Here is a 142,551-nt window from a genome sequence, read left to right as displayed (position 1 = left end):
AATCTAAAATTCAGACCAAGGACAGATTTCCAACAGTCTAATGTCCATTGCTCGTGTTTCTTGGCCCAAGCAAGTCTCTTCCTCTTATTGGTGTCCTTTAGTAGTGGTTTCTTTGCAGCAATTTGACCATGAAGGCCTGATTCACACAGTCACCTCTGAACAGTTGATGTTGAGATGTGTCTGTTACTTGAACTATGTGAAGCATTTATTTGGGCTGCAATTTCTGAGGCTGGTAACTAATGAACGTATTATCTGTAGCAAAGGTAACTCTGGGTCTTCCTTTCCTGTCTTCCTTTCCTCATGAGAATTTTCTGGATTGATTGACCATGTCATAAAGTAATGATGACTGTCATTTCTCTTTGCCATAATTTGGATTTGGTCTTTAACCAAATAGGGCTATCTTCTGTATACCACCCCTACCTTGTCACAAAACAACTGATTGGCTCAAACACATTAAGAAAGAAATTCCACAGATGCATTCCAGATGACTCCTAATGAAGCTGGTTGAGAGAATGCCAAGAGTGTGCAAAGCTGTCATCGAGGCAAAGGTTGGCTACTTTGAAGAATCTCAAATATAAAATAGGTTTTGATTTGTTGAACACTTTTTTTGGTTACTACATGATTCCAGGTGTGTTATTTAATAGTTTTGGTGTCTTCACTATTATTCTACAATTTAGAAAATAGTAAAAATATAGAAAAACCTTTGATTTAGTATGTGTCCAAACTTTTGACTGCTACCGTGTATATATATCTATATATTTGTTTTTATACAACGTCATGAAATGAATGTCAATGACCGTAACTTGATAGCCTAATCAAAATGATAGTGTACATCAAGGGACATGATCATGTAGTTGCATCAACACCCAACCTAGTCAAAACCATCAGGACGCTCAGCAGTTTGTACAGTATGTGAATGAGTAAATTATGAAAAAAACAGTATGATCGTATTTATGCTTATGGGGTTTCACTGGTCTTTATAAATGTATGCAGTGTTATCACTATTTTCTCAACAAACAAAAAAACATACAGAATGCTATAAGGCAACCAAAGCAACATGATCACCTATGTCAAGTACTCCCAAACTGGGGTACGTGTTCAAATAAAAAAAACATTTTTTAAAATGTATTTATTATTTTTTATATATTTTTTATTCACATTTTCAAACAGTCCATTTATATTTTCCAGCGGGGCTATACATTTGGGTGATTAAAAAAATAAAATCTCACCTGAGTAGCCTCATTTCCCTGCCAAAAATAAAATTAAACCATCTATTGTTCAGTGAAATAACAACACAATGCCAAATACAGGTAGCCTAGTCAAATAATTAACATCCAATCACATTAACTCTCTCGCGGGAATTACACTAACGGTCCGTATGTAGCCAAGCGTAGCTGCTGCGCATTCCATTTGCCTTGAAAATTGATAAATGGTTAAAAAATAAGGCCCGTATTCATAGAGACACATACCCGCTCTACAAGTAATACCGCTACTACAAGCAGTTCTACACCTGCACCTGTCGATGACACAAGTTGTTCTGCTTCCACGAGCACATCCAATGCTAGCATCAGTAATTCTACATTTGTTGGTAGCCCAGCTAGCATGGACACTGACAGTTGTGAATCTGATGCAGCCTGAAGAGCTACTGCCCACTTACCAGGGAAAGCACCGAACAACAGACAAGGACATTGGACCATCGAAGAGGCGCAAGTATGATGAAAACTACATTGATTTGGGGTTCACTTATATTGGGAGTAGTGCCTTTCCTCAGCCACAGTGTGTTATATGTGCAAAAGTATTATCTCACAACTCGATGAAACCTTCACTCTTGCGCAGACATTTAGAAACAAAACATGCCCATTTTAAAAATTAGCCACAGGAGTTGTTTGAGTCCAGAATTAAGACGACTTTCGAGTAGTAAGACATGTATAAAAGCAACAGATACCATTAATAAGAAGGGGCTATAAGTGTCTTATATGGTGAGCTACCGAGTGGCTAGGACAGGCAAGCCCCATACTATTGTGGAGGACCTAATTCTTCCTGCTGCCTCGGATATGATTAGGACATAGCTGGGGGAAAAGGCCAAAAAAAACTATACAGACAATGACTTCATCAAACAACACTGTTTCACAAAGCATCAGTGACATGGCAGGAGATGTTTTGAAACAATTACTGCTTCGCATACAAGCCAATGAATTCTATGCATTACAGCTGGATGAGTAAACACACATGGCGGGCCTGGCACAGCTCCTGGTATATGTCTGTTACGTTTATGGGGGGTCAATTAAGGAAGACATCCTCTCCTACAAACCACTGGAAACCAGGACAACAGCAGTGGATATTTTTTAAGTATTGGACAGCTTTGTGACATCAAATGGACTTTGGTGGTCAAGATGTGTTGGTATCTGTACTGATGGTGCAAAAGCCATGACAGGAAGACATAGTGGAGTTGTAATGCGCGTGCAAGCAGTTGCTCCCGACGCCACTTGGGTACACTCCACTTAGGTACACTGCAGCATCCACCGAGAGGCTCTTGCTGCCAAGGGAATGCTTGACAGCTTGAAATACATTTTGGACACTACAGTGAAAATGGTTAACTTTGTTAAAGCAAGGCCCCTGAACTCTTGTGTATTTTATGCACTCTGCAATGATATGGGCAGCGACAATGTAACGCTTTTACAACATACTAGAAGTGCGCTGGTTAACAAGGGGCAAAGTATTGACACTTTTTCTTTAATTGAGAGATAAGCTTAAAGTTTTCTTTACTGACGATCATTTTCACTTGTCTGTCTGCTTGCACGACGACTAGTTTCTCACACGACTGGCCTATCTAGGTGATGTTTCTTCTCACCTGAATGATCTGATTCTAGGATTACAGGGACTCTCCGAACCTATATTCAATGTGCGGTACAAAATTGAGGCTATGATTAAGAAGTTGGAGCTCTTCTCTGTCTGCATTAACAAGGACAACACACAGGTCTTTCCATCATTGTATGATTTTTTGGTGAGCAAATGAACCCAACCTTACGGACAATGTCAAATGTGATATAGCGAAGCACCTGAGTGAGTTGGGTGCGCAATTACGCAGGTACTTTCCCGAAACGGTTGTCACAAACAACTGGATTCGTTAACCCTTTCATGCCCTGCCTCCAGTTCACTTACCGATATCTGAACAAGAGAGCCTCATCGAAATTACAACAAGCGGTTCTGTGAAAATGTAATTTAATCAGAAGCCACTGCCAGATTTCTGGATTGGGCTGTGCTCAGAGTATCCTGCCTTGGCAAATCGAGCTGTTAAGACACCGATGCCCTTTGCAACCACGTACCTATGTGAGAGTCGATTCTCGGCCCTCACTAGCATGAAACTAAATACAGACACAGACTGTGTATGGAAAAAGACACTCTCTCCAATACAACCCAACATTGCAGAGTTATGTGCATCCTTTCAAGCACACCCTTCTCATGAACAATTGTTGATGAACAAATAAGGTTTTAAATGTCAGATGGCTAAGTAAAGAGCAAAATTATTGATTATTATTATATTATAATTTGTGCCCTGGTCCTATATGAGCTCTTTGTCACAACCCACGAGCCGGGTTGTGACAAACTCACACTCATTCTTATGTTTAATAAATGTATCGTAAAGTGTGTGTGTGGCAGGCTTACAATGAAGACAAAAAAAAAAACATTTCAGAGTGCGCTGACCCTGGTGCTAGAGGGGGTACGCAGCTGGAGGTTGAATGTTTGAAGGGGTATGGAACTATAAAACGTTTCGGAACCACGGACCTATGTTATTTACATTGTCTCCATTAGGATATCTGTCTCATCCAAGCAATATTCCCACATTTGGCTAATCTCTACCAGCTGTATTATACCATGCTCTCTTTTTCGTCGGACTTCCCAGGAGGTTCACAAAGTGACACTAAGCATTATCACCTCTCCCGCACCTGGTCTTCTCTATAAATCACTTTTATAGGTGGGATTCCCCATAATGGGTTAGACTGCCTTCAAATAGATTCCTCTCTCAGTTATTGTCTTTTCAAATTGTGTTTATAAGTTTCGTGCTGCAACAATCAATAAATGGCAATCTATCCAATCCATAATACTGTTAATAGCTGTCTCGTTTGGAGTATTTTATCAATCATTGACAAAGTAACAATAAAAGCAAGCCATCCTGCATCCTTCGGCCTATAAACACCTTCCTTTGCCACAAACACACACACAGAAGGGAAATTGAAAGTCTGCTATTGAACCCTGGCAATATCAGTGCCCATCCGCATCCTCAGAGACACAATAACTGGAAGTGATTAACAAGGTCTGTGACAGCCATCCCTTCACTGGAAACGCTGCAATTCCTTCTAGAACAACATGCCTCTTTCAAACCAGAGGATGTGGGAGTGACAACTAAAGACTCCTCCTGAAACTATTATGTTCCAGGAAAAAGCTGGATACAAAGCCATAAAGCTCGAAAAGGTGGAGTCTCACTTGTGCTCAACTAAGTTGTTTCTGTTTGGAAAAAAACAATAGCAGTGAAGTGTTTAGGCAGGCAGAGGCATTTGTACTCACATCAAATATGCAATTCACCCCATGGTTGGGGTGAACCATGATACTATATGGGAGAGAATTCAGATGCTGTGGGGCTCTAGGCTAGATTGGATTGTTCCCGCTTCCTAATATGTGTTACATACCAGAAGAATCCCATTCATAAACAAGCTTGAGGATAAACATTTCCATGTGAATCTAATCTTTGATAAACCTCAGGTAATTCTATAAGGGACATCTTCATGACAATACAGCTAGCACATAGCCTATAATACAGCATCTTAACAATCTTCTTTCTATATGTGTGTATAGAACACGTGGAAAGCAGCTGGGGCATCATCATTTATTTGTATTTTTTTTATTTAACCTTTATTTAACTAGGCAAGTCAGCTAAGGACAAATTCTTATTTACAATGACGGCCTACCCCAGCCAAACCCAGTGTCACGGGCGTCGTATGGATTTGACAAAAATGCAGCGGGAGTGTGTATACTCATCATTTTTTTATTAGGCAGAAAGAAGGAAAACCAAAACAAAAACACGCGTACACAAAAACAACGCCGATAAACAGTCCTGTAAGGCTTACAGCTATACAAGGAACAACTACCCACAAAATCCCATAGAAAAAACACCCCTCTTAAATAGGACCTTCAATTAGAAGCAACTAGGAGCAGCTGCTTCCAATTGAAGGTCAACCCAACAAACACCACATAGAAATAGACATACTAGAACTAACATAGAAATAGACTAACAAGAACATAACCCAACAAACCCAGAAAAACTTTAAACAAACACACCCCTGCCACGTCCTGATCAAACTACAATAACAAATAACCCCTTATACTGGTCAGGACGTGACACCCAGACAACGCTGGGTCAATTGTGTGGGACTCCCAATCACAGCCGGGTGTGATACAGCCTATATTTGAACCAGGTTACTGTATTGACGCCTTTTGCACTGAGATGCAGTGCCTTAGACCGCTGCGCCACTCGGGAGCCCAAGGAAAACCTTCTCTATCGTCTTGTAATTAATGTTCTTTGGGAATGTGTAAATATAGTTGCTCGCTCTTTTAGACAATTACGCAGAACGTAGACGGCGGATGTCAGCAAAAATGTTCGTGCTCAGGGACTCGAGAGATGACCTTCGGAGTTTTATGTCCCCTCCTTTTCCCCACAACAGAGATTAGTTTATGTTGTCATTAGTTCCTGCCTATTTCCAGGGACTTGGGAGTTGGGATACTTTGGAATCATGCGGGAACTCAAGCCTTCAATTTTCTCCTCCATAACTAGCTTTCAAGATGCACATAACGTTCTGAGAACCATTATGTTGCTTAGAGGTTGGTGAGAGTGTGGTTGTCCTATGGTTATTTTGCATACAACCTTTCCACAACGTTCTGGGAATGGTTCAGGATAGTTGCTTGACTTTGGAATTTACATTTACGGAACTTGACAAAATAACAATTTTCTTGGTATTTCATTATCAACAGAACGTATCCTAAACGTTCAAACACAGTTACATATAATTACATTTTTGATAATATTCTAGGAACGTTTTCCAACTGGTTTGACATTGGGAATGTTCTCAAATAGTTCAGAGAATGTTAAGAACCAACATTCTTCTGTGGGAATTTTAGTACTTCAGCATAACATTTTCTGCAGGTTTCCTCATGGTTCTATTTAAAGTCATGTTCTCAGAACGTTAAGAAAACTTTCCATATAAACCACAAGAAAACATTAGTAAAGTTCAAAGAACGTTCTAAGAATGTTAGAGAGTGAACGTTATTTATAATAAGGGTTACATGGAGGAAATCGGACATCTCTGAAATGAAAATGGATGGCCTTCACTTCAGTAAAATACATTTGACCTAAACCCTCCCTGAACGCTTGAAAAACAACAACTATACCCAAAATAAGAATTATCACAAAGTGGATAGCAAAGAATGTGTTTACCATTTACCCCCACAGACCAGAGCCTTAGATATGCAGTTTTAGAAACTGTTCTTCGTCCTGTAAGGATTACATAGCTCTGCAGGAATTTTGATAGCACACAGGGCTGTGGGCCAGAAGGTTGTTGGTTCGCAGACCACCGTGGACAAGAGTAGGCGTGGAAAGATCTCCTTTATAGTAAAATAATTGCATGAGTCTATCATCGTATTTGCAGGTCCAAGAAAAAAATTGCCCTTTATAAACATTTCATGCCATTCTACGTAATTTTACATATTAGCGGAATCTTTTTTTACCACACAAATTAACGAAATTACAGGCTAAGAATGGACAGAGAGATAGGCCTATGTGTTCATCTTATCATATTTCTCCAATGCCAAATTAGCAACAAAACTGTCAGTGTTCACAAATAGTTAAATCTGAGACGTAATTAGGAATCAGAGCATGATACTGTACTTTCAAAGGTTTGGCCTACTGACGCATAAAAAAGTACAGTGCATTCGGAAAGTATTCAGACCCCTTCCCTTTTTCCACATTTTGTGACGTTACAGCCTTATTCTAAAATTGACTACATTTTAAACAAAAATCAAAAATCTACACACAATACCCCATAATGACAAATGTGAAAACAGGTTTTTAGCAATTTAGGCAAATATATTACAAATAAAACAAAGTATTCAGACTCTTTGCTATGAGACTCGAAATTGAGCTCAGGTGCATCCTGTTTCCATTGATCATCCTTGAGATGCTTCTACAACTTGGTTGGAGTACACCTGTGGTAAATTCACTTGATTGGACATGATTTGGAAAAGAACACACCGGTCTATATAAGGTCCCACGGTTGACAGTGCATGTCAGAGCAAAAACCAAGCCATGAGGCCGAAGGAATTGTCCGTAGAGCTCTGAGAAAGGATACCCTTCCCCACAGATCTGGGGAAGGGTATCAAAATATTTCTCCAGCATTGAAGGTCTCCAAGAACACAATGGCCTTCATCAATCTTAAATGGAAGAAATTTAGAACCACCAAGACTCTTCGAGCTGGCTGCCCGGCCCAACTAAACAATCGGGGGAGAAGGGCTTTGGTCAGGGAGGTGACCAAGATCCCAGTGGTCACTGACAGAGCTCTGGAGTTCCTCTGTAGAGATGGAAGAAGCTTCCCAAAAGGACAACAATCTCTGCAGCACTCCATCAATCAGGCCTTTATGGTAGAGTGGCCAGACAGAAGTCACTCCTCAGTAAAACGCACATGACAGCCCGCTTGGAGTTTGCCAAAACGCGCCCAAAGACTCTCATACCATGAGAAACAAGATTCTTTGGTCTGATGAAACCAAGATTGAACTTTTTGGCCGGGATTCCAAGCGTCACGTCTGGAGAAAACCTGGCACCATTCCTATGGTGAAGCATGGTGGAGGCAGTATTATGCTGTGGGGATGTTTTTCAGTGGCAGGTACTGGTAGACTAGTCAGGATCGAGGGAGAGATGAACGGAGCAACGTACAGAGAGATCCTTGATGAAAACCTGCTCCAGAGCACTCAGGACCTCAGACTGGGGCGAAAGTTCACCTTCCAACAGGAAGCACACAGCCAAATACAGGTGAGCCAAGCTTGTAGAGGATTATACCCAAGAAGACTCGAGGCTGCCAAAGGTGCTTTAACAAAGTACTGAGTAAAGTAAAGTGTCTGAATACTTGTGTTTTATTTGTAATACATTTGCAAAAATATCTAAAACCTTGTGACACTGCCCTGGATTACTGACCTCTGCCTGCCCTGACCCCGAGCCTGCCTGCCGTTCTGTACCTTTCGGACTCTGCTCTGGATTACTGACCTCTGCCTGCCCTTGACCTGTCGTTTGCCTACCCCCCGTTTGTTCCCCCACGTTTGTTCTTTGAACTGTTTGCATCTGGGTGTTATCCTGAGGTCTGGTAGTACGAACTGGCCATGACTGACCCAGCAGACTCGGACCAGCTCCGCAACGCCATCTCCTCCCAAGGAGCCACCATTGGGAGACACAAGGAGTTACTCCATGGTCTTATTTGTCGGATCCCAGACCTTGGTAGAACACCATGACTGTGCCTTGAATATATTGCTGGAGCAAATCTGCAGATTATCTGTGAGGCCGCCAGCCACAAGAGTAGCTTCCCAGCCCCCCAGTAACACTGCTGTTAGCAGTGCATCTCTCCAGGCCACCCCGGCTTCCCGAGAACTCTGCTTACCTCCTCTGGAATGCGTCGCTGAAGGGTCAGGAACCTGTTGTGCGTGTCTCTCCCAGTGTTCCCTCATCTTCAAGCTGCAGCCCTCGTCCTTCCCCTCGGACGGCTCGAAGATAGCGTATCTCATAACGCTAATGTCCGGGAGGGCTCTCGCCAGGGCAACTGTGGTGTGGGAACAACAATCTGCTGTGTGTTTCAGCCTGGAGGAGTTTGTGGTGAAAAAGGTTTTCGATTCTCTGTTGTCCGGGAAAGAGGCTGCCCAGAAGTTACTCCAGCTTCGCCAAGACTCCCGCAGTGTGGCGGACTATGTGGTTGATTTCCGCACACTGGCTGCCGAGTGTGCCTGGAACCCGGAATCACTGTTCGACACATTCCTTCATGGATTATCGGAGGAGGTTAAGGATGAACTCACAGCCTGGGAGCTGCCTACGGATCTCGATTCGCTCATCGCCTTGACCATCTGGATCAGTAACATAGGAGGGAGAGGAGGTCTGATTCCGGTCCCAATCGCTCGCCCAAGGATTCCACCTTGCCGCCGAGGAACTCTGGAAGTCTCCGGTGTCTAAGTCCGCGAGAGGATCCGAGCTTACCCGTGTTCCCCCGAGAATCTGAGGTCTGCCGACTCGCCTTTTTTGGAGAGCTAGGCTGTCTCCAGCCAAACATTTACACAGACTTAACACCCAGAGTTGTCTGTATTGCGGAACTGCCGGTCATTACGTGTCTACCTGTCCTTTAGAGACCAGGCTCATAAGTAGGTACAAGTACTCTGGTGGGCCATACGAAGAGGTTTTCTTCCCTTACTCACACCCTTCTCCATGCCATCCTGCTCTCTCTGCTTTCTGCTCTCTCTGGGTTCTCATTGACTCTGGGGCCAATGAGAGTTTCATGGACGCCACCCTGGTGTCTGAGCTGGGCATCCCCACTCAGCCCCTCTCCAGTCCCCTGGATGTTAGAGCACTGGATGGGCGCTCTATAGGCAGGGTTACCCACAATACTACTCTATCCACCTGCGTGTGTCCGGGAACCACAGTGAGTCTATACAGTTTATGCTCATCAAGTCTCCTCAGGTTACAGTGGTATTGGAGTTTTGGCTCCAGCAACACAATCCCCTTAACAACTGACTGCTGGTGCTATCGTGGGCTGGAGCCCGTTCTTACATGCACATTGTCTGAAGTCGGCACAGCCTGCCCCGGGACTTCTTTGTGTGGGCTCAGAAGATGCCTCAGACCTTTATGCTGTTCCCGAGGAGTACCAGGATCTCCAGGAGGTTTTCAGCAAGGCCCGGGCCACTTCATTTCCTCTGCATCGACCCTATGACTGCAGGATTGACCTTCTTCCGGGCACTACACCACCCGGGGGATGTTCTCTATTCACTGTTGGGTATGGAGACCAAGGCTATGGAGACGTATATCGAGGACTCCCTGGCTGCAGGGGTAATCCGTCCTTCTGCCTCCCCCGCAGGAGTAGGGTTATTTTTTGTGGAGAAAGACAAAACTCTGCGACCGTGCATCGACTAACAGGGCCTCAATGACATCACCAATAAGAGCCGCTACCCGCTACCACCTTTCGAGCCGGTCCAGAGGGCCACTAAGTTAGACCTGCATAAGGCCTACACCTGGTACGGATACAGGAAGGTGACGAGTGGACACTATGAATACATGGTGATGCCATTCGGTTTAACCAATGCTCCTGCTGTGTTCCAGGCCCTGGTTAATGACGTTCTCCGGGATATGTTCATCTACCTCAACGACATCCTTGTCTTTTCCTGCTCGGCTCAAGAACAAGTTCTCCACGTCCGACAAGTCCTCTGGCATCTCCTGGAGAACCAGCTGTTTGTCAAAGCCAAAAAATGTGAGTTCCATCGCTCCACCATCTCATCCCTTGGAGACATCATCACTGCTGGGAATGTGCAGATGGATCCAGGAAAGGTGATAGCGGTTGTGGATTGGCCCCAACCCACGTCCAGAGTGCAGCTGCAACTATTCTTACGATTTGCCAATTTCTATTGCCATTTTATCCGGAGTTACAGCAACCCTGGCTTCCCGCCTTTCATCACTCACCTCTCCCAAGGTCCCATTCACATGGTCCCCAGTTGCTGACCGGGCGTTCGTGAACCTTATGCACCGTTTCACCACAGCTCCTAATTTGATCCATCCGGACACGTCCCATCAGTTCGTGGAGGAGGTAGAAGCTTCGTACTGTCCCAGCATTCTGCCTTGGTCCTTAAGCTGCATCCCTGTGCCGCCTTCTCCCATCGCCTTAATGCCACAGAGAGGAATTAGGATGTGGGGAATTAAGAACTACTCGCGGTGAAGACGGCCTTGGAGGAGTGGAGACATTGGTTAGAGGGGGCGGAACTTCCATTCGTAGTGTGGACGTATCACAAGAACATACAATATCTCCGCACCACCAAGCATCTCAACTCCAGGCAAGCACGATGGGCCCTGTTGTTCACCCGGTTCAACTTCACCATCTCCTACTGCCCGATGTCTAAGAATGTTAAGCCAGACCCGCTTTCACGCCACTACTGCCAGCTTCCACACCCTCGAACCCAGAGACCATTTCTCCTACCTCGTGCCTGGTGGCTACCCTCGCCCTCGCCTTGACCTGTCGTTTGCCTGCCCACTGCTTTTGTAATGAACTATTGTTTCTTCGAACTGTCTGCATCTGGGTCTTATCCTGAGGTCTGATAGTCTGAATAGTTTCCAAATGCACTGTAAGCTTTAACTGCTGGCTACTCTTCTTCCGTGGCTTAACCCAATGAGAGAAGGTCACAAGCGTTTCTCTACAATCTGGGTTTAAACAGTGAATAGCTTAATCAATTGATAGCGACAGAATGTAATTATTTTCCAAGCAAAGTCAGCCTCTGAATGTCAAAGAAACAAACAGTGATATCTCCATATGCATCGGAGTCACGTCTTTCCCGGGTATTACAGCTTGTTTCTATCATAAAGTATTGTGGACCCAAGGGCTGTTATAGGTCACTTCATATAATCAGATCCATTTTATTTATTTTTTAATCTTAAGCTAAAAAGGGATAGGCCTGTGCTTCTTTTATAAAAGGTAGGCCTATGGCATACCCTCATACCCCCTCAGTTTGAGTCTTGGTTTCAACTTAACAGCTGTTAAAGGACACAGAGGTAGGCTATTTAAAGAGTGCATGGTGTGTGGAGGAATTGACCAACAAATCTATGGATATAGCAGCCTACAGCCTAATTTCTGTCAAACAGGTAGGCCTACCTCTTATTTCTTAAATAGGAAGAAATAGGCTCCAACACAAAGCCCTCTTGTTAAAATGAAGACGGTTTAAATGAATTATGCCTACTCGAATTTGCCTACTTTCAGCTCCATGACCTGTTCATTTCCGATTGATTGTGCCGTGGCTGCTGCTTCAAGTTTTAGCCCCACAATGTTTCTCGAGTCTGGCTTATTGTAAGATCAATAACTCTGATAAATACATCATGGGCAAGAAACATATTGTTTTTATTAAAATAAATTACAGTAGTAGCAAGCTATCAAAGTTGACCTCAGGTCCTCCTCATCTTCACACTCTCCTTCTCAAACTGAACAGAACATATGCTATAGACTAGGCCTAATCAACAACAAGAACAAAGAAACCTTTGACTCTCCTATTGAACTGCCACGTAGCCCTACACAGAGACTATTGCAAATCTGTCAAGGCAGCAGCTACTCTTCCAGGGGTCCAGCGAAATTAAGTCAGTTTATACAATAACATTATTCACAGATTTCACAACACACTGTGTGCCCTCAGGCTCCTACTCCACAACTACCACATACACTACCGTTCAAAAGTTTGGGGTCACTTAGAAATGTCCTTGTTTTCCACAAAAACATAAATGAAATTAGTTGCAAAATGAATAGGAAATATATTCAAGACGTTGACAAGGTTATAAAAAAAATTATGATTTTTAATTGAAATAAAACTTTGCTTTCGTCAAAGAATCCTCCATTTGCAGCAATTACAGCCTTGCAGACCTTTGGCATTCTAGTTGTCAATTTGTTGAGGTAATCTGAAGAGATTTCACCCTATGCATCCTGAAGCACCTCCCACAAGTTGGATTGGCTTGATGGGCACTTCTTACATACCATATGGTCAAGCTGCTCCCACAACAGCTCAATAGGGTTGAGATCCGGTGACAGTGATGGCCACTCCATTATAGAAAGAATACCAGCTGACTACTGCTTCCCTAAATACAGTTGAAGTCAGAAATGTACATACACCTTAGCCAAATACATTTAAACTCAGTTTCACAATTCCTGACATTTAATCCTAGTAAAAATTCCCTGTCTTAGGTCAGAATAATAGTAGAGAGAATGATTTATTTCAGCTTTTATTTCTTTCATCACATTCCCAGTGGGTCAGAAGTTTACATGTACTCAATTAGTATTTGGTAGCTGTAACAGATTTCGTCGTCTGAAGAAGATGAATCATCGGACCAAAACGCAGCGTGGTAAGTTTTCATGCTTATTTTAATAACTGAACACTAAAACAAAAAATAAAGAGAATACTGAAACAGTTCCGTAAGGTGCAAACACTAAACAGAAATTAACTACCCACAAAAACCCTGTGGGAAAAGGCTTCCTAAGTATGGTTCCCAATCAGAGACAACGATAGACAGCTGTCCCTGATTGAGAACCATACCCGGCCAAAACAAAGAAATACACAAAACATAGAAAAGGGCACATAGAATGCCCACCCTAGTCACACCCTGGCCTAACCAAAATAGAGAACAAAAACCTCTATGGCCAGGGCGTGACAGTAGCATTGCCTTTAAATTGTTTAACTTAGGTCAAACATTTCAGGTAGCCTTCCACAAGCTTCCCACAATAAGTTTGGGGAATTTTGGCCTATTCCTCCTGACAGAGCTGGTGTAACTGAGTCAGGTTTGTAGGCCTCCTTGCTCGCACACACTTTTTCAGTTCTGCCCACAAATTTTCTATAGGATTGAGGTCAGGGCTTTGTGATGACCACTCCAATACCTTGACTTTGTTGTCCTTAAAACTTCTTCAGGATTGGTGGGTCCCCTGTCGGACGGTTGAGCTAACGTAGGCTAATGTGATTAGCGTGAGGTTATAAGTAACAAGAACATTTCCCAGGACATAGACATATCTGATATTGGCAGAAAGCTTAAATTCTTGTTACTCTAACTGCACTGTCCAATTTACAGTAGCTATTACAGTGAAATAATACCATGCAATTGTTTGAGGAGAGTGCACAGTTTTGAACATGAAAAGTTATTAATAAACAAATTAGGTACATTTGGGCAGTCTTGATACAAAATGTTGAACAGAAATGCAATGGTTCATTGAATCAGACTAAAACTGTGCACATACACTGCTGCCATCTATAGGCCAATATCTAAATTGCACCTGGGCTGGAATAATACATTATGGCCTTTCTCTTGCATTTCGAAGATGGTACAAAAGAAATTGTTCTTTTTTTCTTTGTATTATCTTTTACCAGATCTAATGTGTTATTCTCCTACATTCCTTTCACATTTACACAAACTTCAAAGTGTTTCCTTTCAAATGGTACCAAGAAAATGCATATCCTTGCTTCAGGGCCTGCGCTACAGGCAGTTAGATTTGGATATAATTTTAGGTGAAAATTGAAAAAGGGGCCGATCCTTTAAGTTAAGAGTTTGAAGGCTCTCTTGTTGCATCTTTCCGTCTAAATTAATACTGTATTATCATGACTCAATTCCTAAAAGATCAGCTTAATTTTAAATATGACCTACTATAAACGCTTTGACCACAATGTTCTGTCCAATTGACCATGTGTAAAATCTGGACCATCCCAAATGGAAAAGAATCATGAAAATCAAATAAGAATCTTGTATGGAAGAAGATTATTTGTACAAAAATCTAATAAGATTTTGGATGTTTTTCCTTATTTGTCAGTGGTGTATTTTATTTGTATATGTGTTAACTTGTGCCTTATGACATACACCATTGAATACATGATTAATGTGAATTTCCTACAAAGACATGATATGACATTTGAGACAAATATGAATTATATTAGTCATCTATGAATAGTGTATGTTCTGATAATGTAACCTTTACAAAATAACTGCTTTCCTTATACTGTCCTACCAAGCAAAAAGGCAGTAATTGCTCATAGCGTGGAACTGAGAAAAATGGCTTATTTACCTTGGTTTCACAGTAACTTTATGCAGTTACTGCTAACATGACCCCCATTTTCTTCAAAACAATAGAGGCAGGATACTTGTCCACATGATTAAGCATGTATTTAATGTAGCAAAAATGACTAACTCATTTTTCGACCAAATTAGCAGTTACTGCCTTTTTGCTTGGTAGGGCAGTATAGGTTTCACATGTTTTTTTATATGTTGACTTATAAAAAAACAGACAATTACTCAAAGATAAATACCATTTTTGTATATACATTTTCATGTATGAGTTTCCATGGTTAAGGCTGGGCAGCATCTCCTAATGGACAGTTGTTTTATCTACAGCTATTCCTTTGGTCTCCTATCCAGGGTTTTAACCAAGCCCAGCCTTGCTTAGCTTTGCTCTTTGTCAGTACCAATGTGCTATCGTGAGAATGATTGTTGAGAGATGTCCACTTATTAACTAAATAGATTCACTGCTGCTATCAAAGTCATTCCTCCTTCACCCCCCCTCCTCTCCTCTCTCCTCCTCCCCCTCGTCTTCTCTCCTCCTCTCCTTTTGCCTTCCTCTGTCCTTCTTTCCTCTCCTCCACCACCTCGTCTCCCTTCTACAGTGCCTTCGGAAAGTATTCAGACCTCGACTTTTTCCACATTTTGTTACGTTACAGCCTTATTCTAAAATGTATTAAATAAAAAATAAATCCTCATTAATCTACGCATAATACCCCATAATGACAAAGAGAAAACTGGTTCAGACATTTTTGCAAATTAATAAAAAATATAAAACAGAAATACCTTCACGTAAGTATTCATACCCTTTGCTATGAGACTCGAAATTGAGCTCAGGTGCATCCTGTTTCCATTGATCACCCTTGATGTTTCTACACCATGATTGGAGTCCACATGTAGTAAATTCACTTGATTGGACATGATTTGGAAAGGCACACAACTGTCTAAATGTTGACAGTGCATGTCAGAGCAAAACCCAAGCCATGAGATCGAAGGAATTGTCCGTAGAGCTCCGAGATAGGATTGTGTTGAGGCACAGATCTGGGGAAGGGTACCAAAAAATATCTGCAGCATTGAAGGCCTCCAAGAACACAGTGGCCTCCATCATTCTTAAATGGAAGTTTGGAACCACCAAGACTCTTCCCAGAGCTGGCCGCCCGGCCAAACTGAGCAATTGGGGGAGAAGGGCCTTGGTCAGGGAGGTGACCAAAAACCCGATGGTCACTCTGACAGAGCGCCAGAGTTCCTCTGTGGTGATGGGAGAACCTTCCAGAAGGACAACCATCTCTGCAGCACTCTACCAATCAGGCCTTTATGGTAGAGTGGCCAGACGGAAGCCCCTCCTCAGTAAAAGGCACATGACAGCCCGCTTGGAGTTTGCCAAAAGGCCCCTAAAGACTCTCAGACTGTGGAAACAAGATTCTCTGATCTCTGGTCTGAGGAAACCAAGACTGAACTCTTTGGCCTGAATGCCAAGAGTCACATATGGAGGAAACCTGGCACCATCCCTATGGTAAAGCATAGTGGTGGAAGCATCATGCTGTGGGGATGTTTTTAAGTGGCAGGGACTGGGAGACTAGTCAGGATCGAGGAAAGATGAACGGAGCAAAGTAAGAGAGATCCTTGATGAAAACCTGCTCCAGAACCTCAGACTCGGGCGAAGGTTCACCTTCCAATAGGACAACGACCCTAAGCACACAGCCAAGACAATGCAGGAGTGATTTCCGGACAAGTCTCTGAATGTCCTTGAGTGGCCCAGCCAGAGCCCGATCAAACATCTCTGGAGAGACCTGAAAATAGCTGTGCAGCAACACTCCCCATCCAACCTGACAGAGTTTGAGAGGCTCTGCAGAGAAGAATTGGAGAAACTTCCCAAATAAATTTGTGCCAAGACTGTAATCGCTGCCAACGGTGCTTCAACAAAGTACGGAATAAAGGGTAAAGGGTCTGAATACTTACGTAAATGTGATATATATAAATGGAAATATATATATAAAAGCTGTTTTTGCTTTGTCATTATGGGGTATTGTGTGTAGATTGGTGAGGGGAAAAAAACAATTTAATCCATGTTAGAATAATGCTGTAATGTAACAAAATGTGGAACAAGTCATGGGGTCTGAATACTTTCAGTATGCACTGTTTTTGATGAGACCTTAGAAGGCTTAGCTTACATGTCTCATGTATCTTTTTTATATAATATATGCAACATTTATGCTGTGTCTAAATGTTATGTCAGACATTACAACTGTATTTGCTGCTATATGTATTGCTTACAAGTTCCAGGTAGAAGGGCTCCCGAGTGGCGCAGTGGTCTAAGGCACTGCATCTCAGTGCAAGAGGTGTCACTGCAGTCCCTGGTTTGAATCCAGGCTGAATCACATCTTGTCATGATTGAGAGTCCCATAGGGTGGCACACAATTGGCCCAGTGTCGCTGGGGTAGGCTGTCATTGTAAATAAGAATTTGTTCTTAGCTGACTTGCCTAGTTAAATAAATATATAAGAAGGTTGTTCTCTACCTTTTTTGTGTATTTTAACTGTTGCTTGTATTCTATAATGTGTAAATTGTGAAATGCAGGACTCCCTTGTAATAGAGACCATGGGGACTACCTGTTGGGACTACCTGTTGAAATAAAGGTAAAATATGGGATGTTTATTTTAGTTGACATTCTAAACAAATGGCTACCAATGACTGACTCTTTCTCGCGTAGGAGCATTGGGCCAGTAACTGGTAGGTTGCTGGATCAAATCCCCGAGCCAACAAGGTAAAAATCTTTTGTTTTGCCCTTGAGCATGGCAGTTAACCCCCAACAACAATTGCTCCCCGGGCGCCGATGATGTCGATTAAAGCTGTATGTCCACCAGATGCGCATACGTTTTCCTGTATGTTGTTTTTGCCAGATGTCTAGTCCGCATTTTCCGTACTTGAAGCACAATTGCTTCGCAAGGCTGCAGAATATTTCTGCTAAAAATTATGAATGGAGACACATTGCCAAACAATTGGATTACCTGGTCAGTTGAATGTGAAATAATTAACTGGGAAGTGGAAGCTTACATAAAGTGTCCACTATATATACACAAAAGTATGTATGTATACACCCATTCAAAATAGTGGACACTGCTATTTCAGCCCCACCCATTGCTGACAGGTGTATAAAATCGAGCACACAGCCATGCAATCGCCATAGACAAACATTGGCAGTAGAATGGCCTTACTGGAGAGCTCTGTGGCTTTCAACGTGGCACCATCATAGAATGCCAGCTTTCTAACAAGTCAGTTCGTCACATTTCTGTCCTACTAGAGCTGCCCCGATCAACTGTAAGTGCTGTTATTGTGAAGTGGAAATGTCTAGGAACAACAACTGCTCAGCCCGCGGTAGGCCACACAAGTTCACAGAACAGGACTGCGGAGTGCTGTAACGCAAACGTGTAAAAATTGTCTGTCCTCGGTTGCAAAACTCACAGGCAAGTTCCAAACTGCCTCTGGAAGCAACTTCAGCACAAGATCTGTTCGTCAGGAGCTTCATGAAATGGGTTTCCATGGCCAAGTAACCGCACACAAACCAAAGATCACCATGAGCAATGCCATCCGTAGGGTGGAGTGGTGTAAAGCTTGCCCCCATTGGACTCTGGAGCAGTGGAAACACATTTTCTGGAGTTTAAAAATATATATATTTAACTAGGCAGGTCAGTTAAGAATAAATTCTTCTTCACAATGACGGCCTACACCGGCCAAACCTGGGCCAATTGTGCGCCGCCCTACTCACAATCACAGCCGGATGTGATAAAGCCTGGATTCAAACAAGGGACTGTAGTGACATTTTTTGCACTGATATGCATTGCCATAGACCGCTGTGCCACTCGGGAGTGATGAATCACGCTTCACCATCTGGCAGTCCGATGGACAAATCTGGGTTTGGCAGATGCCAACTGCAAAGTTTGGTGGAGGAGGAATAATGTTCTGGGCTATTTTTCATGGTTCGGGCTAGACCCCTTAGCTCCAGGGAAGGGAAATCTTAACGCTACTGCATACATTGACATTCTAGACAATTCTGTACTTCCAACTTTGTGGGAACAGTTTGAGGAAGGCCTTTTCCTGTTTCAGCATGACAATGCCACCGTGCACAAAATGAGGTCCATACAGAAATGATTTGTCGAGATCGGTGTGGAAGAATTTGATTGGCCTGCACAGAGCCCTGACCTCAACCCCATCGAACACCTTTGGGATGAATTGGAATACCGACTGCAAGCCAGGCCTAATCGCCCAACATCAGTGCCCGACCTCACTAATGCTCATGGCTGAATGGAAGCATGTCCCCGCAGCAATGTTCCAACATCTAGTGGAAAGCCTTCCCAGAAAAGTGGAGGCTGTTATAGCAGCAATGGGGGGGACCAACTCCATATTAATGCCCATGATTTTGGAATGAGATGTTTGACGAGCAGGTGTCCACAAACTTTTGATCATGTAGTGCATCTAGCAAAGTGGTTAGCTTTGTAGTTAGATAGCTAGTAAAGCAACACTCAAGTTGAAAATATTAAACGCATGCGGTACACAGAAAACACCGCAGCGTTGCGGACTGCTCCATTGACAATAAATGACTCCCGCCGGAACGCAGAGTTTGAGTTATCTGGTGGACACGAGGCTTAAGGCAATCCCCCGCAACCCTGACTCAGAGGGGTTGGGTTAAATGCGGAAGACACATTTCGGATTTAATGCATTCAGTTATGCAACTGACTAGGTATCCCCCCTTTCCCTTTCTCTCTCATACAGACGCTGTTGACAATTTAATAAAGCTAGACTTTGTCAACCGTATCTCTCCCACAGCTTCCTAGCCAAAATGACAAGAGTGTGGGTGAGTGGAAAAACAGGAAGTGGATGAGACGCTGGTGGGCAGACTGCGTTCCCGTTTTGCCACCTGGAGACAGACACGTACTCATCAGGACATTGCTCAACACACAACCCATGGTGCAAGCTAGATAGCCTCCCCCCAGTCAGGAAGACAGCCTGGCTGTTTCCTGTTAGTACTGGTACAGGCTGGCTGTCAGCTCACATGTGGTATTGCTGTACTGTACCTGGTGGCAGGTAGCCTAGTGGTTAGAGCATTGGGCCAGTAACTGAAAGGGTGCTGGATCGACTCCCCAAGTGGACAAGGTAAAAAGCTGTCGTCCTGCCCCTGAGCATGGCAGTTAACCATCTGTTCCCTGGGTGCCGCGGATGTCGATTATGGCAGCTCCCTGCACCTCTCTGATTCAGAGGGGTTAGGTTAAATGCAGAAGACACATTTCAATTGAATGCATTCAGTTGTATAACTGACTAGATTTACCATATGAGGCAGCTATTGACCAAGATATGAAGCTCCTTGTCAGTCGTACATATTAAACCATATCTCTTTGTTAACCAGGATGAAGAATGCAGAATTAGCAGCATGTACAGTGTATTTACACATTTACACAGTGTATTTACACAGCATATCCTCAAGTTATAATTGGATTGTGTATAATTTTGTAAATAAAATGAGTAATAGTGAACGTGTTTAACATTCTCGTAGTACACACACACACAAAGTGGGCGGCTGAACTGTCAGCAGTCGGGTGCTTCGGGAGACATTTGAATTCCCAGAAATCCTGTAGTATGTAGATGTCCGATGGAGATCTACCCTGAGCAAATAGCGTGTGATGCAAAACATCGGCTGCTCTATGTAGGTCATATAAAGCGGTGTAGCTACTAGCTAGGATGTCTAAATTACACTCCCACTATTGTAAATAGCTACAAAAACAAGAGCTGTTTTCAATGCAGGAAAACCCAAGTAATTCCCTTTGTAGTGAGTTAACATAAATTGAGTTAGTGCCCTCAGCGAGTGATATCCCAGCTCACGAGGGAGAATGTACTGGTGTATGTAAGTTGCTGAGCTGTTCAAAAGGCTGCCATGTCGTGATTCACTGACTTTCTTGTTTATGACCATAGATTTATACTGAAGTAGTGAGTAAGGCCCCCCTAACACAGATGTAACAGATCTGTTTACACTCAGTCAGAAAGAGTAGAGCGGAGCAGGAGTGGGGGTGGGGGCAGAGGAGGAGGGTTGGTGTCAGTGGGTGCTTTGGCCCCCTTGGCTCCTCCTGACATCTGTGAGTCAATTAGCTGACTGGAGAGAAAACATCCCTGCCCCCTCCACCAAACAACCCTCGGCCAGGCAACAGCCCCAGCCTGCTATCCATACTGAATTTGAATGCAGCCTGCCTGGTGAGAGGTTGGTGGGGGAGGGGTGCTAGTCAGAGCGAGGGGTGGTGGGGGTGAGGAGGTTGGATGTCAAGAATGTGGCTCATGGTCTGTCTTTTGTATTAGACTGGTGCACAACGGGCTGGTCTGCTACACTCTTAGAAAAAAAGGTGCTATCTAGAACCAAAGAGGGTTCTTCGGCTGTCCCCATAAGAGAACCCTTTGAAGAAACCCTTTTGGTTCCCAGGTAGAACTCTTTCCACAGAGGGTTCTACATGGAACCCAAAAGGGTTATTCTATGGGGACAGCCTCAGAACCCTTTTGGAAACCTTTATTCTACAGTAGCTTACCACAGCTCCCCACTGACTCCTATGTAAAAACCAAAAGGCCCTTTTGCTAGCTACCTTTCTAAAGTAACACACAATGTATAAACAGGATGAACAAATTAACCCACCCACAACATATTGATGAAGTCCACTCTTTCTGTTCCTCTATTTATTTTAGCTCTCTTTCTGGCTCACCTCTCAAAATACTGTACATTCACTTTGCTTATCTTTTCCTTCTTCCCCCCGGATGGTGCGTGCCACATTCCCTTCACCGTCCGTCTCCGATGATCTCCTCCTTATCCTTGGGCTAATGCTATGGAACTATGCTTCAGTCACATCGCTAATTATTTAAGCGCCACCACCTCATTAACAGTGTTGGGAGATAATAAATGTTTATGGGCCATTCTTCACGTAGACCGCCATTCATGTCCCTCAGCCCTCCTCCTGCCTGCCTCACGCTCTATCTCCGTTTGTCCACCCTGGTCTCTCTCCCCCTCGGTCTCCTGGTTTCGTCAGGTTTCTGGCTTTTATTAGGGATCGGCGTCCCATCAACGGGACAGTTGTAAATCATGCAGCGCCTTGTCACGATCACAGATTTTAGAGAAACAACAAATATCGGTACATATAAGTGTCTTAGATCAGCTGAAAGCTTAAATTCTTGTTAATATAACTGCACTTTCCAATTTACAGTAGCTATTACTGCGAGAAAAAAATGCCATGCTATTGTTTGAGTAGAGCTCCTAACAACAAAACACTTTTTTTCATCGCAATAGGTTTGATAAATTCACCTCTGAAGGTGAAATGTGTACTTACATTCTGAAATCTTGCTCCGATTTATCATCCAAAGGGTCCCGGAGATAACATGAAGTGTCATTTTGTTAGATAAAAATCATTTTTCATATCCTAAAAAGGTCCATATAGCATGCACGATCGATTTTGTATTTCCACTCGTTCAATTTGCAAAGAAAGAAATCTGTGAAAATCTAACCCTAAACGTTGTTTCAACCAGTCATGTATTCCTCAGAGGTCCTAGAATGTAACTTAGTATATCCTATAGGACACCAACTGTGGTCAGAGAGCAACGCCTTCATGGCACGCCGATCTTCACTTGATCAACTCTAACTTTGTCAAATAAGCACCATTTTTAAGAACAAATTCTTATTTTCAATGATGGCCTAGGAACAGTGGGTTAACTGCCTTGTTCGGGGGCAGAACAACAGATTTTTACCTTGTCAGCTCAGGGACTTGATCTTGCAACCTTTCTACCTTAGCCCAATCGGGGTCAAACAAAGTTAGCTCGATAGCCAATGAGCTGGGCTTTATGGTAGTATCCGGAAACCCTGCATCTGTCGAAAAATGTAGCTGCTAACCTTGGGCGACAGCATGACTTTTCCTTTTGGACAAAAATTATAAGAATATTCAGAGTTATGAAAACTGGTTGTTTTGCAAATTTTGAACTTATAATATGGCTACTAATACTGTCCAAAATCTAAATCAAAGTCCAAGTATACAGATTTGACAATATTCTTGCAGAATAATGTAATATGAATGCAAATGTCTCCTTCACAATTTTCACAAATGTACCTGGGTGACTTCACACTAAATGTCATGTAGTTCGCTCATACTTCAAGTTATCCATCTGAAGCTTTGCACATACACTGCTGTCATCTTGTGGACACTATCGGAATTACAACCAGAGTGAAGGCTAGAAGGGGGTAGAAAAAAAAGATGACGGTAAAAAAAAAAAAAAAGTAGTTCTTTATTTTCTTCTACCAGATCTATTGTGTTATTCTCCTACATTCAATTCACATTTCCACAAGCCTCAGTGTTTCCTTTCAAATGGTACCAAGAATATGCATATCCCTGCTTCAGGGCCTGAGCTACAGGCAGTTAGATTTGGGTATGTAATTTTAGGCTTAAATTGAAAAAAAGGGGGCTATCCCAACTGAATATGAGGACTGTGGAAATGCTGCAGCTGGATGCCGAGCAGGAAATGCAGTGAAGACCGAGAGATACTGTAGGGAACACAAAAATACAATGTTGTGTGGATTGTGGAAATGTCTTCACTACATTATCGGGAGAAAAATGTATGACTCTAGCCACCTTTATACCTGGTTCTAATATGCGTCTTTGTCCTGTGTCCTCATTCTGATTGTGCCTACATTTTTAGGCAGGTGTAGACGATTAAGAGACACACTGAACTGATTTAGATCAGATCTTACAAGTGTAAACAGGCAAGATCAGGACAAGATAAGGATGAAGGACGCATGTTAGCAACAGGTGTAAACAGGGCTAGAGCGATGGTGTCTTTTAAACTGAGCCGAGTGACAATAGGAGAGTGACCGGGAAAACTGGTCACAGATACAATGCACATTCAGAAACAGTAACTCATCACTAGACAGAATGAAACCGGCAGGCATTGATCATTAATTATTTTTTAAATGATTCAGCGTTGATATATATTCTAGGATAGACCTGTTCATTTACAACAGATATCCAATGCCTCAAATAAATCATCTAATTCAGTATCAGGCTTTCCTTACTGACCAGGGCTGTCCCATTGCATAAGGATGGGAGACAGGCGCAAGAATACGTAATGGGGTTTTTAAATTGTTGACCCAAAACAAAAGAGCGAGGTGTAAATCTGTAAAATAATAACAAGTGCACAAAAATACACGTAACACCAAAAACAAAACAGCACAGGTACTCACAAGACCAACGGACATAGGACAATGATCAACAGAGTGCACATATATAAACATACTAATCAGGGAGAATGGGAACCAGGTGTGCGTAATGAGACAAGACAGTGCAGGGTTGGTGGTGATGATCCAGTTCAGTGACAACTAGAAGGCCGGTGATGTAGACCTCCAGAGCTGGTGAACGGAATGAGCAGCAGTACCGGGGGAATCCGTGACAAGGGCACTGTTTTCATTTAGGGATGGAGGCCAGCCTGTAGTATTGATCTCTGGGATTGGCTCATACCCTTTAGCTATTGAGATTGGCTTGATCGATCACACTGCCTACAGAATTCATAAATAAACACAACCTTCATGGCTGAGGTATGGACAGTGTTGGTAAGAACACTGGACTGACATTAGATTAGATTGATATCTCTTATTCTATTCCATGGCGTTTTTTCTATTTACAACTTATATGAATTATTATGAGCTACATAAATCAAACAATGCACCTCAACCACTCAGTCAAACTTGTTTGTTTGATGGGGGTAGTAATGTTGAGAATGCTGCTCATGGGGCTTTCTAGACTATGGTAAGAGATTATAGAACTGAATGAAAACATGCCAAACGTGTGTCCCTAATCAAGGGAAGCTTAGCAGGTTTCCCCCTATCCAAATTTCCCTCACCCACCCCACCACAGTGCTCAAGGCAGGCCCTCCCATCCCCCACCCATCCCCCACCCCCCAGCCTTGATTTAGCCAAACTGCACCCTCAGAGCTGTCTCACTGTACACAACACTCACTTCTGATTGGGCGCTGGGTCCAAGAGGATACCTTGAGTGTATTTATAGACGTCTCTCATTTACCAGAACAATAACAATTCCCCAACCACACCACCACCCCCAAATGAAGAAAGCGCGAGCATAGCCTGGATGTACAGTACTTTTACTTTTGGGTTGTTGTTGAATTGCGGAAGCATGGAATTTTGGGGAAAATTAAGTTCACTTTTCTAGATTCATATTTATTTAAATGTGTTTGGGTAGATTCTAAATAAACTAATATGGCAGCTTAATGACTTTAAAATGTGCTTACCATTATGATAACATTGTGCCACCGAGTAGTAACACCAATGACGGGAACACCAATGACAAATTTGAGGTCATTTAGGATTTTCTTACACGGAGATAAGAATCTCCATATGTTCAAATCTAAGGTTAAAAATAAGTTACAATAATTCACTAAAGTCATATGACTAATCATTTTGATAAGAATGTAATTTCACTTAATTTAAAATGACTAAAACCAAGACACCTTTTATTTAGACACACCAAATTATCAATGGAACCCTCAAATTTATGACATACTAAAAATGTGTGATTAGCTAATATTTTTTTATTTAATATAGATCCCTCACCCGATAACAGTTTTCCACTGGAGGGAATGCTCAAGGTCCATGTATATATTTGTAATTTGTGATTTTCAAAGCAGTAGGGATACATATTATATTTGTATTTTAGTAGCCTTCTTAGGTTTTTTTTATCAGTACAATATATGTGTCACGCCCTGGCCATAGAGAGGGTTTTATTCTCTATTTTGGTTAGGCCAGGGTGGGCATTCTATGTCCTTTTTTCTATGTTTTGTATTTCTTTGTTTTGACCGGGTATGGTTCTCAATCAGGGACAGCTGTATATCGTTGTCTCTGATTGGGAGCCATACATAGGCAGCCTGTTTTCCTTTGGGTTTTGTGGGTGGTTACTTTCTGTTTAGTTCATGTCCCTGACAGAACTGTTTAGCTGCCGTTTGTTTTCTTGAAAGTGTTCTATTAAAAGTTAATGATGAGCACTCACCACGCTGCGCCTTGGTCTACTCCTTTCGACGGCCGTTACAATATGAAATACTTTCGAGCATTCAAAGTAATAGATATGTCTAAATCCCCAAGACATTGCACTACAACTCTACTCATCACTACAGTGGCAAGCCAATTTGCTTGTCCTTAGTACTTTTAACAATACATTTAGGTAAAGTTTTGCAGTATGAAGGAGTTTTATTATGTTTTATCATTGATAAACAGTTAAATATAATCCAAAACATCTATGATATATACCTCTGTGTAATTTTTAAGTGTTTTTCCGAGGGAGGCAAATGCCACCGCAATTCAAGAATGAACCTTTCACAACCTGTAGAAAACACAACAGGAGATTTGAACACAAGACAATAAATATAAGACTATAGCTGTAGGATAATTATTGGTCATCTGGCTAGATCTATACTCTCCCAGCTATGTTTTTAGATGAAGTTAGTGTGATAGCACATGTTGAAAGGGAACAAAAAAATAATGTGGTATCACCTGTGTTTATCCAGATACCCATTATCCAGAATTAACCCATTTACTCAATTCACTCTCAACAATTCACAATTCAAAAATTAACTGTCTAACAATTCACTCTTCTGTGCTTTGTCAATATCTTTAACAGGTGTGCAATTAAATAAAAACAGTGGTACTGGTACAGTTTGATGAATAACCCCACAGTGTATTGTGTGTACCCTGATCAGGCGTGACCCGGTTTCTGGGCATTACAGACAATCCCATTGAAAGAAGTGGCCTTTCAGGTTGAAGCATGTGCAAGCTTTTTCCTAACCACTCCACCATATTGCTTGCTATGATAGCACAAGCTCTCCCAACCAACCATAAGGTTCAATGCTACAGCTCCTGAGCAACCATACCGCTCAATGCTAGCGCTCATTACCGGGCGGAGAGAGCGAGTGTGTGAGAATTAAGGTTGAACTACCTGTTCCTAGATCAGTGTCCACTGGCCAGCTGATTAGCTCATGCTGTGGTGCGGCATAGTTTCCCATCAGGCTTCCTGTCTAATCCCCTGCTTCACTGTAAACACGAGGAAACTCACACAGACTGAGCCCATGAAACCAAGCACTGGGAGTCAGTTAGTTACTGTGGAGTAGATTCATTCAGGCAAGGCCTTGTCCGCTCTGTCAGCTGTTCAATGTCAGATTCAAACTCAAGCAATCAAGGATTCAGGGTCAAAGCTATATCGTTATTCAGATGAAACACGTCAAAATATCAGGAGAACAATTGGTATTGTATGGGGAGGCAGGTAGCCTAGTGATCAGAGCGTTGGGCCAGTAACCGAAAGATTGCTGGATTGAATCACCAAGCTGACAAGGTAAAAATCTGTCCTTCTGCCCTGAACAAGGCAGTTAACCCACTGTTCCCCGGTAGGCAGTCTTTGTAAATAAGAATATGTTCTTAACTGACTTGCCAAAAAAAAAACACTCTTAAAATCGAGAATCCACAGATGTAACATAAAAAATCAAATCAAATCTTACTGGTCACATACACATATTAAGCAGATGTTATTGCAGGTGTAGCCAAATGCTTGTGTTACTAGCTCCAACCGTGCAGTAGTATCTAACAATTCACAACAATACACACAAATCTAAAAGTAAAAGAATGGAATTAAGAAATACATAAATATTAGGACGAGCAATGATGAGTGGCATTGACTAAAATACAGTAGAATAGAATACATTATATACATATGAGATGAGTAAAGCAGTATGTAAATATTATTAAAGTGACTAGTGTTCCATTATCAAAGTGGCCAGTGATTCCATGTCAATGTATATAGAGCAGCAGCCTCTAAGGTGCAGGGTTTAGCAGCCGGGTGGTAGCCGGCTAGTGATGGCTATTTAACAGTCTGATGGCCTTGAGATAGAAGCTGTTTCTCAGTCTCTCGGTCCCAGCTTTGATGCACCTGTACTGACATCACCTTCTGGATGATAGCGGGGTGAACAGGCCGTGGCTCGGGTGGTTGATGTCCTTGATGATCTTTTTGGCCTTCCTGTGACATCGGGTGCTGTAGGTGTCCTGGAGGGCAGGCAGTGTGCCCCCGGTGATTCGTTAGGCAGACCATACCACCCTCTGGAGAGCCCTGTGGTTGAGGGCGGTGCAGTTGCTGTACCAGGCGGTGATACAGCCTGACAGGATGCCCTCAATTGTGCATATGTAAAAGTTTCTGAGGTTCTTAGGGGCCAGGCCGAATTTGCGCCTTCTTCACCACACTGTTTAGATTGTCAGTGATGTGTATGCCGAGGAACTTGAAGTTTTCCACCTTCTCCACTGCGGTCCCGTCGATGTGGATAGGGGCGTGCTCCCTCTACAGTTTCCTGAAATCCACGATCAGCTCCTTTGTTTTGTTGATGTTGAGGGAGAGGTTATTTTCCTGGCACCACTCCGCCAGGGCCATCACCTCCTCCCTGTAGGCTGTCTCGTCATTGTTGGTAATTAAATCAAATCAAATTGTATTTGTTACATGCGCTGAATACAACAGTGACATGTTTACAAAACCTTAACCAACAATGCAGTTTTAAGAAAATACCTAAAAAGATAAGAAATAAAAGTAACAAATAATTAAAGAGCAGCAGTAAAATAACAATAGCTAGACTATATACGGGGTACTGGTACAGAGTCAATGTGCGGGGGCACCGGTTAGTCAAGGTAATTGAGGTAATATGTACATGTAGGTAGAGTTATTAAAGTGACTTTGCATAAATAATAAACAGAGAGTAGCAGCAGCCTTAAAGAGGGGGATCAATGCAAATAGTCTGGGTAGCCATTTGATTAGATGTTCAGGAGTCTTATGGCTTGGGGGTAGAAGCTGTTTAGAAGCCTCTTGGACCTAGACTTGGCACTCCAATACCGCTTGCCGTGCAGTAGCAGAGAGAACAGTCTATGACTAGGGTGAATGGAGTCTTTGACAATTTTTAGGGCCTTCCTCTGACACTGCCTGGTATAGAGGTCCTGGGTGGCAGGAAGCTTGGCCCCAGTGATGTACTGGGCCGTACACACTACCCTCTGTTGTGACTTGCGGTTGGAGGCCGAGCAGTTGCCATACCAGGCAGTGATGCAACCAGTCAGGATGCTCTCTATGGTGCAGCTGTAGAACCTTTTGAGGATCTGAGGACCCATGTCAAGTCTTTTCAGTATCCTGAGGGGGAATAGGTTTTGTCGTGCTCTCTCCTGAGGGGGAATAGGTTTTGTTGTGCCCTTTTCACGACTGTCTTGGTGTGCTTGGACCATGTTAGTTTGTTGGTGATATGGACACCAAGGAACTTGACACTCAACCTGCTCCACTACAACCCTGTCAATGAGAATGGGGGCGTGCTCGGTCCTCCTTTTCCTGTAGTCCACAATCATCTTGTCTTGATCACGTTGACGGAGAGGTTGTTGTCCTTGCACCACACGGCCAGGTCTCTGACCTCCTCCCTATAGGCTGTCTTGTTGTTGTCGGTGATCAGGCCTACCACTGTTGTGTCGTCTGCAAACTTGATGAATGAGTTGGAGGCGTGTGTGGCCACGCAGTCATGGGTGAACAGGGAGTACAGGAGAGGGCTGAGCACGTACCCCTGTGGGGCCCCTGTGTTGACGATCAGCGAAGTGGAGGTGTTGTTTCCTACCTTCACCAAAAGTTTCAGTTTTAACACCTGTAACAAAGGTAGTTATAATGCCTGTAACAAGAGAGTGCTCTGCTTTGTTGTATGTAGTCATCTGATTGCAGCGCCCTCTCGGGCCAATAAGTGACATGGCTGGCTGTTAAGCAATATCCAACCACACACATTGTCACGGCTGTGAATGACTCATGATCTACATTGTGAACAACTGTCTCATCATTCTGGACTGCTGACCCTGTTCCTCAGAAAGCAGATCACTTGTGTAAGGTGGCCTTATTGCACTATGTGTCCGTCACCATGATAATATTAATTATGGCACAGTAGAAAAACATTTTGCAACGGAAATTGAAAATGAGTGTTTCTCATTGGACAAGTTCAGGTATTCTCTCCCGGATGAAGTTTTCTTCTGTTTGGTGGATAATGAATATGACCAAGGGCTTGGGAAAAGAAGTGGTGGTATAAGTACTGATGTATGACAAGGGAGAAAGTTTATTGAGCTGCTCAAAAAGTATCCACATTTGCTATTGTAGGAAAGTGTCACGGTTGTCGTCGGTGAAGGAGGACCAATACGCAGCAGGTACGTGTATGCTCATCTTGAGAATTTATTAACTTCAAAAAATGAACGTACAAAATCACAAAACAAAAAGAACGAACGAACAACTACAAACAGTCTGGCTAGCATAGGCTCAACACAGAACAATCACCCACCAATAACACATACAAACACACCCTAATATATGGGACTCTCAATCAAAGGCAGATAGACAACACCTGCCTTCAACTGAGAGTCCCAACCCCAATCAACCAAACATAGAAACACACACACTAGACTAACCATAGAATTAACTAAACATAAACCAAAACCCGGAAATACTAAATCAAACACCCTTTACACAAACACACCACCCCGAACCACATAAAACAAATACCCCCTGCCACGCCCTGACCAAACTACAAAACAATTAACCTTATATACTGGCCAGGACATGACAGTACCCCCCCCTTAAAGGTGCTACCCCAGAAGCACCTTAACAAAAAATAACCCCAAGCAACACCAACAAAAAGTCCCCTTTTCTAAAGGGAGGGAAGGGAGGGTGGCTGCCGTCAACGACGGCACTGTGCGACACCCCCCCTCCCCAACCCACCTATTTCTGGAGGTGGCTCTGGTTCCGGCCGTTCCAGGCTGTCGGGCCACTCTGGCATCGCCGAGGGGCAGTCGGGCCAGTCTGGCATCGCCGGGGGACAGTCTGGGCAGTCTGGCAGTTCGGGACAGTCTGGGCAGTCTGGCCACTCCGGCAGTTCAGGGCAGTCTGGCCACTCCGGCAGTTCAGGGCAGTCTGGCCACTCCGGCAGTTCAGCGCAGTCTGGCCACTCCGGCAGTTCAGCGCAGTCTGGCCACTCCGGCAGTTCAGCGTAGTCTGGCCACTCCGGCAGTTCAGCGCAGTCTGACCACTCCGGCGACTGTTGACTGACGGGCAGCTCCGACGACTGTTGACTGACGGGCAGCTCCGACGACTGTTGACTGACGGGCAGCTCCGACGACTGTTGACTGACGGGCAGCTCCGACGACTGTTGACTGACGGGCAGCTCCGACGACTGTTGACTGGCGGGCAGCTCCGACGACTGTTGACTGGCCGGCAGCTCCGACGACTGTTGACTGGCGGGCAGCTCCGACGACTGTTGACTGGCGGGCAGCTCTGATGATGACTGTTGACTGGCGGGCAGCTCTGATGATGACTGTTGACTGGCGGGCAGCTCTGATGATGACTGTTGACTGGCGAGGCTGGGTTTACGCACTTGCAGTTTAGTGCGGGGAGCGGGAACAGGACGAGTCGGACTGGGTGGACGCACTTCCGGGTCCGCACGAGAGACAGGAGCTGGAAACCCAGGGCTATGGAGGCGCACAGCCGGTCTAGATCTTACCTCCTGCACAACCCGCCTTGGCTGGATGGAACTAGTAGCCCTGTACGAGCGGGGTGCTCGTACAGGGCAGACTGGGCTGTGCAGGGGCCTGATGGTAGCCGTGCGTAGAGCGGGAGTTGGGTAGCCTGGTCCTCGGAGGCGTACCGGCGACCAGATGCGCTGCGCAGGCATCCTCCTACCAGGCTGGATGCCCGCCCTAGCACGGCACCTGCGAGGGGCTGGAATAACTCGCACCGGACTGTGCGTGCGTATGGGTGAGATAGTGCGCTTCTCAGCAAAACATAGCGCTCTCCACCCCATACGCTCCTCCATATAACCACGGGTAGCTGGCTTCCGGCTCTTCTTACGCCTAGCCAAACTACCCGTGTGCCCCCCCCCAAAATTTTCTTGGGGGTGCCTCTCGTGCTTCTCCATCAGCGCGTCCACTCTGGCCTCGTACCACCGCCTCTCTGCCTTGGCTGCCTCAATTTCCCACTGCGGGCGGCGATAATCCCCAGCCTGATGCCAGGGTCCGGCCCCGTCCAGAACTTCCTCCCAAGTCCACTTCTCCCGCCAGTCCAACTCGAACTCTGTCTGCTCCTTCCTCTGCTGCTTGGTCCTTTGGTGGTGGGTGAAGGAGGACCAATACGCAGCAGGTACGTGTATGCTCATCTTGAGAATTTATTAACTTCAAAAAATGAACGTACAAAATCACAAAACAAAAAGAACGAACGAACAACTACAAACAGTCTGGCTAGCATAGGCTCAACACAGAACAATCACCCACCAATAACACATACAAACACACCCTAATATATGGGACTCTCAATCAAAGGCAGATAGACAACACCTGCCTTCAACTGAGAGTCCCAACCCCAATCAACCAAACATAGAAACACACACACTAGACTAACCATAGAATTAACTAAACATAAACCAAAACCCGGAAATACTAAATCAAACACCCTTTACACAAACACACCACCCCGAACCACATAAAACAAATACCCCCTGCCACGCCCTGACCAAACTACAAAACAATTAACCTTATATACTGGCCAGGACATGACAGTACCCCCCCCTTAAAGGTGCTACCCCAGAAGCACCTTAACAAAAAATAACCCCAAGCAACACCAACAAAAAGTCCCCTTTTCTAAAGGGAGGGAAGGGAGGGTGGCTGCCGTCAACGACGGCACTGTGCGACACCCCCCCGCCCCAACCCACCTATTTCTGGAGGTGGCTCTGGTTCCTGCCGTTCCAGGCTGTCGGGCCACTCTGGCATCGCCGAGGGGCAGTCGGGCCAGTCTGGCATCGCCGGGGGACAGTCTGGGCAGTCTGGCAGTTCGGGACAGTCTGGGCAGTCTGGCAGTTCGGGACAGTCTGGGCAGTCTGGCAATTCGGGACAGTCTGGGCAGTCTGGCAATTCGGGACAGTCTGGGCAGTCTGGCAATTCGGGACAGTCTGGGCAGTCTGGCAATTCGGGACAGTCTGGCCACTCGGGCCACTCCGGCAGTTCAGGGCAGTCTGGCCACTCCGGCAGTTCAGGGCAGTCTTGCCACTCCGGCAGTTCAGGGCAGTCTGGCCACTCCGGCAGTTCAGGGCAGTCTGGCCACTCCGGCAGTTCAGGGCAGTCTGGCCACTCCGGCAGTTCAGGGCAGTCTGGCCACTCCGGCAGTTCAGCGCAGTCTGGCCACTCTGGCAGTTCAGCGCAGTCTGACCACTCCGGCGACTGTTGACTGACGGGCAGCTCCGACGACTGTTGACTGACGGGCAGCTCCGACGACTGTTGACTGACGGGCAGCTCCGACGACTGTTGACTGACGGGCAGCTCCGACGACTGTTGACTGACGGGCAGCTCCGACGACTGTTGACTGACGGGCAGCTCCGACGACTGTTGACTGGCGGGCAGCTCCGACGACTGTTGACTGGCGGGCAGCTCCGACGACTGTTGACTGGCGGGCAGCTCCGACGACTGTTGACTGGCGGGCAGCTCCGACGACTGTTGACTGGCGGGCAGCTCTGATGATGACTGTTGACTGGCGGGCAGCTCTGATGATGACTGTTGACTGGCGAGGCTGGGTTTACGCACTTGCAGTTTAGTGCGGGGAGCGGGAACAGGACGAGTCGGACTGGGTGGACGCACTTCCGGGTCCGCACGAGAGACAGGAGCTGGAAACCCAGGGCTATGGAGGCGCACAGCCGGTCTAGATCTTACCTCCTGCACAACCCGCCTTGGCTGGATGGAACTAGTAGCCCTGTACGAGCGGGGTGCTCGTACAGGGCAGACTGGGCTGTGCAGGGGCCTGATGGTAGCCGTTCGTAGAGCGGGTGTTGGGTAGCCTGGTCCTCGGAGGCGTACCGGAGACCAGATGCGCTGCGCAGGCATCCTCCTACCAGGCTGGATGCCCGCCCTAGCACGGCACCTGCGAGGGGCTGGAATAACTCGCACCGGACTGTGCGTGCGTATGGGTGAGATAGTGCGCTTCTCAGCGAAACATAGCGCTCTCCACCCCATACGCTCCTCCATATAACCACGGGTAGCTGGCTTCCGGCTCTTCTTACGCCTAGCCAAACTACCCGTGTGCCCCCCCCCCCAAAATTTTCTTGGGGGTGCCTCTCGTGCTTCTCCATCAGCGCGTCCACTCTGGCCTCGTACCACCGCCTCTCTGCCTTGGCTGCCTCAATTTCCCACTGCGGGCGGCGATAATCCCCAGCCTGATGCCAGGGTCCGGCCCCGTCCAGAACTTCCTCCCAAGTCCACTTCTCCCGCCAGTCCAACTCGAACTCCGTCTGCTCCTTCCTCTGCTGCTTGGTCCTTTGGTGGTGGGTGAAGGAGGACCAATACGCAGCAGGTACGTGTATGCTCATCTTGAGAATTTATTAACTTCAAAAAATGAACGTACAAAATCACAAAACAAAAAGAACGAACGAACAACTACAAACAGTCTGGCTAGCATAGGCTCAACACAGAACAATCACCCACCAATAACACATACAAACACACCCTAATATATGGGACTCTCAATCAAAGGCAGATAGACAACACCTGCCTTCAACTGAGAGTCCCAACCCCAATCAACCAAACATAGAAACACACACACTAGACTAACCATAGAATTAACTAAACATAAACCAAAACCCGGAAATACTAAATCAAACACCCTTTACACAAACACACCACCCCGAACCACATAAAATAAATACCCCCTGCCACGCCCTGACCAAACTACAAAACAATTAACCTTATATACTGGCCAGGACGTGACAGAAAGAGGAACTAAAGGAGAGTGGAGATCACACAGCATAACAATGTCTTCAGCAGTGTTGGGGAGTAGTAAACTACAGTCGTGGCCAAAGGTTTTGAGAATGACACAAATATTCATTTTCACAAAGTCTGCTGCCTCAGTTTGTATGATGGCAATTTGCATATACTCCAGAATGTTATGAGGAGCGATCAGATGAATTGCAATTAATTGCAAAGTCCCTCTTTGCAATGCAAATAAACTGAATCCCCTAAAAACATTTACACTGCATTTCAGCCCTGCCACAAAAGGACCAGCTGACATCATTTCAGTGATTCTCTCGTTAACACAGGTGTGAGTGTTGACGAGGACAAGGCTGGAGATCACTCTGTCATGCTGATTGAGTTCGAATAACAGACTGGAAGCTTCAAAAGGAGGGTGGTGCTTGGAATCATTGTTCTTCCTCTGTCAATCATGGTTACCTGCAAGGAAACACGTGCAGTCATCATTGCTTTGCACAAAAATGGCTTCACAGGCAAGGATATTGCTGCCAGTAAGATTGCACCTAATCAACCATCTATCGGATCATCAAGAACTTCAAGGAGAGTGGTTCAATTGTTGTTAAGAAGGCTTCAGGGTGCCCAAGAAAGTCCAGCAAGCGCCAGGACTGTCTCCTAAAGTTGATTCAGCTGCAGGATCGGGGCACCACCAGTACAGAGCTTGCTCAGGAATGGCAGCAGGCAGGTGTGAGTGCATCTGCACGCACAGTGAGGTGAAGACTTTTGGAGGATTGCTTGGTGTCAAGAAGGACAGCAAAGAAGCCACTTCTCTCCAGGAAAAACATCAGGGACAGACTGATATTCTGCAAAAGGTACAGGGATTGGACTGCTCAGGACTGGGGTAAAGTCATTTTCTCTGATGAATCCCCTTTCCGATTGTTTAGGGCATCCGGAAAGAATCTTGTCCGGAGAAGACGAGGTGAGCGCTACCATCAGTCCTGTGTCATGCCAACAGTAAAGCATCCTGAGACCATTCATGTGTGGGGTTGCTTCTCAGCCAAGGGAGTGGGCTCACTCACAATTCTGCCTAAGAACACAGCCATGAATAAAGAATGGTACCAACACATCCTCCGAGAGCAACTTCTCCCAACCATTCAGGAACAGTTTGGTGACGAACAATGCCTTTTCCAGCATGATGGAGCACCTTGCCATAAGGCAAAAGTGATAACTAAGTGGCTCGGGGAACGAAACATTGATATTTTGGGTCCATGGCCAGGAAACTCCCCAGACCTTAATCCCATTGAGAACTTGTGGTCAATCCTCAAGAGGCGGGTGGACAAACAAAACCCACAAATTCTGACAAACTCCAAGCATTGATTATGCAAAAATGGGCTGCCATCAGTCAGTATGTGGCCCTGAAGTTAATTGACAGCATGCCAGGGTAGATTGCAGAGGTCTTGAAAAATAAGGGCCAACACTGCAAATATTGACTCTTAGCATCAACTTCATGTAATTGTCAATAAAAGCCTTTGAAACTTATGAAATGCTTGTAATTATACTTAAGTATTCCATAGTAACACCACACAAAAATATCTAAAGACACTGAAGCAGCAAACTTTGTGTAAATTAATATTTGTGTCATTGTCAAAACCTTTGGCCACGACTGTACATATAGTTCAACTAGTAATTTAACTACATTTTTCTGTAGCTTGGTGGTAGTTGAACTACATTAAAATCTTGGTCGTTTTTTTCAATAGTTAATTCATTACTTTTTTTACCATGTAGCTAACTACTGGAACTCAAAAATATCAAAAATAATAATAATAACAACAAAAACACAAGAGACAAAGCTACCTACTGGGCACAGATGTCAATTCAACGTTTGTTCAATGTAATTTAATTGAGATGACGTGGAAACAATGTTGATTCAACCAATGTGTGCCCAGTGGGTAAGTACACATGGGGGTTACGCAAATTCAAAGGACACAAATGTAAGAAAGGTACCATCCTGTAGGTTTTTGCTCCAACCCTAATATAGCTCACCTGATTCTAATAATTAGCTGGTTGATAATCAAAATCGGGTTAGTTACAACTGGGGTTTTAGCAAAAACCTACAGGGGGTTTACTCCTCAGGAACAGGGTTGGAGAGCCCTGATATAAATTGACTGTGAAGGATGCCCTTCCATGAAATTATATTAGATGAAGCAAGTATGGAAAGGATTTGATTGTCCTCATACTCAAGCTTTGGATTGCTTTTCCAGTCCAGCAAGCATCAGAAAACCAGTTTTGGCATGCGAGGTAATGAACACCACTAAAGCTTACATCTTTCCCAAACAAACAATGACATGCTTAGACAGGCACGCACACACACACACACACACACACACACACACACACACACACACACACACACACACACACACACACACACACACACACACACACACACACACACACACACACACACACACACACACACACACACACACACACACAGTGGAGGCTGCTGAGGGGAGGACGATTCAGAATAATGTCTGGAACGGAGCAAATGGAATGGCATCAAACACATGGAACGCATGTGTTTACTGTATCTGATACCATTCCACCCATTCTACTCCAGGCAGTACCACAAGCCTGTCCTCCCCAATTAAGTTGCCACCAACCTCCTGTGACACATAGACACAGATAAAATAAATAAATATTTGCTACATTGCTGAGGGCATGCTCATTGGAAGCTCCTCCCCCATCCCTTAGGCCACAGTTTACAAGGGGAGGGAAGGAAAGACCAGTGGAGAAACATACAAAAATTGCCCAAATTATGTTCTGAGATACCTGTGACACAAAACTGCTGTATATGTATATCCTATAGTCTACGACATGCCTCAAATGTTGGAGACAAGCAATATAGAGGATGTATTCTAATTTATATAGACCAACCATACTCTCCTTTGCATTATAATATTTATTTAACTAGGTAAGTCAGTTAAGAACAAATTCTTATTTACAGACGGCCTACCCTGGCCAAACCCTAACCCGGACAACGCTGGGCCAATTGTGCGCCGCCCTATGGGACTCCCAATCACAGCCGGTTGTGATACAGCCTGGAATCAAACCAGGGTCTGTAGTGACGCCTCTAGCACTGAGATGTAGTGCCTTAGACCGCTGCGCCACTCTGGAGCCCTATGACTAATGTATACAAAGATAGTCAGATTGCATTCTGCACTAGATCAAAACAGAGTGGGCAGTGCAGATTTGATTGGTGTATTCATATCATAGACCTGAATAGGGCACTAACCAATTCTGATGCAAATTTGGGCAAAAGTTTAGGCCCTGCCAGAAAACAAAGACTAGGCAATGCACATGTGAATGTAAAAAAACATGTACATCTACACATGTACATTTGTTTCAGACAGCTATTGCCATGTTGAATGGGGACAGTTAGTAAACAGAAAAAGCCATGTGGATTCTCTATAAAGCCTAACAGACAGGATTTGTGAGTTTTTCAAAGTCCACACACCTGAGGCCAAAAGTCATAAGCACCTGCTTAAAGTGACAATGACAAAGGCAAGCGTTAGGCAAGGGTTCACCCACAAAAGATGTGCTCTACACTAGTGGTTCCCAAACTTTTTAATAGTCTCGTACCCCTTCAAACATTCAACGTCCAGCTGCGTACCCCTTCTAGCACCAGGGTCAGCGTACTCTCAAAAGTAGTTTTTTTTGTCATCATTGTAAGCCTGCCATACACACACCTTACGATACATTCATTAAACATAGGAATGAGTGTGAGTTTGTCACAACCCGGCTCGTGGGAAGTGACAAAGAGCTCTTATAGGACCAGGGCACAAATAATAATATAATAATAATCAATAATTTAGCTTTTTATTTAGCCATCTTCCATATAAAACTTTATTTGTTCATCAAAAATTGTGAATAACTCACAACAGGTTAATGAGAAGGGTGTGCTTGAAAGGATCCACATAACTCTGCAATGTTGGGTTGTATTGGAGAGAGTCTCAGTCTTAAATAATTTCCCACACACAGTCTGTGCCTGTATTTAGTTTTCATGCTAGTGAGGGCCGAGAATCCACTCTCACATAGGTATGTGGTTGCAAAGGGCATCGGTGTTTTAACAGTGCGATTTGCCAAGGCAGGATACTCTGAGCGCAGCCCAATCCAGAAATCTGGCAGTGGCTTCTGATTAAATTCAATTTTCACAGAACCACTTGTTGCAATTTCGATGAGGCTCACTTGTTCAGATGAGGCTCTCTTGTTCAGATATCGGTAAGTGGACTGGAGGCAGGGCATGAAAGGGATAACGAATCCAGTTGTTTGTGTCATCCGTTTCGGGAAAGTACCTGCCTAATTGCGCACCCAACTCACTCAGGTGCTTCGCTATATCACATTTGACATTGTCCGTAAGCTTGTGTTCATTTGCACACAAAAAAATCATACAACGGTGGAAAGACCTGTCTGTTGTCCTTGTTAATGCAGACAGAGAAGAGCTCCAACTTCTTAATCATAGCCTCAATTTTGTCCCGCACAATGAATATAGTTGCGGTGAGTCCCTGTAATTCTAGATTCAGAACATTCAGGCGAGAAAAAACATCACCCAGATAAGCCAGTCGTGTGAGAAACTCGTCATCGTGCAAGCGTTCAGACAAGTGAAAATGATGGTCAGTAAAGAAAACTTTAAGCTCATCTCTCCATTCAAAAAAACATGTCAATACTTTGCCACTTGATAACCAGCACACTTCTTCTGTAATGTTGTAAAAGCGTTACATGGTCACTGCCCATATCATTGCATAGTGCAGAAAATACACAAGAGTTCAGGGGTCTTGCTTTAACAAAGTTAACCATTTTCACTGTTGTGGCCAAAACGTCTTTCAAGCTGTCAGACATTATCTTTGGCAGCAAGAGCGTCTCAGTGGATGCTGCAGTGTACCCAAGTGGCGTCGGGAGCAACTGCTTGCACGCGCGTTACCACTCCACTATGTCTCCCTGTCATGGCTTTGCGCCATCAGTACAAACACATCTTGACCACCAAAGTCCATTTGATGCCACAAAGCTGTCCAGTACTTAAAAAAATCCATTCCTGTTGTCCTGGTTTCCATAAGAGGAAGTCTTCCTTAATTGACCCCCCATAAACGTATCAGACATATACCAGGAGCTGTGCCAGATCCGCCACGTCTGTTTACTCATCCAGCTGTAACACATAGAAAATCACTGGCTTGTATGCGAAGCAGTATTTGTTTCAAAACATCTCCTGCCATGTCACTGATGCTTCGTGAAACAGTGTTGTTTGATGAAGGCATTGTCTGTATAGTTTTGTTGGCCTTTTCCCACAGCATTGTCCCAACGATATCCGTGGCAGCAGGAATAATTAAATCCTCCACAATAGTATGGGGCTTGCCTGTCCTAGCCACTCGGTAGCTCACAATATAAGACGCTTCTAGCCCCTTATTAATGGTATCTGTTGCTATTATACATGTCTTACTACTCGAAAGTCATCTTAATTCTCGCTCAAAAAACTCCTGTGGTTTATTTTTCAAATGGGCATCTTTTGCACATATAACACACTTTGGCTGAGGAAAGGCACTACTCACAATATAAGTGAACCCCAAATCAATGTAGTTCATATTTGCGCCTCTTCGATGGTCCAATGTCCTTGTCTGTTGTTCGGTGCTTTCCCTGGTAAGTGGGCAGTAGCTCTTCGGCTGCATCAGATTCACAACTGTCAGTGTCCATGCTAGCTGGGCTAACAACAAATGTAGAATTACTGATGCTAGCATTGGATGTGCTCGTGGAAGCAGAACAACTTGTGTCGTCGACAGGTACAGGTGTATTACTGCCGGTAGTAGCAGTACTACCAGTAGAGTTGGTATGTGTCTCTACTTTTTTAACCATTTATACATTTTTGAGCAAACGGAATGAGCAGCATCTGTGTTTGGCTGCATACAGACCGTTAGTGGAATTCCCGCGAGAGAGTAACGGTTAATGTGATTGGATGTTAATTATTTGACTAGGCTACCTGTATTTGACATTGTGTTGTTATTTCGCTGAACACTAGATGGTTTCATTTTATTTTTGGCAGTGAAACGAGGCTACTTAGGCGAGAAAAAAAACTTACACAAATGTATAGCCCTTTGGAAAATATAAATGGACTGTTTGAAAATGTGAAGAATTGTTTTTTTTACGAAAATATATATTTTTTTACGTGAATCATTTTCATTTGGTGTACCTCCAACGGCATAACCAGGGGTACGCATACCCCAGTTTGGGAATACCTGCTTTACACAATGGGTTGCTCAAAATACTAAGTTGTTTTCATTCAATTGCAATTGCAGGCTAGGGTCCTTGTGGTGAAAGGAGATCTGAGGCACGTGCATCTGCAGTCAGAGCACACTATCACAACAGCCACTGCAGCCAGTGGCCTAGAATAGCACAGGCATTCCACTGCCCCTCCCCGTCCACACTCAGGCAATGCACAGCAGACTGGTGTGTCACATGGACTCTCAGTGATCTTCGAGATGAAACACACACACACACACAGACACACACACACACACTCATGCACTCACTCACACACTCCAGTAGGTATAGACAAATAGACACACACACCACCTACCTATATATTATAATTAAACATTTCCCACTGTAACTCTTATGAATTACATAGTATTTGTGTGTTAAACCAAAACCCAGCAACATCTTAGCAACAAGATATTTTTATTATAACACATTGTTGTCCACATTCATCAAAGAAAGGGAGAAACCATAGCGATAGGCTCCAGAGTGGTGCAGCAGTCTTAGGCACTGCATCTCAGTGCAAGAGGTGTCACTGCAATCCCTGGTTCGAATCCAGGCTGTATCACATCTGGCCGTGATTGGGAGTCCCATAGGGTGGCACACAATTGGCCCAATGTAGTACTGGTTTGGCTGGGGTAGGCTGTCATTGTAAATAAGAATTTGTTCTTAACTGACTTGCCTAGTTAAATAAAAAGTTGACTACTTTAAAATGGCAGAAGCATGGACGTCCTCAATGGCATTGCCCATACTAAAACTGGCCTCTGTCATTCTCTATGGGAGAATCCTTGATTATTAAAAAAATACAGAGGGGGTATTCAAATTGGCTAGTGTGTCACAGTACGCCACTCCTTTTTTCTATGCACATGCACAACTATATTAAGTAGAGACCAATCGGAACAAAGGAGAGGCAACAGTAGCTCCACCTCTCCCTCCCCCCATGCCTTCCCCCAGAGTTTTTTTTAGATGTATAATCCCTGAGTTGACCCAGAAAATAGGCAGTTGTTTCAAGATCTGATGCGGCAATCTGTGCATCGGCCCTGCTTGAGCATGAAGCGTAACCCTGTGGAATACATACTGTAATCTGAAGACACCTCGCTTTGCAGTGCAAAACTAAAATAAAACGTAGCAGTAGCAAAATCCCTGAACTTTAATCCGAGTAGATACGGGTACGTGTTTGTTTTAATGCATTTATTGTAGAATTCGCTGTCTGGCGTTTGTGTGAAGGTCTTGGGGTTGCTGATCCATTGTTTGCCTTTTCGTTGTTTTTAGGAGTATGGGAATAATTAATCGGCAATGCAATTGTAGGCTAGACATATTTGACTGAAATAAAATAGTGGTGTGTATTAACAAAGGGAGGCGGTCGTAGACGTTATGGATGTTATGAATTGAATTTGGGAAGCAATCCTAAATGTTAACAACCATATAATATAGGCTACAGCTGTTGGAGAATGCATAATGCCAATGTATCGCCTCTTTGTTGCAACGTGCATAAAATAACCGAGCTGGTTTCATTGTGTTTGATGTGCACTGTGGAGGGAATATAAACCAAATTATAGTTAATGCATCATCACTAACCGAGACGCATTTTATAATCTATTAAATCAATCGAATATCCAGTTGTAAAGGTAACAAGGTTGATAGTTAGCCTACCTGTGTTTCAATCGGCAAGGCACAAAGGAGTATTTGCAGTGACACTGAGGAAGACATGGAAAGGCTTTCTAGTGTTAGCGAAAAGAGCACAAACCCAGCGGTTCTTGAATAGGACGCGTCTCCTGTGGTTTCACTCTGCCAGTTTAGGACATTGTTGGCTACATTCTTCCAGGAAATAATATTGCGTAATAATGTTTGAGAAATATATCGAAATAAATTGTCTTCTGCCAAATCAACCCGTTTTTCTACATGAACTGCCATAAACTGCTTTTATGCATCCAAACAGACAGGTTCCTCTAGTGCAGCCAAGTCATATGTCCATGGCATGTCACCTATTCACTAATTGGTTTCAATCGTGCCAAATGTAGGCTACTGCATGCTCATTGAACTTCTACCTACCTACATGAGGGGTTGAAAATCAACTGCATCGCTTTAACTGTGTTTCCTCTATGCTCAAAGACAGGAGCCATGGCGGATCATCTAATGATGCCCATGAACCACAGCTCTGTGGGTGGGGGCCTCCACGGCTACAGAATGGGCATGAACGGAGGCCTGCAGGCAGGCCACCAGCAGCACGTAGTGCCTCAGCCTGGCATCCGAGCCCTGCCCAATGGCCAGATGATGCACTACGGCGGGGGACCTCAGCAGCAGGCCACTATGGAGGTGGCCATGAGGCAGCGGCAGGGCATGGTGGGGCCCGTGAACGGACAGCTCAACGGGGCTCAGATGGGCCACCACCAGATGACGTCTGGTAACATAATGTACAACAACGGGCAGGCCCAGCAGCAACACCACCCCCAGCACCATCACATGAGCCAGCAACAGCAGGTCCAGCAGCACCCGCAGCAACAACAGCAGTATATGAATGGTGGTCTCACGTCCCAGCAGCTCATGGCCAGCATGCATCTGCAAAAACTCAACACCCAGTATCACGGACATCCACTGGGGCCCATGAACAGCAACCACATGGGCAACGGGGCAGCCCAGTACCGCATTGGCCCGGCCCAGCTGGCTAACATGCAGCAGATGGCCGGGCCAGCACTGGCCTTGAATGGCATGGACGCAGACATGATTGACGAGGAGGTTTTGACGTCCCTGGTCATGGAGCTGGGCCTGGACCGCGTTCAGGAGCTGCCCGAACTCTTCCTGGGCCAGAACGAGTTTGACTTCATCTCAGACTTTGTGAGCAAACAGCTGCCCAGCACCGTCAGCTGCTGAGTGAGAGAGGACCTGAGTCAATGATGCTGTGAAAGGGCCTGGAAGGGTGGAGAGATTGGAAAGTCTTGAGTAGAGTGTTGCCCACTGGAGACAACTCCGCTTTTTGTGTTGTGCCTTTCACTGTAACTGTGCTAGTTCGCCGTGAAAGGCAGAGAAGAGTGAGCGAGAGACGCTGGTCTGGATAACCACAGTGCTATGGTGTCATTTGTGAAGTGACCAGAGGTGTGGTTCTGTGTTGGGTCGCAGCTCACCTGTATAGGGACATCGTCCTCCCGCATCTCTTCCCTCCAGAGATGAATGTAAACAAAACTGCTAAATTTGAGAAACGACTCTGAACAATGTTAAGACACTTGCCTCCTACCTTGGACTCAATGGCAGTTTAGTAGTAAGATGTATTTATTTATTACTCTCTCAGAGAAATTAATATAGAACAAACCAGAGACCGACAGATCTTCCAGAGAGAGGATCAGGTGCTTTTGGTGTTTTGGGTAAGATCAGGGGAAGTAAACCCCTCAAATTCATTTTTGATCTTCCAAGAGCTTGGATTTCTCTCCAAGAATGGAGATTGCAGTACAAGTAGAATGTAATTTTATGGATTTAAATGGAAGTCCATCATAATTGAATAGCTCACTTTTGGCAAGTATTGCTTTTAGCTGCGATGTTCCCAAACCTACTGCTTGTACTGTATAAATCTGTGTTACTACAGGAAAGTCTATGTAAGATGTAGAACTGCCTTAATTATGCCAATTTATTATTAATTTCTTTACTTTATTTGTGTTTTTTTTTCTTCCCTTTGCGGTCAAGACGGGGGGGGGGGGGGGGATAAAGGGGTTTTGAGGATCAATAAAAATGGCCTGGATATAAGTGTGGCCTGCTTTTACATTCATTGCACAACTCCCTCAGCAGAGGAGAGCATTAAAGGTAACCTGGGGGCTAAAGGGAATATGCCACTTCAGGGCTTTCCAGCCTGCAGGGTCCAGGATATTAAATAACTTAATACTGAATTCATTTATCTCAAAGGTGTCCCTGTTTCTTAGGAATATCTTTATTTCCTTCAAGGTATGCACAGTCTTATGATGACTGAGACATTTACTGCTGTAAGCAGCAAATTGCCTTCAATCCTGTAATGGAAAATTATGACTGGTGTGTTAAAATCAAACTCAAAGGTGCACTGCTATCCACCAAAAAGCTGCATTTCTAAGCTGAATTCTTGACCTTTGATATGGAGAAGGACCCACATTGTGGTTTTAGTCATTGCATTCCTGATCATCCTGACTCCATTAATAAAAATCGATTGAGGAATGAATTTCCTGGTTCCTAGAAGTTACCATAACTCATATCTGTTGCTGGGTAAAAAAGTAGGTGAGATCTAGGCATGTGTATGGCGGGGGAGGTGGAGCGAGCCAGGGTTAATCTACGCTTAACTTGATGGGGGTTTAACTGAATTCATCCCATGTAAATTACTACCCCACGGGCAAAGAGAAGTATGGCACACCTTTAGTGACAGAGAATGCACTTAATGGGTGGTTGGGGAAGCAAAATGAATATAGGTTTGTGCCAAAAACAAATGAAATATACAAGCATGGCTTCCTTAAAGAAAATCTGTATATATATCCCATGCCTTTTGCAATGTTATAGCCACCTGATATCAATTCTAATGAGTTTCTTAGTATTCTATGGGGTTGGAATTTGCTTTTTGCCTCAGAGCATGGAATGCTTGATTGATGTCATGTTATGGGAATATCACCTCCACATCTAACAGTTAAAGGTGCGTTATGCAGAAATCGCTCTGCCATTTCCTGGTTGCTAAAACTCATAGTTGGCCTAATTTCAGTTAGTGACAAAATAAGCTAGTATAGTGTAGTGTCATTGTACCATCAAAGCTGCTGTGAAATATATTTTATATAACCAAAAATATTGTTTCAGCTGTTTGAAGATGGTGTACAAAACTGAAAGTAAAAGACGCAAAAACTAAACGGGAAGAACGGGAAGCGCACAAAGAGCAGATATACTGCTTCTTAGACTTGCTTTCCAGTAGAATGATAATCTATAACTCACATGTATATGTGCATTTGGTCAGGTTGCCCAAAAAGTTACATATTGCCAGTTTAAGATATTTTTTTGCAACTTGATGAGTAACAAGTCCTCGTTTTTGTCTAACTCATTCTAAAAGAGATATCTATTTTCAGTAGTTCAATTGTGTAGAACAAGTCAGCCCTTACTGTCAAATTGAAACATGGAATCAACTGGTGGCTTGCTCTAAATGAAACTCACTTGATCTTAATGTAACTTACATTTGTGTTTGCCAAACACAACAACTCTAGATTCAGCCAAGGGCATGTGGGTTTTACTTGGGTTGTCATGAGAAAGGCTGGGGCATAAGCTACAATTGTGCTGCCCCTCATGGCACCATCCATAGTAATGGTTGCAGGGTCCCTGCCCAGTCTACAGGGTCTTCCTGGAAACTGCCAGGACAGTGCAGGTTGTGCTGAGGCAGGAGGACTAACTGGCAAAACACTGGCTCCACACACTATCTGAAAACACTGCATTGATGGTTTCTTAAGCATTGTTCATCCAGAGTTAAATGGGATTCTGTCCCAAATGCCCCTGTTTGCTCACTCAATCCCTTGTTATGTTTGTTACCTACAGAGGGGCCAGTCTAGACATAGGTTAATCGGGGTGTGACTGGAAGACGTTTACAGTTAGCCAGTCTGTTTCTGTTTTTCTCTTTCTCTCAGACAAGGCAGCCCACCCACAACAACTGCTAGCTACGCAACTTGTCTTCTTCTTGTGTCGGCTTGCTGTTTTCTCTTATGTCAAAGCTCAAAACCCACATGGAGAGAAAGACCAATAGAAACAAAATTCTGCATATAAACACCAAGGAAATTCTCCAATGTGAAAAAAAGTTACATTAAAATCTACTTCTTGAAATTAAGTGGACAGACTTTTTGGTGCATGGGGATTTCTCTGTGGGATTTACCCCTAAGAGGCCCTAGGATTCCTGACAAAGACCACCCCTAAACAATGTTCAGCACCCTCACTTGGGCAGACGGATCACACTGTTGCGTATGGAAACAAGTATAGTGCTAATATTCCTCTCATTCTCTGTTAAACATGGTCCATTCTACACAAGCCTATCCATTTGTATCTCTAACAGCTCCTAGCTTCAGCACCCCCACACTGGGGCTGAAAGATCACTATGGCTGAAATATCAGATTGTTACATCTAGAAATATATTCCAAAGTGTCAATATTCTTCTCATTCTTTGTTACACCTGGTCCATTCTACACAAGCCTATCTTGAACAGCTCCTAGCTTCAGCACCCCCACACTGGGGCTGAGAGATCAGATTGTTGCATCTGGAAATATATTGCATAATGTTAATATTCCTCTCATTCTCTGTTACACATGGTAGTCAATTCTATATACACTTTACATGTCTACCTCCTGAACAGGCCCAAGCGTTCTATTTCCAGGTACTACAGCTGGTGTCGAGGCTTCCCATGAGCTCAGTGTAATCTCAGGGCCCTGCACCAATGAGGGCACAGTGGCCATTCCTAGTCACGCATGGGCTGTGGTCCCCACCCCCAACCCCTCTCTGATAAAGCAAGCTGTCCAGGCCTGCAGGCTGATCAAACATGCTAACTGGATAGTATTTTGCTATGAATTATCTGTCTCATAAAGTGCTAGCAATTCTGTGCAAAAAGTTTTTTGTCATATTTTTGAAATCATTGCATTGGCTCTCGTCTATACGCCCTTATTTGCAGTTGCATCTCATTCTGTAGGCTATTCCCTTTGTAAATATGACATTGAGTAAGCTTCTCTCTGTCCCACTAAAATATCCTATTCAGGGATTTCAATGATGTAGTAGTGATTGGACCGTTGTACTACAATGTTCTACATTACATTCTTACATAACACTATCCAAACATAAATTAGTTGTGGGACTAGTGCCCATTGTTACTATATGACTATATAATCACTATATTATTCAGAAAAAAGTTGACCCTAAAGTTTGTAGTTTAGTTGATTATTTGATGACTAAGTAGAAGCCTCACGGGAAATAGGACAGAACAAACAGGATCAGCTGCTGAGTTATTTATTGATAGCAAGGGGCAGGTTCCTGAAAGCCTGGTTGAATGTGGGAGATTGCATTATCCCGCATGCCTGCATTCTGACTATTTGCAGAGAATGGTTGTTTTAGGGTTGTTTTAGGACCTAAATCTGACTTTACCTATCTCCATCTACAAGGTAAATAAACAAACTGCAGCTTCACTGGTGTGAGATAATTCAGAGGACATCAAATGAAATTGTATTTGTCACATGCTTCTTACGAACAGGTGTAGACTTCTAGTGAAATGCTTGTAAGTCGCTCTGGATAAGAGCGTCTGCTAAATGACGTAAATGTAAAATGTTATTTACGGACACTTCCCAACAATGCAGAGATTTTTTGTGTTACATAATAGAACAATAATAACATGAGGAATAAATACACAATGAGTAGTGATAACTTGGCTATATACACGGGGTACCAATACCGAGTCTATGAGCAGGGTTACAAGGTAATTGAGGTAGATATGTACACATAGGTAGCAATAAAGTGAATAGGCAAAAGGATACATAATAAGCAGTAACAGCAGCATACAGTGCATTCGGAAAAGTATTGAGAAACCTTCCGTTTTTCCACATTTTGTTACATTACCGGCTTATTCTAAAATGTATTAAATACATTTTTCATCAATCTACACACACTACTCCATAGTGAATCAAAAAAATCAATTTTAGAATAAGGCTAACGTAACAAAATGCGTGAAAAAGTCATGGGGTCTGAATACTTTTCCGAATGTGATGAGTCAAAAGAGTGCAAAAAGGGTCAATGCAGATAGTCCGGGTAGCTATTGGTTAACTATTTACTGTAACTAACTACATAGAAGTCTTATGGCTTGGGGGTAGAAGCTGTTCAGGGTCCTATTGGTTCTAGACTTGGTACATTGGTGCCGCTTGCCAGGCGGAAGCAGAGAGAACATTCTATGACTTGGGTGGCTGGAGTCTGACAATTTTTACGGCCTTCTTCTGACACCGCCTGGTATAGAGGTCCTGCATGGCAGGGAGCCCATTACTTGCAATGCTCATGCTTTGAAATCCACCCCATCACGCTCCACGCAGTATTCTTGTTCATGTTTCTATACTTTTACAGCAATGTTTACACTGACTGAGGAAGCCATGTGAGCGTGTTTGTATGTGTGTGTGAGAGATTTTCTTTTCCCCTTGAGAGATAATACCCTTGCTGACATGTGACCGATCAGCCACGTTCCTGCAACCATTGCTGCAACATTTCCTGACATTAGCCGGCACCATCTGCAGAGACCGGGGGGTGCTGAGACGGGGCTTTTCAGCTACGATCGTCTCACAAACAAGGTCGCAGGAGACCAAGGAGAGGGCTGCTCTCCATTCAGCATGCATACCAAGACCTGAGGCAATTAGAGAAGGACCCTACAGCACATCCATTCTGCTGACAGCGAAAGCATTCTGGGAATTCGGGAATTCGGGTACACCAGAGAGGTAAGAGGTGGCCTGAACACTTTATCCCTTTGGTCAACCTCTGGCTGTGTTCACACCTGTCTCGCTACAGCACCTGGCTAGAACCACTGCCCTCAACCTGGACTTAGGGGTAAACGTAACATAGTAAACAAAAATCCAGAACTATTAGTATGATATGTTACGTTTGGTATGGTATGTATTACTTTTTGAATGTCCACCATCCATTTCGTATGAAATGTTACGAATTACAATTTGTATGATACACTACATGACCAAAATTATGTGGACATCTGCTCGTCGAACATCTCATTCCAAAATCATGGGTATTAATATGGAGGTGGTCCCCCCTTTGCTGCTATAACAGCCTTCACTCTTCTGGGAAGGCTTTCCACTAGATGTTGGAATATTGCTGCGGGGACTTACTTCCATTCAGCCACAAGAGCAGTGAGGTCGAGCACTGATGTTGAGCGATTAGGCCTGACTCGCAGTCAGTGTTTGAATTCATCCCAAAGGTGTTTGATGGTGTTGAGGTCAGGGCTCTGTGCAAGGAATTCAAGTTATTCCACACCAATCTCGACAAAGCATTTATGTATGCACCGTGCTTTGTGTACATTTGTGTGCATTGTCATGCTGAAACAGGAAAGGGATGTCCCCAAACTGTTGCCACAAAGTTGAAAGCACAGAATTGTCTAGAATGTCATTGTATGCTGTAGCATTAAGATTTCCCTTCACTGGAACTAAGGGGCTTATTCCTCCACCAAACTTTAGAGTTGGCACTATGCATTCGGGCAGGTAGCGTTCTCCTGGCATCTCGACAAACCCAGATTCGTCCATCGGACTGCCAAGTAGTGGAGCGTGATTCATCACTCCAGAGAATACTTTTCCACTGTTCCAGAGTCCAATGGCGACGATCTTTACACCACTCCAGCCGACGCCTGGCATTGCACATGGTGATCTTAGGCATGTGTGTGGCTCCTCGGCCATGGAAACCCATTTCATTAAGCTCCAGACAAACAGTTATTGTGCTAATGTTGCTTCCAGAGGCAGTTTGTAACTCGGTAGTGAGTGTTGCAACCGAGGACAGACGATTGTTACTCGCTTCAGCACTTGGCGGTCCCGTTCTGTGAGCTTGTGTAGCCTACCACTTCGCAGCTGAGCTGTTGTTCCTCCTAGACATTTCCACTTCGCAATAACAACACTTACAGTTGACCAGGGCAGAAATTCTAAGAACTGACTTGTTGGAAAGGTGGCATCCTAAGACGGTGCCATGTTGAAAGTCACTGAGCTCTTCAGTAAGGCTATTCTACTGCCAATGTTGTCTATGGAGATTGCATGGCTGTGTGCTCGACTTTATACACCTGTCAGCAACGGGTGTGGCTGAAATAGCCAAATCCACTCATTTTAAGGGATCAAATCAAATCAAATCAAATTGTATTTGTCACATGCTCCAAATACAACAGGTGTAGACCTTACTGTGAAATAATTACAAGCCCTTAATCAAGAAATAGAGTTAAGAAAATATTTACTAAATAAACTAAAGTAAAAAAACGAAATCAATGTGCGGGGGTACATGTCAATGTGATTAATTGTTCAGTCGTCTTATGGCTTGGGGGTAGAAGATGTTAAGGAGCCTTTTGGTCCTAGACTTGGCACTCCGGTACTGCTTGCCGTGCAGAAGCAGAAACAGTTTATGACTTGGGCGACTGGAGTCTTTGACCATTTTTTGGGCCTTCCTCTGACACCGCCTAGAATATACAGTACCAGTCAAAAGTTTGGACACATCTACTCATTCAAGGGTCTTTCTTAATTGTTACTATTTTCTACATTGTGGAATAATAGTGAAGACATCAAAACTATGAAATAACACATATGGAATCATGTAGTAACCAAAAAAGTGTGAGATTCTTCAAAGTAGCCACCCTTTGCCTTGATGACAGCATTGCATACTCTTGGAATTATCTCAACCAGCTTCACCTGGAATGATTTTCCAACAGTCTTGAAGGAGTTCCCACATATGCTGAGCACTTGTTGGATGATTTTCCTTCACTCTGTGGTCCAACTCATCCCAAACCATCTCAATTGGGTTGAGGTTGGGTGATTGTAGAGGCCAGGTCATCTGATGCAGTACTCCATCACTCTCCTTCTTAGTCAAATAGCCCTTACACAGCTTGGAGGTGTGTTGGGTCATTGTCCTGTTGAAAAATAAATTATAGTCCCACTAAGCGCAAACCAGATGGGATAGCGTATCACTGCAGAATGCTGTGGTAGCCATGCTGGTTAAGTGTGCCTTGAATTCTAAATAAATCACAGAGACTGTCACCAGCAAAGCACCCCAACACCATCACACCTCTCAAATTTGGACTCATCAGACCAAAGGACAGATTTCCACCAGTCTAATGTCCATTGCTCGTGTTTCTTGGCCCAATCAGGTATCTCCTTCTTCTTTAGTAGTGGTTTCTTTGCAGCAATTTGACCATGACGGCCTGATTCTCGCAGTCTTGTCTGAACAGTTGATGTTGAGATGTGTCTGTTACTTGAACTCTGTGAAGCATTTATTTGGGCTGCAATCTGAGGTGCAGTTAACTCTAATGAATGTATTCTCTGCAGCAGAGGTAACTCTGGTTCTTCCTTTCCTGTGGCGGTCCTCATGAGAGCCAGTTTCATCATAGAGCTTGATGGTTTTTGCGACTGCACTTGAAGAAACTTTAAAAGTTCTTGAAATATTCCTGGATTGACTGACCTTCATGTCTTGAAGTAATGATGGACTGTCGTTTGTCTTTACTTATTTGAGTTGTTCTTGCTGTAATATGGACTTGTTTTTTTACCAAATAGGGCTATCTACTGTATACCACCCCTACCTTGTCACAACACAACTGATTGGCTCAAACGCATTATAAAGGAAAGAAATTCCACAAATTAACTTTTAACAAGGCACACCTGTTAATTGAAATGCATTCTAGGTGACTACCTCATGAAGCTGGTTGAGAGAATGCCAAGAGTGTGCAAAGCTGTCATCCAGATGGCTACTTTGAAGATTATATTTTGATTTGTTTAACACTTTTTTGGTTACCACATGATTCCATATGTGTTATTTCATAGTTGATGTCTTCACTATTATTCTACAATGTAGAAAATAGTAAAAATAAAGAAAAACCCTTGAATGAGTAGGCGTGTCCAAACTTTTGACTGGTACTGTAGGTCCTGGATGTCAGTAACCTTGGCCCCAGTGATGTACTGGGCCATACGCACAACGCCCTATAGCGATGCAGCAGAATACCACCCTTAGGTATCATCTGGAGGAACTCCAGAACAGCTATCACGGGACGACCGAATCAAGCAACCTAGCTCACATCCGGAGCTCAGGGAACGAGGGAATGTAGACGACAGGGGATTTCAGCATTTTCCTCTTGGCCATTCGGCCCACAGTGACATGGCACCTCCCTGCCAACACAACCACAGCTTGACTTTTCCTCTTGGCCTTTCGGCCCACAATTCCCCACGTGAGGGTGCCAATGCTCCCTGCGCACTTGGTGGTGATCGCCTTGACAAAATCGTCAAAAACTTCCACCACTTTGACCCCGTTCCAGGAAAGCCAAACAACATTCTTAGCAGACATAGAGGATGGCTAACCAAACGCTACGAATGCCAACAGGCTCTACCTGTTGAAGCGAACATCCAACAGACACGTGACAAGGTTCATCCGTCTACAAGAGCAACACGTGCAAAATGACTACGCTAAACTTGCCAAGGTTTTGAAAATAGAATTCAGTGGTTCTGCGACTCGCAAACACAACAGCTCATTAGCTAACAATATCAAACAAGCTCGAAATGAACACCCACAAGCCTACTATCATAGGCTTCGTTCAGCTTACTTTGTCATGCTCACTTAAACAGCAATAGTAGACCTATTAGGATTCAAACTGTTTCTGTCAAACATGTCTCCCAACTTCATCAACTACTTGGGCCCTACTGCCCACGTTGGTTTGTCGATCTCGACACTCCGAGAGCTTGCAAGCACTGCTTTTGAAGCATCAAAAGCAAGCCGGGCTAAAAGCCCAGACAGCTCGATTTTCCATCACTCAAATTGGAAGGTGCCGCATCAGGGACAAGTGCGGTGAAAGATGACGCACAAAGGGGGTGGCTTCCAAGTAACCACCTCACCGATAACCACCGCAGTAACAATGAAGCTATGATGAACGTCCCCAACCTAACAGGTCAACAGCCTCTGGCATGTCAGAACAATGTAGGTTAGGGCCTGAATTTTTTTTCCGGACATGTTCATGAAAAAGTGCTGAAAAATATGTTTCAAATTCATGACCCAGAAACGGTGTCTCCCGTCATGCTGTACTAGAATTATTTCACAGTTTCTGGGTCACAAATTTGAAACATATAACATTCACATTACCCCCGCCCTCACTCAAATCCCTGTCCAGGGACCGCTCGTTCTAGACACAAGCCCGCAGGGTTTGCCTACAGACTTTGATACGGATGTGGAGATGCACAAGGTAAGCAGCGTTGCAACAAATGATTCCTCTCCCATTGTGATAGAGGACACACTGGGTCACGAAGGTGGGTTATCTGTCTTGAAAATCGACACAGATAACAAACTGCTCCATTCTTCCAACCCACTCCACTTTGTTGGGGATATGACGAGAAAAACCAACTCGAACAGGCTATACATTAGCGCAGTCTTGGAGGACTGTTTGACCTGTGATGCTCTGATAGATTCGGGTTCAACAATTTCCCTCATATCTGAAACTTTGCTGGGTGAACTAAAAAGGACAGTGGACCCAGCAAAACGTTGGTTGAAAACGGAATGTTGCGATACGAATCTTCAGTTTCACTCAAGCTACCGCGCCCCTAACCAAGCGTTTCCTGCTTAAACTCAACTTCGAAAGCGTGTCACTGATCCGCCCTGTGTACGTGACTAGCATTGACACTGAAAGGATGCTGATTGGGAAGGTGTAATTGACCGTTTGGTACCCCAAATGGATTGGAAAAGTAACCAAATCTGGTCACAAATAACTATGCCAACTCCGTTGACTTCACAGCATTCTTCCAAGGCTACACGCCATACATTGAGCAACGATGTGGGTTCGACGTCAGCAACTGATGCAACCCTGGTGAACTTGGTCACGAGTCCGCCATTGGTGGCAAATGACAAGGTGACAAGTTCAACTTGCGGAAAAATCCGCAATCAGTTTGAAAATGTTCAACGCAATTTCAAAAACGGCTAACTGCCATCCCCTTTTTCCTGAAAACGTTCAGATTTCCACTGGGAACGACTCCCCAGACAACACTCACCGCTATAGGGGTGTGTGCGCTATCAATCTGCATTGGAACCAAGGAAGTATCTCACTACCAACTGGCTGTCGCCGACCTCCCACATACAGTCTATGTGGGAGCGGACATTTTGGTAAGATTGGGTGTTAAACTTGATACCATACACCAAGTTCTTTGGTCTTTGGTGCAGCCAGACCAACATGCCTTGTCTTTCGACCCGGTGCGAATGGCATCTGGGCAGCCTATTCCTGAAGCTTGCAAGGTGATAACTGAATCCACCATGGTGATTCCGGCAAGAACCACAAAGGTTTCTGTAAGACTGAAACTGACGCCCGGCTACCGGATGGAAGGCACCACTGCGTTCTTCCAACCCTCTCCGTGACTATTTGACTTGGGGCTATCAATGGCAACCCGCTATTGGAACTAAATGCTAGATCCACTTACCTCCTGGTACATAATCTGACTCATGCAGATATTTTAATTCATAGGCACACTCAGCTAGAAACATTGATTGATTACTCCTTCCATCAACGAGATGGACCACATTCTTACCCAACTCGGGACGGCAGGGGCCATCATGAAGTTTGGCCATCATGAAGGGCAATGGTGCAGGACCAAGGTAAACTACGTTGGGCTTCTGGTGGGTGCTGAGGGAATCCTGCCACAGTCTAACAGAATCCAAGCAGTCCACAACATCAAAACACCTACAAACCTTCATGAGATGCGTAGTTTCTTGGGAGTATGTAATTACTCGATTCAATTCATCAAAAACTATGTCGACTTGTCAAAGCCTTTGACCTGTCTTCTTCACAAAGACACCCCATTAGTTTGGGATGTCACTCACGACGAAGCTGTGGCTTCCTTGAAAAAACCTGCTTTGCGAGGTACCCTGCCTGGTGTACCCCAACAAAGACAAGATGTTATTTTTGGAAGTCAGTTTCTCAGAGCACTGCCTTAGTGCTGGGTTGTACGAAAAATATGACAAAGACAAATGTGTGGTTGCTTACGCGAGCGAAAACACTCAACCCTGCTGAACACAAGTACTCAGAATGTGAAAAAGCGCTGCTGTCGACAGTCTGGGCGGTCAACCACTTCACCAGTTATGTCGGCGGACAAATGGTGATCATAGAAACATCACCAGCCTGTGACTTTTCTGAAAAGCCAACAAATCCGTGAGGGTGCTGAACACAACAGCAGAATAGCAGCTTGGCTGATGACACTGCAGAGCCATGATGTAGTAGTCAACTACGCAAAACCGAAAAACCTGCCTTTGTGCAGGGCTTTGCAAGTGAAACTGACTTCGCAACACCCCCGTGTAACGTAGCTCCGCCATTGCCTTCAAACCATCACTACTTTGAAGAGAACGTGTGTCTTGGCATGCCGATGGCATTTGTGAATGGCTGTTCTTACCGCCATCTAGACCACTTGCAAGCTGGTGTGAGATTGGTATGGCACAATGACATTCCATGCAAACCACTTCAATTTCAGCTAGGAAACAAGACCAGCCAGTTCGCAGAAGTGGCGGGTGTGCTTATCACACTGTAAACGGCAGTGAAACACGACTTGTCAGAACTTGCAATCTGCACCGACTCAGACTACGCCAGACTCACCTTCTTACGCCACTTACCGTTATGGAAACAAAAGCACATGACTACTTCAAGTGGCAAAGAAGTGAAAAACAAAGAGTTCATTCTAACTTGCGAAGACCTCATCACCAAATATGGCATACAGGTGTATTGGAAGAAAGTCAAGGGACACTCCAAATCACCTGGTCGTGACAGATTTGGCAATGACCATGTCAACAGCATGGCGAAATCTGGTGCAATTCACGGCACCCCTTGGGTGTTCGATGCTCGACACGCAAAAATCACATGGTATCTGAAGTAACGCGTAGCCATGTAGCACCGCGGGAAACATCTTCGCATGAACATAATGTGTTGCTAACTCATTCATTCATGAATGGTGACCTGGTAGCAATGCAACACCAAGATGAGTCCCTTGCCACTTTGATAGCTTTCCTGTCTGATCCTGTCAATCACCCAGTGTCCGAACTGGCTTTGGCTGCTTCACACGACCTGTGTTCGCTGTACGCAACTAAACAGCACCTCACACTTGTAGATGACCTACTGGTTTATGTTTCAGAAACCGACGCCACATGATGGTGGGTGGTTCCTAAAACACAAGGGTGTGTCTTACCCCTGGAGCTCGATATAGATCGACTGGGTCGGCCCAGTTGCCAGGTCGGCCAAAGGCAACAAGTATCCCCTCACAGTGACTTGGGCAATCACAAAGTGGGTGGAGTGCCTGCCCCCAACCAATGACACAGCGGAAACCACGGCCGTTCTTTTGCTCAACCACGTTTTCAGTTGTTTCGGCCTGCCAGGAGAAACCATGGACAGCGACAGAGGAACCCACTTTGAGAGGCTCCTGGGAGGCTCCTGCCCTGGCGTGGGACTGTACGCCTTGCCTGGAAGCTCCACACCATTGACCCCCGTTGGAGGCTCCGGAACGTTGACCGTCGCAGGAGGTTCCGGAACGTTGACCGTCGCAGGAGGTTCCGGAACGTTGACCGTCGCAGGAGGTTCCGGAATGTTGACCGTCGCAGGAGGTTCCGGAACGTTGACCGTCGCAGGAGGTTCCGGACTGTGGACCGTCGCAGGAGGTTCCGGACTGTGGACCCTCGTCGGTAGCTCTGGACTGGGGACCGTCGCCGGAGGCTCGGGACTGAGGGGGACGCACTTCAGGGTGAGTGCGAGGAGCAGGCACAGGACGTACCGGACTGGGGAGGCACACTGGAGGCCTGATGCATGGAGCCGGCACAGGTTGCACCGGACTGGTGACACGCTCTTCAGGGCGAGTGCGGGGACCAGGCACAGGACGTACCGGACTGTGGAGGCATACTGGAGGTCTGGTGCATAGAGCCGGCACAAATTGTCCCGGACAGATGACAAACTACGCACGGCGAGGGCGGGGAGCTGGCACAGGACGTACTGGGCTGTGGAGGCGCACTGGAGGCCAGATGCGTGAAACCGGTGCAGATGACACCAGACTGGTGTCACGCTCTTCAGCACGCCCACGCTGCAGCTCTCTCATCGCCACCACCTCTCTCCGGAATCTTTCATCAAGTTCCTCCTCCGACTCCCTGACGGTCTGTGGCTCATTCCTCGGCTCCGCCGACCACCCCGTGTGCCCCCCCCACTCCCCCAAAAATTGGGTTTTCTTTTGGGCTGTCTTTGTGGCCGCGAACCCCGGCGTAGTCGCTGTCCTCCCTTCTCTCCTTGCGTCTGCTTCGCCGGCAGGCTTTCGTATCTTGCCAAGCTTTCCTCCCAAGTCCAGGATATTCTCTCCTCGATCTCCTCGTAAGTCAGGAGGCCATCTCCTCCTGGGCACACTGCTTGGTCCTGTTGTAGTGGGATCTTCTGTCACGGTTGTGTGGAGAGACGGACCAAGGCGCAGCGTGCTCTGAGTTCCACATCTTTATTTTTGTGAAACTTACAAAACAAAAAGGAAACAAACAACGAACCGTAACATAAGAGGTATAGCATACACTAACTCAAAATAAGATCCCACAAAGACCAGTGGGGAAATGGCTGCCTAAATATGATCCCCAATCAGAGACAACGATAAACAGCTGCCTCTGATTAGGAACCATAGCAGGCCAACATAGAAATAAACACACTAGATCACCCACCCTAGTCACACCCAGACCTAACCAAAATAGAGAATAAAAAGGCTCTCTATGGTCAGGGCGTGACACAAATGACACTTCCACTGCATCTTCTGTACCAACCGGGAGATGTCGCCGCAGCCACCGCATACACGGCTCATCAATACGTGACAGAGTTGCGAAACCACCTCCAGACTACCTTTGCGTACGCTCAAGGAAAGTTGGAGAGAAGTGCAGAAGGTGACAAGACCTATTACGACAAAAAGGTCTCACACCAGGTGTTCAAGGTCGGGGATAAGGTGTGGTACTACCTATACACCAAACCCACAGGCGTTGCGACAAAGTTCCTACCCCACTGGATGGGGCCACATAAGATTCTGGTGAAGCTGTCACCTGTAGCTCATCAAATTAGAATCAGCAAAGGTCGACAAAACACCACATTAAAGTAGGTCCACAGGAACCAAATCAAGTTGTACACCCCCATGGGAATGGAAGGGGTGCTAGCCAGCACCGAATAGACAGAAACCTAGTCAGAGGTACTATGAAAATTCTTCAGTAGCCTCAGCTTATCCCTTCTAGGAGATCAGTACATTGCACCGAACATCTTTTCTTCTCTTCCCAGCTACAAGATATACGTGTTGTCACTATTGATATTGTCCTGCGCTGTGCTATCCAAAATAGGAAAATCAGAAAAATTGTTGTCAAAACATTTTCAGAAGGCGCCAGAAAGCGGAATGACGTCTCTGCAGTCTCTGGGCGAAAAAAAGCAGGAGTTTTTGTGACACTGGAGTGCGCATGCACGAGACGACTCCATGTTTTTCTTTCAGTCTATGAATGAATATAACGTCGCCCGGTTGGAATATTATCGCTATTTTACGAGAAAAATAGCATAAAAATTGATTTTAAACAGCGTTTGACATGCTTCGAAGTACAGTAATGGAATATTTTGACATTTTTTGTCACAAAATGTGCCCATGCGTTACCCTTCGGATACTGACATGAACGCACGAACAAAACGTAGCTATTTGGATATAACTATGGATTATTTCGAACCAAAACAACATTTGTTGTTTAAGTAGAAGTCCTGGGAGTGCATTCTGACGAAGAACAGCGAAGGTAATCCAATTTTTCCTATAGTAAATCTTAGTTTGGTGAGCACCAAACTTGGTGGGTGTCAAATTAGCTAGCCTGTGATGGCCGAGCTATCTACTCAGAATATTGCAAAATGTGCTTTCGCCGAAAAGCTATTTTAGAATCTGACACCGCGATTGCATAAAGGAGTTCTGTATCTATAATTCTTAAAATAATTGTTATGTTTTTTGTAAACGTTTATCGTGAGTAATTTAGTAAATTCACCGGAAGTTTGCGGTGGGTAGCTAGTTCTGAACATCACATGCTAATGTAAAAAGCTGGTTTTTGATATAAATATGAACTTGATTGAACAAAACATGCATGTATTGTATAACATAATGTCCTAGGAGTGTCATCTGATGAAGATCATCAAAGGTTAGTGCTGCATTTAGCTGTGGTTTTGGTTTTTGTGACATATATGCTTGCTTTGAAAATGGCTGTGTGATTTATTTTTGGCAGGGTACTCTCCTGACATAATCTAATGTTTTGCTTTCGCTGTAAAGCCTTTTTGAAATCGGACAATGTGGTTAGATTAATGAGAGTCTTGTCATTAAAATGGTGTAAAATAGTCATATGTTTGAGAAATGGAAGTTATAGCACTTTTAAGGTATTTGTATTTCGTGCCACGCTCTACCATTGCGGAACGTCTGTCCCTAAGCACACAGCTAGACACTGCCCATATGTTGTCCCAACTCCAAAAGTTCACAGTCACCCAGTCAGAACTAGCAGAGCTCAGGCAAGAAAAACGATTCGTCGGGCCTCTACTCTCGATAGGTGCAACCGTAGGGTCACTATTTGCCCTGGGTACCACTGCCGTCAACGCAGTCAGTCTAGCCACAGTCAAGAAAAATGTTTGGGAGATTACTGAAGAGATGCCACTTATCCAGCAACAGATGAAAGCACAGGCACTCAGGTTGCAACATGTGGGAAAGTCTCTCCAGGACACTATTCTGGTGGTAAACACACATGCTACTCTCCTGAACAAAACCCTCCCGTCTGTAGGAAAGCTAGTAGAGGTCATGAACCATGACTATGCCCATGTCCAATTGGTTCGATTGTTATTGGAAGATTTTCTCTGTGAAGTTAGCTCTTCTGTGGACCACTTGGCCATGAATAGAATCCCCTCACATATAGTGCCCCTCTCAATGGTGCACGACATATTGACCTCAGCTACTACAACCACGATAAGGTCGATACAGTCACATTTGGCCTATAGTCTGGGGTCGGCAATCCCAATACACATTGATGTTGATCGTAATGAAGTGGGATTTTTACTGACGCTGCCGGTTGTTGAACTGGAGAATATCTATAGATTGAAAACGGTTCTAAATGTAGGATTTTGGCGCGACAGTACCCATGTGAAAATCGCCACACCCCCAGTCGTAGCTTTTCAGGAAAACAATCCAGATTTCTATCTCACCCCTAACCTGTTAATGTGTACTCTAACCAAAGACGTCCACTACCTCTGTCCTAGCAAACCGTTCATCGGGATAACACTGAGCGTCTTTGTGGTCTTAAACCTATCACCAGCGAAGAACGCTGTAGAGCCAAACTAACCGCAAGGGATGGGGCCACCACCACACAAGGTGGTAGGGAATCGAGGGTTGGTTAACACACCGTTCGCGTCTGCCACTATGACTTACGAATGCCATGACTCAACCAAACAATTGAACTTCCCCAACCAGACTGTTTTTGTTAAGGTACCAGAGGGGGCGATTATCCACATAGACGACCACGCTCTATACCAACTTCCCGGAGACATGATAGACACAGAGATTGAAATGCCTGATGCTTTTGCTAAGCGTTCCTTTGAGTTACCACAAGCCATTCAAAACCAAATCCACTATGATGGACTGTTGATCTTCGCTTTTAATTAGTTAGTTAGTTGACCCAACTGACTACAAAGCAAAAGATTGGTCTGTCACCCGCTCTTGGACGGTGCCGGACAGTATCCTGACTGTTACCATGATCCTTTGTCTTATTTCCCTTGGTGTTTGCACCTACGACGTACACAGGCGCACACGTGCAATGGAAGACCTAATGAGGTCTTATACTAGGATCACCCGTGGGACAGAAGCGATCCCGATTTTCGGAAAGTTGGCAATATATCCTGAAACCACATCAGTGGGTCCATCCCCAGCCTCCTCTCCCGAATTCGCTAGGTCAGCCCTGTAACGCCCCTAATGTAAGCTTTGTCATTCAGGGTGCCATTTTTCCAAGTGCCTTAACTACCCACCTTCAAGTAGGATCGCCCCAGACATGACATTAGAGACAATGCCATGATAGAGTCAATTAGCCAAGACCTTGGACATATAAAGAACATAGTCCAAATGAGCTGAGTGTGGTAGCTATATTTTGTATATCTTTTGTTTTTATTCATTTTTGTTTAATTTCCTTTGACACTTAGGAAGTGATAGAGCCATAGGCAAGCTCCCCATACAACCACCAGTTAGAGCCATGACGCCGCTCATTTGGGGAAGAAATGTAATGATGTATTGCCTGAGTGTTGTGCGTTATTAACGTCTGCCCAAGTTACTGCCTAGATCCACTAGCCGGGACAACCGGACGATGGGCCGGAACACAGAGCCACCACCGGACCTCCCATGTCCATTCTGGTGGTGATCTGCAGCTTTCAGACATCATACCAGGGTAAACCACCAGGGGGGAACTGCTACGATGATCCACAAACCAGGACATCCGATGGTGGTGGGTTGCAACATGCAGACTCCTTCCAAGTTTAACCCACCAGAGGGGGACTGTCATGACTGGCCTGTTCGGGTCAGGTTACCGTGGACAACACTCCTACAAGAGACATCTCTCACACCCGCCAGAGGGGGAGAGATCGAGAGGTGTTTTTTCTTTTGACACCTCATGTCACTGTAAATCTTAAGGCAGCAGACAAAATCCCTTTGTCCTCTCACTGTGGAGGAATGGAATGTATGATGGGCCTATGGAGAACCTACCTCAGAACAGTAACATGCAATAAATGGACTTTGGGACAATAGGTTTCATCAGCCAAAATGGTAGTAATGACGATAGATGGAATATGAAAATGAATGTCATTTTTGTTATACTATTAAAAGTTAAATAACGACGCTATTAACGAAAACATTGTAACTTGAAGAGTTTTCATAATATGTACCCGATGTTTGCATACTGTACGTTGTGTGGAAAATGTTCAGATCAAAGAGAATGTTTTTGTAAAGATGAAATGTTAAGTTTGTTGTCTAAATTGGATCGGAGTAAAATCTAGACCTTGCCTTGTAACTAGTTATGCCCAGAGAACTTGCCCTAAAGGCAGAAACGCCCATTTCTGACCTGAGGGTATAAAACATGTGAGTTAAGAATTAACATATCAGACTAGGTGTTGGAGGCTATTTAGTAAATGACATTGCCAAAGTCGAGGATCGGTAAGATGGTAGGTTTTACGAGGGTATGTTTGGCAGCATGAGTGAAGGATGCTTTGTTGCGAAATAGGAAGCCAATTCTAGATTTAACTTTGGATTGGAGATGTTTTATGTGAGTCTAGAAGGAGAGTTTACAGTCTAACCAGACACCTAGGTATTTGTAGTTGTCCACATATTCTAAGTCAGAACCGTCCAGAGTAGTGATGCTGGACAGGCGGGCAGGTGCAGGCAGCGATTGGTTGAAGAGCATGCATTTAGTTTTACTTGTATTTAAGAGCAGTTGGAGGCCACGGAAGGAGAGTTGTATGGCATTGAAGCTCGTCTGGAGGGTTGTTAACACAGTGTCCAAAGAAGGGCCAGAAGTATACAGAATGGTGTCGTCTGCATAGAGGTGGATTCGAGACTCACCAGCAGCAAGAGCGACATCATTGATATATACAGAGAAGAGAGTCGGCCCAAGAACTGAACCCTGTGGCACCCCCATAGAGACTGCCAGAGGCCCGGACAACAGGCCCTCAGATTTGACACACTGAACTCTGTCGGAGAAGTAGTTGGTGAACCAGTCGAGGCAATCATTTGAGAAACTATGGCTGTTGAGTCTGCCGATGAGGATGTGGTGATTGACAGAGTCGAAAGCCTTGGCCAGGTCAATGAATATGGCTGCACAGTACTGTTTCTTATCGATGGCGGTTAAGATATCGTTTAGGACCTTGAGCGTGGCTGAGGTGCACCCATGACCAGCTCTGAAACCAGATTGCATAGCGCAGAAGGTACGGTGGGTTTCGAAATGGTCGGTGATCTGTTTGTTAACTTGGCTTTCAAAGACCTTAGAAAGGCAGGGTAGGATAGATATAGGTGTGTAGCAGTTAGGGTCAAGAGTGTCCCCCCCTTTGAAGAGGGGGATGACCGCAGCTGCTTTCCAATCTTTGGGAATCTCAGACGACACAAAAGAGAGGTTGAACAGGCTAGTAATAGGAGTTGCAACAATTTCGGCAGATAGAAAGAATGGGTCCATATTGTCTAGCCCGGCTGATTTGTGGGGGTCCAGATTTTGCAGCTCTTTCAGAACATCAGCTGACTGGATTTGGTAGAAGGAGAAATGGGGAAGGCTTGGGCGAGTTGCTGTGGGGGGTGCAGTGCTGTTGACCGGGGTAGGGGTGGCCAGGTGGAAAGCATGGCCAGCCGTAGAAAAATGCTTATTGAAATTCTCAATTATAGTGGATTTATCGGTGGTGACAGAGTTTCCTATCCTCAGTGCAGTGGGCAGCTGGGAGGAGGTGCTCTTATTCTCCATGGACTTTACAATGTCCCAGAACATTGTTGAGTTTGTGTTGCAGGAAGCAAATTTCTGCTTGAAAAAGCTAGCCTTGGCTTTTCTAACTGCCAGTGTATATTGGTTTCTAACTTCCCTAAAAATTAGCATATCACGGGGGCTGTTCGATGCTAATGCAGAACGCCACAGGATGTTTTTGTGTTGGTTAAGGGCAGTCAGGTCTGGAGAGAACCAAGGGCTATATCTGTTCCTGGTTCTAAATTTCTTGAATGGGGATGCTTATTTAAGATGGTGAGGAAGGCATTTTTTTTTAAATAACCAGGCATCCTCTACTGACGGGATGAGGTCGATATCCTTCCAGGATACCCGGGCCAGGTCGATTAGAAAGGCCTGCTCGCTGAAGTGTTTCAAGGAGTGTTTGATAGTGATGAGTGGAGGTCGTTTGACCTCTGACCCATTACAGATGCAGGCAATCAGGCAGTGATCGCTGAGATCTTGGTTGAAAACAGTAGAGGTGTATTTAGAGGGCAAGTTGGTTAGGATGATATCTATGAGGGTGCCCGTGTTTACAGCATTGGGGTTGTACCTGGTAGGTTCATTGATCATTTGTGTGAGATTGAGGGCATCAAGCTTAGATTGTAGGATGGCTGGGGTGTTAAGTATGTCACAATTTAGGTCACCTAGCAGCACGTGCTCTGAAGATAGATCGGGGGCAATTAGTTCACATATGGTATCCAGAGCACAGCTGGGGGCAGAGGGTGGTCTATAGCAGGCGGCAACGGTGAGAGACTTGTTTTTAGAGAGGTGGATTTTTAAAAGTAGAAGTTCAAATTGTTTGGGTGTAGACCTGGATAGTAGGCCAGAACTCTGCAGGCATATTAATTTAATTAATTTAATCATGTAATTATAAACAGTCAATCATTCGATGAACAGCAGTCGTCACATTAATCAATCCAACGTCACGACAATGGTCTATTTGCATATAGGCATCTTGCAGCTCTGATTGTTTATGCCGCACAGGTCTGTGTGGAGCATGGGCTGAGTAGTGTGTGTCAATGCAATAGAATCCTACTCTGATGTGTTCTGAATCCGTTTTCAATGTCTGGAAAATACGTATTTTTAATGTTTGGAAATACATATTTTCATCAGAACTGAAAATTAACCTGATTTCAACGTCTAGAAAATATGTCTAAAATACATATTTTCAATGTCATTTTGCTCAATGGGTAGAGAATTTCCTAGTCGGGTCTTTCCTACAAGTCTCTGGCATCCCTACTAGAATATCACCACCAGTTAGCTAAACCTGTGGGCATTCTGTTAACGCCATGGTCTCTGCTCACCTCCCTGTCAGCAGTTTAAACCTGACTCACTCATGTTTGTTCAGTGTTTGTGAAACTCACATGATGTGAGCACCACATAAAGAGCAAGGAGCTGGGAGGTCTATAAATAGCTATTTTTTTAAATGAATGACACTGTGGCTACTATTAGACATCAACAAACATAGCCTATAACCTTGGATGGGCCCTGACCATAAGTCATAAGCGTCTTGCACACAGGCACAAGTTTAACTGACACACACGCATATACACACACCTCCCTAATCGGCACTGATCAGTGGGTTTGGTCAATTAACCCTCACATGAACTTTCCTGTTTTTGCTGTGAGGATGTGGTTACATCCGCACTTTTAATGCTTCTGCTGCAATCAATACACGTCACGCACACAGGCCTAACTCTCATTCACACTTTAATTCATTGGAATAATTATCACTTTAAATCAATATCACTTTCCTAGTAAGCTATTTTGTCAGAGAAACATGAAAATAATAGGCTAACTTTGATGTAAGCATTGTTCAATGTAAGCATTGCTTTGGAGAATCTAGCTCACCAGTCAGAAAAGGTACTAAATTCAATAAGCACCCAGGTGTTACGCAACATATGGGCTAATTAAGTTGTAGCATCAATTGGGACACCTCAAAGGCAAAAACCGTATGCAAATAGTATGTCCTCTGCAAATAACATGATTGTGAGTTAATTGTGACTGACTCATGGCAGAACATGTGCCTGAGCCTCAAGGAGACAGGACTAAATCTAGATGGATGGAGCTCACCTGCCCTCTGTTGGTCAACTGTCGTTCATCTAAAATTTCCTGGAGCAATAAAGACTATGATTTCAATATTTACTCAATCTTGAGCCACTATACCAAAACTGAAAATGTTCAAAAAACAATTACTGCATAACTCATGCTATTCACTCATCTTGAGACTTTGGCCTAGATTCAATCAGATCAAGCGTTAATGTCGATAACCAAGGTGTAACTGTGTTGGAGATGTCAAATCGGTGAGCAGCTGTTCTTGATCATTTTCATGAAGCCACACCCGTCCCACTTGTGTTAGAAGTTCAGAACGAGAAAATGTGGGCTATATAGAAATTACACTCCAAATGAAAATCATTAAACAAAATGAGGACTTCTATCAGCCTAATCGAGGTGTAAATTACATCTCACATTCCAGTGTTTGAACTTGTAAACAAGGCTTCATAAGATTTATCTTAATGGCAATATCTGCTTTCGGTATGTGGATTTGACAACTAACACAGTTCGACCACCCAAACACCGCTATGTGGATGTCAGCTAAATAACTTCATGCTATGCCCATACTGTTTACAAATTAAGAAAAGTATGACTGACAGATAAACAGTTATATCTTTATTGAACATTAATACGTATGATAAAGCTCTCAATGTATGAACTCTAATAATATAGTATAAAAATTAAAAAAGTACAAATAACAGTCATTGTAAACATCCATAACAAGATAAAAGCAACAGTTTATCATGTCAGTATTTCTTCAGCACAGTATAGAGTGTTTTAATAACGTAGTGTCATACTGTTTGAAAACCATGCCTCCAAACAAAAATAAATTCAGAACAAATCCCAAACAGCTGGGAGAAACCTCGTTTTTTTTCTGGAATGAATTACACTGAACAAAAATATAAACGCAATGTGCAACAATTTCAAAGACTTTACTAAGTTAAAGTTCATATACAGAAAAGCCCTAATCTATGGATTTCACGACTGGCAATACAGATATGCATATGTTGGTCACAGATATCTTTAAAAGAAAGTAGGGGCGTGGATCAGAAAACCAGTCAGTATCTGGTGTGACCACCATTTGCCTCATCTCTTTCGCAAAGAGTTGATCAGGCTGTTGATTAAGGCCTGTGGAATGTTGTCCCACTCTTCAATGGCTGTGCGAAGTTGCTGGATATTTGTGGGAACTGGAACACGCTGTCGTACACGTCAATTCAGAGCATCCCAAACATGCTCAATGGGTGAAATGTCTGGTGAGTATGCAGGCCATGGAAGAACTGGGACATTTTCATCTTCCAGGAACTGTGTACATAACCTTGCGACATGGGGCCCTGCATTATCATGCTGAAACATGAGGTGATGACAGCGGATGAATGGCACGACAATGGGCCTCAGGATCTCGTCATGGTAAAATGCAATTGTGTTTGTTGTCCATAGCTTATGCCTGCCCATACCATAACCCCACTGCTACCATGGGGCACTCTGTTCACATTGACATCAGCAAACTGCTCGCCCACACAACACCATACACGCTATCTGCCCGGTACAGTTGAAACCCGGGATTCATCTGTGAAGTGCACACTTCTCCAGCGTGCTACTGGCCATCGAAGGTGAGCATTTGCCTACTGAAGTCGGATACGGCGCCGAACTGCTGTCAGGTCAAGACACTGGTGAGGACGATGAGCACAAAGATGAGCTTCCCTGAGACGGTTTCTGACAGTTTGTGCAGAAATTCACAGTAAACCCACAGTTTCATCAACTGTCCGGGTGGCTGGTCTCAAACGATCCCACAGGTGAAGAAGCCAGATGTGGATGTCCTGGGCTGGCGTGGTTACACGTGGTCTGCGGTTGTGAGGCCGGTTGGAAGTACTGCCAAATTCTCTAAAATGACGTTGGAGGCGGCGTATGGTAGACAAATGAACATTCAATTCTCTGGCAACAGCTCTGGTGGACATTCCTGCAGACAGCATGCCAATTGAATGCTCCCTCAAAACTTGAGACATCTATGGCAAAACAGCACATTTTAGAGTGGCCTTTTATTGTAAACCAGCACAAGGTGCACCTGTGTAATGATCATGCTGTTTAATCAGCTTCTTGATATGCCACACCTGTCCAAGTGGATGGATTATCTTGGCAAATGAAAAATGCTCACTAACAAGGATGTAAACAAATTTGTGCACAACATTTGAGAGAAATTAGCTTTTTGTGCGTATGGAACATTTGTGATCTTTTATTTCAGTTCATAAAACATGGGACCAACACTTTACATGTTGCATTTATATTTTTGTTCAGTATACTTATTTCATACAAAACAGCCAAAATGGCTTAATGCAAGTCCATATTTTCAGGGGGGTACAATTTTTTTTTTTACTTGATCAAACAAAAACAAAGAGATCAAAAACAATGTAATAAAAACTCTGGCCTAAAATGGCCATTACAGTAAAAAATGGCTACATACAGGGAGGGCATCATTGGTAGAGGTTGTTGTAAGAGAATATGGAATAGAAGAACAGGCAAGTAACATGATGGATGACGAGGAGATGTGGGCGAGTCAGTCAGTCTGCATATCCAATGCTGCTTACATTTAAAATGTAAATAAGAGAAGTTCGCCACAGGGCTTCTTAGATGCGGCAGAGAAAGAGTGGGATATATGACACCAGGTATCATAGCCTAGTGGCGGATGCGACGTGATGGTTAGTCCAGTAGTATGCAGTGCATTATATCCTGTAGAGGGGAGGGGGGGTGAGTAGTAGTAGTAGGGTTGCGGGGTGGGGGGAGCTCAATTAGGGCGTCCATGTTTGAGCTTGTCGATGTGGAATGTGAGTTTTAGGGCAGGCCCGAGCTTCAAGCCCATGTATTTCATCATCATGTCGCTGCGTAGTAACAACAGGGCTTTGCCATCAATCTCCTGCAACACATAGGAGCGGGATAACATTTTAATTTGCTATGAAGGTTATAAACTCAACAAAACACTTAAGAATTAAAAAATCCTTCCACTAAAAACAATGGCAAAACATACAGTGCATTCGGAAAGTACTCACACCCCTTGACCTTTTCCACATTTTGTTATGTTACAGCCTTATTCTAAAAGGGATTAAATAATTTGTTTCACTCATCAATGTACACACAATACCCCATAACGACAAAGTGAAAACAGTTTTTTATAAACGTTTGCAAATGTATTAAAAACCAAAACAGAAATACCTTATTTACATAAGTATTCAGACCCTTTGCAATGAGACTCGAAATTGAGCTCAGGTGCATCCTGTTTCCATTGATTTTCCTTGATGTTTCTACAACTTCATTGGAGTCGACCGGTGGTAAATTCTATTGATTGGACATGATTTGGAAAGGCACACACCTGTCTATATAAGGTCCCACAGTTGACAGTGCATGTCAGAGCAAAAACCAAGCCATGAGGTCAAAGGAATTGTCTGTAGAGCTCCGAGACAGGATTGTGTCAAGGCACAGATCTGGGGACGACTACCAAAAGAATTCTGCAGGATGAAGGTCCCCAAGAACACAGTGGCCTCCGTCATTCTTAAATGAAAGAAGTTTGGAACCACCAAGACTCAGGAGTGGCTTCGACACAAGTCTCAATGTCCTTGAGCGGCCCAGCAAGAGCCCGGACTTGAACCCAATCAAATATCTCTGGAGAGATCTGAAAATAGCTGTGCAGCGACACTCCCCATCCAACCTGACAGAGCTTGAGAGGATCTGCAGAGAAGAATGGGAGAAACTCCCTAAATACAGGTGTGTCAAGCTTGTAGCGTTATACCCAAGAAGACTCAAGTGTGTAATTGCTGCCAAAGGTGCTTCAACAAAGTACTGAGTAAAGGGTCTGAATACTTATGTAAATGTGATAGTTTTTTTTATTTTTTATAACTTTGCAAAATGTTTATAAAAACCTGTTTTTGCTTTGTCATTATGGGGTATTGTGTGTAGATTGAAAAAAAATACAAATAATGTTTTAATACATTTTAGAATAAAGCTGTAATGTCATAAAATGTGGAAAAAGTCAAGGGGTGTGAATACCTTCCGAATGCACTGTAAGTGTCCCTCTATGCTGAGTGTTCTGTCAGGCTGATACGTACATAGAGATACAATAGAATAGTACTGTTCTATTAAATTCTGTAGATACGTACGTGTTTTCTGAAGAGATCTGCGTGGGGGGCCAGTAGGGGGTCTATGTCTCTGATGAACTGCATGACGTCCTTCACCGTCCACAGGTTGGGGTCCTGGCCACTGAAACGCTCAGAGCCTGTCGGATGGCGGGTCAGAGTAGAGATACAGAGGAACTTTAGTCACCAATCACCAGTGGGGTTTGTTATTATGGGATGACGAGCAACTCCATCTAAAGTGTTACCGTAAAGCCATACACAATCCATCAATTAGCTTGGCTAAAAATGAAATGAAATCCAATGGACAATATCATTTTTGCCTTTAATGACATGCATTCCATTAAAGATAATCCTCTACCTGAAGAGCTGAGATGCAGCAACTTGGTGGGGGACCGCAGGCCCAGAGGCTGCCCTGTCGAGCCCGGGGACAGGGGGCTCTTTTTTAAGTGCTCCGAACCCCCTACACCGTTCACCATGAGGAAGGGCTCACCTGGAACAACATGGACAGGAGAGTCAATCACTACGCCCAAGTGACACACCTGTAGCTTAACTGTAGTCAAAAAGTTTGCTTAGTGGGACATTACTGACTACACCTTGGGCTGTTGCGGTGACCGTATTACCGCCACACCGGCAGTCTTGAGTTAAAATTCCATGCGACTGTTGAGTCATGGTAATCTCATCTTATGCACTCTGGACATGCTTTGGCAATACCCAAATTGCTAATGACCATCAGGTCCTAATGGCCTGGAACTCAGGGCTCTATTGTCCCTCTAACCACTCTGACATCAATGCAAGTGTTATTGAAAATCACTTATCAAAACAGTATTGTGCTTTTAAAACTCACCTCAATGTGATGATCAATTTGAAGAAAGAAGTTCAACAGCAGGTTGAAACTGAGTGTAAAACATGGTTGTTGTGGATGTTGTTTCAAAGCCTAACACAACGAAATGGACAGTGCTTCTAAGGTGATGATTCATTCAAAACACCAATACGCATACATTTATGAGCCCGAAAAATACCCGAATTAAAATTACGATTGTGCTGTTACACAATACATAGCCTACCACATAATGCACATGGCAAAAAAACATAAAACAAAACTGATTTAAGATGTCTGTGGTACATAATTGGTCAAGCCTATACAAATTTGAGTAATCGCCATTGAGTGTGGACTGTATTATTATGCATGCTGGATAGACTGGTTACCTTATGCTACACTCCAAAATGTCTATCCATGAGTCTGGAAGAGAACATAGAGCCCAAGGCGATGCAGCTGGTTGTGCAGGGCGGCTTACAGATAAGCCTACAATTATAGTGAATTTATATTTGATTTTGAATAGCCAGTTAATAGGAAAATTGTATTTTAATATTTTCATAATTAATTGGGTGACATTACCTTTCACTATACAGACTACCTCACCACCATGCGCTTCCATCGCCTCTCTCTCCTTTATTCCTTTCTCGAGTGTGCAGAGGGGCTGTCAACAGTTTAGTGAAATATGTTTTGTTGTGAAAACATGTTACCATCGATTGAAAAACGTATTGGCGGGAAAGTGCACGGCCTCCATTCGAGTGCATGCAGATGACATGTATTTTTTCCCCTCCCCATTTGATAATGAGCCATTCTAAATCTAAACAAATTGTAAGGTTTATATCATTCACAACTAAGTTGCAAAATAACTCTAAACATAGCGTATAGGACCTGTTCCAAATGATCACTTTTACACTCAACATAACCACTTCATATGCGCACTCGCTCTGGTAAGGGAAAAATATCCTTTCTATTTTATTCAGCTAAGTTCAATTATATAAAATCATATAATATAACATAATGGCACGGGACTTATAAGCATATCTTGTCAGCGAAATGAACAAGACTACAGCCTATGGCATGGAGCATAGCCAGATAACATACAGTATGCCAACTCACATTCTGTTCTTCTGAAATACATTTTCTTCATATCATGTTTCTTTAGACCTGACTAAAATAAATAATGAATTTGTGATGGTGTATATTAAATAAAATATACACCATCACAATAAATCCATTATAGTCAAGTCTAAAGAAACATGATTTGAAGAAAATGTATTTCAGAAGAACAGAATACGAGTTGGCATACTGTATGTTATCTGGCTATGCTCCATACCATAGGCTGTAGGCTTGTTCACTTAGCTGACAAGATACAAGCTGCTGATGAGCGTGCCTTTGGGACAACTACATTTAAAAAAGTCTAATCTTAGACTTTTTAAAATGTAGATGTTCCAAAGGCGTGCGCATTAGCAGCTTGTATGTGGCTTGTATGCAATTTGTATTTGTGGAGGCCTGGAAATGCTAAACGTGTTTCTGTTAATTAACGGTCACTTACCGTGAGACCGGCAGACTTTTGCATTACAAAAACCCGGCTGATCTCCAGTCCTAGCTACACACTAAAATAACAGTTTTTGTTTGTACACAAATGTTTTTCCATTAGAGGTGCATGTTTCTATTTTTATCAATCAAGTTATTTTAAATGAAGCGTTAAGGATTTCCTAAGGAGCTGTACCTTCCGAGGAGAGGCAGAGGTTTTTGGCCAGCTTGTGGGGGAGGGGGCTGTAGTAGGAGTCTTGAAGGAACCGCTTGGAGCCTCTGCCTGGACCCGTTGTGAGGCCCTCCCTAAAACTTCTCCTTTCTGGAGAGAGTCGTAATAGAAAAGAAAAACAGTGAGGAGTGAAAAGCAAATACCTACATACTTGACTCAAATCGACACTGTTGCAATGGTGAAAAGGCCAAAAAGAAACAGACAACCCTTTTCTGTCCTGAACCAACAGTAAAGTCAAGGTTATGCCCCAGTACAGTGTGTGTGCTGACCTGGGTAGGCGTGGCTGTCATAATGCAGGCCCCCTCGGGGGACGGGCTGGCTGCCAAACAGAGGGTCACAGTAGAGGTTGTGACAGAGTTTCTCCAGGAAGCGCAGGACGTACGTGACGCTGTTGACTGTGGGCAGGGTGAGGGTATGGTGCTGCTGGTCAAAGTGGGCTGCATGGGACACAGAGGGCAAGGGTTCGGCTCAGACAGCCAATTCCTCACATTTAGCAGCAATGCCAAGTGAATAGGAGATATAGAGCTTTGGTTTGATCAATTTCAGGAAAAAAGGAACTACCAGTCTGTTTTAACAACTGGTCCTGATGTAGTGCACAGGGAGGCTTGAAATAAATGAAGGAAATGCAAAGACTCTTTGATTATCTCTATAACTAAACTTCTAATAAAGCTTATAGAGAGCATAGCCCATACAGAAAGCAGGTACCAGTCCTTACCTGATATGACCTCTCCTCCGTGACCTGGCTTGAGGCAGGAGAAGACAGAGCTCTGATTGTGGGCACAGTCCACACAGGCCTGGACACACTGCTGTAGCACCGAGGAAACCCGGCCTGGACCAAAGTGGTCAGGCAGCTGCTGCACCCGCCGCCCGTCCAAGTGGGGTCCCACCTTCCCATACTTGTTCAGGTATACACATACTGTGGGACATGTAGGTAGATGCAGGGAGTCACGCACACAAACATAGAGGCATCTAACATTCAGCATGTATACCACTCTGGCTGAAAAAGGCAGATTTGATTTAATGCTCCAAACATATTTAACAATATTACATTTTCATCAACTCACAAGAATGTCCGAGGGCATTCAAGTATTCATAATAAAAGTTGCATTGCGCTCCACAGAAATCCATATGAGTGTTAATTGTAGTGATGAAGTACTACTTTGTGCGTGTGTACCTGTTGCAGCATGCAAGGCGGCGCTGGGGATTGTGGCGTTGTCCAGGGGCACCGTGCTGGTGTCTGGCTCTGGCATACTGCTGTTGGGGGAAACGGGCACAGGGTTGGGCACCACCCGCGGTTTTCTCTGTTTACACAGACACACACACATATATATATACACACAACGTTTAGTGGGGTGGTATGCGCTCATCCATAAAAATAAAATAACTTGTCCCAGGTGCTGGATTAGTTACATTGTACCTAAAAAAATAGAATTGTGTGTGTGTGGTTACCTTGCTGCCAGGCTTGGGTCCTCTCTTTTTGGGGATCTTGATGGACTCCACTTGACCCTCCTGCAGGGCCATCCTCTGGGACCAGTTGGCTGGCAGCCTCCCTCTGGGCCGGGACATGGGTCGCCCTGGGCCTGCCATGGCACCCTCCAGCCAGCCTGCTCTCTTCGCCCAGCCCAACTAAACACAGAGGAGGAGTGAGAGGACAATGTTAGGCTTAGGTCAACCACTCTAGATATCAATTGGAGGGCAAACATGACCTTTCTCAGTAGCAGTGGAATTAGAATATAAGTTAATTCTTGACCAATAAGGTCGTTATTATAAAATAGTTTTTGGGTGCTGCGACACAGGATGTAACAACCAACCCTACCCCACCCACCCTTCCCAACCATGACTCCCCAACCCGGGTCCTTGGTCTGTACCTTACTCCCCGGTTTGGGGCCTCTCTTCTTGGGGACCTTGATATGTTCCAGTCCCTTTCCGGGCGGGGGGGCCTGTGTTCCTACTCCGGCCCCCTTCTGGCCCCAGGGCCCTGTCAGCTTGGCTTTCCTGCGGCCTGGCTTGCGTCCCCGTTGGCCAGGCGGCTGTCCTGGCATGGGGTGCATGGCTGTTCCCTCGCTACCGTCTGAAAGGCAACTGAGGGTCTTGGGTAGCGCTGCTGTCCCCAGAGACAGAAAGAGTGATAGGGGGAGTGTAAAAAAAAGAAGTTCAAATAGGACGTTATGGAATCAAACAAATGCAATTTATCCTCTAGTCTAGAGATCAATATATCCATTGAAGTTATGTCATTCATTATTTCCTTCATTCATTAAAATGCAGCCTGACAGGAAACAATGAATGTCAGATTCAGGAAGTAGCATCAAAGTAACATATAACCAACCAGGAAAGAGCAGCGACTTATTCAAAATCATGACAGACTCAATGACATAACCAGCCAGTGATAGGCAATAATGCCTCTAACAACACAACACAGCAGGAGTGGTAGACCCGGCCACACACAAGTGCACATAGACAGCCTTTGTGTTAAGGAAGGCCATGGTGACCCAGTTTGCTTTCAGCTGTGGAACAAAGAGGCAACTTGTTTTATACACTTGTGTTACACTCTCTTACTGCCCTGCCGTCATCGAGAAGGATGAGAGACAGACAGAGAAAAAGTGTTGCCAGGACCACAATTACAAATTCCATCTAGACACCGTTGCCTTAGAGCACACAACAAACTATTCCTGTCTTGGCTTAAACATCAGCACCACAGGTAACTTCCATAAAGCTGTGAACGATCTGAGAAGCAAGAAGGGCCTTCTACGCCATCAAAAAGACACATAAAATTCAACATACCAATTAGAATCTGGCTAAAAATCTTGAATCAGTTATACAGTGCCTTCAGAAAGTATTCACACCCCTTGACATTTTCCAAATGTTGTTGTGTTACAGCCTGAATGTAAAATGGATTACATTTAGATGTTCTGTCACTGGCCTACACACAATACCCCATAATGTCAAAGTGGAATTATGTTTTTCAAAATGTGTACTAATTAATAAAAAAATGAAAAGCTGAAATGTCTCAAGTCAATAAGTATTCAACCCCTTTGTTATGGCAAGCCTAAATCAGTTCAGGAGTAAAAATGTACTTAACAAGTCACATAATAAGTTGCATGTGTGCAATAATAGTGTTTAACATGATTTTAAATGACTATATCATCGCAGTGCCCCACACATACAGATAATTGTAAGGTCCCTCAGTCGAGCAGTGAATTTCAAACACAGATTCAACTATAAAGACCACTGAGATTTCCCAATGCCTCGCAAAGGGCACCTATTGGTAGATGAGTAAAAAAAAAAGACATTGAATATTCCTTTGAGCATGGTGAAGTTATTAATTACACTTTGGATGGTGTATCAATACCCCCAGTCACAATTTTCAAACCTTCCATAACAAAACCATCACCTATAGAGAGATGAACCTAGAGAAGAGTCCCCTCAGCAAGCTGGTCCTATGTTCACACACAGAGCCCCTGGACAGCAACACAGTTAGACCCAACCAAATCATGAGAAAACAAAAAGATAAATACTTGACACGTTGGAAAGAATTTACCAAAAAACTGAGCAAACTGCAATGCCATTTGGCCCAGAATACCTGACCACTGAGACTGACCCAAAATTAAGGAAAGCTTTGACTATGTACAGACTCAGTGAGCATAGCCTTGCTATTGAGAGGCCACCGTAGGCAGACCTGGCCCTCAAGAGAAGACAGGCTATGTGCACACTGCCCACAAAACGAAGTGGAAACCGAGCTGCTCTTCCTAACCTCCTGCCAAATGTATGATCATATTAGACACACATATTTCCCTCAGATTACACAGACCCATGAAGAATTCAAAAACAAATCAAATTTGTATAAATTAAAAAATATTTTTATAAACTCCCACATCTATTAGGTGAAATACCAGTGTGCCATCACACCAGCAAGATGTGTGACCTGTTGCCACAAGAAAAAGGGCAACCAGTAATACACAAACACCAATGTAAATATAACCCATATTTCTGTTTATTCATTTTCCCTTTTGAACATTGTTACAACTCTGTACATAGCCATAATATAACATTTTAAATGTCTCTACTCCTTTGATACTTTTGTGTGTTTAATATTTACTGTTCTTTTCTGATTGTTTATTTTACTTTTGTTTATTATCTATTCACTTGCTGTGGCAATGTAAACATACAGTATGTTTCCCATTCCAATAAAGCCCTTTGAAAGGAATTGAGAGAGTTCTTCACTGAGATAGATATCAATGGCAGAACTTGCAATGAGTGATACAAAGCAAACAACTCACTTCACGCACACACACACAATAAAAGGGTGAGACAAACAAATACAGACCTTGCACAACAGAGGCTCCTAAGCTTTGTGAAGTGGTTCTGATTACAACCCAATCAAGCCCAGACAGACAGACAAAGACAGTGAAAGTAGACGGTAGAGTTCCTCTGCACTAAGTTACCCGTGTGACTCGTCCTCTCTGCACATTTCCTTCCTCTCTTGAGTTTTGATACACTTGCAAGGCCTCGCCAATTGGGACCGGACAAGACCAAATTCCTCATAAACCGCAGGCAATTACTCTCGCTCGTTGTAATCTCTGTGCAATTCTCACCAGAAGAAAAAGCTAACTAGTAGCCTACCGAGGCCCATCAAGCAGAACATGCTGACACTGCCTGGGAAATAATAGCAGTAGCAATAAAGACACAGACTGCCAACAGCTGTCAGATATGGTGTTAACATTTATCTTTAAACCTCACACCCTTCCGTTCTTAGGGGCCAGGCCAAGTCTAAATCACACACTGCCTAAAGTGTACGAAGCAACGATGGCGACAATATGTGCAGCATGCAAAGTTACACATGAATGCAGACACTCGCACTAACACATGACTTGGCCTGTGGGGCAATATACCAGACTTGGGTTGAAATACATGTGTATTTGACTATCTGTTATTTAAAATACTTTTTTTCTGTGTATTTGAGTATTTTCAAATACACAGCTTAAAACAAGTACTTTTATTTGAGTATTTGAACGGTTATTTGTAAAAAATAAAATAAATACTCTACCAAATTGTAATTGATAATGTTTGAAATATGTTTTTGGAAATACTATTTTCAAATACCTGGGTTAAACGCATGGGAGTGTATTTGAGTCAGTGTATTTTCAAATACTTTCCGAGAGTATATCCAAATATACATTAAAATATTAAACTTGTCTTTTCAAATATATATTAGAATACATAATTCACTTACATTTTAGTCATTTAGCAGATACTCTTTGAAGAGGTAGGGTTTCACATGTTTATGGAAGAAAATACACAACGCTGTTCTAGCTTGGTGAAAGGACAGAGAAGAGCTTGGACTGGGCTGGTGGGAGCTGCCAAGAGACCAGAGGTACATCGCATGTATGTGAAAGTAATTGAGACATTTGAAATGGTATTTGAACCCAGGTTTGTAAAATACACACACCCATAATGGTACGCACCGAAAAAGTCTGCAGGTTATAATTATACTCATGTACACGTCAGTATCAGATACAGTGCCCATCATAAGTATTCACCCCCACTTGGATTTTCTTCACATTTTGTTGCGTTACAAAGTGGGATTAAAATAGATTTCTTTTGTCACGATCTACACAAAATACTCCTTAATGTCAAAGTGAAAAGAAAATTCAATAAATGTTTACAAATTAATTAAAAATAAATAACAAAAACATCTTGGTTATATAAGCATTAATTTGTTATGGCAAGCATAAATAAGTTCAGGAGTAAAAATGCGCTTAACAAATCACATAATAGGTTGCACAGACTCATTCTGTGTGCAATAATAGGGGGTAACATGATTTTTGAGTGACTACACCATCTACACTACATAACCAAAAGTATGTGGACACCTACTCGTCGAACATCTCATTCGAAAATCATGGGCATTAATATGGAGTTGGTCCCCCCTTTGCTGCTATAACAGCCTCCACTTTTCTTCCAAAGGCTTTCCACTAGATGTTGGAATATTGCTGCAGGGACTTGCTTCCATTAAGCCACAAGAGCATTAGTGATGTTGGGCGATTCGGCGCTCCAATTCATCCCAAAGGTGTTTGATGGGGTTGAGGTCAGAGCTCTGTGCAGGCCAGTCAAGTTCTTCCATACCGATCAACAAACCATTTCTGTATGGACCTTGCTTTGTGCATGGGGGCATTGTCATGCTGAAACAGGAAAGGGCATTCCCCAAACTGTTGCCACAAAGTTGGAAGCACAGAATTATCTAGAATGTCATTTTGTATGCTGTAGCGTTAAGATTTCCCTTCACTGGAACTAAGGAGTCTAGCTCGAACCATGAAAAACAGCCCCAGACCATTATTCCTCCTCCACCAAACTTTACAGTTGGCATTATAAATTGGGGCAGGTAGTGTTCTCCTGGCATCCGCCAAACCCAGATTCATCCTTCGAACTGCCAGATGGTGAAGCGTGATTCATTACTCCAGAGAATCCGTTTCCACTGCTCCAGAGTCCAATGGCGGCGAGCTTACACCTCTCCAGCAGGACGCTTGGCATTGCGCATGGTGATCTTAGGCTTGTGTACGGCTGCTCTGCCATGGAAACCCATTTCATGAAGCTCCCGACGAACAGTGGCACTTTTGGAACTCGGTAGTGAGTGTTGCCACCGAGGACAGACGTTTTTTACGTGCTATGCGCTTCAGCACTCGGCGGTCCTGTTCTGTGAGCTTGTGTGGCCTACCACTTCGCGGCTGAGCCGTTGTTGCGCCTAGACATTTCCACTTCACAATAACAACACTTACAGTTGACCGGGGCAGCTCTAGCAGGGTAGAAATTTGACGAACTGACTTGTTGGAAAGGTGGCATCCTATGCTGGTGCCACGTTGAAAGTCACTGAGCTCTTCAGTAAGGCCATTCTACTGCCAATGTTTGTGTATGGAGATTGAATGGCTGTGTGCTAGATATTATAAAATTTGAAGGGGTGTCCACATACTTTTGTATATAGAGTGAATGTACCTCACACACTCAATTATCTTTAAGGTCCCGCCGTTGAGTAGTAAATTCTAAGCACAGATTCAACCAAAAGACTAGGGACCACTTTTTTACAAAGCAAAGACTGAATATCGCTTTGAGCATGGTGAAGTTACTAATTAGGCTTTGGATGGTGTATCAATACACCCAGAACATGTGCAGACCAGCTGGCTGGGGTGTTTACAGACATATTCAATCTCTCCCTATCCCAGTCTGTTGCCCACACTTGCTTCAAGATGTCCACCATTGTTCCTGTACCCAAGAAAGTGAAGGTAACTGAACTAAATGACTATCGCTCAGTAGCACTTACGTCATCATGAAGTGCTTTGAGAGGCTAGTTAAGGATAATATCACCTCCACCTCACCCTACACACTCCATCAGACCCCCGATGCAAAAAGAAGGAAGTTACCCCACCTAAATAATGCAAAAGTTACATTTTAACATTCATGAGAAAAGAGAGTCAACTAATAAAGCAGCGGACCATTTTGTGGTGCTGTAACGTAAAGCTGCGACCGCAGCGCAATCAATAGGAGGTGAACAGCGCCTGGTGTTGAAATTATAGCCTCGCTAACTTGTTATGCAAGAGGCTCACAGGAATAGATAATCTTCATTTTAATTTGACTTTATAAACAAGAGGGTTTAATTGCAACCTATTTCTTCCGAGCCTTACATAACATAACTTGGCTGAGGCTTGGCTATGGCTTAACTGCAACTTTCAGAAGAATTTTTTTGGGGAGTTTTTCAATTAGGCCTGCTTACAATTGCAACTTTACAAAAATGTAGCATCCTACATAAAACAATCATGTAAAGAAAAAAAGGTGATGTCTGCAAATGACTGTCTGAATGTCTTTCAGGAGTCTCGGGATAGCCTGCTCCTGTAATGACAGAACAGAAAATACTGTCAGCATGAGACCTAAATAGCCTAAGTATTTAGTATTTGCTAAGTCATATAGGCTAGTTACTTACTCAATGGGAAAAGTTACATTTCTTCTCGGACACGATCTTGTTGATGGCGGGTGAGATGGATGTGATTTTGATGTGCAGGCAGTCCTCGATTGACTTGTGTGAAAGCCGGTTTCTGTCGTGAGTCTAGATTGCGTTCATAGAAGGACTCGCAAGTGTAAGTTGATCCAAACATTGTTAGCACATAAAATGCAAGTTTCTTTATTGTGCTGTATTCCTCTGAGCTTGCCAACCAAAACGCACTCAGGGACTCGGTACTCCTGATTCTTCAACGTGCGTAAGCGCAGCCTTCCAGATGAAAAGTCCAAATCGATCTACTCAAGCTTCCTAGTAAAGGCCTCAAGTTTTTCCACCATGTCCACGACTGTTTTCCCTCTTCCTCGTAACTGCAGATTTAACCCGCTTAAAGTGACAGAACAGATCAGCCCAAAAAAAGAACGGAGGGGAAATCCTAATTTTCCAGAATGTGAAGGTGGTCAGCTGCTGCACATATTTAGCTTTTTCTGAGAAAATCGACAACCTGGTCATGCAGCTCACAGAACCGGTCCAGCGCTTTTCCTTTACTCTTCACCCGCTTTGAGGATAATACAGTGCCACTGATGCGGCCCGCTACCAAGGACTGCCACCATTGTTCCAAGATGGCCACCATTGTTCCTGTACCCAAGAAGGCAAAGGTAACTCAACTAAATGACTATCGCCCCATAGCACTCACTTCAGTCATCATGCAGTGCTTTGAGAGACTAGTCAAGGATCATGTCACCTCCACCCTACCTGACACCCAAGACTTCAATTTGCATACCGCTCCAATAGATCCAGACGATGCAATCGCCATCACACTGCCCTACCCCATCTGGACAAAAGGAATAGCTATGTAAGAATGCTGTTCATTGACTACAGCTCAGCATTCAACACCATAGTACCCTCCAAGCTCATCATTAAGCTTGAGGCCCTGGGTCTCAACCCTGCCCTGTGCAATTGGGTCCTGGACTTCCTGACGGGCCGCCCCAGGTGGTGAAGGTAGGAAACAACCTCTTCACTTCGCTGATCCTCAACACTGGGGCCCCACAAGGGTGCGTGATCAGCCCCCTCCTGTACTCACTGTTCACCCACGACTGTGTGGCGATGCACGCCTCCAACTCAATCATCAAGTTTCAAACGACACAACAGTAGTGGGTTTGATTACCAACAACGACAAGACAGCCTACAGAGAGGAAGTGAGGGCACTCGGAATGTGGTGTAAGGAAAACAAACTCACACTCAACGTCAACAAAACAAAGGAGATGATCGTGGACTTCAGGTAACAGCAGAGGGAGCATCCCCCCTATCCACATCGACGGGCCCGCAGTGGAAAAGGTGGAAAGTTTGAAGTTCTTTGGCGTACACATCACAGACAAACTGAAATGGTCCACCCACACAGAATGTGGTGAAGAAGGCACAACAGCACCTCTTCAACCTTAGGAGGCTAAAGAAATTTGCCTTGTCACCTAAAACCCTCACAAACTTTTACGGATGCATAATTGAGAGCATTCTGTCGGGCTGTATCACCGCCTGGTACGGCAACTGCACCGCCCACAACCGAAGGCTCTCCAGAGGGTGGTGTGGTCTGCACAACACATCACCAGGGGAAAACTACCTGCCCTCCAAGACACCTACAGCACCCAATGTCATAGGAAGGCCAAAAAGATCATCAAGGACAACAACCACCCAAGCCACTGCCTGTTCACCCTGCTACCATCCAGAAAGACTCACAATCATTGGCCACTAATAAATGGATCACTAGTCACTTTAATAATGATGTTTATATATCTTGCATTACTCATCTCATATGCATATACTGTATTTTATACCATCTATTGCATCTTGCCTATGCCGCTCGTTCATCGCTCATCCATATATTTATATATTCTTATTCCATCCCTTTACATACATGAAGGGAACTCTCGTGCGCCAGCTGTGTGGTTAGTGAGAAAGTGCATGTTGCAAATGTACGCTCCCTTACTAGACGTCCGACTACGTCCAATAAATCCGCGGACGGCGTCGGGCCGCTCACGGGGGCCGGATCTTCCAGGAAGTCATCGAACGGAGTCTCTCGGACCTTCCGCTTCCGTTTAATAAAATTTTCAAATTTTGGTCATTTCTTTGCAGTTCCGGATTATTCCACGGGAGGGCGAACGGAATCATATTGCAAATGTAACATATATCACCAATCACGACACGGCTTTTTCTCCTAAACGGAAAAGAATTCAAAGACGAAACTCGGTCTGCGTGGGTTTGGCATAATGGGCAGTTGGCCCCGAACAGGATGGAGTCGAGGCCTCGACGCTTTTCGAGTTAAGGCTATTTTTCTGGGATTAAAAGTCAAACAGGAAAATAGAGTGCTGATTTGACCGCTTCACATCAAACTACATGAGCCTACGGTGTCAGGAAAAAAGGAACCATGCATTTACCAATGTTCATTTCAGAGAAATTGTACAATGACACATTGGTGATATTCAACAATAGGAGGGGTTTTTTTCGAAAAAGTTACATATCCAGTTGCAGCGTGTTCAGATGAGTCCGTTAAGGCGGGTTTCGGAGCTCTGCAAGATTTCTATGATTTTCTGTGATTTTCTGAAACAACACACACTTGTTCAACCCTCTGTAAATAAGTCAGTTCTTAACATAAAGACCTAAAACTCAATATTCTATAAGAGCCTAACGTTCAGATTCCTGTGTCAACCAGAAGTGCCTTAAAATGGTGTCATAGGGGCTGTTTTGAAGGGTTAAAAAGGTCAGATCTTTCCACAACTTCATATGTGTGACTAGGCAACCCTCATGAACTGTAATTCAGTCATATATCCCATCAGATGTCAAAGAAAAGCTCTCTCACACACACACACACACACAGCAAGGACGGAGTGACACAGTGCGGTGCTTAAAGACACAAAGAGCCTGCAATGGCATTACCATTATCTCTAGGCTGTGCCGAGTTCAATGAGACGCCCCGCTTGACCGTAGCTCGTTCGGTCTGAGCACAGTGACCGTGAGAAAACTAGGCCCAAAATGATGCCTGCACCAATATGTCAAGTGCTTTTGGGTGACAGTGAGAGAACCGTTAGGGTTAGAAGCACAATTCAACCTCAGGATCGTTCCTGAGGTCCTCCCGATCTGTGCAAGCCTAACCTTGACCCTGTGGCATTAACCCTTCACAGTAAAAAGAAGGTGTTTAGATCAAAAAGTGTGCAATGACTTCTCTCTCCATAGGAATACATTGACAATTCTCCTAAATTCAACCTGAAGTCTATGTGGGTTATGAATGCCTTATGAACCTGTCTTCTATAACAATCCATCAGGCTACTGTGCGGTCTACCTGTGTCGATTCTAAGGTTCCTGGAGCAACCGGAAGTTGTTAAAATCACCCTAGAGCTATTGTCATATAAGCAACCTGCAGATAGTGAAAATCACGCAACTCAACCATCTGTCATTCAGTCAATTTTTAAGGTAGAGAGTTCATATTCAGGATTCTGTTTATGTGTACCCCAAAGACAACGTGTGTGGAGCAAGAGCTTCCTGTGACAACCGAAAGTTGTTAAAAACAGCCTAGAGCAATTGTCATATAAAACGCACATAGTGAAAATCACGCAACTCAACCATCTGTCATTCAGTCAATTCTTAAGGTAGAGACTTCATATTCAGGATTCTGTTTATGTCTGCAATTGTCATATAAAACGCACATAGTGAAAATCACGCAACTCAACCATCTGTCATTCAGTCAATTCTTAAGGTAGAGACTTCATATTCAGGATTCTGTTTATGTCTACCCCAAAGACAACGTGTGTGGAGCAAGAGCTTCCTGTGACAACCAGAAGTTGTTAAAAACAGCCTAGAGCTATTGTCATATGGCCAACCAGCAGATAGTGAAAATCACGCAACTCAACCATCTGTTATTCAGTCAATTCTTAAGGTAGAGACTTCATATTCAGGATTCTGTTTATGTCTACCCCAAAGACAACGTGTGTTGAGTAAGAACTTCCTGTGACAACCGGAAGTTGTTAAAAACACCCAAGAACTATTGTCATATGGCCAACCAGCAGATAGTGAAAATCACGCAACTCAACCATCTGTTATTCAGTCAATTCTTAAGGTAGAGACTTCATATTCAGGATTCAGTATATGCCTACCCCAAAGACAACGTGTGTCTATTCTTTTTGCAAAAAAAACTAAAACACACAATTTGGCCATAGGGACATAGTGTGGGGCTTAGAGGCTTATACCGCCTTCAATAGTTATTTTCGTTCAAACGATTCAAGAACCGTCAGACCTAGAGCTCCGAAATTTTAGAAACCTGTTCTAGAGCTCAAGTCGATAGTGCACAGTGATTTATGTGGCTCTAGAAGGTTCTCAGACCGAGAAACCGCCTCGTGCATTTGCAATATGTTCAATTCATTTTGAATATCACGGACATGGCGACATGTAGAAATGTCCCAGAGTCGCAAGACTAGGTGCATTGAAACCGCCTCGGCCCATAGAGACGGACCCCAATGTCTCTGTCCGATAGCTCATTCAGGGACCCCGTAGTAACGCCCTGAAAAAGTGGATTTTCAGCACCAATTAAGGCCATTGCTCGGGCACCGAATGACCTATCTAGCCGAAACTTGGGATTCGGGGTCGCCTCACATAGGCCTACACATATTGTCAGAGCTGGACCCGCAGCTATAACGTAACTATGTGTTTTATGTTTTTTTATGATTGAAATTGAAAGCACTGTGAATTATGGGCCTTCTCTGACATATGTGATAGTTGGCTTCTATACGAGTTGGAAAAAGTGGATTTGGTGTCAGATGGTATCAGTTTGGTGTCAGAATGACATCTAATTGACTGATGGACGCTGACTGCTGGGTGACGAGCAATGGAGAGGAACCACAGTCACTGCCCGGCCATCCCGAGTTCATCGGGCCAGTCAATTATGCATTTCTGCAGTATTTTTGAGCATGCATAAATTCGTGATGCTAAATGCCCATTGAATCATATTGCAAACGTAACGCACAATATTGCAAATGTAACGTGCATTTGCAATATGATTCAACAGCAAAAATATCACCAAAGTTGACATGATGAATCATATTGCAAACGTAACGCGCAATATTGCAAACGTAACGCGCGTTTGCAATGATTCAACAGCAATAAATATCACCAAAGTTGACATGATCAACCATATTGCAAACGTAACGCGCAATATTGCAAACGTAACGTGCATTTGCAATATGATTCAACAGCAAAAAATATCACCAAAGTTTACATGATGAAATCAACACAATGAGCGATAGAGAGGAACCACAGTCACTGCACGGCCATCCCCAGTTCATTGGGACAGTCAATTATGCATTTCTGCAGGGTTTTTGAGCATGCCAAATTCGTGGTGTTGAGGCCCGTTGAAACATATCGGTAATGCGCATCCATGCACATGGTGACCCGAAATGGGTTACCAGGATTAATTTTTTAGAAGGGTTTTAAATGCCTTTAGGGGGGTGCAAGGGGTCCATGGTTGGGTAGGGAGCACCTTCCATCAGTGCCCATCCAATATTTTGGACAAATGTAACGCGCATTTGCAATATGATTCAACAGCAAAAAATATCACCAAAGTTTACATGATGAAATCAACACGAGCGATGGAGAGGAACCACAGTCACTGCACGGCCATCCCGAGATCATCGGGCCAGTCAATTATGCATTCTGAGCATGTCAAATTCGTTAAAAATGTTTAAAGCAACAGAGTCCCACTTCTCCCTCATCATACATGACAAGTAGACTGTCTGCATTGATTCATGGCTTAACATAGGGCTATATATCATTTGGGCAGTATAAATGCCATTTGGACTATGGTTCACTGACTTTTGGGTTTGGAAACCGACTTCCTATGATCGTACATGGCAAACGGACAAACATCCTGATTTGGCACATTCAATACTTTCATACACGTATAATTGACAAAAAAAAGAATTGGACATTTCATTTGCACATTTCTAATGGCATTTGGCAAAAAAAAAAAAAAAATATGTCACTTTTGACTTCCTATGAAATCATATTCCAAATGCACAAATCATATGCCTTATGCACAAGCAAATATGTCACTTTTGACTTCCTATGAAATCATATTCAAAATGCACAAAACATATGCCTTATGCACAAGCAAAAACAGCCCAAAAAATTATGTCAATAAATTATGTCAAATGTATGTCTATACAGCTCTTATACATGTGTAATTGACATAAAAATTCAAAAAAAATCAAAAAAAACGGTCCAGAAACCACTCTTTAAGGGGTTGAAAAGTTTTCAAAAAATATGTCATTTTTTCAAAATTTGACTCTTGAATTGTGTTACATTTGCAATATGAAAATTCACAGCTGAGAGCTCTAGCCATCTATTGAAAATTTGCTGTGATTTGGCACATTCGATACTTTCATAATTGACCAAAAAAAGCATTGGACATGACATTTTGCAAAAAAAAAGAAAAAAAAAAAGTCACTTTTTTCCTATGAAATCATATTCAAAATGCACAAATCATATGCCTTGTGCACAAGCAAAAGCAACCCAAAAAACGACGTCAATAAAAAAACGTCATAAGCATGTTCATACAGCTCTTATACATGTGTAATTGACATAACAATCGAAAAAAAAAATCGAAAAACGGTCCAGAAACCACTTTTTTAAGGGTTGATACGTTTTCAAAAAAAATATCATATTATCAAAATCTGACCCTTGGGTGTAGACTTGGGTATCATTTGCTGTATGAAAATCCACGGTGGAGCGCGCTCGCCATCTATTGGAAATTTGGGGTGTTACAATTGGCAATTGCCATCGGAAAATTGCCATATGATTGGCCCGGAGATGGACCGCTTTCGGTGGTATTTACAATCGTGTGTATGATTCGTGCTATGCCAATATGTTCCCATGTTATTTTGTCCAAATTAGGGGGGTTTTCCCTTACTTAGATTTGTGTGTATTAGGTGGTAGTTGTGGAATTGTTAGATTACCTGTTACATATTACTGCACTGTCGGAACTAGAAGCACATGCATTTCGCTACACTCGCATTAACATCTGCTGACCAATACAATTTGATGTCTCCCTGACAAAGTTGATTATGCACATTACGTTATCCATTACATCTTTTAGCTCACCATTTAGTCTGGCACACAGCACACTGATGTTTGGGGGGCGATTTCCTTCAACCTGCAGACCAGGATGTGTCTGCCCACCATAAAAGAAGCCTAGTCGGTAACCACAATATTTACTTTTTCGAATGGCAGGCATGCTGCGTAAACAATTCTTACAGCTTTGTGAATATGATGTCCCCGGTGGTGTGTCCTTCGGGCGGGAATCCGTGCCAGCAGCTCTTATTTAAATTCCTTTCCATCAAAATAACATACATATACACACACACAAATAACTGTGCTACATCGGTGTTGTCAGTACACAGCAAGCCAGGGCAAAATGCTCAGACTGATTGAGCCCCTCCAGAACGATCCTATGCACATCATCTGCCAGTGCATGGACAAGGCAGCCGGCTGTTGATCCAGACAGGGGCATCTGTTTGACAGATACAATTATGCTATCCAAATAAAATAAAATGTTATTGGTCACGTACACATATTTTTCAGACGTTATCGCTGGTGTGGAGAAATACTTATGTTTCTATCTCCAACAGTGCAGTAATACCTAACAATACACACAAATCCCCAAAATAAAAGACAGGAATTGAGAAATATCAGAACGAGCAATGTCAGAGTCCGGAATATAAATATATACACTGAGTATGAGCCTTGACTAGAATACAGAATATTCACTCAGTGGCCAGTTTCTTAGGTGCACCCATCTAGTACCAGTCTGAATTCTTTGGGGCATGGAAACATTGCTCAAATTGGTATCAAGGAATCTTACGTGTGCCAGGAAACCATTCCCCACACCATTACACCACCAGCCTGTACTGTTGACACCAGGCATGACGGGACCATGGACTCATGCTGCTTACGCCAAATCCTGACTCTGCCATCAGTATGACGCAACAGGAACTGGGATTCATCAGACCAGGCAATGTTTTTCCACTCCTCAATTGTTCAGTGTTGGTGATTGCGTGTCCACTGGAGCCACTTCTTGTTTTTAGCTGATAGGAGTGGAACCCGGTGTGGTCGTCTGCTGCAATAGCCCATCCGTGACAAGGACCGACGAGTTGTGTGTTCCGAGATGCCATTCCGCACACCACGGTTGTACTGCGCTGTTATTTGCCTGTTTTTGGCCCGACTGTTAGCATGCATGATTTTAGCCATTTTCCTTCGACCTCTCATCAATGAGCAGTTTTTTTTGCCCACAGAACTGCTGCTGACTGGATGCTTTTTGTTTGTTGCACCATTCTCGGTAAACCCTAGACAAGTTTCTCTCAAACTCGGTCCATGGGACCCCATGGGGTTCACGTTTTGGTTTTTGCTTAACACAACCGATTAAAATGATTCAATTTTGATGATTAGTTGAATATGAGTCAGCTGTGTAGTGCTAGGGCAAAAAACTAAACGTGCACCGCTTGGGGTCCCGAGTACAGAGTTTGGGAAACCCTGCCCTGTCGTGCGTGAAAAGCCCAGGAGACCGGACATTTCCGAGATACTGGAACCAGTGCGCCTGGCACCGACAATCATACTACGCTCAAAGTTGCTTAGGTCACTCGTTTTGAACATACTAACGTTCAGTCTAACAGTAACTGAATGCCTCAATGCATGTCTGCTTTACAGTATATAGCAAGCCATGGCCACGTGACTCACTGTCTGTAGGAGCAAACCATTTTCATGAACAGGGTGGTGTACCTAATGAACTGTCCACTGAGTGTACTTATGAAGTTGGTAAAACAGGATGTAAACATAATTTTTTAAAGAAGTGACCAGTGTTCAAAGACTATATACATAGGGCAGCAGTCTCTAAGGTGCAGGGTAGAGTACCGGGTGGTAGCCAGCTAGTAACAGTGACGAAGTTCAGGGCAGGGTAATGGGTGGAGGCCGGCTAGTGGTGACTATTTAATAGTCTGATGGCATGGAGATAAAAGCTGTTTTTCAGTCTCTCGGTCCCTGCTTTGATGCACCTGTACGGTCTCTGCCTTCTAGATGGTAGCAGGGTGAACAGGCCGTGGCTTGGGTGGCTGAGGTCTTTGATGATCTTCTTGGCCTTCCTGTGACACCAGGTGCTGTAGATGTCAGTGTGTCCCCAGTGATGCCTTGGACTGACCACACCACTCTCTGGAGAGCCATGCGGTTGCAGACAGTGCAATTGCTGTACCAGGCGGTGATACAGCCCGACAGGATGCTCTCAGTGGTGCATCTGTACAACTTTGTAAGGGTTTGCGGGGCCAGGCCAAATTTTTCTGTTTGGATGGACCATTTCAGGTTGTCAGTGATGTGCACACAAAGGAACCTGAAGGTTTTCACCCCATCGATGTGGACGGAGAGGTTATTTTCAAGGCACCACTCAGCCTACAGTGAGGAGGTGAGGATCTTGGCGGTCTCGTTGTTGTTGGTAATCAGGCCTACCATTGCTGTGTCGTCTTCAAACTTGATGATTGAGTTGGAGACATGTGTGGCCATTCAGTCATGGGTGAACAGAGAGTATCGGTGGGGGACTAACAACGCACCCTTATGGGGCACCTGTGTTGAGGATCAGTGTAGCGGAGGTGTTGTTGCCTACCTCCACCACCTGGGGTCGGCTCCACCACCTGGGGTTGACCCAGTTGCACAGGGCAGGGTTCAAACCCAGGGCCCCCGAGTTTAGTGATGAACTTGGAGGGCACTATGGTGTTGAAGGCTGAGCTGTAGTTGATGAACAACATTCTTACATAGGTATTCCTCTTGTCCACACATGCACTGGTCTGCACATGTTAACCTGTTGGGTCTAGGGGGCAGCATTTGCACGTCTGGATAAAAAAAATGTACCCGATTTAATCTGGTTACTAATCCTACCCAGTAACTAGAATATGCATATACTTATTATATATGGATAGAAAACACTCTAAAGTTTACAAAACTGTTTGAATGGTGTCTGTGAGTATAACAGAACTCATTTGGCAGGCAAAACCCTGAGACATTTTCTGACAGGAAGTGGATACCTGATGTGTTGTATTGACTTTAAACCTATCCCATTGAAAAAGACAGGGGTTTAGGAATATTTTGGCACTTCCTATTGCTTCCACTAGATGTCACCAGCCTTTACAAAGTGTTTTGAGTCTTCTGGAGGGAGATCTGACCGAACAAGAGCCATGGAACGGTGATGTCCCATTAGACACCTGGCGCGCTAGTTCATGTTGGGTACCCTCGTTCCAATACGTTATAAAAGAGTATGCATTCGTCCACCTTGAATATTATTCATGTTCTGGTTAAAAAAGGCCCTAATGATTTATGCTATACAACGTTTGACATGTTTGAACGAACGGAAATATATTTTTTCCCCTCGTTCATGACGAGAAGTCCGGCTGGCTTACATCATGTGCTAACGAGACGGAGATTTTTGGACATAAATGATGAGCTTTTTTGAACAAAACTACATTCGTTATGGACCTGTGATACCTGGAAGTGACATCTGATGAAGAGAATCAAAGGTAATGGATTATTTACATAGTATTTTCGATTTTAGATCTCCCCAACATGACGTCTAGTCTGTATCGCAACGCGTATTTTTCTGGGCGCAGTGCTCAGATTATTGCAAAGTGTGATTTCCCAGTAAGGTTATTTTTAAATCTGGCAAGTTGATTGCGTTCAAGAGATGTAAATCTATAATTCTTTAAATGACAATATAATATTTTACCAATGTTTTCTAATTTTAATTATTTAATTTCTGACGCTGACTTGAATGCCGGTTATTGGAGGGAAACGATTTCCTCAACATCAATGCCATAGTAAAACGCTGTTTTTGTATATAAATATGAACTTGATAGAACTAAAAATGCATGCATTGTCTAACATAATGTCCTAGGAGTGTCATCTGATGGAGATTGTAAAAGGTTAGTGCATCATTTTAGCTGGTTTTATGGTTTTGGTGACCCTGTCTTTGACTTGACAAAACATTACACACAACTCTTGTAAATGTACTGTCCTAACATACTCTAAATTTATGCTTTCGCCGTAAAACCTTTTTGAAATCGTAAAACGTGGTTAGATTAAGGAGATGTTTATCTTTCAAATGGTGTAACATAGTTGTATTTTTGAAAAATTTGAATTTTGACATTTATTTGGATTCAAATGTGCCGCTCTTGAAATGCACCTGCTGTTGATGGAGTGCACCACGGGTGGCACGCTAGCGTCCCACCTAGCCCCAAGAGGTTAACACGCTTAAACGTGAAGGTGTTTAGCTTGTCCGGGAGCAAGGCATCGGTGTCCGTGACAAGGCTGGCTTTCCCTTTATAATCCATAATATACTCAATTTAATAACAAACAAAAATAATAATTTTGGTCAATCAGATGCACCATTGAGAGCATTCTGTCGGGCTTTATCACCACCTAGTATGGCAACTGCAATGCAGTGAATACCCCCTAATCAAGACACATTAGTGTTTTATGTCTCATACATTTTGGGAAATTTTCTTCAACTTTGACAAAGTATTTTGTTGAGAAATAATGACAATTTAAACCATTTTAATCCCACTTTAATGTGAAGAAATACAAGGAGGGTGAATACTTATGATAGGCACTTTACATAAAGCAGCAAGAGAGACCGTGTTAAAAAACAAAATACGTACTTACAAACACACACATACTCATAACACACACACACAACCCCACCAACAATACATAAAGATACACAATGTCAAACATAGCTATTTAACCTCCTAAACACTAAAGAGCTCACTATCGCCACACCTGCCATGGACTCAACATTGTGAAGGAGCTCAGTGCTGTCAAACACCCCTCAACATACTTTATTTTTCTAATCCTCAGATGGCAGGGTTTGTTCTGCTGCAGAGGATAAGTTCATTAGAGTTACCAGCCTCAGAAATTGCAGGCCAAATAAATGTATCACAAGTTCAAGTAACAGACACATCTCAACATCTGTTCAGACGAGACTGCGTGAATCAGGCCTTCATGGTCGAACTGCTGCAAAGAAACCACTACTAAAGGACACCAACAAGAAGAAGAGACTTGCTTGGGCCAAAAAATACGAGCAAATTTGAGATTTTTGCTTCCAACCGTCGTGTCTTTGTGAGACGCAGGGTAGGTGAACGGATGATCTCAGCATGTTTAGTTCCCAACGTGAATCATTGAGGAGGAGGTGTGATGGTGTGTGGGTGCTGTGACACTGTCTGCGATTTATTTAGAATTCAAGGCACACTTAACCAGCATGGCTACCACAACTTTCTGCAGCGATATGCCATCCCATCTGTTTTGTGCTTAGTGGGACTATCATTTGTTTTTCAACAGGACAATAGGACCTCGAAGGCTGTGTAAGGGCTATTTTACTAAGAAGGAGAGTGATGGAGTGCTGCATCAGATGACCTGGCCTCCATAATCACCTGACCTCAACCCAATTGAGATGGTTTGGGATGAGTTGGACCAGAGTGAAGGAAAAGCAGCCAAGAAGTGCTCAGCATATGTGGAACTCCTTCAAGACTGTTGGAAAAGCATTCCAGGTGAAGCTGGTTGAGATAATGCCAAGAGTATGCAATGCTGTCATCAAGGCAAAGGGTGGCTAGTTTGAAGAATCTAACACTTTTTTGGTTACTATGTAGAAAATAGTAAAAAATAAAGAAAAACCCTTGAATGAGTAGGTGCGTCCAAACTTTTGACTCGTACTGTATATTGCTTATATACTTTTCGGGATTGAAAAACGTTTTCAGTGTAAACTTATTAAACAACTAACACTAGAATGTATACAGACCCCTTGACTTTTTCCACATTGTTATGTTACAGCCTTATTCTAAAATGGATTAACCTCTATGGGCTAGGCGGGACGAATTCGTCCCACCTACGTAACAGCCAGTCTAATCCAGTGGCGCGATTTTTGAATCGTTTGAAATACTATTACTTCAATTTCTCAAACATATGACTATTTTACAGCTATTTAAAGACAAGACTCTCGTTTATCTAACCACACTGTCCGATTTCAAAAAGGCTTTACAACGAAAGCAAAACATTAGATTATGTCAGGAGAGTGCCCAGCCAGAAATAATCAGACACCCATTTTTCAAGCTAGCATATAATGTCACCAAAAACCCAAACCACAGCTAAATGCAGCACTAACCTTTTATGATCTTCATCAGATGACACACCTAGGACATTATGTTATACAATACATGCATGTCTGTTCAATCAAGTTCATATTTATATCAAAAAACAGCTTTTTACATTAGCATGTGACGTTCAGAAAAAGCATACCCCCCGCAAACTTCCGGGGAATTTACTAACAGTTTGCTAAATTACTCACGATAAACGTTCACAAAAAGCATAACAATTATTTTAAGAATTATAGATACTCCTCTATGCACTCGATATGTCCGATTTTAAAATAGCTATTCGGATGAAGCACATTTTGCAATATTCTAAGTACATAGCCCAGCCATCACGGCTAGCTATTTAGACACCCGGCAAGATTAGCCTTCACCATAATCACATTTCCTATAAGAAAAATGTTCTTACCTTTCCTGTTCTTCGTCAGAATGCACTCCCAGGACTTCTACTTCAATAACAAATGTAGGTTTGGTCCCAAATAATCCATAGTTATATCCAAATAGCGTCGTTTTGTTCGTGCGTTCTAGACACTATCAGAATGGTAATCCACGGTCGCACGCATGGCGTGACAAAAAATGTCTAAATATTCCATTACCGTACTTCGAAGCATGTCAACCGCTGTTTAAAACCAATTTTTATGCCATTTATCTCGTAGAAAAGCGATAATATTCCAACCGGGAATCTGCAATAAACTAAACAGCCGAATTAAAATACTCCACGGGGTCTAATCGCGCACGCGCCTCATTCCATTGTCACCTAATGGGATACTTGAATAAGGTGATAATCTGTTTCAGCCTGAGGCTGCCTCGTCAACCTTCATGATTTTCCCGGCTTCTGAGAGCCTATTGGAGCCCTGGGAATTGTCACGTTACAGCTAAGATCCTTACTCTTCAATAAACAGATGCAAGACGCACGACTCCTTGTCAGACAGGCCACTTCCTGCATGAAACCTTGTCAGGTTTTTGCCTGCCATAGGAGTTCTGTTATACTCACAGACACCATTCAAAGAGTTTTAGAAACTTTAGTGTGTTTTCTATCCAAACCTGAACAATAATATGTATATTCTAGCTTCTGAGTTGGTGTAGGAGGCAGTTAAAAATGGGCACATATTTTTTCCAAAATTCTCAATACTGCCCCCTAGCCCAAACAGGTTAAATAACAATTCTCAGAAATCTACACACAATACCCCATAATGACAAAGCGAAAAACAGGCTTTTAGAAATGTTAGCAAATGTACACCACTGTTCAAACGTTTGGGGTCACATAAAAATGTCCTTGTTTATGAAAGAAAAGCAATTTTTTTGTCCACTAAAATAACATCAAATTGATCATAAATACAGTGTAGACATTGTTAATGACTATTGTAGCTGGAAACATTCTTTATGGAATATCTACATAGGCGTAGAGGCCCATTATCAGAAATCATCACTCCTGTGTTCCAATGGCACGTTGTGTTAGCCAATCCACGTCTATCATTTTAAAAGGCTAATTGATCATTCGAAAACCCTTTTGCAATTATGTTAGCACAGCTGAAAACTGTTATGATTAAAGAAGAAATAAAACTGGCCTTCTTTAGACTAGTTGAGTATCTGGAGCATCAGCATTTGTGGGTTCGATTACATGTTAGTCCCTCCGATAGCATAAACCATGGCAAAATGTGTAGAATTGCAGGAAATTAGCTTTAAAACAGCACATTTTTGTCACTGTGGCCAACAGGTGGGCCTCTAAAATTTTAGATTGCCCTTTATTCATTTCAACTTACCCTTCAGCAGTGTAAAACCCTGCCTCAATCTGCTGTGCTGCTGTCCTCTCCTTCACCCTCTACTCTTTTCCAACTCTTACTCCTCTACTCTCATTTCCTGCCCTCCTTCACTCTCCTCCCCTCTGCTGACAAGACAATGTAAACAGCACGCCTTTCACAGACAGCACCTTTTCCCTATCGGTTTTTCTCCTACTTTCTCTCAGTCTCTGGTTATCCTGGATGCCCCCTTTGCCTTGGCCCCTTTTAGTGCCAGCATGAGGCCCACATAGTGGGGCATACACACGCATAGCTTTGCCTGATCCCCCCCCTTCACAGTCCTGTGCCAAGGTCTCATAAAACACACTCTTACAAAAGGAACCCATTCTCTTTCTCTCCCTTCTGTTCTTCCTCACTCATTCACTCAAATTATGTCTTCCTCCAACACAAGAGAAGGAATTTCAAAGGTGCGTTCTATTGACCTAATAAACCACTCCTCATTCAAAGGACATTTCAGAGCCTTTAACTTCAGATTTGAATTCTAAAATGTGATTTTACATGAATCAATAATGTTAAAGTCAATACCACAGGTATTAGACCACATCAATGACCACAATATAAATAGCTGACAAGTCTACAGGGTGACACAAACAAACACACATACCATACATACACAGAGACACGCACAGACCTTTGGTGCCTGGCGGCTGCAGGTTGTCCCCGGTGAGAGAGCACCAGCCCACGGGGAAGATGTCCCGGGAGTCGTAGCGGCAGTAGTAGTCGAAAGCACCCCGCCAGCCGTCGAAGGTGACCAGCACCTCCACGCCACGCAGCGCCCCCACCGTGGCCGGACAGATGAAGTGGGGGTTCTTGCGGTCCACCGCCTCCAGCTTCATGCCCACCTGGAAGGAGTTCTGCTCTGGGGCTGGGGGCTCCTGCTGGGGTACGAGGGAAAGGGAGTTGGCAGGGACGGGAGAGGTCAGTGACAACAGAGTAGGTAAATGTAGGATTATCCAGATGAAATGTGAAATAGTTCGGAAGCTTTATTTAGTTGGAAAATGTATATGATCACGTATGATGTTGTGATCCCAATGGTGAGTATGGAAGAGGAAAACAAATTATTGTTGTCTATCAACAATGACAAGCCACCTGGATCTGACAACTTGGATGGATTACTGACGATAATAGAGGTCGATATTGCCCCTCCTATTTTCCATATCTTCAATTTAAGCCTACTAGAAAGTGTGTGCCCTCAGGCCTGGGGGGAAGCAAAAGTCATTCCGCTACCTAAGAATAGTAAAGCCCCCTTACTGGCTCAAATAGCTGACCAATCAGCCTGTTACCAACATTTAGTAAAGTTACAGAAAAAAATTGGTTTGACCAGATACAATGCAATTTTACAGTAAACAAACTGATAACAGACTTTCAGCAAGCTTATAGGGAAGGACATTCAACAAGCACAGCACTTATACAAATGACTGATTAGCTGAGAGAAATGTATGATAAAAAGATTGTGGGGGCTTTTATTAGACTTCAGTGTGGCTTTTGACATTATCAATAATAGTCTGCTGCTGGAAATGGCTTTACACCCGCTGCTATATTGTGGATAATGAGTTACCTTTCTAACAGAACAGAGGGTGTTCTTTAACCTGTTATGGCTAGGGGGCAGTATTTTCACGGCTGGATAAAAAACGTACCCGATTTAATCTGGTTACTACTCCTGCCCAGTAACTAGAATATGCATATAATTATTGGCTTTGGATAGAAAACACTCCAAAGTTTCTAAAACTGTTTGAATGGTGTCTGTGACTATAACAGAACTCAAATGGCAGGTCAAAACCTGAGAGATTCCTTTACAGGAAGTGGCCCGTCTGACCATTTCTTGAACTTCTTTGCCATCTCATTCAATTATAAAGGATCTCTGCTCTAACGTGACACTTCCTACGTCTTCCATAGGCTCTCAGAGCCCGGGAAAAAACAGAATGTCGTCATCCCAGCCCCAGGCTGAAACACATTATCGCCTTTCTCAAGTGGCCGATCAAGGGACTGTGGGCTTAGGCGCGTGCCCTGGCCGCCCCCGTCTTTGTGATTTTTCCTCTGTTTGCCGAAAAGGAGATTCCCGGTCGGAATATTATCGCTTTTTTACGAGATAAATTGCATAAAAATTGATTTTAAACAGTGGTTGACATGCTTCGAAGTACGGTAATGGAATATTTCGAATTTTTTTGTCACGAATTGCGCCATGCGCACGACCCTGATATACCATTTCGGATAGTTTCTGGAACGCACGAACAAAACGCCGCTATTCGGATATAACGATGGATTATTTGGGACCAAACCAACATTTGTTATTGAAGTAGCAGTCCTGGGAGTGCATTCTGACGAAGACAACAAAAGGTAATCAAAATTTTATAATAGTAAATCTGATTTTGGTGAAGGCTAAACTTGCCGGGTGTCTAAATAGCTAGCCCGTGATGGCTGGGCTATGTAGTTAGAATATTGCAAAATGTGCTTTCACCAAAAAGCTATTTTAAAATCAGACATATCGAGTGCATAGAGGAGTTCTGTATCTATAATTCTTAAAATAATTGTTATGCTTTTTGTGAACGTTTATCGTTAGTAATTTAGTAAATTGTTAGTAAATTCCCCGGAAGTTTGCGGGGGGTATGCTAGTTCTGAACGTCACATGCTAATGTAAAAAGCTGTTTTTTGATATAAATATGAACTTGATTGAACAAAACATGCATGTATTGTATAACATAATGTCCTAGGTGTGTCATCTGATGAAGATCATCAAAGGTTAGTGCTGCATTTAGCTGTGGTTTGGGTTTATGTGACATTATATGCTAGCTTGAAAAATGGGTGTCTGATTATTTCTGGCTGGGTACTCTGCTGACATAATCTAATGTTTTGCTTTCGCTGTAAAGCCTTTTTGAAATCGGACAGTGTGGTTAGATAAAGGAGAGTCTTGTCTTTAAAATGCTGTGAAATAGTCATATGTTTGAAAAATTGAAGTTTTTGTATTTTTGAGGAATTTGTAATTCGCGCCACGCCTATCATTGGATATTGGAGCAGGTGTTCCGCTAGCGGAACGTCTAGATGTAAGAGGTTAATGGAAGCCTCTCCAACATAATCCAGGTAGAATCAGGAATTCCCCAGGGCAGCTGTCTAGGCCCCTTACTTTTTTCAATCTTTACTAACGTCATGCCACTGGCTTTGAGTAAAGACAGTGTGCCTATGTATGCGGATGACACGACACTATACACGTCAGCTATTACAGCAACTGAAATGACTGCAACTCTTAATGAGCTGCAGTTAGTTTCAGAATGGGTGGCAAGGAATAAGTTAGACCTAAATATTTCAAAAACTAAAAGCATTATACTTGGGACAAATCAGTCACTAAACCCTAAACCTCAACTAAATCTTGTAATAATGTGGACATTGAGCAAATTGAAAAGACTACAATCCAGGGTTACGCCAAGCAGTTTAAACTGTCATGGTCAAAACATATTGATACAACAGTAGCTTAGCTGAGGAGAAGTCTGTCCATAATGAAGTACTGCTCTACCTTCTTAACAACACTATCAACAAGGCAGGTTCTACAGGCCCTAGTTTTGTCGCACCTGGACTACTGTTCAGTCGTGTGGTCAGGTGCCACAAAGAGGGACTTTGGAAAATTGCAATTGGCTCAGAATAGGGCAGCACGGCTGGCCCTTGGACGTACACAGAGAGCAAACATGAATAATATCCATGTCAATCTCTCCTCGCTCAAAGTAGAGGAGATTGACTTCATCACTACTTATAGTTATTTGTGAGAGATATTGACATGTTGAAAGCACCGAGCTGTCTGTTTAAACGACTAGCACATAGCTCAGACACCCATGCATACCCCACAAGACATGCCACCAGAGGTCTCTTCACAGCCCCAACTCCAGAACAGACTATGGGAGGTGCATGGTACTACATAGAGCCATGACTACATGGAACTCTATTCCACATCAGGTAACTGATGCAAGCAGTAGAATCAGATTTAAAAAAACAGATAAAAATACACCTTATGGATCAGCAGGGACTGTGAAGCAACACAAGCATAGGCACAGACACATGCATACAATACACACATGATAACATACGCACTATACACACACAAGTACACATGGATTTTGTGTGGTAGATATGTGGTAGTGGAGTATGGACCTAAGGGTACACAGTGTGTTGTGAATTCTGTTATGAATATATTGTAATGTTTTTAAAATCGTATAACTGCCTTAATTTTGCTGGACCCCAGCATATTATGTGCGAAATGTGCAAATTAATCCCAGAACAACAGCAAAGGACCTTGTGAAGATGCTGGAGGAAACAGGTACAAAAGTATCTACATCCACAGTAAAACGAGTCCTACATCGACATAACCTGAAAGGCTGCTCAGCAAGGCAGAAGCCACTGCTCCAAAACCGCCATAAAAAAGCCAGACTACGGTTTGCAACTGCACATGGGGACAAAGATCGTACTTTTTGGAGAAATGTCCTCTGGTCTGATGAAACAAAAATAGAAATGTTTGGCCATAATGACTATCATTATGTTTGGAGGAAAAAAGGGGATGCTTGCAAGCCGAAGAACACCATCCCAACCATGAAGCACAGGGGTGGCAGCATCATGTCGTGGGGGTGCTTTGCTGCAGGAGGGACTGGTGCACTTCACAAAATATATATAATAATATATAATATATAATAATATATATCATGAGAAAGGAAAATGATGTGGATATATTGAAGCAACATCTCAAGACATCAGGAAGTTAAAGCTTGGTCGTAAATGGGTTTTCCAAGTGGACAATGACCCCAAGCATACTTCCAAAGTTGTAGCAAAATGGCTTAAGGACAACAACGTCAAGGTATTGGAGTGGCCATCACAAAGCCCTGACCTCAATCCTATAGAACATTTGTGGGCAGAACTGAAAAAGCAGGTGCAAGCAAGGAGGCCTACAAACCTGACTCAGTTACACCAGCTCCGGCAGGAGGAATGGGCCAAAATTCACCCAACTTATTGTGGGAAGCTTGGGAAAAGGCTACCCGAAACGTTTAACACAATTAAACAATTTAAAGGCAATGCTACCAAATACTAATTGAGTGTATGTAAACTTTGGACCCACTGGGAATGTGATTAAAGAAATAAAAGCTGAAATAAATCTCTACTATTATTCTGACCTTTCACATTCTTAAAATAAAGTGGTGATCTAACTGACCTAAAACAGGGAATTTTTACTCGCATTAAATATCAGGAATTGTGAAAAACTGAGTTTAAATGTATTTGGCTAAGGTGTATGTAAACGTCCGACTTGAACTGTACCTCTACTGGTATACCATCAAGCCCTGGTGTTTTTCCTGACTGAAAAGATTTTTCCTCAGGAAGTTCTGTAAGTTGGCCTTCACACAGGTCTTTCTTTAAATGTGTTAATTTTACATAATTTTTATAATTATTATAGAAATCCTTACAGTTAACATCATTCAGTGGAAATGGAGGAGACAGAAAATAAAACATTTGCTTCCGCTTTCAAAATATCATTTGGTGAATCATGGATGACTCCATTTGTAACGAGTTTCTGTAAATTCTTTTTGGTAGCATTTCTATGTTGAACATTCAAGAGAAATTGTGTACAATTCGCTATATATTTCTGTAATACATTACACTTGATCGTTCTTGAATAAGTACCTCCATTTCTTTTTCCTCTAACCTATTTTGTGCCTCTATAGTACAGTTGCCATTACTATCTACCTGCGCTGTTACTTCCTCTATTTCCTTTATTAGTCCAATCTCTTTTGACCTAAACTGCTTTTGTTTAATGATGAGTATTGTATTGAATGGCACATTTAAGTGTCCCATACAATAAGGGAACTGCTGTACCTATGAGGTGCAAAAAATGTATGAATTCTTTTGTCTTAGTTAAGAACAATTTGTGATCCAATAGGGCTTGATAAAATGCCCAATATCCCCGTCCATGTGGAAGTTCTGTAAGAGTTATAAGGTCAATCTGATGGTGGTCCGATCGCATTCGGTCTCCCATTAACACTTTTTTTTACATTGATGCCAGCAAGAAGCCTCCTCCATGTATATCTCACTAGGTTAGGGTTTTACAGCCTCCATATATCCACTAGTTCTAATGTATCTCCTTAAGTGCTTGAGGGGGATAGTTTGTAATGTGATTTCCTTTAAGATCCATTGAGGTACTTAAAACCATATTATAATCTCTCACCATAATAATAGATTGATTTGTTGCTTGTGATCTCAATAGATTATTATATACATTTTCAAAGTGTGGATTATCATTATTTGGCCCATATAGATTAATTAGCCAGATCTGTTTTTGGTCCAATAGCATATTTAAAAGAATCTTCCTTGCGGATCTGTTTGCACAGTTTGCACAGTTTGCACAATCGGATCAAAAGTTGCATTAATTAGTTTAATCACCCCTTTTGAGTTTCCATGACAAAAATATATTTATCCCGCCCAGTCCTTTTCCACCCAACCTCATCAATATTTGTAGGATGAGTTTCCTGTAAACAATAGATATTTTATTCTTTCTTTTTTAGCCTTGTAAAAATGTCATTTTTTTTATGATCAGCTAAGCCATTACAATTACAACTGGCTATACTTATTTCCCCACTTACCATAATGATACAATTATACTTACCACAACCAATGTTTGTAAACTTACCATTAAAATCACAACGATGATTAAGTGTCAATATAGCTGTACCATAATATTTACACTGTTAGGCATACTGTAGCTGCAACTTTGTAAACCTCCAATTGTCCTAATATTCCACCCACTAAAACCTTCCCCCATATCTAGGTCTGTTGTCACTAAGACCATCAGACCATCTCCCTGACTCATGTCGTGCCCCTAAGGAAAACACTTGGCGTTGGCCAGAGGGGAATGAGGGCAGTCCCATGATAACATAAATATCTATGAGGGTGCTATATAAGATAACTAACCAAATAACACACGGGAAAAGTAAAAAAATAAATAAATAGTAACAATAGATAATATTGATAGAAATAATAACAGCACAATCTTATAAATGCATGCTCATATTTAGAAAATCCTAGCAAAGGCTATAAGCATGTCAGCCCAGCCTGCTTAGTTCACTGGATACAATTGTATGTGAACCCTTAAGAATTACCTGGATTTCTGCATAAATTGGTCATAAAAATTGATCTGATCTTCATCTAAGTCACAACAATAGACAAACACAGTCTGCTTAAACTAATAACACACAAACAATTATAATTGTTCATGTCTTTATTGAACACACAGTGTAAACATTCACAGTGCAGGTTGGAAAAAGTATTTGAACTCATGGATTTAATAACTGGTTGACCCTCCTTTGGCAGCAATAACCTCAACCAAACATTTTCTGTAGTTGCGGATCAGACCTGCACAACGGTCAGGAGGAATTTTGGACCATTCCTCTTTACAAAACTGTTTCAATTCAGCAATATTCTTGGGATATCTGGTGTGAACCGCTCTCCTGGGGTTATGCCACAGCATCTCAAATCGGGTTGAGGTCAGGACTGACTGGGCCACTCCAGAAGGCGTATTTTCTTCTGTTCAAACCATTCTGTTGCTGATTTACTTCTGTCTTTTGGGTTGTTGTCCTGTAGCATCACCTAACTTCTGTTGAGCTTCAATTGGTGGACAGATAGCCTTACATTCTCCTGCAAAATGTCTTGATAGAACTTGGGAATTAATTTTTCTGTCGATGATAGCAAGCTGTCAAGGCCCTGAGGAAGCCCCAAACCATGATGCTCCCTCCACCATAGTTTACAGTTTGGGATGAGGTTTTGATGTTGGTGTGCTGTGCCTTTTTTTCCTCCACACATAATGTTGTGTGCTCCTTCCAAACAACAACTTTAGTTTCATCTGTCCACAAAATATTTTGCCAGTAGTGCTGTGGAACATCCAGGTGCTCTTTTGCAAACTTCAGATGTGCAGCAATGTTTTTTTTGGCTTCTTTATTCTTGTTTAGTGTTTTACGTATTGTAGACTCGTCAACAGAGATGATAGCATCTTCCAGAGATGTCTGTAAGTCTTTAGCTGACACTCTAGGATTCCTCTTAACCTCATTGAGCATTCTGCGCTGTGCTCTTGCAGTCATCTTTGCAGGACAGCCACTCCTAGGGTGAGTACTTTTAGAGATACTTTTGAAACCCTTTCCAGCTTTATGCAAGGCAACAATTGTTAATCTTAGGTCTTCTGAAATCTATTTTGTTCGAGGCATGGTTCACATCAGGCAATGCTTCTTGTGAATAGCAAACTCAAATTTTGTGAGTGTTTTTTTATGGGGCGGGGCATGGCAACTCTAACCAAAATCTCTCACATACTTTTTCCAACCTATACTGTGAATGTTTAAATTATGTATTCAATAAAGACAAGAAAAATACAATAATTTGTGTTATTAGTTTAAGCACACTGTGTGTCTATTGTTGTGATTTAGATGAAGTTCAAATCTATGCAGAAATCCAGGTAATTCCAAAGGGTTCACATACTTTTTCTTTCCACTAATAAAAAAATATACATATATATACAGCTCAAAAAAAATAAAGGGAACACTTAAACAACACAATGTAACTCCAAGTCAATCACACTCCTGTGAAATCAAACTGTCCACTTAGGAAGCAACACTGATTGACAATAAATTTCACGTGCTGTTGTGCAAATGGAATAGACAACAGGTGGAAATTATAGGCAATTAGCAAGACACCCCCAATAAAGGAGTGGTTCTGCAGGTGGTAACCACAGACCACTTCTCAGTTCCTATGCTTCCTGGCTGATGTTTTGGTCACTTTTGAATGCTGGCGGTGCTTTCACTCTAGTGGGAGACGGAGTCTACAACCCACACAAGTGGCTCAGGTAGTGCAGCTCATCCAGGATGGCACATCAATGCAAGCTGTGGCAAGAAGGTTTGCTGTGTCTGTCAGCGTAGTGTCCAGAGCATGGAGGCGCTACCAGGAGACAGGCCAGTACATCAGGAGACGTGGAGGAGGCCGTAGGAGGGCAACAACCCAGCAGCAGGACCGCTACCTCCGCCTTTGTGCAAGGAGGAGCACTGCCAGAGCCCTGCAAAATGACCTCCAGCAGGCCACAAATGTGCATGTGTCTGCTCAAACAGTCAGAAACAGACTCCATGAGGGTGGTATGAGGGCCCGACGTCCACAGGTGGGGGTTGTGCTTACAGCCCAACACCGTGCAGGACGTTTGGCATTTGCCAGAGAACACCAAGATTGGCAAATTCGCCAATTGCGTCAAACTGACGCAAATGGGCCGATAACAGTGAGGGACTTACATTCACAGATGAAAGCAGGTTCACACTGAGCACATGTGACAGATGTGACAGTCTGGAGACGCCGTGGAGAACATTCTGCTGCCTGTAACATCCTCCAGCATGACCGGTTTGGCGGTGGGTCAGTCATGGTGTGGGGTGGCATTTCTTTGGGGGGCCACACAGCCCTCCATGTGCTCGCCAGAGGTAGCCTGACTGCCATTAGGTACCGAGATGAGATCCTCAGACCCCTTGTGAGACCATATGCTGGTGCAGTTGGCCCTGGGTTCCTCCTAATGCAAGACAATGCTAGACCTCATGTGGCTGGAGTGTGTCAGCAGTTCCTGCAAGAGGAAGGCATTGATGCTATGGACTGGCCCGCCCGTTCCCCAGACCTGAATCCAATTGAGCACATCTGGGACATCATGTCTCACTCCATCCACCAACGCCACGTTGCACCACAGACTGTCCAGGAGTTGGCGGATGCTTTAGTCCAGGTCTGGGAGGAGATCCCTCAGGAGACCATCCGCCACCTCATCAGGAGCATGCTCAGGCATTGTAGGGAGGTCATACAGGCACGTGGAGGCCACACACACTACTGAGCCTCATTTTGACTTGTTTTAAGGACATTACATCAAAGTTGGATCAGCCTGTAGTGTGGTTTTCCACTTTAATTTTGAGTGTGACTCCAAATCCAGACCTCCATGGGTTGATAAATTGGATTTCCATTGATTATTTGTGTGATTTTGTTGTCAGCACATTCAACTATGTAAAGAAAAAAGTATTTAATAAGATGATTTCTTTCATTCAGATCTAGGATGTGTTGTTTAAGTGTTCCCTTTATTTTTTTGAGCAGTATATATATATATATATATATTTATTAGTGGCAAGAAAAAGTATGTGAACCCTTTGGAATTACCTGGATTTCTGCATAGATTTGACCATCTAAATCACAACAACAGACACACAGTGTGCTTAAACTTAGCAAGACCAGTTCTTTATGTCCATTACATGCAAGACATATTTCATGTAGTCCTCATTACATCATGTTTTATTCAGACAAAAAAAATTAAGGAAAAAGAAACAGATTCTAACGGCCGCCAATGACTGCATGTAAAAACCTATCTTAGGCATCACACTACCCATAAAGGAATACACAAGTTAAACTTACAATTGACTCTGACACAGCCATAGCATGATAGCCAAGAATACATGCAGTACTGAGAAACCAGAACGAGTAAACCTGTAAAACTAACCCTCTCTCCATCCATACACATTTAGATTTTTATTCCAGTGTCGTTGCGCTATCACCTCGGCTGTTTACACCTAGGCCTATATCATTAGGATCAATAAAAGGTAGCATAAATAGCTTAAATAGAAATATTTAATATACTTCTCGCTTAGAGAAGTGCTTCCATAAGCCAGTGGTGTTAGTTCTACCGTTAACTTGAATCAGTTTTTCTGCAACCATAATAAATACAAATGGCCATCAATGGAAAGTTTAGCTACATAGGTGTATATGCTGGGAAAGGGAGTGTGTATATGTGTACAGGTATGCTTTATAAAGAGGTCTATATCGAGAGCGTGTGCTGCTTTGTGACAGGTACCTTGTGGAAGATGCGTGCTGGGGCCATTTCGGCACCGTTGAGTGTTTTTAGAAGGAACATGGGCCAGGAAGATGCGTTCAGACGGAAGCCTGTGGAAGAGGTACAGACGCTTTCAAAAAAACTCTCATCCATACACAGTAGACGAGACCATTCATTAATGTGCATGGGGTGGGGCCATAGACATCTTTTGATATTAGCTGACACCTAGTGGACATTTAGAGAATTGCACCAAATCACACTATTACACACAGGTGTATATACTTGTATTTTTTTATTTATTTACCTAGGCAAGTCAGTTAAGAACAAATTCTTATTTACAACGACGGCCTACAACGGCCAAACCCGGACAACGCTGGGCCAATTGTGCGCCGCCCTATGGGACTCCCAATCACGGCCGGTTGTGATACAGCCTGGAAACCAAATACAGCCTAGAATACAGCCAAGAAGACAAACTGACGCAAATGGGCCGATAACAGTGAGGGACTTACATTAATTTGTCCAATAAGAAACTCTCGTTTCATTACAAAAATATTTTCCGTTGCACGTGTTGCTACAGTGTGCACTAATTAATAGACCCTAGTATTCATCAGTCTGCTGTAAATCTAACTGAGGAAGGTAAGTAGCACTGTGTGATCGCAAACAATTTAATGATCCAAGATTTAAAAAAAGAATAGGGCACATCATATCCATAATGGGTATGTAGTATCGGAGTGTGTGACGGTGTGTACGTGTGTGAAAATGTGTTTCTCTCTCCTCCTCACCCAATGGCGGCTGCAGCATGCCCGCGTTCTTCTCGCAGTTGCCAATAGGCTGGATCTCCGACGAGTCCACCAGGCGCCAGAAGTCGTTCTTGTTGTCGGAGCCATCGAGGCGCAGGCGCAGCCGCGATCCCGTCAGGCCCACCACTGTAGCAATGCAGGTGGACGTTGTATTCCGAGGGTCCTGCGCCTCCAGCTTCATGCCCGCCTTGAACTCATTCACTGGAGGTGTTGCGCCCTGGAGAGGTAGGGGAAGGTCAGAGAGGCATGCAATGATGCTGGACAGATTCAACATGCTGAGATAGGAAGACAGCATCAAGCAAGACTATGTATCGAAGGTGAGTTGAACTCACGCTGTGGTGACGAGGTAGCCCTGCACGCAACTTGAAATCAGTGTCACCCCTCGACCCAAGAGGGAATTTCTTCTTAGCCTAATGGTTCCCTAAAAAAAATCCTGCCACTTAGCAAATTTCAGGTCTTGTGAGTGGAAATTTGAATGTTGTGAGCATTCTGTGCAACTTGCACACGTTTACTGTGAACACTGGCTGTACCCGCTTTAATGATAGTTTTAGTCAGTGGCCAAGCAGGCTATTAGGGCATAATATAGGCCTATGAAAAAGGCCTACAAACAAAACCAATGGAGCAAATGCATCCCATAACATTTTCCCATGGAAATAGCTAATGATTTCTATTATATACACTACCGTTCAAATGTTTGGGGTCACCTAGAAATGTCCTTATTTTTTAAAGCACATTTTTTTGTCCATTAAAATAACATCAAATTGATCAGAAATACAGTGTAGACAATGTTAATGTTGTAAATGACTATAGTAAATGGAAACGGCAGATTTTTTATGGAGTATCTACATAGGCATACAGAGGCCCATTATCAGTAAGAGGAACTGCCTAGAAGGCCAGCATCCCGGAGTAGCCTCTTCACGGTTGACGTTCAGACTGGTGTTTTGCGGGTACTATTTAATGAAGCTGCCAGTTGAGGACTTGTGAGGCGTCTGTTTCTCAAACTAGACACTCTAATGTACTTGTCCTCTTGCTCAGTTGTGCACCGGGGCCTCCCACTCCAATTTATATTCTAGTTAGAGCCAGTTTGCCAGTACGAGATCTTCAGTTTCTTGGCAATTTCTCTCATGGAATAGCCTTCATTTCTCAGAACAAGAATAGACTGACAAGCTTCAGAAGAAAGTATTTGTTTCTGGCCATTTTGAGCCTGTAATCGAACCCACAAATGCTGATGCTGCAGATACTCAACTAGTGTAAAGAAGGCCAGTTTTATTGCTTCTTTAAATCAGAGCAACAGTTTTCAGCTGTGCTAACAATTGCAAAAGGGTTTTCTAACGATCAATTAGCCTTTTAAAATTATAAACTTGGATTAGCTAGCACAAGGTGCCATTGGAACACAGGAGTGCTGGTTGTTGATAATGGGTCTCATCTACATAGGCGTACAATCCAATAAAAAATAAATTCAGCCGTTTCCAGCTACAATAGTCATTTACAACATTAACAATGTCTACCCTGTATTTCTGATAATTTTTATGTAATTTTAAAGGACAAAAAAATTAGCTTTTCTTTCAAAAACAGGGACATTTCTAAGTGACGTCAAACTTTTGAATGGTAGTGTGTGAGGATATATACACACACATATACACACTAAGACAGAGAATTTCTACTAGGATTAAATGTCAGGAATTGTGAAAAACTGAGTTTAAATGTATTTGGCTAAGGTGTATGTAAACTTCTGACTTCAACTGTAGATGCTGCTCATTGTCATTGGTGAGACTTTGGCTGCCAGGTTTAACTTCTATCTCATATTGCTTGTTGGTCATAATTCCTACAAACTGTAAATGCCATGCCTTAGAATAATTTTGCTCTGAGTCATTTCAGGAGCAGAACTTTCACATAGGATAGTAGCATGCCCTGACATTTTGGTGAGGAGGATATACTGTAGTCTGATTAGGGGGGCTTACCTGTCTGAAGCAGTGTGCAGGTGCAGCACTAGCACCTGTTTCCTTCAGGTATTTGTCCCAACTGAAGTGCCCTGTGGGACAGAAAAAGCACAATGGCTGCTTTTTGTTGTCTACCGTTATATGTTTTTGTGTGAGTGTGTGTGGTTTTGGGGTTCAGTGTTATGGTATGTGCTAGTGTTAAGGTGTCCCCATGCCTCCCAGCCGAAACTGTTCGGAAAAGTTTGTGCATATATTATGACATCATTTTGGGACGCGTTTGTTCGTTTTGAACTTCGGTAAGGTTTATTTTTTTCAGTTGTTCGTACACACATTTTTTTCTTGAGGCAAGCCGAAGTCGGTAGCCGAAGTCTACGCCCCTTCGTTGGTCAACAGTAGGGATTCTCCAGTAAAGTCTGCTGTCATTCAACGAGAGACGACTCATTTTCATGCACATTTTTCATTGAGAAATACTGCACCAAACATCTCAGTTAGATGTAAAATTGCACGACTAAGAAGTCCTCTGCAAAAACTTCAAAATTAATTACAGATTTCTTGAATCATCTTAGATTAATTATGACTATTTTGAGGAAGTGTATACTGGCTACAGTGTCTCAAAATGGACAAACAGTACTATTACCGCTTTTTTCTCATTTTTCAAGCGAATGTATTTTGAAGTAGAATGCTTAGCCGACTTCGGCTAGCCGCCAGCTGAACTGAAGCATGCTGACGCCTTTAGAACAGTGTTATAACCAGGGGTTGGAACTGGTTCAGGGAACAGGCATTTTTTTGTAGTCCCACAAACAAACAAAAAATCGAAGCAAAGCCCTCACTCAGAAACATATTCCAATGTCTGCTTGCAAGCTGAAAATCTTTGCCAGGGTGTGTTTAGCCTACCTGCCCCTCCCCCATCGAAGCATAGGCCACTGTACTGATGTTACAAGCGTGATTCAGAAGATGGGGAGAGAGATTTTTAATTAGCTAGAGAAGAATAGATTAGCTTTTCCAATGCTAGTTAAGGACACTATAGGCCTAGTTATCACGTTTCGCGTTAAATTTATTAACTACAAAAAGGTAAGACATGTTTTTAATTCTGGTGCCGCTCTGCGCACACAAGCTTGTTAATTATCTAGCTCCAGCTTGTTAGCTATATAGGTCAAAGGACAGTCAAAGTTCCTCTATAGAAGCCGCTCCTCTTAGGTATAATTCTGGGGATTCAGATAATGCATGTCATAAGATGCCCAGCGCTTCAAGCCTCCTCCTCAACTCTCTGTTGCTCTCTCCCCACCCCGTAAAATTTCAGTCGCAATAATTTAATGAGCTAAATGTAAAAAAACAGTTGATTTAACAGGCTAAAAAAGGACCAGAAAATATGAACAAGTACTTGGCATTTGAACCGGTTCAGAACTTTATTTTGCTGGTAGGAACAGTGGAACGGAACTAACAAAAATTGTGTTTCTGTTCAGAATGAAACAATTGGAAAATCATTTTGGTTCCAACCCCTGGTTATAACTGAATATGAATGTGTTTGATTAAGGATGTTGTTTTCATTCAGCAGAAAGTTGGTGTGTGTGGTAATGTACCTCCTTGGTACTGCGATGGGACCCGGGAGGGACGGCCACTTCGGGCATGCTTGATCTGCCTGCCATCTTTCCACTCAATAGCTAGAGGAGAGAGCAGGGCACAACGTTTCAGAGACACCATTCAATTACTCAACTATCTATTCATAACTAGAAGAAATTCACTTGATCTTTAGCAACTGTCAATGAGATGTGTGAGTCCAAACTATCACATCAGCATCTGAGACTTCTATACACACATTAAAGTAGCCTAAATATAGGACCCTTCTTGAGCAGCATCATTAGAAGATGTACATTATGCTTTTCAAATGGACAATTGCATTCCATTTCTTAACATGACATTACCTTTTTGTGGCACTGGCTTCCTCATGTCCAGTAATACTGACTAAGTTCAAGACACAATAGTCCACTCTAAAGAAGGGAAACGAGAGGGGGAAACAACATTGAAGTAAACACAAACCATTTGATACTTCCCCCCTTCATGTTAGGTCAAAATTTAGGTCCAATTTGGACCTTTCTTCTACATTGTTGTGTTCTAGAAGCCAGTCTGATGTAGCCTATACTAGTGCTAGCCTGGTTAGCCTTTTAAGGGTGATTCCAGCATTATGGACATTACATTTGCACGCAAAATCAAAACTTTAATTTCTAACCGAATGGACAAACAAAATATAATATATGTGTATGTCTGTAGCACCCCTTTAGGGGAAGTGTATACCTCCAAAATAACTGACTTCTAAATATTGGCATGTTGGAGAAATAAAGCAAAAATTACCGTTATGGATGTTAGTGTCTACGGTGTCCAATACATTTTTTATATTTTGACCAACGGGTATGTTACCTGTGTAGTTACTCCTCTAAGAAAACCAATGGTCCAAACCGCATGTCTCTATCATAATCCATGAAAAGTTTATTGTAGTTCTTACTCTTGTAGGTTGGCCAAGATTAGGGTGACTCAATGGAGGCTAGAGAAGAAATGTGGTCAAAAATCTGGAAAATAGGACTGCGTCAGCTAGGCTGGATGCTGTGCGAGAACTAAGGCAAACTGACAGGTTCACTGTTGAACTTATCTTTCTTCTCAAATCCAGAGGACATAAAACAATAGAGGTAAGAAAGATATTGATTTTGAAACATGACATGTATACTGAACAAAAATATAGATGCAACTTGTAAAATGTTGGTCCCATGTTTCATGAGCTGAAATAAAAGAACCCCAGAAATTATCCATACGCACAAAAAGCTTTTCTACTTTGCTAAAATAATCCATCCACCTGACAGGGGTGGCATATCAAGAAGCTGATTAAAACAGCATGATCATTACACAGGTGCACCTTGTGCTTGGGACAATAAAAGGCCATTCTAAAATGTGCAGTTTTATCACACAACACAATGCCACAGATGTCTCAAGTTGACAGAGTGTGCAATTGGAATGCTGACTGCAGGAATGTCCACCAGAGCTGTTGCCAGATAATTTAATGTTCATTTCTCTACCATAAGCCGCCTCCAACGTCATTTTAGAGTTTGGCAGTACATCCAACCGGCCTCACAATCACAGACCACGTGTAACCACGCTAGCCCAGGACCTCCACATCTGGCTTCTTCACCTGTGGGATCGTCTGAAACCAGCCACCTGGAAAGATGGTGAAACTCTGGGTTTGCACAACCAAAAAATTTCTGCACAAACTGTCAGAAACCATCTCAGGGGGAAGCTCATCTGCATGCTCGTCATCCTCACAAGGGTCTTGACCTGACTGCAGTTCGGCGTCGTAACCGACTTCAGTGGGCAAATGCTCACCTTCGATGGCCACTGGCACGCTGGAGAAGTGTGCTCTTTACGGATATTTGCAGATGTTAACGTTGTGAACAGAGTGCCTTCCAAGGTGGCGGTGAGGTTATGGTATGGGAAGGCATAAGCTACAAAAATATAAATGCAACCATTTCAAAGATCTTACCGAGTTACAGTTCCTAAGTAAATATGTCAATTGAAATAAATTATGAATTTCACATAACGGGGAATACAGATATGGACATTTTGGTCACAGATACTTTATTAATTTTTTTTAAGGTAGGGGCGTGGGTCAGAACCTGTCAGTATCTGGTGTGCAGCGCGACATCGCCTTCGCATAGAGTTGATCAAGCTGTTGATTGTGGCCTGTGGAATGTTGTCCCACTCCTCTTCAATGTCTGTGTGAAGTTGCTGGATATTGGCGGGAACTGGAACACGCTGTCGTACACGTTCCAGAGTACCCCAAACATGCTCAATAGATGATATGTCCTGTGAGTACGCAGTCCATGGAAGAACTGGGACATTTTCAGATTCCAGGGATTGTGTACAGATCCTTACGACATGGGGCCGCGCATTATGCTGAAACATGAGAGGATGGTGACGGATGAATGGCGCTCACAATCTCATCAGTGTCTCTGGGTATTCAAATTGCCATCGATAAAATGCAATTGTGTTTTTTGTCCGCAGCTTATTCCTGCCCATACCATAACCTCACCGCTACCATGGGGCACTCTGTTCTAGAGGTCGACCGATTAATCGGAATGGCCGATTAATAAGGGCCGATTTCAAGTTTTCATAACAATCGGAAATCGGTATTTTTGGACGCCATTTTTTTTTATTTAACCTGTTGGGGGTAGGGGGCAGTATTGACACGGCCGGATAAAAAACGTACCCGATTTAATCTGGTTACTACTCCTGCCCAGTAACTAGAATATGCATATAATTATTGGCTTTGGATAGAAAACACCCTAAAGATTCTAAAACTGTTTAAATGGTGTCTGTGAGTATAACAAAACTCATATGGCAGGCAAAAACCTGAGAAGATTCCTTACAGGAAGTGCCCTCTCTGACAAGATCTTGTTCTTCTTGTCTCTGTTTATTGAAGACTGTGGATCTTTGCTGTAACGTGACACTTCCTACGGCTCCCATAGGCTCTCAGAGCCAGGGAAAAAGCTGAATGATATCGAGGCAGCCCCAGGCTGAAACACATTTGCGCTTTTGGCAAGTGGCCGATCAGATAATGGGCTTAGGCGCGTGCACGAGTCGACCCCGTGCTTTATTTTCTTTTGTCTGTTTACCTAAATGCAGATTCCCGGTCGGAATATTATCGCTTTTTTACGAGAAAAATGGCATAAAATTTGATTTTAAACAGCGGTTGACATGCTTCGAAGTACGGTAATGGAATATTTAGAATTTTTTTGTCACGAAATGCGTCGTGCTCGTGACCCTTCTTTACCATTCGGATAGTGTCTTGAACGCACGAACAAAACGCCGCTATTTGGATATAACAATGGATTATTTGGGACCAAACCAACATTTGTTATTGAAGTAGAAGTCCTGGGAGTGCATTCTGACGAAGAACACCAAAGGTAATAACATTTTTCTTATAGTAAATCTGACTTTGGTGAGTGCTAAACTTGCTGGGTGTCTAAATAGCTAGCCCTGTGATGCCGGGCTATCTACTTAGAATATTGCAAAATGTGCTTTCACCGAAAAGCTATTTTAAAATCGGACATATCGAGTGCATAGAGGAGTTCTGTATCTATAATTCTTAAAATAATTGTTATGCTTTTTGTGAACGTTTATCGTGAGTAATTTAGTAAATTTTTTGTAAATTCACCGGGGTATGCAAGTTCTGAACGTCACATGCTAATGTAAAAAGCTGGTTTTTGATATAAATATGAACTTCATTGAACAAAACATGCATGTATTGTATAACATAATGTCCTAGGTGTGTCATCTGATGAAGATCAAAGGTTAGTGCTGCATTTAGCTGTCTTCTGGGTTTTTGTGACATTATATGCAAGCTTGAAAAATGGGTGTCTGATTATTTCTGGCTGGGTACTCTGCTGACATAATCTAATGTTTTGCTTTCGTTGTAAAGCCTTTTTGAAATCGGACAGTGTGGTTAGATTAACGAGAGTCTTGTCTTTAAAATGGTGTAAAATAGTCATATGTTTGAGAAATTGAAGTAATAGCATTTCTAAGGTATTTGAATAACGCGCCACGGGATTCCACTGGCTGTTACGTAGGTGGGACGATTTCGTCCCGCCGACCCTAGAGAGGTTAACTAGGCAAGTCAGTTAAGAACACATTCTTATTTTCAATGACGGCCTAGGAATGGTGGGTTAACTGCCTTGTTCAGGGGCAGAAAGACAGATTTTTACCTTGTCAGCTCTGGGATTCAATCTTGTTACAGTTAACTAGTCCAATGCTCTAACCACCTGCTTTACATTGCACTCCACGAGGAGCCTGCCTGTTACACGAATGCAGTAAGAAGCCAAGGTAAGTTGCTAGCTATCATTAAACTTATCTTAGAAAAAACAATGAATCAATCATAATCACTAGTTAAACTAGTAATATCAACCATGTGTAGTTATCTAGCCTGTCCTGCGTTGCATATAATCGCATATAATCGCTTGCTCCAACCATAAAGATCAATGCCTTCCTTAAAATCAATACACAAGTATATATTTTTAAACCTGCATATTTAGTTAATATTGCCAGCTAACATTAATTTATTTTAACTAGGGAAAATGTGTCACGACTCTTGCAACAGAGTCAGGGTATATGCAGCAGTTTGGGCCGCCTGGCTCGTTGCGAACTAATTTGCCAGAATTCTATGTAATTATCACATAGCATTGAAGATTGTGCAACGTAACAGGAATATTTAGACTTAGGGATGCCACCCGTTAGATAAAATACGGAACGGTTCCGTATTTCACTGAAAGGAAAAACGTTTTGTTTTCGAGATGATAGTTTCCGGATTCGACCATATTAATGACCTAAGGCTCGTATTTCTGTGTGTTATTATGTTATAATTAAGTCTATGATTTGATAGAGCAGTCTGACTGAGCGGTGGTAGGCAGCAGCAGGCTCGTAAGCATTCATTCAAACAGCACTTTTGTGCGTTTTGCCAGCAGCTCTTCACTGTGCTTCAAGCATTGCGCTGTTTATGACTTCAAGCCTATCAACTCCCAAGATTAGGCTGGTGTAACCGATGTGAAATGGCTAGCTAGTTAGCGGGTACGCGCTAATAGCGTTTCAAACGTCACTCGCTCTGAGACTTGGAGTAGTTGTTCCCCTTGCTCTACATGGGTAACGCTGCTTCGAGGGTGGCTGTTGTCGATGTGTTCCTGGTTCGAGCCCAGGTGGGAGCGAAGAGAGGGACGGAAGCTATACTGTTACACTGGCAGTACTGAAGTGCCTATAAAAACATCCAATAGTCAAAGGTATATGAAATAAAAATCGTATAGAGAGAAATAGTCCTATAATAACTACCACCTAAAACTTCTTACCTGGGAATATTGAAGACTCATGTTAAAAAGAACCACCAGCTTTCATATGTTCTCATGTTCTGAGCAAGGAACTTAAACATTATCTTTCTTACATGGCACATATTGCACTTTTACTTTCTTCTCCAACACTTTGTTTTTGCATTATTTAAACCAAATTGAACATGTTTCATTATTTATTTGAGGCTAAATTGATTTTATTGATGTATTAAGTTAAAATAAGTGTTCATTCAGTATTGTTGTAATTGTCATTATTACAAATAAAAAACACAAATTGGACGATTAATCGGCATCGGCTTTTTGGTCCTCCAATAATCGGTATCGGAGTTGAAAAATCTTAATCGGTCGAACTCTACTCTGTTCACAATGTTGACATCAGTAAACTGCTCCCCCACACTGCGCAATACACGTGGCCTGCAGTTGAGGCCGGTTGGACATACTGCAAGCTTCTTGATATGCCACACCTGTCAGGTGGATGGATTATCTTGGCAAAGGAGAAATGCTGACTAACAGGAATATAAACAAATTTGTCCATTACATTTTAGAGAAATAAGCTTTTTGTGCGTATGGAACATTTCTGGGATCTTTTATTTCAGCTCATGAAACATTTTTTGTTCAGTGTAAATAAATAAACTTTTTTTTTCAGTGGAACCAACGATTTAGCAGGAGTGTTGCCCTTTCGAAAAGCCATGAAATACGACTTGACTGAAATATATTTGAGACTTGGCCACCTGTAATGGTCAAAATTCATACAATTTCCTACTTCTAATTTTCAAAAAGCATGAACTCCAACATATAGACCGTAAGCATAATTATGGATGTGTTTCATTTGGAAATGACTTACTTTGTGGATGCTCAGGTTGACTTTCCCACGGATTCGCTCTTAACACTCTCCCCTTCTGTCGGCCAGGCAGGGGGTCAGCGTTGGAGGCAGACGACCTCAGTCACCCACCAAAACACACTTAGGGCTCACTGTTGACACAGCAGCTATGGGAGAATCAGAAAACATTATAGCCAATATAGGGTATTCATTTCAAGAGGTCACCATATATTTTGGATCTTAAAAATTCTGTGAATTAATTTATTTTCACCTTTATTTAACTAAGCAAGTCAGTTAAGTACAAATTCTTATTTACAATGATGACCAGGCTGGGGATGTCTGGCTGGCTATCCTTGACTTGAGGGGCTTTGGCCCCTAACCCTGAGCCTAGGTTAATTACCAGTTGGCTACACACACAGGTCATTAGGTCAGACAAACAAACAAGTGGCTGAAATTATATTGGTCCTTAAAGTAGACTCGATTTGTTTAGCATCAAGACACAGCAGTCACAGCTACTCACAAATCCATTGTTTATAAAATGCATGCAGCCAGGACATTGAAATGAATAGCAGATAAAGGCAAACTGCCTAATTAATGTATATTTACCAAGTAGCCACGCTAATCACACCAACCATTTAAAGATATATTAACAACAAAGTAACCTTGCAGCCTTACTGTTTTTTTCTCCTAACTGGTTTAGAATAACAGATGATTATTCATACACACCAGCAGCAGTGCATCAGTAACTGTATCAAGCTAGCAAACTAGGTAGCTACATAATTTCAGCTGGCAATCAAATAGACTTCTAAATTAAGCAAGCCTTAAACTCAGTTACTGAAAATTTGCATGCTAGCAACCATTAGCTAAGTTTACATTGGGCTGACAAGTGGTCATAAATAACGGTTTCAAATATGAAATACTAAGCTATAGCGGTTTCAAATATGCAATACTAGACTATAGCAATGGAGGAGACAAAAACAATCATAATATGCAATAAAAAACCTTATAAGATCATAACAGTCTTCAGTTGGTTCTCTCAATAGAAGTGCGCCTTTTTCCCAACTCCCTCCTTTTTCCTTCCAAGAAAAAAATGACAGCGGCATTAACTACTAGGTAGGACAGACCAGCTCGCTTCTACGACCACTATTAATGATAATGACCCACGTCAATGCTGTACTAGCTGTAAGGAAAATGAGCTACCATCATTAGTCCGTGTAATATGACTAAAATACCGATTTTTAAGTTAGCCTGGCTAACATAAGATATCAAGGTTCCACACAAAGCCAACACACGGGACTCCCCTCAGGGGCAAAAGCCAAGCAATGCATCACGTTAGCTAGAAATTCAGCCAGCAAATATGTGCATTTAATAGTGAGAATATGAAGCGGTACCTACCTCCAACCTAATAACAGGGGCATGCTCGAACAACCGCTAGCTAGCACCGTCAACACCGCATGCTAACGGGCATCCTTTATGTTAGCTATCCATAGTTGGCTTGATTATAAATACATCAATAAATGCTAGATAAATTACCGGCTAAAAAGTGTTTGTTAAAAACAGGACAGCGTGTAAACAATATATTCGAGTCTGTTTACCTTGCTTTGAAATGTTTGTGGATTGAGCTAGTGGCTGTCCGCCATTTTTTTTCTTCTTCTTTAAATTTGTATTGGCGGATAGCAAACGTGAGGCGCATACACCGCCACCTACTGTACTGCAGTGTGAGGTTTCTTCTTCGTCTGTGGGATATATCAGCGGTTGGCATCCAACGTTATGGTGCATTACTTCCACATACTGTACTGGAGTGTGGGCCAGAGACAGGGAGAAACTAAATCCTACCTGCCAGCCCCGTTGCTCTTAAAAAAGATAACAAAATATTTAGTAAGAGTAATGACATTCTACTCAATATACTCTAAACTAATTTCATGTATCCCCTTCTCCCTCATACTAGATCTCAGCTTCTCTCTTTCCCCTGATACTGCCCACACTGTAGCAATACATCAAATCAAATGTAATTTATCACATGCGCCGAATACAACAGGTGTAGACCTTACAGTGAAATGCTTACATGTTCCACAGTCTCTGTTTCTTGGCAATAATCACACTTTCCCATTGGATGCTTTCCTATCACATTTAAGGACTTATTCAACTGGCTGTGTCCCACCCTGTTACGACTTCCGCCGAAGTCGGTCCCTCTCCTTGTTCGGTCGACGTCACCGGCCTTCTAGCCATCGCCGATCCACTTTTCATTTTCCATTTGTTTTGTCCTTGTCTTACACACCTGGTTTCACTCCCCCAATTACTGGTTCATTATTAAACCCTCTGTTCCCCCATGTTTGTTTGTGAGTGATTGTTTGTATGTAACACGGTCCGTTATTGTGGGCTAGATTATTGCATTGTATTATTGATTCGTTGAGTAAATTACGTGTATTACTCATATCTGCTGTCCTGCGCCTAACTCCTCTACACCAGCTACACACAGGCTTATTACAGAATCACTCACCACCAAATGGAGTCAGCAGGAGCAGACGCCCTCCCTATGGCGGTAGAGGAGCACGTCCAGCAACACGCGACCATGTTGCAACGTCTGGGCACCGCCATGGATCGCTTGCTGCAGACGATGGATCGTTGGGAGAGAGGAGGAGGTCTTCCAGCGCCTCCACCAGCCCCACTACAGCAGACCCCACTGTCCACCCCTCCTTCACCCAGTGGCATTCGGCTCGCGCTCCCGAGGGAGTATGATGGGACGGCTGCCGGATGCCAGGGGTTCCTACTCCAGCTGGAACTGTACCTGGGCCTGACTCCTCTACACCAGCTACACACAGGCTTATTACACACCCTTAATAACCTTGTAAAAAAATTGCCTCCTCTCTTCTGTCCCTTCCTGCCGTCCTCCCCTCCCTTGCTTTCTTATGTACTTCAAATAAATGCCTGCCCTTAGTATCTCTATTCCACTGCTCCTGCCATCTCTGCACCATCACTGTCCATATCAGGCTTTTTGCCTCTGCCTTGCTCATTGAAACTACAACATCAACATTCCCACTTCTAAGTGCTTGTTTAGCCAGTACATCAATTGCCTCGTTCCCCTCCACCCCCACATGGGCTGGGTCCCAAGTAAATCTTATCTGTATACCCATCTGTCTAATCCTGCCATGGGTTTGTAGCACCTCATAAAGCAGATCTTGTCTACTATGTGACCTAGAGGACTGGAGACTCATCCAACACTGCACATGAATCAGAGCAAATAACTACTCTGTCTGGCTTGACTTCCTCCACCCACTGCAAGGCCAACAGTATGGCCATCAGCTTCGCCGTATATTCAGCCAGATGATCTGTAATACGTTTCCTGCACTACAAATGCTGACCCAGTACGTCATGTCCTTTGATCTTTTGAACCATCTGTGTAAATGGCCACAAAATCCTGATGCACAGTATCCAGATGTCTCTTAAACAAATCAGATGGATCAACACCATCCCTATCTTTGTGTAGTCTCTCCAACACTTCTAGATCAACTACTGGAGGCGAGAGTAGCCATGGTGGATTTACAGGAATAGCTACCGTTGGACTAAACTCCCTTCCATACAGTCACATCTCCTTTGCCTGGATATTTCCCACCAACCCAAGCTCATGTTCTGTCTTCGTTCATGTTCCCAGCATGCCTGTAAAACCCCTTTTGCAGGATGAGACACCCCATGTCCCTGTAGGTTTACCCAATAATTCATTGCCAGCTGCTGTCTCCTAATCTGCAATGGCATATCCCCCATCTCCACCTGTAGTGCAGCCACTGGGGACGTCCGAAACGCCCCACTACATATTCTGAGTCCTTGTCCCTGTATGACATCTAGCCTTTCCAATAATGTCTGGGCTGCCGAACCATACGCTATACTGCCATAATCTATTACAGATCGGATCAATGCAACATACATGGTCCTCAATGAGGAACGCCCAGCCCCCCACCCCTTCCCCGTCAGACAGAGCATCACATTTAGCACCTTCTTACACTTTCCCACCACTCTCTCAATGTGTTCCGCCCAGGTCAGTCTAGTGTCAAATTATACCCCAAGGAACCTGAATGTCCCCACCCTCTCCAAGTTTCTCCCATATAACCTCAGGCATACCTCATCTCCCACCTTCCTCTTGGTAAAGAACACTGTCTGAGTTTTCTCTACAGAGAACCTGAATCCCCACAATAATGCCCACCGCTCTACCTCAACAATTGCTTCCTGTACCTTGCTGACTATGTATGGCACATTTCGTCCCCTCTTCCATAAGGCCCCATCATCTGCAAATAACAACCTCCCAATATCCGTCAGTACCTGAGAGTAAACATCATTGGTCATGATTGAGAACAACAGAGGACTAATCACCTTCCAAAGAGGAAATCCTTTATCCAGTTGTACGTTCTTCCTCCTACCCCATAATATCAAGCCTGATTAACAATCCCTCCTTCCACATCATATCATACGCTTTCTCCACATCAAAAAAGACAGCTACAACAGTCTCCTTGTTCACCTGAGCCTTCCTGACCTCTGCTTCCGAGTGGCGCAGCGGTCTAAGGCATTGCATCTCAGTGCAAGAGGCATAACTACAGTCCCTGGTTCGAATCCAGGCTGTATCACATCCGGCTGTGATTGGGAGTCCCATAGGGCGGTGCACAATTGGCCCAGCGTCATCCGTGTTTGGCTGGGGTTGGCCGCCATTGTAAATAAGAATTTGTTCTTAACTGACTTGCCTAGTTAAATAAAGGTTAAATAAAAAATAATAATTATACGCAGAGCACTGGGTCCATAGTTCCCCTTCCCTTCCTGAACTCACTCTGATGTGGCGATACTAGCCCCCTGCTCTCCAGGAAGCAAGTTAGCCTCTCCGTAATCATACGTTCAATAATCTTACATACATGTGATGTTAAAGCTGTTGGCCTCGTTGGGTCCTTTCTTGGCTTCTGAATTGGTACCACTACTGCCTCCTTCCAACTGCCTGGCAGTTTCCCCTCCTCCCACACTGTGTTGTACAACACCAATACCTTATCCAGTCCCTCATCACATAGATGGGACAACATAACATAGCACACCTCATCTTTCCCAGGTAAAGTTAACCCAGCCTTACCTATTGCCCTTTTCATCTCTGCCATGGTAAATGGTGCATTCAATGCATCATTTACATCCTCCCTCCTTTCCAGCACTCCAGGATGCTGCTCTCTCGTTCTCTCTCTCCCCCTCTGCCGCTCTTCTGACAAATTTGTAGAGCTATGCACTTCGACAAACGCTTTGGCCATCATCTCTGCCTTCTCCTCATCTGTTACTGCCACATCCTTCCCACTCGTCAACACTGGAAATTCCCACTCCCTTCTGACCCCACTCATCCTCTTAATCATCCCCCACACTTCTCCCACAGGTGTCGCCCTTCCAATGGTGTCACAGAACCAACGCCAACATGACCTCTTTGCCTGACGAATAGTTCTCCTCACCAGGTCCTGGGCCTGCTTATACTGAATCAGATGTTGGAAGTTATGCTTCCTTTTCAGTACTCTAAATGTCCTGTTTCTACTCCTCACCATTTCCCCACACTCCTCCGTCCACCATGGGAGTGCTTTCCTCCTCCTCCTCCCTGAACTCTTAGGTATAGCCTCAGTAGCTGCCCCCACTAAAGCTGTTCTCACCCAGTTATTCATACTATCCACATCCCGTTCTTATCCACCCGAGCCATCACCTGCTCACTCAGCTCCTGAAACTGATCCCACTTTGCCCTTCCAAACACCCACCTGCCAACTCCATCCACTGACACCTCCTCCTCTCTCCGTCCTACTGTGCATACTATGGGGTAATGGTCACTCCCTACTGTCGACTCCTCCCATACCTCCAACTCACAGATTCCTGCCATCACACTAGATACCAGAGTGAGGTCCAAGGCAGACTCTTTCCCTGTGGCTACATCAATCCTGGTCCCTCGGCCATCATTCAGGCACACCAGATCTTTCATTTCTATTAGATTTTCCATCACTTGGCCAATTCCATCCATCCGTCCCCCTGTCCACCCCAGAGCGTGTTGTGGGCATTAAAATCCCCACACCATATTACTTTACTTCTGTCCTGGCCCTCCACCCTCTCCAGCACTACCAGGTCCAATATCTGACACGGATTATAGTAGTTCACTACCACTATCACCCCTCCTATCAACCACACCTCCACCACCACATATTCCTGTTCAATACCTCTGCCTAGCATCCTGTAGGGAGGTTCTTGCTTTATGAAGGTGGCACAACCCCCCCTCCCCCTACATCTCTGTCCTTACGAACCACTACATATCCCTGTATGATAAACTCCACATTCAGTTTGAGCCATGTTTCCTGCACACAGATCACATCAGACTTAGCTGGCACTATCTACAATGAACTGCTTGAACTCCTGCCCATTAGCCAACAGGCTTCGAGCATTTCATTGTAGTAATACCACCATAACTAAGATCCAATAATACATGACTCCACCCTCGGCTGATTGAGGTCATCTCAAACCTCTTCCCATGTCAACTCTGTCATACTCAAATGTCTCCCAGCAGCTTTCACTATTATCTGGATCCTCTCTGTTTAAGACTCTACTTTAGCAGTGCTATTGATAGCTCCATTTATGAACGTCACCAGCTTTCTCTTATCTATGTATACCATAATCATCTCCCACCTACCCCGTAATCCGCGGTCTAGATTAGAGGTCGACCGATTATGATTTTTCAACGCCGATACCGATCCCGATTATTGGAGGACCAAAAAAAAACAATACCAATTAATCGGACGATTTATATATATATATATATATATATATATATATATATATATATATATATATATATATATATATATAATATATTTGTAGTAAATGACAATTACAACAACACTGAATGAACAATGAACAGTTTTATTTTAACTTAATATAATACATAAATTAAATCAATTTAGTCTCAAATGAATAATGAAACGTTCAATTTGGTTTAAATAATGCAAAAACAGAGAAGAAAGAAAAATGGAGAAGAAAGTAAAAGTGCAATATGTGCCATGTAACATTTAAGTTCCTTGCTCAGAACATGAGAACATATGAAAAGTGGTGGTTCCTTTTAACATGAGTCTTCAGTATCCCAGTTAAGAAGTTTTAGGTTGTAGTTATTATAGGACTATTTCTTTCTATACCTTTGACTATTGGTTGTTCTTATAGGCACTTTAGTATTGCCAGCCTAATCTCGGGAGTTGATAGGCTTGAAGTTATAAACAGCGCTGTGCTTCAAGCATTGCTAAGAGCTGCTGTTTGAATGAATGCTTACGAGCCTGCTGCTACCTACCACCGCTCAGTCAGACTGCTCTATCAAATATCAAATCATAGACGTAATTATAACATAATAAACACAGAAATACGAGCCTTTGGTCATTAATATGGTCAAATCCAGAAACGATCATTTTAATTTAGAAAACAAAACGTTTATTCTTTCAGTGAAATACGGAACTGTTCCTTATTTTATCGAACGGGTGGCAACCCTAAGTCTAAATATTACTGTTACATTGCACAACCTTCAAAGTTATGTCATAATTATGTAAAATTCTGGCAAATTAATTACTGTCTTTGTTAGGAATAAATGGCCTTTCAACAGTTCGCAACGAGCCAGGCGGCCCAAACTGCTACACATACCCTGACTCTGCTGGCACTGAACGCAAGAGAAGTGACACAATTTCTCTAGTTATTATTGCCTGCTAACATTAATTTATTTTAACTACATATGCAGGTTTAAAACAATATACTTGTGTATTGATTTTAAGATAGGCATTGATGTTTATGGTTAGGTACATTATTGCAACGATTGTGCTTTTTTCGCAAATGCGCTTTTGTTAAATCATCACCCGTTTGGCGAAGTTGAAGTAGGCTGTGATGCGATGATAAATTAACAGCCACCACATTGATTATATGCAACGCAGAACAAGCTAGTTAACCTAGTAATAACATCAACCATGTGTAGTTAACTAGTGATTACGTGAAGATTGTTTGTTTTATTATAAGATAAGTTTAATGCTAGCTAGCAACTTACCTTGGCTCCTTGCAGCCACAAGGTCCTCGGCGACGACGACCGCCGAGCGCCACCCGGCCGAGGAGGGGCACCATTTTCTGTGGATACTGTGACAGTACCCCTCCCCTGACGCGCGGCTCCCGCAGCCCGCCGACGCCGGCCTCGGGGACGGCCCGGAGGGCGAGGCGCCGGCCGGTCCGGACGGAGACGATGGAACTCCTGGAGCATAGTGGGATCCAAAATGTCCCCCACCGGAACCCAGCACCTCTCCTCCGGGCCGTACCCCTCCCAGTCCACGAGGTACTGCAGGCCCCCTACCCGACGTCGGGAGTCCAGGATGGCCCGGACTGTGTACGCCGGGGCCCCCCCGATGTGGGGGGGCGGAGGGGGGGGGGCGGAGGGACCTCCCGCACCTCAGCGTCCTGCAGTGGACCAGCTACCACCGGCCTGAGGAGAGACACATGAAACGAGGGGTTAATACGGTAATATGAAGGGAGTTGTAACCTATAACACACCTCGTTTATTCTCCTCAGGACTTTGAACGGCCCCACAAATCGCGGACCCAGCTTCCGGCAGGGCAGGCGGAGGGGCAGGTTCCGGGTCGAGAGCCAGACTCTGTCCCCCGGATTATACACGGGGGCCTCACTGCGGTGGCGGTCAGCGCTCTCCTTCTGTCGCCTGATAGCCCGCTTCAGGCACTCCTGGACAGCACTCCAGGTCTCCTGAGAGCGCTGTACCCATTCCTCCACCGCAGGAGCCTCCGTCTGGCTCTGCTGCCAGGGCACCAGGACCGGCTGATAACCTAATACAACCTGAAAAGGTGACAGGTTAGTAGAGGAGTGGCGTTGAGAGTTCTGGGCCATCTCGGCCCATGGCACGAACCTCGCCCACTCCCCTGGCCGGTCCTGGCAATACGACCGCAGAAACCTGCCCACATCCTGGTTGATGCGTTCTACCTGCCCATTACTTTCGGGGTGGAAACCCGAGGTCAGGCTGACTGAGACCCCCAGCCTCTCCATAAACGACCTCCACACTCTGGAAGTGAACTGGGGACCCCGATCAGATACGATGTCCTCGGGAACCCCGTAGTGCCGGAAGACATGGGTGAATAGGGCCTCTGCAGTCTGTAGGGCCGTAGGAAGACCGGGCAACGGGAGCAGACGGCAGGACTTCGAGAACCGATCCACAACAACCAGGATCGTCATGTTCCCCTGAGATGGCGGGAGATCCGTGAGGAAATCCACTGAGAGGTGAGACCAAGGTCGCTGTGGAACGGGGAGGGGCTGTAGTTTCCCTCGAGGCAGGTGCCTAGGAGCCTTGCACTGGGCGCACACCGAACAGGAAGAGACATAGTGTCTTACATTCTCAGCCAAGGTGGGCCACCAGTACTTCCCTTTCAGGCCTCGCACTGTCCGTTCCACCCCAGGATGACCCGAGGAGGGTAAAGTGTGGGCCCATCGGATCAGGCGATCGCAAACACCAAGCGGAACAAACTTCAGACCCGTGGGACATTGAGGCAGAGTCGGTTCTGACTGAACCGCCCGCTCGATGTCCGCATCCACCTCCCATACCACCGGCGCCACTAGACAGGACGCAGGGAGTATGGGAGTGGGATCGATGGTCCTCTCCTCGGTGTCATAGAGACGTGACAGTGCGTCGGCCTTCCGGTTCCGAGAACCCGGAATGTATAAAAGGGTAAACTGGAACCTAGTAAAGAACATAGCCGACCTGGCTTGATGAGGATTCAGTCTCCTCGCTGCCCGGATGTACTCCAGGTTACGGTGGTCGGTCCAGATGAGAAAAGGGTGACGTGCCCCCTCAAGCCAATGTCTCCACACTGTCAAAGCCTTGACCACGGCTAACAACTCCCTGTCCCCCACATCGTAGTTGCGCTCCGCCGGGCTCAGCTTCCTAGAAAAAAAAGCGCAGGGGCGGAGCTTCGGAGGAGCGCCCGAGCGCTGCGACAGAACTGCTCCTACCCCAGCCTCGGACGCGTCCACCTCCACTACGAATGGCAAAGAGGGATCCGGATGCGCCAGCACCGGAGCGTCAGTAAACAGAACCTTCAGATGACGGAAGGCCCTGTCCGCCTCCACCGACCACCGCAGCCGCACCGGACCCCCCTTCAGCAGTGAGGTAATGGGAGCTGCCACCTGACCAAAACCCCGGATAAACCTCCGGTAATAATTGGCCAACCCCAAAAACCGCTGCACCTCCTTCACCATGGTAGGGATCGGCCAATTACGCACAGCCGTAACGCGGGGTCACATTCCATCACCACCCCTGTGGTGGAAATGCGATATCCTAGGAAAGAGACGGCTCATTTGGAGAACTCACATTTCTCAGCCTTGACGTATAGGTTATTCTCCAGCAGCCGCCCAAGCACTTTGCGCACCAGAGCCACATGCACGGCGCGTGTGGTGGAGTAGATCAGGATGTCATCGATGTACACCACCACACTCTGTCCGAGCATGTCTCAGAGAACCTCGTCCACAAAGGATTGGAAGACAGCGGGAGCATTTTTTAACCCATACGGCATGACGAGGTACTCATAATGGCCAGATGTGGTACTAAATGCGGTTTTCCACTCGTCTCCCCCTCGGATACGCACCAGGTTATACGCGCTCCTGAGATCTAGTTTGGTGAAGAAGCGCACCCCGTGGAATGACTCCACTGCCGTAGCAATGAGAGGTAGTGTGTAACTGAACCCCACTGTGATAGAATTTAGACCTCTATAGTCAATGCACGGGCGCAGGACTCCCTCCTTCTTCTTCACAAAAAAGAAGCTCGAGGAGACGGTGATTTAGATGGCCGAATGTATCCCTGTCTCAAGGACTCAGTGACGTATGTCTCCATAGCCACTGTATCCTCCTGAGACAGAGGATATACATGACTCTTAGGAAGGACCGCGTTAGCTTGGAGGTTTATCGCACAATCCCCCTGTCGATGGGGTGGTAATTGAGTCGCCTTCGTTTTACTGAAGGCGATAGCCAAATCGGCATATTCAGAAGGAATGTGCACGGTAGAGACTTGGTCTGGACTCTCCACCGTAGTTGCATCGATGGAAACTCCTACACACCTACCTGAGCACTCCCTCGACCCCCCCTTAAGAGCCCTCTGTCTCCACGAAATCTGAGGGTTGTGAGTGGCTAGCCAGGGGATTTCCAGTACCACCGGAAACGCCGGGGAGTTGATGAGGTATAGGCTGATACGTTCCACATGACCCCCCCCCACGTCGCCATAACCAGTGGCACAGTAACCTCCCCCACTTGGCCGGACCCTAGCGGTCGACTATCTAGGGCGTGCACAGGGAAGGGGTGGTCCAGCTGAACCAGGGGAATCCCTAACCTATTAGCGACCCCCACGGTCCATAAAACTCCCAGCTGCACCTGAATCGACTAGTGCCTTATACTGGGAGTGAGGGGAAAAATCGGGAAAACAAACGGAAGTGTACATGTGGTCGACAGGGGGCTCTGGGTGTGTCTGGTGCTGACTCACCTGGGGGGTCGATGTAGTGCTCTGCCTGCCCTCCGGACTCCCAGGTGGACCCCTCCAGCACCGGTCCGCAGTGTGTCCTCTGCGTCCACAGTGGGTGCAGGAGAGGCCCCCCCCCCTCCGGTCTTCCTCGAAGCAGCTCCTCCTATCTCCATGGGCAGTGGAGCAGGAGGGCTGGGAGGTGGAATGAACAGACCCCGACTAGAACGTCCCCGGGTAGCCAGCAGGTGGTCCAGCCTGATGGACAAATCCACCAGCTGGTCGAGGGTGATGGCGTGGTCCCTATAAGCCAGCTCCCGGCGGACATCCTCATTGAGACTGCAGCGATAGTGATCCATCAGGGCCCGCTCATTCCACCCCGATCTTTATGCAGTTACTGCTAACATGACCCCCATTTTCACCAAAACACAATACAGTAGAGGAAGGATACGTGTCCACATGATTAAGCATGTATTTAATGTAGCAAAAATTACTAAGTAATTTTCGACCAAATGAGCAGTTACTGCCTTTTTGCTTGGTAGGGCAGTATACTCAAAATATGTACTGTACAGGGGTAAAATAAAACCCATACGGGAAAGGGAAAATTAACATTAATTCACACACACTAAAAAAACATTACTAACAAAAATATATACACTCCCACTCCTTCAAAAACTAAAATACAATGCTCAAGCTCTAGGGCCTGAGAGGGTGGGACCACACCACACAGTACTCCAGGAAGTTCTTCAGATGTAAAATCTTTTAATCCCCAAAATAGTTCTGCTGCAGAAACAATGATATCGATATTTCTTAACTTCCTTTCAACTTGTGTAGTTGTGTTTATCACTATCATTATAAATGACACAAAGTCCACTTCCTTCATATGAAGAATTTCTGGGTTTCTTTCTTCTTCTTCTTTGAGGTTTCTTCTTCTTTGAGGTGTATTGCCACCACCTACGGTACGGTAATGAACAAGAAAAAAATAAATCTCTTTATGTCGTGGAAATATTCGGTCAATCATATTTCATAAATACCGGAGCCTGTGAGTTCAAATATACTTTTATTACAACATAACAAAAGCCTTGCTGGTTCATGAATATAACTGCCTTTCCAGTCTTGGCACACACGTTTTATACATTATTCCTCCTTACGTCACACCCATAACAACTCGCCATAATGACTCATCCCCTCTGGCATTTAGCCACCGTTATCTTATTGCCTTGCACTAAGTTTAGTTTGGTTTCATATTAGGGCATGGAAACCGTCTAGCCACAGAAATAGTTCAAAAAGACAGACCTGTTCTTGACTAAGACAGGTGCATACATGTAGGACCCTAGCAACAGTCTTTGGTACTTTACAGAAATAACCAGACATGTCATCCTGCTAACTCCTCTGAAAGTGACACCCATGTTCTGGGAAAGACCCAAGAGGTGTAACCATAGCAACAGTACATAGTAGGCCATAACACAGTTACAGGAATAACCAGTCGTGTCCAACCCCCAGACAGGTGCATGTCTAATTGTGTCTAATGACCCAGAGCACATACAGAATGCACTAGTTTTGCTGGCTCCTTCTGAAATAAATAATTGCCACATATGTACTGGAAAAATCTCAATAACTCTTACAATACAAAAATAAAATACATTAAAAAAACATCCCACTCCTTCAATCATAGTCCAAATCACATCCCTACACAGGGTCAGGGGCCTGTGAGGACTGAACATTAGTCGACAGGATTCCTTATAATGCCTCTGCTGTAAAATCCCAGACTCCCAAAAAACGCTTAGCCACACTCACAACGATGCCTATTTTCTCAGATTTCCTCTTTGTTTCCACCGTGCAGATTATAACTGTAACCCTCTCACCAGGGTCGAATTTGACTTTCACGATATTACCTTACTTAGAATATCTGAACAGCATGGGATATTAGGTGAGAATGACATCTCCAGCAAGAATCCCTATTGTAAACTCGCTAGGGTGATGACAACTAGGGTATTAACTTTAGATAAAATTATTATAGATTTTTGTTATTATATAAGGATATGCTTTCACATGCATTTTAAATGGCACTGAAACAGTAAATGACTCCGCCATGGCAAAAGACAAGGTTCAAGATGTATATTATCACATTTTCAATGAACCACATCAAAAGAAATGACAATAATAAACCCCAATGATTTTTCACAACCCATGTCCAAATTACTGGCAAGCTTGCTTAAACCCGATGGCGCGCGTTGGAGCTAAAAAAAAATGATGACACACATAAAGTCCCGAAGCACCCCACTGTTGTGGTTCTCACTACTTGTAGATATTTCCTCAGTGATGTATAGCAGTTCCGTGCAAGTGTTCTCACAAGATCCACAGCAAGCATAGCTATCAATGCAGACAGTACTCCTTAGCAGCAACAGATATCCCATGGAAACATGAACTCGTTAGTCTTCCACAAGCAATTCTCAACAGGTCTCACACGATGCTAGGCTAACCTCGAGCTGTCAAATCCCTCCCCGATGAGATGGTAGTGTAGCTCTCTTCACGACAACAGACACAGGTTGGTTCCTTGAAACGGGCGTTTATTGCCTTGCACGTCTTTTTCTCCGATGCATCCACGTCACGCCGTGAGAACTCGTTGGCTGCTTGTCCTGAAAAGAGGTTCTTGAATCCTAAAATCCCTTGAAAGTCCCTTTGCTAAAATCCCTTGAAAAGTCCCTTTTCTTAGCCTCTGCCATCAACAATTATGACTCAGACTAAGATCTGTTAGATTGCACACAGTCAATTAACAAATTCCGTAGCAGTAACACAACAGAGAACGTTAGTTCTGGGATGGAACATAAAAACACAAACAATGGCCTAACGTTAATTTACCTGTTACATCACATTTAAATTATTATCTATACATCAATAAATCATTTATTTATTTACTACATCAAATAAACCATTAATTATGTATTAATTCAGCTTTCGCACCATGCCGTCTGCACTAGGATGAGCTTCTACAACCCTGGCAAGCTTCCACACGTTTCTTGGTGAAGTCCTTTGAATTCCCTGACAAATTTCTGGAGCATGGCGATGGCTCTCACTGCTCTGGACCAGTCAGAAAACTTAATGAAGTGATTTGCTATTGAATTCACTTCTTTCGTCTTGACTGCGTGGACATGGGCCTTGCGAAGCTCAGGGTCGGTTGTTTCTACTTCTCCCACCATTTCCTCTTCTCGTGGAAGACCCGCTGCCAAAGAAAGTCGGGTCCTTTCAGCCAGTTAGACTCTTTCAGCTGAACTGCACTTAGCCCTCTTGAGGTGTAGTCGGCTGGGTTATTTTCAGAGCTGACATATTGCCATTGTTCAGGGTTTGTGTTTGATCTTATGCGTTGGATCCGGTTTTCTACAAACGTGTGAAACCTTTTGGCGTCGTTGTTCACGTAGCCAAGGACCACCTTTGAGTCCGTCCAGTAACACTCTTGCAGGTTTTCAATCTCGAGCTCTCGTTTGACGACATCACCATTATGGACTGAAGTCACAGCTGACGACAATTCAAGTCTTGGGATAGTCGTTAGTTTGGTAGGGGCTACTCTTGCCTTACCCATGACAAGTGAGCAACTGATGTGTCCTGTTTCACTTATAGCTCGGAGATACGAACATGCACTATATCCATTGAGACTTGCATCTGTAAAGTTGTGAAGCTTGTGACGCTTGACCTCGCCAAAGCTTGATGAAAGGTAGCTTCTTGGGATCTTCAGGGCTGCAAGGTGGGGCAAATCTTTAAGCCATGACTGCCATTGTGGCAGAATGTGCTCGGGGAGATCTTCGTCCCAGCTTACTTTGTCTCTGCATAGCATCTGAAGGATATTTTTGCCAACTAGTAGGAAGGGAGCCACAAACCCCAGCGGATCATAGATGGAAGCGACGGTTGAGAGAACACCTCTCCTTGTCAGTGGATTTTCCTTAACTACGACCCTGAATTGGAATTCATCTGTTTCGACGCACCACTGAACTCCAAGTGCTCGCTCGATGTGAAGTTCTCCTAGGGCCATGTCTAGATCCTTGGTTTGGGCATGTTCTGCAAGTGGTATAGCGGCAATCACTTCTTTGTCGTTGGACACGAACTTGTGCAGCCGAAGGTTTCCTGTTTTGCACAAGGCTCTTGACTCTTCCACCAAATGTATGGCTTCAGCAGGTGACTTTACGCTTATTAAGCCATCGTCAACGTAAAAGCTTCTCTGGATGAACTTGATGGACTCTTCACTGAACCTTCCATGACCCTGCAATGCCAGATGCTTGAGTCCAAAGTTGGAGCAGCCATGGGATGAAGCTGCCCCAAACAAGTGCACCTTCATTCTGTACACAGAGGGTTTGGAGTCTAGATCGCCTTTGTCCCACCAAAGGAACCTTAGGTAGTCTTGGTGTTCCTTTGCAACGTGAAACTGATGAAACATCTTTTCAACATCACACATTATGGCGACTGGACCTTTTCTAAATCGACATAGCACTCCAACTAATGTGTTAGTCAGGTCTGGCCCGGTGAAGAGATGATCGTTTAGGGAGGTTTCTTGACAGCGTGCCGAACAGTCGAAAACCACATGGATCTTCCCAGGTTTGTGGGGGAGGTAGACTCCATGGTGCGGAATGTACCATGCTGGTTGGTTATCAAGTTCAGGCTGTGGAACCTTCTCAGCATCTCCTCGGGTTATTATGTCATTCATGAAATGGACAAAATCCTCATAATACTGCTTATTTCTCCTCAGATGTCGCTTTAATGAGGTGAGCCTATGAACTGCACATCGTTTATTGTCTGGGAGATTAGGTTTGTCCGTCTGGAAAGGAAGTGGGAGTTCATAGTGGCCGTCTTCCTTCTGCCTTATACTTTCTTTCACTTTAAACAAGAAGAGAAGGTCTTCCTGAGAAACTGGGTTGTCATCTGCAGTGTGATCTGCAAAATCAGATTTGAGGACATTGATTATGTCTGTTGGATTGATCTCTTTGACTTGAGTTTTGCACACAAAGTGTACTTCTCTCTTCAGCTCAACTGATGGCTGCACGGCAGGTGTCACTTGTCGCACTATGATTCTGTGACTGGTTCCTATTGCATCACCGTAGTCACTTGCTTGAGTCGAGCAGCCAACAATGCTCCAGCCGAGATCAGTTCGCTGTGCATATGGATGATTTTCTTCACCGGACAGGATCTCCCTTGGAAGAAGGGCTTGTTGACAGTTATAGCCGATCAGAAGGCCTACTTCGCAATCCAGTGGTGGTGGAATCTTGTCTGCCAATTATTCTAGAGGAGGCCATTTTAGAGCTGTTTCAGCAGTTGGAATGTGCGACCTGTCTGCTGGAATGAATTCTCGTGTGAAAAGTGGTGGCAATGGGATCCTTTTCTTTAAGTTGTACCCTCTCACTTGTAGACTTGTCCGTTTCTGGCAGGGTATGACTGTTGACCTTGTAGACATTGTGGACAGCCGCAAACTGACATTCTCATTGTTTGTGTTGAGGTCTTGGGCCACTTCATCTAGGATGAAAGTTGTATCGCTTTGCGTGTCTAAGAGCGCATAGAGGAGAACTTCTTGATCTGTCTGTTTTGTGGACGAGACCCAGACTGGTATGATTGAGGACGTTTGTGTGCTTAGGCCTTCTTGTATGACTCTGTTGGTAATTGCTGCTGAAGCTATTTCTTTGGTGGCTGCTCTGTGCTTTGAGTAGTCGTCTACCTTTGGAGGTGTCGACCTTTGATGTTCCTTGAACTTGTCATCATGCAAACATATCGGGTGTCTCTTCTGACATCTTTCACACGTACTCTTGTTATCACATGTTCTTGAGTGATGACCAGTCTTCAAACATCCAAAGCAAAGCTTTTCTGCTTGCACAAACTTGACACGATCTTGAACCGTCTGTTCACTGAACTTTCTGCACTTGATGAGGACATGTCCTGTTCTTTTGCAAAAAAATGCATGATGGGATGTTGCTCTGTGTTGTGTTTGTGGACAGTGTCTTTGCTTGAATGGTTTGACTTCGTGGATGCTTTGGTTTCTCGCTTTCCACACTCTTGAGCGCTTGTATTGAGGATATAGGATTGCAAGCGAGATCTGCTTCCTTTGATAGAAAGTCTACAAACACCTTGAATGGTGGGTACCCAGCGTTTGCTTGTCTGACTTCCATCGTTTTGCGGTTCCAACTGGAAACCAGCCAATCTGGCAACTTCAGCAGAACCTTTTGACTCTCATTGCCGTCATTGAGAACCTCCAATGTCTTAATGTGGGGCATTGCAGCCTCGCAGCTCTTGAGAAAGTCTGCAGAGTCTCTTAGTCTCTTAGTTCCCAACCATCCGAGCTTATCTTTGGCCATCCATGCAGCTTGTCTCTGAAGGACTTCCCAATTATGAATGGGTCTCCGAAACGTTTTTGCAACAGCTGCCAGGCTGAGTCGTATGCTGCTTCAGTGCCTAGTAGGAAAAATCCTTCAACAGCTTTCTTTGCGGCACCACCTAAGTACTTTCTTAGGTAATACAGTTTTTCATTCCTTGGAATGTTTTTCCTGTCTATTAATGTTTTGAAAGATAGCTGCCAGTCTTTGAATTTCAAAAGATCTCCAGTGAATAATCCAGGCTCTGGTGTTGGGAGACAATTGGCATTTATAGCTTCTGCTAGCACATTGACCAGATCAGAGCTGTTCTGCACTTGATGCATGGACACTGAAGTTGGTGGAGCTTGAGGAACCAATTGTGGATTTTGGGGACTAAGAGCTTGACTTGTAACTGGTAGAGGTTGAGGAATGAATGAGGGACTTGAGGCATAGAGGGCTTGCGTTGTGACTGGTAGAGATTGAGGGCGGTCTGGAGGAACTGTGAGGTTCCTGTTTGGGATAGGGGGCAGTATTTTCACGGCCGGATAAAAAACGTACCCAATTTAATCTGGTTACTACTCCTGCCCAGAAACTAGAATAGATTTGGATAGAAAACACTCTAAAGTTTCTAAAACTGTTTGAATGGTGTCTGTGAGTATAACAGAACTCATATGCTCAGGTCAAAACCTGAGAAGATTCTATACAGGAAGTGCCCTGTCTGACAATTTGTTCTCCTTCTAGGGCATCTCTATCAAAAATACAGCATCTCTGCTGTAACGTGACATTTTCTAAGGCTTCCATTGGCTCTAGGAAGGCGGCAGAAAGTGGAATGAGAGCTCTCCAGTCTCTGGGCGAAAAACAGCAGGGGTTTTTGTGAGTGGTCCTTCTGAGAACAATGACACTGAGGCGCGCGTGCACGAGACGACTCCATTTTTTTTCTTTCGCTATTTTACGAGAAAAATCACTTAAAAATTGATTTTAAACAGCGTTTGACATGCTTCGAAGTACGGTAATGGAATATTTAGAATTTGTTTGTCACGAAATGCGCCGGCGCGTCACCCTTCGGATAGTGACTTGAACGCACGAACAAAACGGAGCTATTTGGATATAACTATGGATTATTTCGAACCAAAACAACATTTGTTATTGAAGTTGAGGTCCTGGGAGTGCATTCTGACGAAGAACAGCAAAGGTAATCCAATTTTTCTAATAGTAAATCTGAGTTTAGTGAGGGCCAAACTTGGTGGGTGTCAAATTAGCTAGCCGTGATGGCCGGGCTATCTACTCAGAATACTGCAAAATGTGCTTTCACCGAAAAGCTATTTTAAAATCTGACACCGCGATTGCATAAAGGAGTTCTGTATCTATAATTCTTAAAATAATTGTTATGTTTTTTGTGAACATTTATCGTGAGTAAATTAGTATATTCACCGGAAGTTTCGGGTGGGTATGCTAGTTCTGAACATCACATGCTAATGTAAAAAGCTGTTTTTTGATATAAATATGAACTTGATTGAACAAAACATGCATGTATTGTATAACATAATGTCCTGGGAGTGTCATCTGATGAAGATCATCAAAGGTTAGTGCTGCATTTAGCTGTGGTTTTGGTTTTTGTGACATATATGTTTGCTTTGAAAATGGCTGTGTGATTATTTTTGGGAGGGTACTCTCCTGACATAATCTAATGTTTTGCTTTCGTTGTAAAGCCTTTTTGAAATCGGACAATGTGGTTAGATAAAGGAGAGTCTTGTCTTTAAATGTCTTACTCACGTTGGCCATGGAGAAGGAGAGCCCACAGTCCTTTGTAGCGGGATGCGTCGGTTGCACTGTGTTATCTTCAAAGCAGGCGAAGAAAGTGTTTAGCTTGTCCGTAAGCAAGACGTCGGTGTCTGCGACATGGCTGGATTTACCTTTGTAGTCCGTGATTGTCTGTTGACCCTGCCACATACGTCTCATGTCTGAGCCATTGAATTGTGACTCCACTTTCTCTATATACTGACATTTTGCCTGTTTGATTGCCTTACGGAGGGAATAACTACACTGTTTGTATTCGGCCATTTTCCCATTCACCTTGCCATGGTTAAATCTGGTGGTTCGCGCTTTCAGTTTTGTGCGAATGCTGCCATCTATCCACGGTTTCTGGTTTAGGTAGATTTTAACCCCTGTGCGGCCTCTGTCCCGTATGCGTAACAAAATTTAATAAAATCTTTTTTTCATTTTTTTTTTCAAATTATATCGTTTTATAGATACACCTCTCCTGAATCGAACCACGTTGTCCGATTTCAAAAAGGCTTTACAGCAAAAGCAAAACATTAGATTATGTTAGAGGAGTATATCGTAAAAGTAGCCACATAGCCATTTTCCGACCAACCACATGCATCACAAATAACCAAAAAACAGCTAAATGCAGCACTAACCTTTGACAATCTTCATCAGATGACACACCTAGGACATCATGTTACACAATACATGCATTATTTTGTTCGATAAAGTTCATATTTATATATAAAAACAGCATTTTACATCGGTGCGTAACGTTGACTAACTATTTTCCCTCAAATGCATCCGATGAAACAGAGCTACAAATTACTAAATTACTATTCGAAAACATTTTAAAAATGTAATATTGTCATTCTAAGATTTATAGATGAATATCTCTTGAAAGCACCTGTAATGCCAGATTTAAAATTAACTTTACTGGGTAATCATACTTTGCGATGAAAGGGGATGCGATACTCTGAAAAATAGGCTAACGTTACAGGTCAGCGCCATCTTGGAACAATCGCATATCACATCTAGTCTTGTATACTATTGTCAATAATCCCTTACCTTTGGTTGTCTTCATCAGAAAGCACTTCCAGGAATCCCAGGTCCACAACAAATGAATTTTCGTTCGAAAAAAATACTCCTTTATGTTCCAAGAGCTTGTTCTTGTTAGTGCGTCTGAAGGCTGATCCAAATGCTCCGTCGGCCACGGGACAGCCATTTCGAGAAAATGCATTTTTTTTCCATTTAGGTTCGTTCAAACATGTCAAACGTTGTATAACATAAATCTTCAGGGCGTTTTTCAACAAGAGAGCCAATAAGATTCAAGGAGGATGATTGCATTGTCTTTCAAAACGTTTCGAAAGGGGAGGGTAACCAGGGGCGCCGGCGTCATAATGGTGATGGCCCTCTCCGTGTGACCACGTTCCACAGCGTGTCATTCTGTCAGTTTTCACAGTAGGAGTCTCAAATCACTTTGTAAAGACTGGGGACATCTAGTGTAAGCAATAGGAAGTGCTCAATGAACCATAGCTCACGGTGTGATTAATAGGCAACGTGATGAAGTTGAGTTCGCAATTCAGAATTCCACTTCCTGTTTCCATCTGTCTCGGGGTTTTGACTGCCATATGAGTTCTGTTATACTCACAGACACCATTCAAACAGTTTTAGAAACTTTAGGGTGTTTTCTATCCACAAGTATTAATATATATGCATATCCTAGCTTCTGAGTTTGAGTAGTAGGCCGTTTAAAATGGGCACGAATGTTTTTCAAAATGCGCTGTGGCGCCCCCTATCCTAGGCGACCGTCAAGAGGTTAATAGTCACAGTGAGTACAACATCTCCTATACACTTCCTGATGAACTCAGTCACTGTATCCCTGTATTCATTGTTATTCTCAGACGCTACCCAGAACATATTCCAATCCGCGTGATCAAAACAATCTTGAAGCATGGATTCCGATTGGTCAGACCAATGTTGAATAGACCTTAGCACGGGTACTTCCTGTTTGAGTTTCTGCCTATAGGAAGGGAAGACTAAAATTGAGTCGTGATCAGATTTGCCGATGGGCGGGTGGGGGAGGCCTTACGAAAAGTTGAGTAGCTGTGGTCCAATGTTTAACCGGCGCGAGTACAACAGTCAATGTGTTGGTCGAACTTTGGTAGCGTTTTTCATCATATTTGTTTTGTTAAAATCCCCAGCTACAATAAATACGGCCTTAGGATATGTGGTTTCCAGTTTGAATAAAGTCCAGTGAAGTTCTTTGAGGGCTGTCGTGTTATCGGCTTGAGGGGGAATATAAATGGCTGTGACTATATCCAGAGAGAATTCTCTTGCGAGGTAATACGGTCGGCATTTGATTGTGTGGTATTCTATGTCAGGTGAACAAAAGGACTTGAGTTTTTGTATGTTAACACAATCACACAATGAGTGGTTAATCACGAAACATACAACCCCGCCTTTCTTCTTCCCGGAGAGTTCTTTATTCCTGTCTGCATGATGTACTGAGAACCCAGATGGGTGAATGGATGGGGGACAGTATATCCCTAGAGAGCCATGTTTCCGTGAAATGTTACAATCCCTGATGTCTCTCTGGAAGGAGATCGTCGCCATGAGCTTGTCAACTTTATTATCCAGAGACTGAACATTAGCAAGTAATATACTTGGAAGAGGTGGATGGTGTGCACGCCTCCTGAGTTGGATTTTAAACCACTCTTCTACGCCGGTGGTGTTTTGGATCAGCCTCTGGAATAAGTTAAATTGCTGTGGGCGGTAAGAACAAAGGATCCAAATCGGGAAAGTCGTATTCGTGGTCGTAATGCTGGTGATTTACCACCGCTCTGCTATCCAAAAGTTATTTCCAGCTGTATGTAATAAAAAAAAAAAATCTGGGCTAATAATGTAAGAAATAACGCACAAAAAAACGAAATACTGAAAAGTTGCTTAGGAGCTAGAAGCAGAGCAAACATATCCGTTGGCACCATCTTATAAGTCAGCATACTGTCAAACGACATCAGGAGGGCTAGCTCGGAACATTTGAAAATGGATTTCAAAGAACTGATTTTAGCATTAAAAAAACTCCAAAAAACGGCCAATCATTTCATGTCCATCGTTGGGCCGCTGGTGTGAAAGATTCAGCAGACTGCTGGCATTACACATCTGGCTAAAAGACTACTGTAGCTCTGCTGGAGTCACTTTTATTGATAACTTTGACACCTTCTGGAAACGGAAGATACTCTACAGGAATGACGGAGTCCATCTAAATCATCTTGGCTCCTGGACCCTGTCCACACATTTCAAGGCTGCGTTGAAACAATGACTGGTAAATGATCCAAGACCAGCTCAGTTAATCCCTACCATTGTGACAATGAGTCGTCATAATGCTGCATCAAATGTACATGATCTTAGGGTCATTGGCAAACACAATGTAAGTCATTTAATAATTACTTATTGCACCGAATACATCTGTTTATCCTACAGCTATTGTAAGCAGTAATCATGAACCTATCAACCAGAGTTACACTGTTAGCACTGTGGTGGTGTGCAATAGTAGGAAGACCACTTTATGCAGCTCACCCTGCACTATCAACTGCAATGTAAATAACATGAGTAAGTCTACCTCTGATACGCTTCCCAGTAAAGCATTAAAAACAATCAAGCAACCCAGAAAAGTGCTAAAAAATAGCCCATATTAACATATGTAGCCTAAGAAACAAGGTCCATGAAGTCAATAACGTGCTTGTAACAGAGGACATTCATATTCTGACTATCTCTGAAACTCACTTAAGATAATACCTTTGATGATACAGTGGCAGCAATACATGGTTATAACATCTACCGAAAAGACAAATGCCCACGAAGGCGATTTTGCGGTCTATGTTCAGAACCACATTCCTGTAAAGCTTAGAGATGATCTAATGTTAAATACTGTCGTGACGTTGTATTAGTTAATGTGACGACTGTTGCTCATCGAATGATTAACAGTTTATAATTACGTGATTAAATGAATTAAGCAATGAATCAAGCAATTATTAACTCATTAACCTGGGGCACCATGGGAAAATTAGTTTTATTGAGTTTCTATTTCCCAAATTAACTCAAAGAATATCAGAATATCGATTTTACAACAGTCGCTAAATTAGTCAACCTCTAGTCTCATGTCTGAACGTCGCATAATCCGGGAATCTGCACGAACCCGGGCTACACCAATGAGTTTACCACACCAATCTTAGTTGATTATTTATTTACTAGCAAGCTAAAATGATGATAAAAATACACATACACAAAACACAGTCTAGGCTATTGATTCGGACTTAGTATAACGGGCCAACACACTATGGCGCGTGTTACCCAAAATGGGGATTTCAAAGAGAGAGAAACAAAGAAACTACACGAGAGAAATATACATTTGGGTTCATTTGTCAGCTATGCTTATTTAAACCTAGCCTTGCCCCGAACTGCCGCTCTTATGGGTCAGAATATAATGATGTAATTACGTGTTGGAGGTCTCAGGTGGGAAGCTCCACGTGGGTCGTTTAGGCTTCTCAATGACGCACTTCTCCGGCGCAACTCTCTGGTTGTCCTCACGATGTCAGTGTCCTTCTTGGCTTAGTGGTCTGATCCCTCGCCCTTGCTCTGAAAGGGGTCTTCTGAGGACAGACAGCTCTGTAGCTCAGAGCTCACAGCTTAGGAATGGAACAGTGTAGATACCACGATTCAATGGAGAGTGGAGGCTAGGTGGTTCGGCTTGAATTCACCCGCTTAGACACAGCTACTCGTCCGTAGCTCGTGTAGAAAAAGATTTCTTTGTCTTCAACCTCGTGTTTCGTTTTGGGGTTCGTTGACTTTGTTAGACCTTCGCTGCAGCTTGGGGTCACTTAGTTTGATATGTTAATTCTTCACTCTCCTGTCTTATACCCTCGGGTCAGAAGTGGGCGTAACCGCCTTTAGGGCAATTCTCTGGGCGTAACAAGTTAAGGGACAAGGCCTAGATTTTACTAAAATCCAATTTTAGACACTAACTTCACATTTTATCCTTACCAAAACATTCTCTTTGATTTGGATATTTTCCACACAATGTACAATGTATAAACATCAGGCATATACTGGGCAAACTCTTAAAGGTACAATGTTTTCATAATAACGTAATCTCTTAACCTTTAATAACAATACAAAAATTACATACATTTTCATATTCCATCTCTCGTCATGACCACCATTGTGGCTGACGGAAACCATTGTTCCAAAGTCCCTTTATTGCATGTTTAATGTTCTGAGGCCAGTTCTCCATAGTGAGGACAAAGGAATTTCTCTGTGGCCTAAGGTTTATCATGGGCGTGAGGGGTCATAAAACCCCCACATCTTCAGACCCCTAGATCTCTCCTCCTCTGTTGGGGGTTTGGGAGATAATCTGTAGGGTTGTGGTCTCCTGTACCCTGACCTGATCAGGACAGTCATGACAATACTGTTGGAGTAATATGGCTACAGGTTCATCTGCCTCACCTAAAGCCCATTCTTGTGGGAAGCTGCTATAGACCACCAAGTGCTAACAGTCAGTATCTGGATAATATGTGTGAAATGCTTGATAACGTATGTGATATCAACAGAGAAGTATATTTTCTGGGTGATTTAAATACTGACTGGGTATCATCAATCTGCCCACTCAGGAAAAAACTTCAAACTGTAACCAGTGCCTGCAACCTG

General features: G+C 43.6%; 2 protein-coding genes across 11 annotated transcripts; one reads left to right on the top strand and one right to left on the bottom strand.

Moving 5' to 3' along the window:
- Positions 1–41,964: 41,964 nt before the first annotated feature.
- cited4b (Cbp/p300 interacting transactivator with ED-rich tail 4b) lies at positions 41,965–45,170 on the top strand. Of its 2 annotated transcripts, none has more exons than XM_014169254.3 (2): positions 41,965–42,162; positions 43,110–45,170. In XM_014169254.3, the coding sequence occupies exon 2, from the start codon at positions 43,115–43,117 to the stop codon at positions 43,862–43,864; it is 750 nt and encodes a 249-aa protein (XP_014024729.1). In that variant the 5' UTR covers positions 41,965–42,162; positions 43,110–43,114; the 3' UTR covers positions 43,865–45,170. The 2 variants fall into 2 exon arrangements, with proteins under 2 accessions (XP_014024729.1, XP_014024723.1); XM_014169248.3 differs by having other exon boundaries at positions 41,967–42,162; positions 43,106–45,170.
- Positions 45,171–66,858: 21,688 nt separating this feature from the next.
- On the bottom strand, positions 66,859–118,958 carry LOC106584189 (Scm polycomb group protein homolog 1). 9 transcript variants are annotated; one of them, XM_014169207.3, is made up of 18 exons: positions 118,833–118,958; positions 117,262–117,404; positions 111,958–112,106; positions 111,465–111,530; positions 111,123–111,203; positions 109,564–109,634; positions 107,585–107,819; positions 106,824–106,912; positions 96,585–96,831; positions 74,825–75,060; positions 74,406–74,582; positions 74,131–74,257; positions 73,672–73,872; positions 73,226–73,393; positions 72,921–73,046; positions 70,736–70,867; positions 70,402–70,517; positions 66,859–69,164 (listed from the first exon to the last, which is right to left on the bottom strand). In XM_014169207.3, exons 4-18 carry the CDS (start codon positions 111,487–111,489, stop codon positions 69,036–69,038), a joined length of 2,160 nt encoding a protein of 719 aa, XP_014024682.1. In that variant the 5' UTR covers positions 111,490–111,530; positions 111,958–112,106; positions 117,262–117,404; positions 118,833–118,958; the 3' UTR covers positions 66,859–69,035. The 9 variants fall into 9 exon arrangements, with proteins under 9 accessions (XP_014024682.1, XP_014024687.1, XP_082819876.1 ...); XM_014169212.3 differs by having other exon boundaries at positions 111,958–112,081; XM_082963750.1 differs by lacking the exon at positions 111,958–112,106 and adding an exon at positions 118,633–118,694 and having other exon boundaries at positions 118,833–118,848.
- Positions 118,959–142,551: the final 23,593 nt, after the last annotated feature.

This window comes from Salmo salar, chromosome 02 (genome assembly GCF_965601325.2).
Source record: "Salmo salar chromosome 02, fSalSal1, whole genome shotgun sequence".
NCBI lineage: Eukaryota > Metazoa > Chordata > Actinopteri > Salmoniformes > Salmonidae > Salmo > Salmo salar.
This window is presented reverse-complemented; position numbering and strand designations above follow the sequence as displayed.

Coding starts and splice junctions, on each gene's coding strand:
- LOC106584189 (XM_014169207.3), bottom strand. CDS start 111,489: ATGAGGAAGCCAGTGCCACAAAAAG. Junction 107,820..109,563: donor CTGCACACTGCTTCAGACAG/GTAAGCCCCCCT, acceptor CTACCTCTCCAG/GGCGCAACACCTCCAGTGAA. Junction 106,913..107,584: donor CATGCTGCAGCCGCCATTGG/GTGAGGAGGAGA, acceptor CCTCTTCCACAG/GCTTCCGTCTGAACGCATCT.
- cited4b (XM_014169254.3), top strand. CDS start 43,115: ATGGCGGATCATCTAATGATGCCCATGAACCACAGCTCTGTGGGTGGG.